This window comes from Callithrix jacchus, chromosome 1, assembly GCF_049354715.1.
Source record: "Callithrix jacchus isolate 240 chromosome 1, calJac240_pri, whole genome shotgun sequence".
Classification (NCBI taxonomy): domain Eukaryota; kingdom Metazoa; phylum Chordata; class Mammalia; order Primates; family Cebidae; genus Callithrix; species Callithrix jacchus.
In genome coordinates this window covers 53,757,010-53,901,188 of record NC_133502.1, presented here as the reverse complement: position 1 = coordinate 53,901,188, position 144,179 = coordinate 53,757,010, and the positions used below count along the sequence as shown (strand labels likewise).

At 34.8% G+C, this 144,179-nt stretch overlaps 1 long non-coding RNA gene across 1 annotated transcript; it reads right to left on the bottom strand.

Moving 5' to 3' along the window:
- Positions 1-68,478: 68,478 nt before the first annotated feature.
- On the bottom strand, positions 68,479-129,004 carry LOC144579014 (uncharacterized). Its single transcript, XR_013525773.1, has 3 exons — positions 128,633-129,004; positions 119,243-119,466; positions 68,479-69,126 (listed from the first exon to the last, which is right to left on the bottom strand). It is a non-coding gene; the product is annotated as an uncharacterized LOC144579014 (long non-coding RNA).
- Between the last annotated feature and the right edge of the window lie 15,175 nt (positions 129,005-144,179).

Here is a 144,179-nt window from a genome sequence, read left to right as displayed (position 1 = left end):
AAATTCCTCTCTCGTATTTCCTATTATAATTTTTAATGTATTTGCTAATTATCTAACATATACCTATCTTCCAATAGACTATGCAAACAAAGGCAGTAGAGATCGTTATTTTGTTTGTTTTGTTTTGTTTTTTTTTACTTTTAGATATCTAGACTAAGTCTCTGGCACAGTGTATATTCTCATTAAATATCCGTGGAATGCATAAAGTAAATATGCAAAGAGAAAATAACATATCAATGATGCACCAACATACATTTATTTGTCACTTTACCAGGAAAAATGCATGGAAAAAAATCAGATTATAATTGTCTTAACAGCTGCTTAAATTCTTAGAAGCCAGGCAGGCTTTCTATAATAAAAACAATTCTCTGTTAATTATATATGTAATAAGAACTGGGAATTGCCTTTCATAACATCCATTCCATCCTCTTTTTGTTACTGTTTTTGGACCTTCTAAAAATTACATAATTGAATCTTCTCTACAGTCAGGAGTCTGCATGTAAATTGCTTTCCTCTAATAAGAAAAATGCCCAGAGAGGAAGTCAAATTGTATCTGTTTGCATAAGACATAATTATATATTTACAGAACCCTGCTGTCTCAGCCCACAATCTCCTTAGGCTGATATGCAACTTCAGCAAAGTCTCAGGATACAACATCAGTGTGCAAAAATTACAAGCATTCCTAATACTAATAATAGACAAAAAGAGAGCCAAATCATGAGTGAACTCCAATTCACAATGCTACAAGAGAATAAAATATCTAGGAATACAACTTACAAGGGATATGAAGAACCTCTTCAAGGAGAACTACAAACCACTGCTCAAGGAAATAAGAGAGGACACAAACACATGGAAAAACATTCCATGCTCATGGATAGAAAGAATAATATCATGAAAATGGCCATACTGCCCAAAGTAATTATAGATCCAATTTATAGTTTACTTTGGGCCATCCTGCCCCAAGTAATTTATAGTATCCCCATCAAGCTACCATTTACTTTCTTCACAGAATAAGAAAAAAAAAACTACTTTAAATTTCATATGGAACTGAAAAAGAGCCCATATAGACCATGCAATCCTAAGCAAAAAGAACAAAGCCGGAGGCATCACACTACCTGACATCAAACTTTGTTACAAGGCTACAGTAACCAAAACAGATTGGTACTGGTACTAAAACAGAGATGCAGACCAATGGAACAGAACGGAGGCCTCAGAAATCATGCCACACATCTACAACCATCTCTGATCTTAAACAAACCTGACAAAAACAAGCAATGGGGAAAGATTCTCTATTTAATAAATGGTGTTGGAAAAACTGGCTAACCCTATGCAGAAAACTGAAACAGGATCCCTTCTTTACACCTTATATAAAAATTAACTCCAGACGGATTAAAGATTTAAACATTAGACCTAAAACCATATAAACCCTAGAAGAAAACCTAAGCAATACCATTCAGCACATAGCAATGCACCAAAAGCAATGGCAACAAAAGCCAAAATTAACAAATGAGATCTAATTAAACTAAAGAACTTCTGCACAGCAAAAGAAACTATCATCAGAGTGAATAGGCAACCTACATAACGGGGGAAAATTTTGCAATCTATCCATCTGACAAACGGCTAATATCCAGAATCTACCTGGAACTTAAACAAATTTACAAGAAAAAAAACAACCCCATCTGAAAGTGGTTGCAGGATATGAAAAGACACTTCTCAAATGAAGACATTTATGAAGCCAACGAACGTGAAGAAAAGCTCATCATCACTGGTCATTAGAGAAATGCAAATCACAACCACAATGTACCGTTAATTTTTAATAAATTCTTGGCCATCTACAATGATCTCTGTCCATATTATCAACTTGCCTGGCTTTGTACTGCTGGCATTTCCCCTTTATTGATTACCTCCTGTCTTTTCTCGACTTACAGTCAATTCTCATTTTATCATATCATTCACCAGCTTAAAGTCCTTCAATTATTTTACATTGCCAGTAAAATAAAATTAGAAATCCATACCACTGATACCCTAAATATGTCCATCAACTTCATCTCTAACAACTCTACCTTTATTCACTTTGATTCAACAACAGAACCATTCCAATAGGCCTAATAATTTATCCAATAATTGTGTACTTAAGTATATTGTGTTTCTGTTTCTTCTTCCTCCGGCAATTTTCAGAGGGCTTTTTCACAGTTGTACTATCAGCCTTTTTCATGTCTCAACATAAATGTTACCTTCTCTGATCCTATTAAATAAAGTTGAATTTTACAGGGCATTCATCCCAATTTGTAGTTATTTACTTACTTTTTTATTTTTCATATTCCCCAAAAGAATATAAGCAGCTTAAATGCAAGGAGATGCTCTATCTTGTTTCATGTTGTTTTACCTGGGTTGTGCACATATTAGGGGAACCATACATATTTTTGAATGGCATACCCTCTTTATTGTATATGTGTTCAAAATATCCTTTTATAAAAAATAGTCAGATAATAGAATATTAATCTTGCTAAAATGCATAACATTTTCAAATGCATAAGATTTTCTTTGTGAAATTCATAATTTTGTATTGTTAAAAGCACATGAGATAATATACATGATGCTTCTAAATGTGTTACTTTTAGTATACAGGACACGCTTATTTGGACTTCAAGAAACTGCTATCAGGAAGCCTTATCTACATGGAGGCCTAATAGAAATAATGAAACTTTGGGTTTTAAGACTGCAGTAATATGATGCGATTTTTGCAAGCATCAAGAGTGGGAGACTGTATTTTGCACATGAGAATATAAATAAGAGTATAGCTACATGGTATTCTACAATAGATTAATGATAACTGCACATTGTTTGACACTTTCTTTTCTTTTCTTTTTTTTTTTTTTTTTGAGACGGAGTTTCGCTCTTGTTACCCAGGCTGGAGTGCAATGGCGCGATCTCGGCTCACCGCAACCTCCGCCTCCTGGGTTCAGGCAATTCTCCTGCCTCAGCCTCCTGAGTAGCTGGGATTAGAGGCATGCACCACCATGCCCAGCTAATTTTTTGTATTTCTAGTAGAGACGGGGTTTCACCATGTTGACCAGGATGGTCTCGATCTCTTAATCTCATGATCCACCGACCCCGGCCTCCCAAAGTGCTGGGGTTACAGGCTTGAGCCACCGCGCCAGGCCCTCTTTGACACTTTCTATCAAGAGGTGAGATTTATGTCTCTTCAACTGAATCTGGAAGGGCATAATGACTTATCTAGACAACTAAAACATAGTACAAGTGATTATGTGCCATTCTTGGTACAGATAGCAAGAGACTGAAAGTTTTCACTTAAGGTCTCCTTGAATACTCTTACAGCATAGCCACAAGTATGTGAAGAAGTTCAAGAATCCCTACAGAGAGCTAACATGGAAAAATAAGCCCCTAGAGAATAGCTGGAGTTGAACTTCTGGTCATCAACCAGTAATGACTTACCAACTATGTGAGTACACCACCTTGGAAGTGGATTATCCAGGTATATTTGAGCCTCCTCTAAAAATATCATCAGAGATAGGATGCCCCACTGGAGTCACACCCCATTTGAAGATTTGTGAGATAAATAAAATGGTTGTCATTTTTTAAGCCAATATATTTCAATGTAGTGTCTGTTGTAGGAAGATGCAACCTGAATGATGGAAAACTAAAGGATTATGCTATTATAAGGATTGTTAGGAGACAGTATCTATTAACTTTTTAAAATAAAATTCAATTATTATTATTTACATCTCTGCCCAGAAAATGTAGGGGTCTAATTATTTTTTTATTGAAAAAATAGTAATTTATTCAGCAAAGAATTATTATTTCCCTAGTTTGTATTATTTGTGTTTCCCTAGTATGTATTAGGCACTGTACTAGGAAATGACAGTTGAAAGATGAATGTGATTTATCCCAAACACTAGTATTCATCATTGTTATTATAAAAAGATAAACAGTCCTTGCTGCCTAGGAGAAGGCTTTTTCAAACTGTTTTTCATAAACAATGCCAAAATAATTAAAAAGGATAAAAGCAGTGATATATGCAATTTGGTATGATGTAGTCAAAGTCACAGTTGTCACTGTATAATCTGAATTTCATTATTTCACTTAGTTGGCAGGTTAATTAACTGAATCAGCCAAAAGATTGTATGTAAGCCCTAACAAAGAAATTATTAACCCAAATTAGTACGTATCAAGATGAAAACAATTTAACAAACTGCTAGATAATATTAGTGACCAGCACAGAAATACATGTAGAAATTATTAGCATAAGACATGTTTCACATGTTCAATTATTATATTTTATAGTAGATTTTATTAATGGTATAAATATAAAATGATAATTTATTCAAAAATATTATCCATTCGGGGATAGAGGCAAGACGGCCAAATAGAGGCAGTCTTGGTGTGCGGTTCCTACCGAGAGAGACCAGAAAGAGAGTGATCAAGGCATCTTCAGCTGAGGTACCAGGTCATTTCAATGGCGCTGGTTGAACAATGGGCATAACCCAAGGGGGTTGAACCAAGGCTGAGCAGGGTGCTCCTCCACCCAGGAAGTGTATCTGGCTGAGGTTATCTTAGGCCTTCCCCTCTTGCCCCACATTCCAGATACAGCACTTCACCAAAAGTCCCTGAATCCCACAGAGCAAGAGATTTTTGCCAGGCTAAGATGCCGCAAATTACCTGTGCAGAGTTGAAAAGCAGCCCTGAGCCATGGTTTCTCGGCAAAGATCATGGCAGACACATTGGCTGGCCAGGAGAGCCAGCAAGATGGGACTGCTGGCCCACTAGAGAGAGGAGGAGCTAAAAGCAGGGAAACAGGCAAAACGGATGGGCGGTTCCCTCCCTCACAAAACCCAACAGGCTGAAACCCTGCAACTTGAGGGTTTTGCAGATGGCGGTATCCACCATTAAAGAGGCAGGCCTAATTTTCCTGTATAAACAAAAGATACAGGAAGCAGGAAGCCTATGCAACAACTGGATGAAAGCTGTGGCAACTCAGCAGTACCTCCACAGGCAGACAAGGGACAGACTCCCTCCTCAAGCGGCTCCCTGAGATCAAAACTAGAAAAACCCACAAAGATGGGAAGAAACCAGCACGAAAAGGATGAAACCATCAAAGACCAGAATTCCTCTTCTCTTTTTAGGGATCACAACTCCTTGCCAGCAAAGGAACAAAGCAGGATAGAGAATGAGTTTGACAAATTGACAGAAGCAGGCTTCAGAAGGTGGGTAATAACAAACTTCTCTGAGCTAAAGGAACATATTCTAACCCAATTCAAAAAAACTAAAAACCTTGAAAAAAAGGTTTGATGAAATGCTAACTAGAATTACCAGCTTAGAGAATAACATAAATGACTTGATGGAGCTGAAAAACACAGGACAAGAACTTTGCAAAGCATACACAAGTTTCAATAGCCAAACTGATCAGACAGAAGAAAGGATATCAGAGATGGAAAAATCAACTCAATGAAATAAAATGAGAAGGTGAGAAAAAAGAGTGAAAAGAAATGAATAAAGCCTCCAAGAAATATCGGATTATGTGAAAAGACCTAATCTACTCTTGATCAATTTACTGAAGGTGACTGGGAGAATGTATCCCAGCTGGAAAACCCTCTTCAGGATATTATCCAGGAGAACTTCCCCAACCTAGCAAGGTAGGCCAACATTCAAATTCAGAAAATGCAGAGAACAATGCAAAGATATTCCTCAAGAAGAGCAACCCCAAGGCACATAATCATCAGATTCAACAGGGCTGAAATGAAGGAAAAAATGCTAAATGCAGCTGGAGAGAAAGGCTGGGTCACCCACAAAGGGAAGCCCAGCAGATCTCTCAGCAAAAACCCTATAAGCCAGAAGAGAGTGGGGGCTAGTACTCAGCATCCTTAAAGAAAAAACTTTCAACCCAGAATCACATATCCAGCCAAACTACCTTCATAGGTGAAGGAGAAATAAGATACTTTACAGTTAAGCAATCACTGAGAGATTTTGTTGCCAACAAACCTGCCTTATAAGAGCTCCTAGAGGAAACACCAAACATGGAAAGGAACAACCAATACCAGCCACTGCAAAAATATACCAAATGGTAAAATCCAATGATGCAATGAAGAAACTACATCAACTAATGGGCAAAACAACCAGACAGTAACAAAATGGCAGGATCAAATTCAAACATAACAATATTAACATTAAATGTAAATGGCCTAAATGCCCCAATCAAAAGACACAGACTGGCAAACTGGTTTAAAAAGAAACCCATCTCACATGCAGACACACACAGACTCAAAATAAAGGTCTGGAAGAAAATCTACCAAGCAAATGGAGAGCAGAAAAAAAGCAGGAGTTGCAATCCTAGTCTCCAATAAAATAGACTTTAAACCAACAAAAATCAAAAGAAACAAAGAAGATCATTACATAATGTTAAAACAAACAATGCAGCAAGAAGAGCTAACTATCCTAAATACATACACAGCCAATATAGGAGCACCCAGATATATAAAGCAAGTTCTTAATAACCTGCAAAGTGACTTACACTTCTGCACAATAATAATGGGAGACTTTAACATTCCATTGTCAATATTAGAAAGATCAATGTGATAGAAAATCAACAAGGATATCCAGGACTTGTACACAGATCTGGACCAAGCGGTCCTAATAGACATTTGCAGAACTCTCCACCCCAAATCAACAGAATATACATTCTTCTCAGCACCACACTGCACTAATTCTAAAATTGACCACATAATTGGAAGTAAATCACTCCTCAGCAAATGCAAAAGAACAAAAATCATAATGAACAGTCTATCAGACCACAGTGCAATCAAATTAGGACACAGGATTAAGAAACTCACTAAAAACCAAACTACTATATGGAAACTGAACAACTTGTTCCTGGATGTCAACTGGGCAAACAATGAAATGAAGGCAGAAATAAAGTTGTTCTTTTAAACCAACAAGAACGAAGATACAATGTATCAGAATCTCTGGGACACATTTAAAGCAGTGTCTAGAGGGAAATTTACAGCAATAAATGCTCACATGAGAAAGGAGGAAAAATCTAAAACCAACACCCTATCATCAGAATTGGAAGAGCTAGAGGAGCAAGATCAAAAACACTCAAAAGCTAGCAGAAGACAAGAAATAACTAAGATCAGAGCAGAACTGAAGGAGATAGACACACAAAAGACCCTTCAAAAAGTCAATAAAACCAGGAGCTTGTTCTTTGAAAAAAATCTACAAAATAGACAGATCAGTAGCCAAACTAATAAAAAAGAAAATAGAGAAGAATCAAATAGATGCAATAAAAAAGGGGATATAACTACTGAAGCCAAAGAAATACAAACCACAATCACAGAGTACTATAAACAACTGTTTGCACATAAACCAGCAAATCCAGAAGAAATGGATACATTTCTGGAAACTTACCCCCTCCCAAGACTAACAGGAAGAAGTTGAATCCTTGAATAGATTACAACAGGATCTGAAGTTGAGTCAGTAATTAATAGCCTACAAACAAAAAAAAAAGTCCAGGACCAGACAGGTTCACAGCCAAATTCTACCAGAGGTACAAAGAGGAGCTGATACCATTCCTCCTGAAACTGTTCTAAACAATACAAAAAGAGGGAATCCTCCCTAACACATTTTATGAGACCAACGTCTTCCTGATACCAAAACCTGGCAAAGACACAACTAAAAAGGAAAATTTCAGGCCAATATCCATGATGAACACTGATGCAAAAATCTTCAATAAAATGCTGGCAAACCAAATCCAACAGCATATCAAAAAGCTTATCCATCATGATCAGCATGGCTTCATCCCTGGGATGCAAGGCGGGGTCAACTTAGGCAAGTTGTAATCCATTACATAAACAGAACCAAAAACAAAAATCACATGATTATCTCAATAGATGCAGTGAAGGCCTTTGATAAAATTTGACAGCCCTTTATGCTAAATCTCTCAATAAACTGGGTATCTATGGAACATATCTCAAAAAAGCAAAAGCTATTTATGACAAAACCACAGTCAATATCATATTGAGTGGGCAAAAACTGGAAGCATTCCCTTTGAAAACTGGCACAAGACAAGGGTACCCTCTCCTACACTCTTATTGAACATAGTATTGGAAGTTCTGGCCAGAGCAATCAGGCAAGAAAAAGGAATAAAGGGCATTAAGTTAGGAAAAGAAGAAGTCAAATTGTCTCTATTTGCAGATGACATGATTGTATATTTAGATGACCCCATCATCTCAGCCAAAATCTCCTTAAGCTGATGAGCAACTTCAGCAAAGTCTCAGGATACAAAATCAATGTGCAAAAATCACAGGCATTCCTATACACCAATAACAGACAAACAGAGAGCAAAATTATGAGTGAACTCCTATTCACAATTGCTACAAAGAGAATAAAATACCTAGGAATACAACTAACAAGGGACGTGAAGGACCTCTTCAAGGAGAACTTCTCGTCAAGGAGAACACTGCTCAAGGAAATAAGAGAGGACACTAACAGATGGAAAAACATTCCATGTTCATGGTTAGGAAGAATCAATATCATGAAAATGGCCATACTGCCCAAAGTAATTTATAGAATCAATGCTATCTCCATCAAACTACCATTGACCTTCTTCATAGAACTAGAAAAAACAACCTTAAACTTCATACGGAACCGAAAAAAAGCCATATAGCCAAGAGAATCTTATGAAAAATAAAATGCAGGAGGCATCATGCTTCCTGAGTTCAAACTATACCACAAGGCTACAGTAATCAAAATAGCATGGTACTGGTACAGAGATATAGACCAAGGGAACAGAACAGAGGCCTTGTAAGTAATGCCACACATCTACAACCACCTCATCTTTGAGAAACCTGAATAAAACAAGCAATGGGGAATGGATTCCCTGTTTAATAAATGGTGTGGGGAAAATGGGCTAGGCCTATGCAGAAAGCTGAAACTGGACCCCTTCCTTACACCTTATAGAAAGATTAACTCCAAATAGATTAAAGAATTAAACATAAGACCAAACACCATAAAAACGCTAGAAAAAACCTTGGCAATACCATTCAGGACATAGACATAGGCAATGACTTCATGACTAAAACACCAAAAGCAATGGCAACAAAAGCCAAAATAGACAAATGGGAACTAATTATACTTAAGAGCTTCAGCACAGCAAAAGAAACTATCATTAGAGTGAACCTGCAGCCAACAGAATGGGAAAAAATTTTTGCAATCTACCCATCTGACAAAGGGCTAATATCCAGAATCTACAAAGAGCTTAAAGAAAATTACAGCCAGGTGTGGTGGCTCATGCCTGTAATCCCAACACTTTGGTAGGCCAGGGTGGGCAGATCATTAGGTTAAAATATTGAGACCATCCTGGCAAACATGGTGAAACCCAGTCTCTACTAAAAATACAAAATTAGTTGGGTGTGGTGGCATGCGCCTGTAGTCCCAGCTACTCAGGAGGCTGAGGCAGGGGAATTGCTTGAACCCAGGAGGGGGAGCTTGCAATGAGCCACTGCACTCCAACCTGGTGCCTGGCGACAGAGTGAGACTCTGTCTAAAAAAAATATATATATAGAAATTTACAAGAAAATAATAAAGAACCTCATCAAAAAGTAGGCGAAGGATATGAACAGACACATTTCAAAATAAGGCATTTATGCAGCCAAAAAACATAAAAAAGTGCTCATCATCACTGGTTATTAGAGAAATGCAAATCAAAACCACATTGAGATACCATTTCATGCCAGTTAGAATGGTGATCATTGAAAAATCTGGAGACACAGATGCTGGAGAGGATGTGGAGCAATAGGAACACTTTTACCCTGTTGGTGGGAGTGTAAATTAGTTCAACCATTGTGGTAGACAGTGTGGCGATTCCTCGAGGATCTAGAAATAGAAATACCATTTGACCCATCCATGTCATTACTGGGTATATAACCAAAGAATTATAAATCATTCTATTATAAAGACACATGCCCACGTATGTTCATCGTGGCACTGTTTACAATAGCAAAGACTTGGAACCAACCCAAATGCCCATCAACAATAGACTGGATAAAGAAAATGTGGCACATATACACTATGGAATACTATGCTTCCATAATATAGGATGAGTTTACGTCCTTTGCAGGGACATGAAAGAATCTGGAAACCAACATTCTCAGTAAACTGACACAAGAACAGAAAACCAAACACTGTATGTTCTCACTCATAAGTGAGTGTTGAACAATGAGAACACATGGACACAGGAAGGGGAGCTTCATACACTGGGGCCTGTTGCGGAGTGGGGGAGCTAGGTGAAGGATAGCAGGGGGTGGGTAGATTTGGGAGAGATAACATTAGGAGAAATACGTAATGTAGATGGCGGGGAATGGATGCAGTGAACCATCATGGCAAGTGTATGCCTATGTAACAATTCTGCATGATCTGCACATGTACTCCAGAACTTAAGGTATAATAATAAAATAAAATAAAATTCTCCCTTGAAAAAAAAGAAAAAAATATATTCTAATGTTAGTGAATACAATATTATGGAATATATTTCACCTATAGCAAGGTGGTATCTCAGTGTTATATATGTGTTTTGACTGAGGTAGGAGTAAGAAACCACTACTGAATATTTCTTGGATGGCATAATATTCTCTGTGTCATGAGTTCCCCATACCTTATTACAAAATGGGAAGATAAATGCAGCAATGATCAAATAAATTCACCAGGATGAGATTTTTATGTTTCCTTCCTTCATTGTCTTCTCTTCTCTTCCTTTTCTATTTCCCCCTTTCTTATTTCTTTCATTTCTTCTCTCTTTCACTTGGCCTTCATTTTCCCCTTCTAAGATTCCATTTTTTTCCTTCTGTATCTTTCTCTCCTTCTTCTGTTCTAATATATCAGGACTTCATCTGATATTTACCGATAGCACCTGCTGGACAAGCACATGTTCTATGTTAATACCTGACCAGATTGAGGCAAAACTAACGGCTCCAGGGAAAATAGCTCCAGAAGACAAAACTCCTGTTACATCCCAGGTCTAAATTTATTAGGAGAAATGTGACACTTAGGAGGGGAATTTTGAAAACAAATTAGTGACAGGCACATGGAGAGCAAAGCAAATGAAAAATGTAGGCAAACATTGCCTCCAAGGAAAATATAAATAGAAAGGAATTATAATCATTATATACTTCAAGACTCAGATTTGGATTATGTTTACGTAACTTTAAAAACATAAACACTGATTTTAGTGACATGAGTAGGGGCCCAAGGATGAGAGCTAAATGTTTATATTCTATAATGACTAATTAACAGATGCTTAAAATAAAAGTAATAAAAAAGTATCAGTGTATAAAAGAAACTAAATACCAAATTATATATACCATGTAAACACATATCTATGAAGTTAAAGACTGGTGAAACTAACAAATCACAGTGATAGGAGTCAGAATACTTGTTACCCTTGTGCAAATGTATTGAATGAGACAGCATATGAGAGAACATTCACGTGTGATGGAAATTATCCAGATCTAAATCTGAGTGTGATTACACAGCTGTATATGATATAAACATTCATCAGCTTTACATTTATATACCTTGTGTTATGTATTTTATACCAAGAAAAATAGGAGAAAAATAATTATACATCGTATAATGCACTTTGCTATCTTAGTCCACTTTTTATGACCACCTGTGAACCCTGTTAGCTTTAAGCCTAAAGAAATTTAAGCAGTTATAATGCTTGTTTCATTTTATCTTACCACTGATGCTTGAAAGAAAAAATGGCATTATTTTGATCTCATTTTCCAAAATTTCAGACAAGAGTCTGTGTTTAAAGTATGTTCTATCTTCCCTGAGTCCCATCTTGATTGCCCATAAACTTCTAAGTGCAATGCCTTCTTAGCCTCTGGCTTGCCGCATCATTCACATGAGAAAATACAAACACAGCATTTAAGAGTAGAAAACAGAAAGAGAAAAAAATTTCTCAACTTCAGATTCTTTCTTAACAGCTTACATTTCTCACTAAATCTTCTAGGTTCCTCCTACAACAATTCAGTTTACTCTGAATCGGCATCAAATTTTCCGCATAGAGATTGTTTTTCAAAAGTCTATGATAATAACATTATGTGTGTGTGTGTGTGTGTGTGTGTGTGTGTGTGTGTGTGTGTGTGTTAGTAAGGTAGTAAGGTACCAGGGACGGTTTTAAGCAAATTAAATGTATATTGTCTCAATCTACCTATGGTTATCTATCCTAAGCACAAGCTTGGAATAAATAACCACATACCTAGGACTTTATAGAGCTGTTTCTCTCAAGCACTGTGAAATTCAGGGGGTACATTAACGCCAAAAAACTGCTTATTTGCAAATGGTATAGGACAAATTATGCTAACATTTTCATCTGTAGATGTGTAAGGATCAACTGTTAAACTTGTTCAAAATATGGTTCTGATTATACTTACACAACAACAACTACCAAAAAAAGATAATGATTGAAATCAAAACTCTGTGTTGAGAATAAGTGACTTGTGCACACAGCCCTCGTATTTTTCACTGAGCTTTATTTTTGGCAGAAGTGTTATCAGTGCAATTGGTATAGTCCCCACAAAATTAAAATTTATTTATTTCATATTGCCTTTATAAAAGAATCATTGTGCTTTCACTTCTTAAAAGCAAAATGTTACTAGTTCTGCAGTTTTTATCAAATATATACAAGAAATTCTCATTTTACCATTGGGAATATAAACTTCTCAATACAGTAAAACATGGATTTTATTGTATCCTAATCCCTTTGGTAGCATATAAAATATAGCTGAAGATTCTGCAATGCAATAATCTTTGTTCCTCTAAACAACAATTGTGTTTTAAATGTTTAAAATAAACATTCTCTAGGAATACCAACAAAATACATGCAAATATTATTTAATGCCAATGAGGAGCCTAAGGAAACCATTACACACTATTTGTGCAGCATAGTTTGAAAACATTAAGCTTGTGACTCCACACTTGATACTAACATTTGTGAAAACAAGTGACCTTTAAAAAATAAAAAATAAATCCTCCTTTACCCCATGTGTGTGTTTCTCTCTGGTGTATATGCCTGTGTGTACAACTATATTCATGGCATATATACACCTAACACACATATACAGCTACAGTTTATTTAATAACTAAACTAATTTAAAAGTGGCAATAATCCTGATATGGTTTGGCTCTGTTTCCACACCCGAATCTCACCCTGTAGCTTGCATAATTCCCACATGTTGTGGGAGGGAGCCGGTGGGAGATGACCAAATTATTGGTAGGTCTTTCTCATGCTGTTTCCATGTTAGTGAATGGGTCTTATGAGATCTGATGGTTTTAAAAATGGGAATTGCCCTGCACACAAGGTCTCTCTTTGCCTGCCACCATCCTCCTAAGATGTGACTTGCTCCTCCTTGCCTTCTGCCATGATTTAAACTTCCTTCTTTTGTAAATTGCCCAGTCTCTGGTATATATCCTCTCTCTATATATATATCTTAGAGAAAGTTATCTCTTTATAATCTAGGGAGTCCCAAATCAGCATATTTTAAACTAGCATGCAGTATGTTCTCATTCATAAGTGGGAGTTGAACAATGGGAACACACGGACACAGGAAGGGAGACATCACACACAAGGGCCTGTCAGGGGATGGGGGCCTAGGAGAGGTGTAGCAGGGGGGTGGGGGCTAGGGGAGGGATTGCAGGGGTGAGGGGAGGGCTAGCATTAAGAGAAATACCTAATGTAGATGACGGGGTGGATGGATGCAGCAAACCACCATGGCACATGTATACCTATGTAACAAACCTGCATGTTCTATACATGTACCCCAAAATTTGAAGTATAGTAATAAAAAGCTAGTATGCAATAAATAATGAACAGTGAATATATATACATATATGAAATATATATACCTCCTTCAACTAATACACACCTAAATTTGTACACATTATTTTTGCTCGCATTCTTTTGGTCATAACTTATTCACAGGGCTACAGCTAATGAAAGAAATGCTATACAGTGTAAGACATAGTTGGAACAACATGCATACAGCTAAAACTCAAAGGCAGGTGGTTTTTAATTACCAAAAGAAAGGAGAGAGGGAGAAATGAATCCTAGTGAACAATTTGCTATCTCTTCAACATAAAATGTTCTTCATACCTCAATATTTTGTTTTCATCAGTAATGTTGCCATATGAAATGGCATATAAATCTTAAATTTTCTAATGACTAATGTGAAACACCACAAATATTTTAAGGATATACTTCAGTTCTGGGATAAAAATCTTACTAAGTCACTTACAGGTAGTCTTTGAGAAATAGTTGGCACTCAATACTCTTAACTAAGTTTATAGATGAAGGAATTTTACTTTAAGAAGTTATGTTTATGTACAAAATATGATAATCAGAGAACAAGTAGGCTTGTCTCTGAATTAAGAATCACCTTTTGGCTTATCAAAATTTATGCTATTGTATACCAGCGTTTAAAAAGAATGGAATTCATTATGCAATCACAGTACTTTCTGTTACACTTGTCAGAGCAAACATAAAATATAGAGTAAATATTAGTATTGATGACAAAAGTTTTCTGAGAAGCATAAAGTAAGGGAGTGAAATGGTGAGTTTTTTAGTAGTCTTTTCTGTGGCATTCAGGAAAATCAGTAACCTATACATACATTCCTTCAAAGGAGAGTCTAACTTTTAGAGCAAAGCAGGGAGAACACTTATCTAAGATATTCCCAAGCATCTGTAATATTCCAAATATTTCTCATATTTTATGTCTGAAAAATAGATCACTCAGTAAAAAGCTCAAATGCTTTGTCTGTGGTGGTCAGATGAAAGAGACAGGCGCTTCAAAGCTGGTTCCTCGTTCCCTAGGAATCAAGGCCGTGGTCAGACCAGTGGTCCTGGATCTTCACTCTGCTCTAGACAGGGAGCTTATATTGGGTGTGGGGCTTGGCAGCTGTTCCTTTGTTACATAAACTGTTTGACAGGATATTAAAATTTGAATTAGAAAGATTTACCACAAAAGTATATGAGAAAAGTTAATGATTTTTAAAAAATAAATATATTTCTTTCATTTCTTTTGAACAAATGAACAAAGAGAACAGTTCTTCATTTACTTTGGATAATAGAATGGAGCTTATGGTGGGGGAAGGGTGAAGAATGGAGCAAGGAAGTCTTTCTTTTTTTAATTATACTTAAAGTTCTGGGGTACATGTACAGACTGTGTAGGATTGTAATGCCCATTAATAATAGATTGGATAAGGAAAATGTGGCATGTATAAACCAGGGAATACTATGCAGCCATAAAAAAGAATGAGTTTATGTCCTTTTCAGGGGCATGGATGAAACCAGAAACTGTCATTCTCAGCAAACTGACACAAGAACAGAAAACCAAACACTGAATGTTCTCACTCTTAAGTGGCTGTTGAACAATGAGAACACATGGACACAGGGAGGGGAACATCACACATCAAGGCCTGCTGGGGGTTGGTGGAGCTAGCAGTGGGATAGCAGGGGGTGGGGCCATTGGGGAGGGATAAACATTAGGAGAAATATCTAATGCAGATAATGAGGGAAACGGATGCAGCAAAAACAAAATGATTGTTTTTTAAGCCTGACTTTTTCATTTTTGTCTTTTCTGTGCAAAAGTGTGTGTGTGTGTGTGTGTGTGTGTGTGTATGTGTGTATTAGAGAGTGCTTGTGTGTGAGAAAGAGAGGGAGACATTGAGACACTGTGTATTAGTTAATTTTCACTCTGCTATAAAGAAATACCTGACACTGGGTAATTTATAAAGGAAAGAGGTTTAATTGACTCGTAGTTCCACATGTCTGGGGAACCTCAGGAAACTTACGATCATGGTGGAAGGGGAAGAGGAAGCAAGCACCTTCATCGCAAGGTGGCAAGAGAGAAAAAACAAAGGAATAGCTTCCAACACTTATAAGATCACCTGTACACTCACTATAAAGTGAACAGCGTGGGAGAAACTGCTCCCATGATCCAACCACCTCCTTCTCTTGACATGTGGGGATTATAGTTCCCTCCTTCGACACATGGGAATTACAATTTGAGATGAGATTTAGGTCCCTGCCCAAAATCATATCAATCAGAGCCAAATCTTATCATTCTGATTCTGGCCTCTCCCAAATCTCATGTCCTCACATTTCAAAACCAATCACACCTTCCCAACAGTCTGCCAATGTCTGAACTCATTTCAGCATTAACTCAAAAGTTCATCATCCAAAGTCTCCTCTGAGACAAAGCAGATCCCTTCCACATATGAGCCTGTAAAATCAAGGGAAACCTAGTTACTTTTTAGATACAATGGGTGTACAGACATTGGGTGAATGCTCCTGTTCCAAATGGGAGTAACTGGCCAAAACAAAGGGGTCACAGGCCCCATGAAAGTCCAAAATCTAGTGGGGCAGTCATTACATCTTAAAGCTCCAAGTAATCTCCTACGACTTCCATATCTGGCATCCAGGCCATGCTGATGCAAGAGGTGGGTTCACATAGCCTTGGATGACTCTGCCACTATGGCTTTGCAGGGTACATCCTCCCTCCTCTCTGCTTTCATGGGCTAGCATTGAGTATCTATGGCTTTTACAGGGACAAGGTGCAAGCTGTCAGTGAACCTAGCACTCTGGGGTCTGAAGAACAGTGGCCCTCTTCTTACAGCTTTGCCATGCAGTGCACCAGTGGGGACTCTGTGTTGGGGCTTGCACCCCACATTTCCATTCTGTACTGCTCTAGATGAGGTTCTCCATGAGGGCCCAGCCCCTGCAGCAGACTTCTGCCTAGGTATCCAGACATTTCCATACATCCTCTGAAATCTAGACAAAGATTCCCAAACCTTAATTCTTGCATTCTATGCACTGGCAGGCCCTACACCACATGGAAGCTGCCAAAGCTTGGAGCTTACATCCTCTGAAGCCATGACCTGAGCTACACCTTGGTCCCTTTAAGCCATGGCTGGAGCTGGAGCAGCTGGGATCCAAGTCCCTAGGCTTCACACAGAAGCAGGGTCCTGGGCTCTGCCGATGAAGCCAATTTTTTCTTCTAGATCTCTAGGCCTGTGATGGGAAGGGCTGCTATGAATGTCCCTAATATGTCCTGGAGACATTTTCCCCTTTGTCTTGGTGATTAACATTTGGCTCCTCACTACTTATGCAACTTTCTGAAACAAACTTGAATTTATCCTCAGCAAAGGGGTTTTTGTTTCTATCACATTGTCATGCTGCAAACTTTCCAAACTTTTATGCTCTGCTTCCCTTTTAAACATAAGTTCTAATTTCAGACTATCTCTCTCAAATTACAAGTTCCACAGATCTCTAGGGCAGGGGCAAAAATGATGCCAGTCTCTTTTCTAAAGCATAGCAAGGGTGTCCTTTGCTCTACTTCCCAATAAGTTTCTCATCTCCATCTGAGACCACCTCAGCATGGACTTCATTGTCCATATCACTATCAACATTTTGATCAAAACCATTCAACAAATCTCTAGGAAGTTACAAACTTTTCCACATCTTCCTGTCTTTTTCTGAGCCCTCCAAATTGTTCTAACCTATGTCCATTACCTCGTTACAAAGTTGCTTCCACATTTTCTGTACCTTTACGGCAGTAACCCACTCTTGGTACCAATTAACTATATTAATTCTTTTTCACACAGCTAAAAGGAAATATTTAATACTGAGTGATTTATAAAGGAAAGAGGCTTAACTGATTCACAGGTGCACCCGGCTGAGGAGGCCTCAGGAAACTTACAAACATGGCAGAAGGCAAAGTGGAAGCAAGCACTTTCTTCACAAGGTGGCAGTAGAGAGAAAAATGAAGAAGGAATGTTCAAACACTTATAATACTATCAGCTCTCATGAGAACTGACTACCATGAGAACAGCATGGGTGCAACCCCCCGCTCCATGATCCAATTATCTTTCTCCCCATGATCAAATCCCTTCCTCCTTCAACACATGGGGATTTCAGGTCACTCCCTCAACACTTAGAAATTACAATTTGAGATGAGATTTGGGTGGGGACCAAGAACCAAAGCATGTACTATGGCTAGAGGATAAAAATTATGTACTTCAGGCCTCAGATTTTAGTTTCCATACAAATTCACATACAATGTCTACTGTGAAGGTCAAATGATAAAATGCATATAAAGGTGCTGGTCAGTAGAAGCTGACATGTGGTTTAGGTTAGTTGAAGATGATACACTGAAAAAGTAGCAAATTTAAAATAGGACATGAAACTATAACTTTAAAAACAAAAGTTTAACGACTGGCATTATTGTATTTTTTTTTTTTTGGCCATATGCTGTTGGTATATAACTCTGTTTAATTTGTATTTGAAACAATCAGACTGGCCAGATTTGGGACCATTTTTCTAGTCATAATTGTTTATATATTTTTGTATTTGCCAAATTAGAAATGAAAAAGTTTTTTTATAATAAATGGTGTTTTATTTAAAATAAGTCCACAATGTAGTTACATGGCAGCAGAAGATATTCAATTGTGTTTGTGTTATGTCTATGGGATATATTTCTACTGAAGTCCAAGTGTGCCACTCGTACTTTTACAGAACATGGAATCTAAGTAATCATGAAATATTATTGTAATTTGTTCATCTTCATGTCTTTAATCCCCTCATGGCATTATGTTTTGTTGTGATGTGCTTTGTATTCTACACTGATAAGATAAATAATTCATTTATTCATATTTAATGACTATAAACTACCTCTTATTTTTAAGATACAATAGAATTTATATTTGTGTTTGAATTAAACCATCAATTCTATATGGATTTGAGTGGAAGCAGGCCTGCATACATTGCATAGCCCTTTTCATTACCTATAACACATAATGTTTCAGTAATTTATGTATTATAATAACCATAACTAGTTTCATGCAAGAATCTAACATTCTTTAATGAATCTTGGAGTCTTGGAAGACTAGGTAAAACAACAACGTATTGCCTAAGATTGTCAGGAAAGATATTCACATACAATTACAAACAAAAAGTCATCTTGTTTAGCAATTAGGTAAGAGTGTGAACATTAGCCTTCTACTACTTCTCAGAGCTTTTCTCAGGAGGGATATGTATTACTCTGCCCTCGTTTCTCAGAGAAAGGCTGACTCTAATGCTTGTAGGGTTTCTTTCTCACTGAAAATGGCCCATCAGACCTATAGCCTGAATATGTCACATTTATACACTTTTCTCTGACAGCAAGTACTTATTTCAAAATTAAATACCCTGCATCCCATTAAGATGAATGCACTGTTTCTCAGACAGTATCTTGACACTAATTAGAGGTTGGAGCTCAGAAACAAATTTAAATTATCTACTTCTGTGGCCATGTTATATTATTTTTTAATGATGGCATTTTACCAAAGTCAGTAATTAGAAGGGCACACATACTTCAAGCACACACAAGATTTAGATAATAAACACAGTAATTCTTTATGAGCACATTTATGCCCTTCATAAGCAGAATTTGCACACTGGAAGTTTGGACAGATTGTATATCTCCTATATCTTTTAAGAAGAAAAGCTAGCTCACATGTAGTTATGATATTATTGAATGTGTATGTATGCATTTAATGTAAACAATTGCATTTATAGGGAAATGGAAAAAGACTGGCTCTAAGAAAAGTTTTAGCTAGGCGATTCTTTTTGCATCTGGGACTGCACTAGCAATAATTCCCATAAGGGAAATTTTATTTCCCTTTGGCCACTCTCCCAGAATCAGCTGCTTTATTCTGCAGCCACATTCTTCATTCTGAAGTGTTAGGCAGCTACTAGCCTGTGTGCGCCCACATTATGTATAGGAAAATATCTACAGGGCATTGTCAAGGGTGCTTGACTATTTTCCTGCAGGATGCTATGTTTCCAGTCTTGGTTTGCCATTAATTTCCTTCTGTTTGTACTTCTGTGATCAGTGTTACATACTGCTGCTGTATATGTGCATGATGATAGGGCATTAAGCAAAATGCCATTCTACTCTTGAATAACTCTGTGTGTACTTCCCGAGGTTCTAAACTTCACATAATTGTAGACAAGTTTACCCTCCATTTGTGGAGAGAAGAAGTAGAGGGACTGATAACCATCATTCTCCCCTTAAATTTTCTATTACTCCCAAAATAATGTGAACGTTCCTTTATTACTTCTTTCATTTACTAGTATTTGATTAAGAACTTACAATATTCTTGGCTCTGTGTTTAGCAGCAGAAGACACCTTTTATATATATATTTCAATTATTTTATCCATATTGAATATTTTACCACATGTTTAATGCATCAAAAACACAGAAGATTTATCCTTTTTGTTTTTTTTAACAATTTTATTTATTTAAGTTGGCAAGTAAAAGGTTTGTATATTTATGAGCTTTTCATAATGTATACATTGTGGAATGGCTAAATCCAGCCAGTTAACGTATGTATTATTTCACATACATTTTTGTGATAAAAATATTTAAAATCTACTCTCAGCGAATTTCAAATATACAATATATTGTTATTGACTATAGGCACTATATTGTATAACAGATCTTTTGAAATTTTTTCTCTCTGTCCAGCTAAAATTTTGTGTCCTTTAACCAGCATACTCTTAAAAATGATACTATTAAGAATAAATAATAATAAAATAAAATAATAAATGATAACATGAATAGTTTTAGTTAGTGGCAAAGACCACATATTAACTTTATTGTTGTGATTTTACGGTGGTTGTTTTTGGAATTTTTATTATTATATTTCTATTCTTCACAACTTAACAACTTAATTGAAAAAAATGCATAAATATATTGAGATGTAGTCTTGCACTTTCACTCAGGATGGAGTGTGGTGGCACCATTTCGGCTCATTGCAACCTCTGCCTCCCCAATTCAAACTATTCTCCTTCCTCAGCCAACCGAGTAGCTGAGATTATAGGCATCCGCCACCACTCTCGGCTAATGTTTTTTTTTGTCGTTTGTTTGTTTGTTTTGGGATGGAGTTTCACTATTGTTGCTCAGGCTGGAGTGCAATGGCGAGATCTTGGCTCACTGCAACCTTTGCCTCTGGTGTTCAAGCAATTCTCCTGCCTCAGCCTCCCAAGTAGCTGTTATTACAGGCATGCACCACCACACCAGGCTAATTTTGTACTTTTAGTAAAGATGGAGTTTCACCATGTTGGCCAGGCTGGTCCCAAACTCCTGACCTCAGGTGATCTGCCTGCCTCGGCCTACCAAAGTACTGGGATTACAGGTGTGAGCCACCGCCTGACCTAATTAAAATATTATTTGCTTAAACATTGCATGTCCATTAAGAGAGTGATTCTTAAATAATTAGACACATAAGCATTTTAGGTAGTGATGTGTTTTTCATTCTGGCTAATATGTTAAGACCTCCAGATATCGGCTAATTTATTTGTTAATTCCTCTGTCTTGTTTTTTAGTCTATGAACCACATTTGAAAGTTTTTAGCTTTTGCTTAGACAGTTAAGAGGTAGAAAACATATTTTGATTTAATTCCTAAATATGTTTTACATTTTCTCCTAAGTATGAATGCACAGTTTTCAAAGTCTAGGATTCTGGAGGACTTAGTTTCAGATGGTCCTTTGTGCTTTGAGGATGACAAAGAAATATTGGCTTGAGCTTTATAAAAAAATTAATTAAGGATTAGTGTGTGCTTTTCCCTGATCCTGCATTCTTTAGTCAATATAACTTAAGTGCAAATACTGCCCAATGTGTATGGGCACTGATATTACTAAACAAACAGTCACTAACTCATAACACTCTACTAGCTTTAGAAATAAATATCTCATAAAATATTTATCAAAAAGTTAATACATCACAACAAAATAAAATGACAATATCAGATTCTGTAGAATTTTTCACAAATACCATGAATAAATAATATTCATGTTTCAATAAGCTATGGAGTTAGTTTAAAAATAATGAAATTAATTAAAAGATCTATACCTGATGCCATATAATCTTGTATACATGCAGCTTTGGATGTACATCAAATTCAATTTTAAATCCATATGTATGAATACAAGTTAAAAATGAATATATGCATAAACACATACATACACAAACACATTCTAGAGAGAATAACAATTATCATTATTCATCCAGTACTTCTTATATGGCATTTGCTTAAAAGAAGTTTCACTTACAAAATTAATGAGATCATATTAAATCATTTTTATTTGTTCACCTTGAACAAAGCAGATGACCTTGTTGAGTCTCAAGGTTTTATTTCCACCTTACATAAAAATAGTTAGATTTGATGTCAAAGAATCTTTTAACTAAAAATTACTAAATAACTAAATATTTTATTTCCATTATATTTAAATATAAACTCTAAATAAACTCATATTTTATTTATATTTTAGAAAGTAATATAATTAAATATCAGGTTATATTCTCATATTTAATTGAATATGTTGATTTAGAACTATAAATTTTTTTAAGAATGAAGGCATTTTGAATTAATATAAGAAGATAAACTACATATCAATATTATTTTTAAAAGCTCATATTAATTTTAGCACCAATAGTGTAGTATTTTATGGTTTCAATACCTATTTCAGTGCTACATTGAAAAGTCCAACTGTCTAGACTATCTAATAACATGCTTTATTTGTACACACAAACATGTCACACTAAGACATGTACCACATATGTAATTTTAAAACACACAATTAAAATACATCAGTAAAAACCTTCCCCAAATATTTATGGCTTTTTAAAATACTAAGAAAAAACTGTAAATTAAAGCATCAGTCAGAACTCTATTAGAAATGTAACTTACGGATTTGGGAACACAGTTTTCCTACCTAGTCATTAAATCTGGTGTCCATGGAAACTATTGTGCTTTGATATCAAAGATATGCTATTTATTCACATAATCTGCACAATCAAAAATAATTTAATCACATACCCCTACCTACATATCAGTTTTCTCTGCACACACCAAAAATTACATAATATCTTCTTCATTTTTGAAGAAATTTGAAGAAAGTAAAAATTTCTTTAAAGTTTTAATTATGCATGCATCATGGATTTTATGTTCTCTGGCATAAAACTCATTTCTCAGACAAAGATCCTCCACATTTTTATATATTTATCTTTCTGTCACCTAAAATTTGCAACTAATACTACATGCTTTGAATTCATTACCTTTTTACCTTACTTCTAAAATCATTAGCAAGGAAGATATAGGCTAATCTTTTTTCTGGTTTATGAAGAAACTCATTAGACATACAGAACCACACATATATTATATGATATAATTCTACTTGTAATTATTACCAGAAATAAAGGCTGTCATCATTTTAATATATAAGTATTAAATTAATGCTTATTACTGTCTATTGTTTAAAAGGTAGATAAATGTCAGTAAATTTTGTGATTAAATTTTAATGTCACACTAAAAACAACAATCCACATTAACTATATGTAATGACATAGGATATAAAATAATTGTTTAAACTATATTAATTTCCTTGGTCCTAACTAGATCTAGCATACCTGAGTTATAAAATTTGCATAATGTTTAATTTTCACACCAAAAAATATTTTGATCAATGAACTGATAACAGTAAAAAGAAAAATCCATCCAATGAGTCTGTCACATTCAGTTAAGATGATATGGTCAAACTAAAGGGAAATAAGAAGACACATGCTAAATGTATTAATTCATTTTCACACTGCTGAAAAAGACAACCTGAGACTGATCAATTTACAAAGGAAAGAGGTTTAATTGGACTTAGAGTACCACGTGGCTGGGGAGGTCTCACAATCATGGTGGAAGGCAAGGAGGAGCAAGGCACATCTTACTTGATGGCAGCAGGCAAAGAGAGGAGCCCTTGTGCAGGGAAACTCTCATTTTTAAAACTAGCAGATCTCATGAGACTCATCTGCTATGATAAGAACAGCCGGAGAAAGACCTGGCTTCATGATTAAATTATCTCCCATCAGTTCCTTCACCAACAAATAAAAATTACGGGAGCTACAAGATGAGATTTGAGTGGGCACACAAAGCCAAAACATATCATGTATTAACTGTAAAATATATTAAATGTTGTCTGGATATGCAATACTGTATATATTTTTTCTCCGTGTTAGTATACCTATTTAAGATTTTACTCAGAAGGAATAGATGTATTTTTATTATGGGAGGAATACCTATCAAATTCTACAATAGTTAAATATGCTGAATGATCCAACCTATGGTACACATGGGAAGAATAAAAAAAAAATGAATCATTTAAATAAGAAAACTGGCATTTTTTTAAAAAACAATGTTTTTAAAAATATATAATGGTGGGAGGAGAGAACTGCAAATCAGGAAACCTAATCACTTATGCTTTAGTTGGGACGAGTGCTCTGGAGAATAGAGATTAGTGTTACTCTTTGTGTATGACTAAAGAGACTTATGATGGAAGGAAGTACATTGTGTTTTGTCTTTAACTTTGATGAAACAATAATCCATTTACTAGAGCCTGCACTTATTTTTGGTATAAATACACATGAAAAACATGAATGGCAGTTTTGCAAATTCCAAAATGATTTGGTGAAAGAAAAATATAATGTTTACATATTGGAGATTAAAAAAAAAACCTTGCCACAATGATAAAGAACACTAAGGACTTGTCTCAGATTCCCTCAAAATGCAATTCATAATGTTAATATACTTACATAATTATTTTTAAATTTGTCATATTAAACTTATATGATTTTTATTTGTAGAAAGTATACACATTTCATATTTTATACATACAAATATAAAAAAATAGAAAATTGTAGTAAAGTATATTTCCCACCTTTATTGAGGTATCTTGACAAATAAAAATTGTATATATTTAAAGTGTATCTAGTACAGACAATGAGATATTCTGATATATGTATATATTGTGAAATTATTGCCATGAACTAATTAACATATTCATGACTTCACATAATTATGATTTTTTGTGTGTGATGAGAATATTTAAGTTCAACTCTGTTAACAAATTTCAAGTATACAATACAGTATTACTAACTGTATACAGTCATAATATATATGATATATATAATGCATATAATCATGGTATATATTAGATCCCAAAACTCATTTATTCTGCATTATTGGATATTTGTACTCTTTCACCAACATCTCCCCATTTTCCTCACCCTCCTCCTGCTAACCACCATTCTACTATCCGCTCTTATGTGTTCAACATTTTTAGATTTCACATATAAGTGAGATCATGCAGTATTTGTCTTTCTGTATCTAGCTTATTTCACGTAGCATAATGTCTTCTAGGTTTATGTTGTTGCAAATGGCAAGATATTCTTCTCTTTAATGGTGAATAACATTTCCTTATTTATATATAAATACTATATATATCATATTTGCTTTATACCTTCAACTGATAGACATTTGCTTCTATCTTAGTTATTGTGAATAATGCTTCAATAAACATGGGGTGCACATACCTCTTTGAAATAATCATTTTATTTCCTTTGGACTCAAACAGAAGTGTAATTGCTGGATCATATGGTAAATCTATATTTAATTTTTGTAGAGACCTCTATACTGTTTTTCAGAATGCCTGTGGAAGTTATACTTCTCTCAAGAGTGTACAAGCATTCTCTTTTTCTCTACACCCTCACCAAAAAATATCGTTCATCATTTTGGTAATAACTATTCTGACAGGTGTGAGGTGATATCTAATTGTGGTTTTAATCTGCATTTCCCTGATGATTAATGATATTAGGTACTTTTTCATATACCTGTTGGCCATTTATATGTCTTCTTTTGAGAAATGTCTCTTCAACTTCTTAGCCCAGTTTTAAATCAGGTTTGCTATGAGCTGAATACGTGTGTACCCCTCAAATTTACATGTTAAAATCCTAACCTCCAAGGGGTTGGTATTAGCAGGTGGGGCCTTTAGGAGGTAATAAGGTCCTGAGAGTAAATCTCTTATGAATGAGATTCATGCCCTTAAAAAGGAGGCTCCAGAGAACTTCATTATTCCTTCTGCCATGTGAGGACAAAAGGAAATGACAGCCCCACACCACACATTGAATTTGTCAGAGTCTTGATCTTGAACTTCTCAGTCTCCAGAATGGTGAGAAGTACATTTCTGTTGTTTTTAAGCCACTCAATCAATAGTATTTTGTTACAGAAGCCTGAATGGACTGAGAGGGGATGTATTTATTTATTTATTTATTTATGCTATCGAGTTTTTTTAGTTCCTTACATATTTTGGAAATAAATACTTTATCAGATACATGGTTTGCAAATATGTTCTCTCTTTTCATGGGTTGACTTTTTACTTCGTTGATTTTTTTTCCTTTGCTATATAGCTTTTTGATTTGTTAAATCTCATGTCTATTTTTTATTTTGTTGCCTATGTTTTTGGGATCATATCAAAAAAAGAAAGAATCACTGCCCAGACTACTGTCAAAAAGACCATTCATTATGTTTTGTTCTGGTAGTGTTATGGTTTCAGATTTTAGTTTTTAAGTCTTTAATCCATGTTGAGTGATTTTTATATATGGGGCAAGATAAGGCTCCAATTTCATTCTACTGCAATGTGGATCTCCAGTTTTCCCAGCACCATTTATAGAAGAGACTATCTTTTCCACATGGTGTGTTCTTGACACACGTATTGAAGAGTTATTGAGCATAATGCATGCATTCATTTCCAGGCTTTCTCTTCTGTTCCAGAAGACTATGTCTGTTTTTATTTTAGCACCATATTATTTGGATTACTGTAGCTATATTTTTAAATCAGAAAGTGTCATGCCTCCAGGTTTGATCATTGTTAAAAACTGTCCAAATATAAAATTTAACAATACTAGACACACTTTCTCACATCTGTAATCCCAGCACTTTGGGAGGCAGAGGAGGGTGGATTATGAGGTCAGGAGATTGTGACTCATCCTGGCAAACATGGTGAAACCCCATCTCTGCTAAAATACAAACAATTAGCTGGGCATGGTGGTGCACACCTGTAGTCCCAGCTTCTTGGGAGGCTTAGGCAGAAGAATCACTTGAACCTGGGAAGGAGAGATTGTAGTGAGCCAAGATTGCATCACTGCACTCCAGCCTGGAGACAGAGCAAGGCACTGTCTCAAAACAAACAAACAAGCAAAAAACAAAAACAAAGAAATAAACAAAAAAAAACAGTATTTTCTTTTTTTAAAGTAAAAAAGAAATTGAGGTTTGAGTTTTAGGTTTCTTAAAATTCATGTCATGCAAAATTATAAAAAGCTATGCTATTTTGAATTTTATTTTTAAAATGTGTTTATCACAGTCTCAAATATCATGCAATGGTAGTGAATTTCTCTCTCCAGAAAAATTATGGATTGTCACATGCTTAACACAAGTTGGTAAACAGTTGTCTGAAGAGTCTGTCTCAGAAGCTGGAATTCTTATTCTAATCACAGTGTATCAACTTCAGATTTTCTGGGTCATGTTTTATAATGTCAATGAAAGACATGTGGCATGAATCTGCAGAGAAATATGTCAGTCAGATATTCTTAAAGTTTTTGGAAGCAAAGTCAAGGTAATCAGTCAAGAAATTAAAAAACATTCAGGCCATGCAATCCTACCCTTGTGAATATGTTTCACAAAACTAAAAAGACCACTAAGTATTGGTGTGTTGCATTGATTTCCTGTTGCTGCCTTAACAAGTTACCAGAAATTCAGAGGCTTAAAGCAACACACATTTATTACCTTATAGTACTATTGATTGAAAGTCTCAAAGGGGTCTTACTGGGTTAAAATTAATAAATTTTGGCATGACCTACATACCCTTTTGGAGGATCTAGGGAAGAATCAATTTCTCTACTTTTCTGAGTACTACTCGCCTTTCAGATTCCCTGGCTTGTAACCCCACACCTGCTATTCAAAGCCAGCCACACTGCATCTCTCTGTTTCTTTCTTCCATAGCCACATCTCCTTCAAACTCTTTCTATCTGCTCCTCTTTCTACTTTTAACAATCCTTGTGATTACACTGGGCCCATGTGGCTAACTGAGCTGAATAGCAACCTTAATTTCATCTGCAAAATTCTTTTGCCACATAAGGTAACATATTCACAGGTTCTAGGGATTGTTGAAACTTTAATGTGGATATCTTCATATGTAAATATAAATAAATAAATATATTCACACAGTGGAATGCAATAAGAAAGAATAAAATCATGTCTTGTCAAGCCCGTTATATTAAGTGAAACAACTCAGAAACATGAAGTCAAATACCACATGTTCTCACTTATAACTAGAAGCTACAATGTGTACACATGGACATACAGTATTTAATAATAGACCCTGGGACTTGGAAGGGTGAAAGAGTAGGAGGGAGATGGGTGATAAATTACTAAATAGGTGCAGTGTACATTACTCCGATAATGGCTACGCTGAAAGCCCAGACTCACCACTATGAAATATAGCCATATAACAAAACAGCATTTTCCCCCCTTAAATTTATTTTTTAAAAGCTCTAGAAAACTTAGAGCAATGTCAATTTTCAATATAAGATTATGTTTGAATAATTTATAGTATGTTCACAATATGTAGCATTATGTGGCTTTTACAAATAATTAATTATAAATATAACATAAAGTGCATGGTTTTCCAAAAAGCATTATTGCATAAAATGAAAATAAGATGTATGGGGGTAATGCAAAAGCATACACATCTGTAAAAACATATATATAAATACATATTTGTAATCAATAAACATTTATATATATATAAATCTTTCTCCTCTCATTATTATCTATTTATCAATATATCTATCTGCATGTATATGTACACAAACACACACAAAATATCATAAGTACAATGAAGACAATATTGGTTTATTACATGAGTTACCTGGTTATAGGGAGTAAGGCTTTGAGTAAAAGAAGGGCACACAGAAATTAAGAGGGAGAGAATGTAAGAAATGAGAGTTTCTCTCCTCAAAATAGGAAATAGTATTAATTATGTAATTACATAATTCTCTACAGTCATGTATTCAAAAATTTGCTTCTGATGGGAAATATGTCCTAGATGTATAGAATATCGAGAAAAGCAGTGTACTTGAAGAAAAATAATCATGGCTTTAATCTTTGTTTCTTCTACTTTATAGCCATGTAATACAAAGCAAGTTCTCATTCTCTTGTTGCATATTACAATTGGCAGAAAGTTCTTTGATATGCATTGAAGGGGTCTATTTCCCCTTCTCTTGAATCCAGGCTGGCAAGTGCCCACTTTGAGTAATAAAGCACAATGAAAGCCATACTCTACTCTGAATGAGCACTAGAACTTCTGCTGTGACTTTTTTAGAAGGCAGCTACCTGATGAGAAATGTTACCACCTGAGACCACCATGTAGTGAGAAGCCCAAGCTACATGGAAATGTTCTGAGAAATGAAGTGTCATGTGATGGAAAAGAGAGGCAAAAAGCAGAATAAAGAGGTTACTTATATGTATATATTGGGAAAGTCTTTTAAGCTTTCTGTGCCTCAGCTCTTAAAACCATCAAATGAAGAGAATAATAGTGCCTCCCTAGTACAGTTGTTACAAGGGTTAAATTAGTTAATATCTACAACACTTAGAGTAGTATTTTACACATGTTAAGTCCTATATGTCTTATGCTACTATTTTCTCATCTGTAAAATGAATATTGGCATTATAAATTTAAAAAATTTATTTAACTATTATTAATCACTACTCATTGATAGAGCAGTTACTATGTGTCAAACACACAGGGTCATCTAGTGCAGACAAAATAGTGAATAAGATGGGTCAAGACATTCCCTTAGAGATTCTAATTTAATATAGTAAAGACAAGAAAATAAACTTGTATAATTAGATTTCTTTCTATTTAAGCACTTTCTTCAGGAAGACTTTGCTAAGCAACCTATGCCAAAACATACATTAAATATTTCTCCTTTGGATTTCCAAAGCACACAGAAATTACATCATCTTAGCACTTAATGCAATGTACTGCCAGAACTTATACATTACTATGTTGATAACTCCATATCCAAATACTCTAATGAATTTACACTTGTGTCCTAGGGCAAAGAGGCAAGGGATGTGTGACTTAGGCTTTCTGTTTAAACTTTAGAGTGAACTCCTCTCTTTTTCCCTTGGCTCAGTTGTCCTTGGAACCAGTTTCAGTTGCCATTTCTTGACATCATGGTAATTGTAATTCAAAAGCCAAGGTCAAGAGATGGACATGCCCCATCTCACTCCAGTGCTTTCCCTTCTGCCTAGATTCTTCAAATACCAGAAGCAATAAAATCTGGTCATGAAAGTAAAAAGTCAAGAAACAACAGATGTTGGCAAGATTGCAGAGAAAAGACAATACTCACACACTGACTATAGCCCCTATGGAAAATACTATAGTGATTTCTCAAAGAGTTAAAAGTAGAAATATCATTCAATCAAGCAACCCCACTATTAGGTATCTACCAAATGAAAAAGAAGTCATTGTTTTAAAAAGACACCTGCATGCATGTTTATTACCCCACTATTCACAATAGCAAAGTTATGAAATCAACAAAAGTCTCCAACCACAGATGACTGGATAAAAAAATATGGTATCTATACACCATGGAATAATAACTTTTTAAAATCACTGTTTATTATAATCCTGAGTAGCTGGGATTACAGGCACCCACCAGCACGCCCAGCTAATTTTTGTATTTTTAGTACAGATGGAGTTTCACCATATTGGCCAGGCTGGTCTCAAACTCCTGACTTCATGTGATCCACTCACCTCAGCCTCCCAAACTGAAAAATTTGTAGAGCTGGGTCGCGGTGGCTTAAGCCTGTAATCCCAGCACTTTGGGAGGCTGAGGCGGGTGGATCATGAGGTTAAGAGATCAAGACCATCCTGGTCAACATGGTGAAACCCCATCTCTACTAAAAACACAAAAAATTAGCTGGGCATGGTGGTGTGAACCTATAGTCCCAGCTACTCAAGAGGCTGAGGCAGGAGAATTGCCTGAACCCAGGAGGCGGAGGTTGCGGTGAGCCGATATTGGGCCATTGCACTCTAGCCTGGGTAACAAGAGCGAAACTCCATCTCAAAAAAAAAAAAAAAAAAAAAGAAAGAAAAAAAGAAAATTTTGTAATAGCTAAAATTTAATAGTTATTTTACATCTGCTATCCACTACAGCACACTGATATAATTAAATATTTTATTATTTTTAATTGGCTGTCCAAAGGAACGGTTCTCAGCATTTAGACTACGGACAACAGCAAGTCCCAGTTTTATTTTATTACTGTTTATTGTTCCATGGTGTATAGATACCACATTTTCCATATCCAATCATCTGTAGATGAACACATTGGTTGATTTCATGACTTTGCTATTTCGTATAGCGCTGTAATAAACACACACATGCAAGTGTCTTTTTGAAATAATGACAAGATGAAATCCTGTCTCTTGCAGCAACACAGATGGAGCCATTATCATAAGTAAAATAACTCAGAAACAGAAAATCAAACACTGCAGTAGAATTGTTAAGTAGAAGCTAAACAACAGGTATACATGGGGAATACAGAGGGAAATAATAGATACTTGGGATAACAAAAGTTGGGGACATGGGAGGGAGATGAGGATTAAAAGTACCTATTGGTTACAATTATTCAGGTAACGGCTTCACTAGGAGCTCTAACGCTTTCACTACAAAATGTATCCATGTAACAAACCTGCTCGTGCACTCTTTGAATTTATAGATATTAAAAAATAAATATTAAGGGTTTTGACTTATTTTGCAAAATAGGTACAGCTGGTATCCAAATCTCCTGCTTCCCAGATAGGTATCACTATGATGTAAAAATAAACAGAAAACAAGTCAATTTATCAAAAATTTCAAGCTGCCAATCACATATTTGAGCTTCCCACCTTCCCCAGAGAATCTCAGTTCAACTTCCTGAAATTAGAATTTATGTTTGATAACTTCTTGTCACTTCTTTATTCTCCACCTCCATGTCTGTACCATTTGTGTATTTACTTTCATCACCGTCTTTCCCTTGGGTGCTTCTGGAGAAGGATTTTACATCATTCTTTGGCAAGGCTAAAATGATCACTTGTGATTTTTATTCATCATATTTTCCCACTCAGAGAACATTTATTCATGCTTTTAATCTATCTTGATATTTCTATCTCTGCTCTCTTAGAAATTTTAGCTCCCAAATACATTTATGCCTTCCTAGTTCTAAAAACCTTTCATTAAGATAACCTATCTTTAAACTCCGACAGGGCTTGAAAACTTGCAATTTCTACATCATCAACTTCAATTCCTAAGCCCACTACGATATGACTTCTGTACTCATAAGTGTACTAAATAGATATTGATTAAAGCAACCAATACACATTTTCATATCAACCCTGATGGTCTTTACTACTACGAAATCAAACATTCCGTTCTGTGAAGACAACGATTCTTTTTCTACTTTTCTTATTGAATTATGTTCACTATTACTGTTCTATTTCATTGGGAATTCTGGAAATACACAGTTTTATGTATTTCTATCTATAATCCCTCTGCTTTATTAAGCTTCCTCACTATCCAGGTTACAACTTATGTTCACGATTGTAACATCACTCCCCAAATTCTCAATTTTCTTGTTCCTTGCTTTTTCATTATCCAGTCTGTGATTGTATTGACATAGCCAAGGACAGCTGGAAAAATTTCCCATATAAAGATAAATTGTTATCAGTATGCATTTCTGATTCACAATCTGAAATAGACCCTTATCCCTGAATGTCTGAATCATTTTCATCTCTTTTCAAATGCAGTATTACCATTATACAACAGAACAAAACTCCTTAATAATGTAACTAACTTCCCAATCTGTCTCCTTCTACATCAGTGTTTTATTCCTCTCCTTTTATAATAGTAAAGAAAATGCTGCTTCCCTCTCTATCCCTAATTTTCTTCACTTCCATTCTCAATAAAATTGAAGGATCAATTATTATTTCATTATTCTCTATATTCAATCTGTTTTTAATGGAATCTCTAAATCCTTTCCAAAAACATTTGATAATTTTGAAGTCCTGCTTATATCTAAAAAAAGGAAAGAAGAAAGCCATTGTATCACATATTTCACCTCAGCTATTGCTCAGTTTCTCTGCAGACTTTCAGAACCAACTACACAGATTAGAATCAATAGTCAGCGAAGCCCTTCTCCTTCTGCAAACAATCCTCAACCCATTCAAAACCACCATCATCGTATGGAACACAGTTTTTCCTGTGGTCTACAGTGAATCTGTTTTCTTCATCTCATTCTGTAATTTAGTCTTATCTCACTTGAACTCTTAGCAATATTTGACAATGTTGAGCCCCTGCTTCTTTCTGAAACATGATCTTTCCTTAGTTTCCATGACTACACTCTCACTGGAATTTCTCCCACCCATTTGACAGATCTATTTAAATCTCATCATTTATTCTGACGTTAAACATTGGGGACATCACAACAGCAAGTCCCAGGTCCTCATGTCTCCATATGCCCTCTCATTAATTCTATTTTCTCACTTATATAACTAGTCCCAATATTGTATGTGCACCAATGACGTCCAGATTTATTTCTCCAACTTTCAACTCTTTTATAAAGTTCTTGAACAATATGCCCAACTCACTACTTGATATTTTTATCTAGATGTTCCAAATAAAACAGCAAATCAAACACGTATCAAACAACCTCGTATTACTTATCCAATAGAATTTTCTCTTTTTATCTGTCTCAGCAAATGACACACCAAAGACCCAGTTATTTAAAAAAGAAAACTAAAAATTATCATGGTTTCCATAACCCTGAGTTTTTATATTAAATTTATCAAAGTCATAACTATTTTATTTCCAAATACCTCCCAAGCTCAAGTAGTCGTTTTCTATTTCTAGTACCTTAATGTAATTAAACATCTCTCACCTAGAACACTTCAATTCCTTTCTACCCATCATTCATTTCTCTAGCTAGCTCCTTTAATATAGACTCAAGTCACAAGGAAAGCAGTCTTTTCAGAATTCCAGTTTGATATTATCAAAATAATTCTGACTTTAAGACTTCAATTTTGTTTCAGATGAATATCAAAATACTTAACACAAAGGTCAATGCTCTGTGATGAGGCTGCTGGTTATAAATATGAAGCTTATTTTCAGGTATGCCTTTCCATTTTGGTCCAATAGACTGTTTCCAGTTTCTTAAAGGAACTATGCTTTCTGCTACCACCAAGCTTTACACATGTTGTTTTGGTCTGAAATAAAATTTCCTCCTTTTTCCATCTATACAGCTCTTTCTCATCTACGCAATTTCAGCTCAATAATTTACTTCTTGAGGAGCTTTGTCCTGAAATTCTAAACTAGAAATAATTTAGTGTTATGTATTTTCATGGCAGTATATATTTTTTCTCCATAAAGTTTTTAAAAATAATTTATCTATATATTTATAATAACTTTATTGAAAATCATAACTCAGAACCCTGTCTTTTGTGCTCAACATTAAAACCTAGTGCCTGCTATAGTGTCCGGCATGTTTTAGTTAGAGAATAAATAATTTTTGTACAATTTAATTTAGTAGTAAAACATAAATATCTAAGTTTCTGATTTATAGGGATAATGCTCATAATACATAAAATAAATTGATTAGTATGCTTTAAAATGTATGATTTGCAACAGAGATGATAAATTATAGAGAATTACTGCCATTGTGTCTAGAACATTCCTGCTAAACTTAATTAATATCTATTATTCCACCTCAGTATTATTCAAAATAATAAACACACAACGTACAAAATTACAATAAATTTTTAAAAAAGAACTTGCAATTTTTTTTTTGTTTGAGATGGTGTCTCACTCTCTCACCTAAGCTGGAGTTCAGTGGCGCCATCTCATCTCACTGCAATCTCTGCCTCCCAGGTTCAAGTGATTCTCCTGCCTCAGCCTCTGGAGTAGCTGGGATTACGGTCTCCCACCATCAGGCCTTGCTAAATTTTTTATTAGTAGTAGAGATGGGGTTTCATCATTTTAGCCAGGCTGCTGTCAAACTCCTGACCTCACATGATCCATTCACTTCGGGCTTCCAAATAGAAAAATTTTTAATAGCTATTTTATATCTGCTATCCACTACAATACACTGATAGAATTAAATATTTCATTTTCTTATTGTCTGTCAGAAAGGGTTGTTCTCAGCATGTAGGAGATTCTCTCCAGTTTTTGCATAGAGTTCTCTCATCTTTAAGTCTAGTAACATCATATCAAATTCTTAAATCCTTCTTATGCTTGAATCTTTCCAGTTTTCTCCCCCTGTTGCCTCTTGAAGAACATTCTGCTTATAAAGGGCTCATGTGATTACCTTAGGTTTACACAGATAATCTGTCAAACCAAAAACTTAGTAACATTAATTATATCGGAAAAATCCCTTTACAGTACTACCTTCTTTAATGTTTTAATAACCGAAGGCGAGGGATCTTAGGTGACCATCTTGGAATTCCATTTACCACAAATATTATACCTGTTATTTCAATTTTATTTTTAGTTTAAGCTAATGGACATGTGAGCACAGAAATCTGTGCCTGGGAAACAATGTTGAATTGATCAAAATGTAAAGTAGACATAGATATTCCTAATATATAAACCTAAATAACTTAATGACTTTCTTCACTGAATTCCTTAGAAGAATTCATTTTCTGAATAAAATAATTACTGATACTATGAAAATATTTTAAATACATTAATGCCATTAAGTACCATGAATCTTAGAGAATAAATTAATCATTGATCATATCAAGGCTATCCATAGCTCTGAATAGTTAGAATCAATGAATGAATATTTTTTTGGCTTAAAGTATTTTCTAAATGTAAACTTGCAACTTTAAAAGAATAAAATGAAAATATTCATTAAATAATAATTTTGGCAAAATTTCAGAATTCTTTAGTACTGACATCTTTTTAAATATCTTAGTTGTTGGATTCACAGTATATTGCAGTATAGCATGTGAAGCTTGGATTTCACCAGGAAAGTTACGTAAGAATGGGCGCGGTGGCTCACGCCTGTAATCCCAGCACTTTGGGAGGCCAAGGTGGGTGGATCACGAGGTCAAAGATCGAGACCATCCTGGTCAATATGGTGAAACCCCGTCTCTACTAAAAATACAAAAAATTAGCTGGGCATGGTGGCGCGTGCCTGTAATCCCAGCTACTCGGGAGGCTGAGGCAGGAGAATTGCCTGAACCCAGGAGGCGGAGGTTGCGATGAGCCGAGATCGCGCCATTGTACTCCAGCCTGGGTAACAAGAGTGAAACTCCGTCTCAAAAAAAAAAAAAAAAAAAAAAAGAATTCATGTAAGACTAGTAAACTCAATTCAACAGCACATTAAAAAGATCATTTGTCATGTCAAGAGGGATTTACTCCAGGGATACAAGGATAGTTTAACATACACAAATATATAAATGTGATATACTGCATTAACAGAATACTGGATATCAATGTGCAAAAGATGTAGTTGGATGCATGTCTCACACCATATAAAAAGTCAAGTCAAAATGAATTAAAGATTTAATTAAAGACTTAAGTTTAACCCTGCTACAACGAACTCTCTCCTCACACCTGTCAGAATGGCTATTATCAAACAAATGAAGGATAACACATGTCAGGGAGGACATGGAGAAAAAACCCACTTTTGGAGTGGTTGTAAATTAGCATAACCATTACAAAAAACTTAAATCAAATTTTCTTTAAAAATACTACATTAGGTATCATTTTTCTACTCAGAACCTATATTTAGGTAAAAATCTAAAGTATTTGAAATCATCATTTCAAAAATATATCTAAACTTCCATGTTTATTGCAACATTATTTACCATAGCCAATATATGGAACCAACCTATGTGTTTATGAATGGATAAAGAAATTCTGTATAAATGTACACAATAAATACTATTCTGTCTTAATTAAAAGGGAAATTCTGTCATTCAAGAGCAACATGGATGAACCTGGAGGACATAATGCTAAGTGAAAGGCAGGCATATAAAGACAATCCAGGCCCACAAAGACAATTATTGCATGTTCTCACTTATAATTGGAATCTAAAACAATTAAACTCATAGAAACAGAGAGTAGAATTATGGTTACCGGAGGCTGGGACTGGGGGGAATGAGGAGATACTGGTCAAAGAGTACAATGTTTCAGTTAGGAAGAATAAGTGATGAGCATTTGAGGTGATGGATATGTTAATAAGCTTGATTCATTAATTCCACATTGTAAACATACATTGCACCCCACACATATATACAATGATAGTTGTCAATATTCCAAAAGAAAGAATTCTTGTAAATTATAAAATAATAAATTATGAAACCATTTCTTATATATTACATGCTTCAAGTTTGACAAAAATACCTATGTTCTTTATGTGGCTTGTTTGACCATGTTTTGTATGTGAGTATTGAATAAAGAAATCGGTTATTGTAAATGTTTTTTTTTTTTTTTGAGACAGAGTTTCACTCTTGTTGCCCAGGCTGGAGTTCAATGGCACAATGTCAGCTCACTACAGCCTCCACCTCCTGGGCTCAGTAATTCTCCTGCCTCAGCCTCCTGAGTACCTGGGATTACAGGCATGCACCGCCACACCTGGCTAATTTTTGTATTTTTAGTAGATGTGGTTTTACTATGTTGGTCAAGCTGGTCTTGAACTCTGACCTCAGGTAATCCACTCCCTTTACCTCCTAAAGTGCTGGGATTACAGGCAAGAGCCACCTTGCCCGACCATGGAGTAACTACAGTTTTAACAAAGATACTTAACTTTGCCTTTTAGAGGAAGAAGATACATCTATTCAAAATGACAGATCTAAAATGACCTTTAAAAATGACATTTTTGGATTCTGGGTTTTATAGAAGTGATAGTGGCATGACATCCTATTGGTAACAAGGTTTTGGAGGGAAATATCAGTGCAGACTCTGCTGTACATTTAATTATCAGATGAAGATAAGGTGAAATTAAGGAATGCAAGCACATACGAATGCTAAACAAGATTTATGTTGACTATAGGTAAATATTTCAGCTTTGTTACAATATTATTAAAGATACAGAATCATAAACTCATGAGAACATATTTGCTTGAAATTGCTTTTATATATTTTTACTAAATATATTTAAAGATACATTTCTTTCCATAATTAAAATAATAACCAAATATGGTTCAGTGTTATGGATTTGGCTGTGAAATTCATTCACTGTTTAAACTCCCAGATTATGATTGAGCAGAATCTGAGCAGATAAGCTGCTCTCAGGAATTAGATTGCATATGTTCAACTAATTTCTGCTACTTAAAAACCATATAGCACTGAGAAAAATATATAACATCTTTTCCTCCTTTGACAGGTAGTATAAGAGTTGAAGTATAAGTTAATACAAATGCTTACAACAGTGACTGACACAGAGCAGGCACTCAAAATGTGGAGAATATTTCTATTATAACTTATTCAGTGGCAGTAGAAAACTCATTACATCTCTCTGAGAAACATGTTTTAGTTTTGTTTTGCTTTCTGATTTAAAACTTTACCCGAGTGGACTATGTACTCTGATTAGAATATATAAATTCACAAATAAGAAGCAAAAGAGAAAAAAAAAACTGTCACACTCTCCATAAAAAGTGGAATAAAATCTTTGAAACTAAACAGACAGCAGAGATAATAATGCCATGTACACAAAACTCAAGGACCTGTAGCTGCTATTTTCACTGGCAAAACAAGAAGGCAAATCTGCTATAGACATGGATAAGGGGAAAGAAAATGAACATAACTTCTAACAAGCACTTAATAGCTTCACATAGGCTGTCACAATGGATTAGAATCCAAAAGAGTCAAGACACAGACAGAATTCTGGAACTAAAAAAGATGAAATTGGAAGTGGAACATTCCCCCAGGGCATTCAGAAGAGACAGACTCACCAGTATCCTGATTTCCACTGAAAATCCAAGACACGCTGAACTTCTCACTTGTGAACTAATAAATGGAGCTGTTTTCTACCACTACGCTTGTGGTAACTAGTTACACAGCAATTGGAAGCTAAGAAACACCCTGTTACATGAATAGTGGTATAAAATATAACAAATTGATTATGGTTTTCAGATTATTGATGGAGAAAGACAAGAATTTTGCTTAAGCACAGTTGAAATGTTAAAAATCAAGTCATTCATTTTTATATAATTTGGCTTACGTTGCTTGGATGCCAGTAGCTTTGCATTTTTTTCTGTTATAGTTTATAGAGTAAAATTAACTCTTTGTATTGCAGTTTTAGGAGTTTAGGCAAACACATGTTGTCATGTAACCACCATTGCAATCAAAACATAGAACAGCTCCATAAATTTAGAAGTTTTCTTGACCTGTTTTAGTCACCTATCCTCAGTTCTCTGGAGACAACCGATTTGTTTTTTGTTCCTCTAGTTTTACTGTTTCAGAAAGCCATGTAAATGGAATCATAAAGTACAAAGTCATTTGAGCCTAGGTTTTTGAATTAGCAATACACATTTGAGATCCATCTGTATTGTTTTATGTATCACTAGTTCATTGGAGGTAAGTCTATTAAATGCTGAACAGTACTCATTTGTCTGGATATACCATGGGTTGTTGATCTGTTCACCAGCTGTGAAATATTTGCGCCATTTTTATTTTTTGGAGATTATGAATAAAGGTGCTAAAATATTTTTACACATGTTTTTATGTAAATAAGTTTTCATTTCTCGTAGACAAATACCTAACAATTGCTGAGAATATTTGTATGATAAGAGTATGTTTCATTTTATGAAAAACTGACAAACTGTTTTCCAAAGTGGCTGTGCCATTTTCCATTTTCGCCAGCGAGGCATAAGACACTCGGTTGGTATGGAGCCTTATCAGTACTTCACATTTTTCAAAATTGTGTTTTTATTCCTTATTACTTAATATTGAGAGTCCTTTGTATATTCTTAGTATAGGTTCATTATTAGATATTCTTTTTTAAAGTAACTGGTGATGTCTTTTCATTCTCTGTTTTTCACAGATGACATCTTTTTTATTTTGATGAAATCATATTTCTTTTTCTTTTGTGGGATTGTGCTTTTGCTGGTCTATTTAAAAAAAAAACCTTACTTAATCCAAAGACACATATTTTCTCCTATGTTTTCTTTAGAAGTTTTATAGTTTTAGAATTTAGAGCTAGGTCTCTGATCCATTTGAGTTAATATTTGTACTTTATGTGGTGTGTGGAACAAAGTTCAGTTTTATGTACATGGATATCCAGTTGTTCCAGCACTGTTTGTCAAAGGGACTATTATGTCTCCATTGACTTGCCTTTGCACCTTTTTCAAATATCAATTGAACATATTTATGGAGATCAATTTCTGGGCTCTCTATAGTATTCCACTGGTATTTGTGTCTATCTCTTGCCAACATCAAACCATCAGGATTACTATAGTTCTATAGTAATTCTTAAGGACAAGTAATGAGTTGTCTACTGCTTTGTTCTTTTTCAGAATATTTTGACTGTTCCATCATTTCACATTTTCCTGTAATTTTAAAAATCAATTTATAAATATCTACAAAAATCTTTCAAATTATTCTGTTAGAATTCATTTAGGCAGTTTAAAATTTATTTCATTATTGTTTTGTAGTTTTCAGCAAAGAGTTTTCTCATATTTTTGTTAGATATGTAATATGTTTTTGATGCTATTGCAAAGGTTACTTTTTATCATTCAATTTCAAGTTGTTTATGGTATATAGAAATAGTTTATTTTTAAATATTGACTTTTAATCTTGAAACTTTTCTGAATTCATTTATTAGTTCAAGAATCTTTTAAAACATTTTTATCATTTCTTCATATTTTCTCTAAAATCACTCATTTCACCTGAAGATAGAGACACTTTTATTTCATCCCTTTCAACTATTATGAACTTTTTTCTTTTGATTTCCATATTGTCTTACCTGGGACTTTCAGTATAGTGTCCGGTAGGAGGGGTGAGATTTGACACCCTTGTCTGTTACTGATCTTACAAGGGAATATTCAATTCTGCATCATCGTATACGGCATCAGCAGTAGAATTTTTGTAGATGCCTTTTTATAGGGTTATATAGATTCCCTGCTCTTCTTAGTTTGCTGAGAGTGTTTATCATGTACAGATGCTAAAATTTGTGAAGCGCTTTCTTTTATTGTAATGATCATATGGCTTTTCTTTTTTTTTAGCCTGGTTTCATTAAGAATTGTTTACATTAATTTTCTATTGGTGAACCATCTTTGTATTCCTAGGACATCATTACTTGGTTATGTAGAATCCTTTATACATATTGCTGGACTCAATTTGGCCATGTTTTATGAAGAATGTGTCTGTATTTATGAGACATTTTGTGTTCAGTTAACCATTCTTGTAATGCTGTTGGCATTGTTGTCAGGATAATTCTGACCTCATAAGTTTGCATGTGTTCTCTTGATTTTTTCTGGAAACAATTTTGCAAATTTGATATTATTTCATTTTTAAATATTTGGAATACTTCCCATTATAGCCATCTGGGTCATTAGTTTACTTCATTTAATTTTATTAATTGCTCTTGAGCTATTCAGCATTATCTATTTCTTCTTGAGTGAGCTTTGGCACATTATTTCAACGAATTTGTCCAATAAATTTTTCAAAATCACAGGTTTAGTTATTTTCATAGTTATTTATTTTTCCCAGCTTTATTGAGGTAAAATTGACAAATACAAATTGTACATATTTAAAATGTACAATGTGATAATTTGATACACAGATATGTTGTGAAATGATTGCCACAATTAAGCTAATTAATCTATCCCTCTCATAGAGTTCCATATTTTGATGTGTGTGATGAGAACATTTAAATTCTACTTCCTTAGCACATATCTAGTATACTACATAGTGTTGTTAACTATAGTAACCATGCTCTACATTGGAGCCCCAGAAGTTAATCATCACATAACTGATTCGATCAACATCATCTATTTCCCCCTCCTCTATTTTTTTATTATTATGTAGTGGCTGAAGGGTCTTCAGCAAAGTCATCTGCTTTTTTCCTGATATCAGAAATTTCTCTACTCTTTTTTCCTAGTTACTTTGCCTAAAGGATTATAATTATTGACTTTTTTCAAAGAACCACTGTTTATTTTCATGTTTTAAATTGTTTTCCTTTTTTGAGTAACATCTATTGGTCTCATCTTTATTATTTTCTGTTTCATATTCAAAAATTTTCAGAGTGTGATGTTAAGATTTCTCAGTCAAATGGTGGAATATAATCTTGAATCTTGATGGAATTTTAAAGCTAAAGCCAATAAAATGTTGCTGCTTTATTTCCAAAACCAGGTCACAAAAGGAACTATGGCTCCCAAACAACTCTGTTTCTCTCATTTCTCTTTGTTTAAGAAAGCCTGTCTTATAATCCAATCACAGCATTGTGAGAAAAGTCAAGCTATATAGAACAACCTTGTGCCAAGTATTGGTGTTATTTCTGACCTAGGCCTCTAGGTGAGCCTCTACATTATCTGCTAGACATGGGAATAAATAAGATTTCACATTACTCTAGCCTCAGCCTTCAAGTCTTACTCCTGAGACACTGTCTTACAGATATAAGACACTCTCATGTGCTCTGTGTGAATCCATGGCTCACAGAAACTAAAGGCAACAAGTTTATTGCATTACATCACAAACTTTGGGTTTATCTGTTTTGAAGAAATGGATACCTAATACGTATAAATCATTTATAAACTTTAGTTTTTTTCTTTTTTTGTATCACACTGAAGATATTGCTGGTTGATTTAGTAAGTGTTCATCTTGTATTCTCAGTCTTCTGCAGAGGAAACCCAAATTTGTTTCTCTAAAAAAGTGTTTTCTACAGGCTCACCTGCAATCTTGTATATCTTTTATGTAATGAATATGTACACTTTTACATTTGAAAATTCAAAATCAATAATTCTAAAATTTAAAATTTAATTGTACATATTTTTCCAAATACTTGCTATTTTTTCAGTTTCAGAATTTTTCTAGTCATTATATACAGAAACATTTATTTTGATGTACTATTTTAGGTATAAAACAAACTAAATGAATTCTACAACAATATATGTATAAAGACTTCTTTCTTTCTAAGGCCTTCATTGTCCCTCATAAATTTTATTCTGGTTCTAGCTTACTAACATGGCTCTGGTATTGAGTTTACTCCCTCCCCCCACCCTATCTACCTCAATCTATTCTTTTCTTCAAAGTTAGAGAAATCCTAAGGCACAACTTTATCATGTTACTCCTCTCCTTGTGTTCTTCACAGATTCTTAACTATCTACAAATAACTTTCCAAGTTCTTTACTTTAAATAAATTAGAATGAATCTTATTCATGCTTTCCCCTTATTTTATCATTCTACCTCCAAAGAAAGATCTAAATTTGTGTTCTTAAGTATAAAGTAAGCTCCTTTAGAAAAGATTTAATTTTTCATGTTCTGTAAACTTAGACGAAGGCATTTCTGAGTAGTAAGTGATGGCTGAATTTTGTATGCCACTATGTATTATATGCCGTGTGTGTGTGTGTGTGTGTGTGTGTGTGTAATTGATATGGTTTGGATTTGTGTTCCCACCCAAATCTTATGTTGAATAAGAGGAGGGACCTGGGGAGAGGTGATTGGATAATGGAGATAGATTTCTCCCTTGCTGTTCTTGTAATTGTGAGTGAGTTCTTATGAGATGTGAAGGTTTTAAAATGTGTGGTACTTCCCCCTTCTCTCCCTCTCCTGCCACCGTGTGAAGAAGGTTGTTGCATTGCTTCCTCTTCACCTCCCCCCAATGATTGTAGGTTTCTTGAGTCCTTCCAGTCCTGCTGCTGAAATTGTAAGTCAATTAAACCTCTTTTCTTCATAAATTGCCCAGTCTCTAGTAGTTCTTCATAGCATTGTGAAAATGAACTAATACAGAATGAATATATATAATTTAATTTACTTAATAGATTTACATTTTTTAAATATTTCTATAATATAAAGTTATATTTTAAACATATATCAATGTTAACTGGAAATATCTAAACAATTACACAGATTCTTCTTGAGCTGAAGTGCCTAATTGTATTAGCTCATGCTGCCATACCAAACCATCATAACCTGGGTAGATTAAACAACAGAAATTTATTTCTCAAATAAATTTCAGTTTCTAGTGAGGACTATTCCTGACTTACCGATGGCACTTTTCTCACTGTGTCCTCATATAAGCTTTCCTACATGTTTTTTATATGTGGGGGCGGTGGGATAGGGAGTGGTATGTAGAGAAAAGCTGAGCTCTCTAGCGTCTCTTCTTATAAGGACTCCAAACCTGAATTACTTCCTTTGAGGCTCTGTCTTCAAATACAGCCAACTATGAGTTAAAGATACAGTATATACGTATTGGATGGACACAAAAGTAACTTCATAACCTAGGTATCACTTTTTAAATGCATGACTAAAAAGGTTCTACAGGAGTATCAACTCTTTTTTTCTTTATATCATTCTAATTCCTACTTCTAAAAACTTTGCTTTTTATTTATTTATTATTATTATTTTTTATTGCATTTTAGGTTTTGGGGGTACATGTGCAGAGCATGCAATACAGTTGCATAGGTACACACATGGCAGTGTGTTTTGCTTCCTTTCTCCCCTTCACCCACATTTGGCATTTCTCCCCAGGCTATCCCTCCCCAGCTCCCCCCTCCGCTGGCCCTCCCCTTTTCCCCCCAATAGACCCCAGTGTTTAGTACTCCCCTCCCTGAGTCCATGTGTTCTCATTTTTCATCACCCGCCTATGAGTGAGAATATGCGGTATTTCATTTTCTGTTCTTGTGTAAGTTTGCTGAGAATGATGTTCTCCAGATTCATCCATGTCCCTACAAACGATACGAACTCATCATTTCTGATTGCTGCAGAATATTTCCATGGTGTATATGTGCCACATTTTCCCAATCCAGTCTATCATCAATGGGCATTCATGTTGATTCCAGGTCTTTGCTATTGTAAACAGTGCTGCAATGAACATTCCTGTGCATGTGTCCTTATAGTAGAACGATTTATAGTCCTTTGGATATATACCCAGTAATGGGATTGCTGGGTCAAATGGAATTTCTATTTCTAAGGCCTTGAGGAATCGCCACACTGTCTTCCACAATGGTTGAACTAATTTACACTCCCACCAACAGTGTAAAAGTGTTCCTTTTTCTCCACATCCTCTCCAGCATCTGTTGTCTCCAGATTTTTTAATGATCGCCATTCTAACTGGTGTGAGATGGTATCTCAATGTGGTTTTGATTTGCATCTCTCCGATGACCAGTGATGATGAGCATTTTTCACATTTAAAGCAGTCTCTAGAGGAAAATATATAGCAATAAGTGCCCATATGAGGAGAATGGAGAGATCCAAAATTGACATCCTATCATCAAAATTGAAAGAGCTAGAGGAGCAAGATCAAAAAAACTCAAAACCCAGCAGAAGACAAGAAATAACTAAGATCAGAGCTGAACTGAAGGAGATAGAGACACAAAAAACCCTTCAAAAAATCAATAAATCCAAGAGCTGGTTTTTTGAAGAGATCAACAAAATAGACAGACCACTAGCCAGATTGATTAAAAAGAAAAGAGAGAACAACCAAATAGATGCAATAAAAAATGATAAAGGGGAAATCACCACAGATTCCACAGAAATTCAAACCATCATCAGAGAATATTGCAAACAACTCTATGCACATAAACTAGTAAACCTGGAAGAAATGGATACATTCCTGGACTCCTGTGTCCTCCCAAGCCTAAACCAGGAGGAAGCTGAAAATATGAATAGACCAATAACAAGGTCTGAAGTTGAGGCAGCAATTAAGAGCCTACCACACAAAAAAAGCCCAGGTCCAGATGGGTTCACAGCTGAATTCTACCAGACACACAAAGAGGAGCTGGTACCATTCCTTCTGAAACTATTCCAAATAATCCGAAAACAGGGAATCCTTCCCAAATCATTTTATGAGACCAATATCATCCTGATACCAAAACCCGGCAGAGACCCAACAAGAGAAGAAAATTTCAGGCCAATATCCATGATGAACATAGATGCAAAAATCTTCAATAAAATATTGGCAAGCCGATTGCAACAGCAAATCAAAAAACTTATCCATCATGAACAAGTAGGATTCATCCCGGAAATGCACGGCTGGTTCAACATATGCAAGTCTATAAACGTAATTCACCACATAAACAGAACCAAAAACAAAAACCACATGATTATATCAATTGACGCAGAGAAGGCATTCGACAAAATTCAACAGCCCTTTATGCTAAAAACCCTCAATAAACTCGGTATCGATGGAACGTATCTCAAAGAAATTAAAAGCTATTTACGACAAAACTTTGCTTTTTAATTTTCACTTTTCACTTTTTTGGTTTCTGGTAAAATCCACTGGGTCATTGTGTGATGATAAAATGGACTTTAAAAAGTTATTTCAACTTTAAATTCATGGGCTACATGTGCAAATTTGTTACATTGGTATGTTGCATAATGCTGAGGTTTAGGGTACAGATGATCTTGACACCCTGGTACTAAACATAGTATCCAATAGATGGCTTTTTAATCCTTTCCCTCCCCCTTGCATCCCCTATTTTGGAATTCCCAATGTCTATTATTTCCATCTTTGTGTCCATGGGTACTCAATGTTTAGCTCCAATTTATAGGAGAGAACATGTGTATGTGGTATTTGATTTTCTGTTTCTGCATTAGTTCACTTAGAATAATGGCTTCCAGCTACATCCATGTTACAGAAAAGGACATAAATTCATCATTGTTTTGGCTGCATAGTACTGCATGATATATATGTACCATATTCTATACAATTGACCATGGAAGGGCCCCTAGTTTTATTCCATGTCACCCCTTTTGTGTCCTGAACAAATGAACACATGTTTAAATAATGCTGCAATAAACATATGAATGCTTGAGTCGTTTTGATAGAATGATTTATTTTCCTTTGGGTATATACCTAATGATGGGATTGCTGTTTCAAATGGTTATTACATTTTAAGTTTTCAAAGAAACTTCAAGCAGTTTTCCGCAGTGGTTTAACTAGTTTACATTCCTACTAACTGTGTGCAAGCATTTCATTTTCTTCACAGCTTTGCCAACATCTGTGTTTTGATTTTTAAATAAGTGCCATTCTGACTAGTGCGAGATGGTATCTCACTGTGGTTTTGATTTGCATTTCTCTAATGATTAGTGATGAAGAGCATTTTTTTTTCATGGTTGTTGGCAACTTGTGTGTTTTCTTTTGAGAAGTGCCTGTTCGTGTTCCTTGCCCACTTTTGAATGGAGTTATCTAGCTTTAGCCTGTTGATTTAAGTTTCTTATAGATTCTGGATACTAGACCTTTGTCAGGTGCATGGTTTGTTAATATTTTCTCCTATTCTATAGCATGTCTGCTTACTCCACTGAGAGTTTCTTTGGCTGTGCAGAAGAAGCTTTTTAGTTTAATTAAGTCCCAATAGTTCTTTTTTTTTTTTTTTTTTTTTGCAAAGACTTTTGAGGTCTTAGCCACAAATTATTTGCCAAAGCTGATGTCAAGAATGGTATTTCCAAGGTCTTCAGGATTTTTATACTTTCAGGTCTTACATTTAAATCTTTGATTCATCTTGAGTTTCTTCTCGTATACGGTGAAAGGTAGGAGTCCAGTTTCATTCTTCTGCACATGACCAGCTAATTATACTGACAGAATTTATTAAAGAAGAATTCCTTTCCTAGTTGCTTATTTTTGTCAACTTTGTCAAAGATCATACCACTGCAGGGACACAGCTTTATTTCTGGGACCTCAACATTGTTTCATTGGTCTATATGTCTGTTCTTGTAGCAGTACCATGCTCTTTGGTTACTATAACCTTGGAGTATAGTGTTGTGATACCTATATTACACATTGAATTTGGGTAGTGTAATGCCTCCAGCTTTGTTCATTTTGCTTAGGATTGCTTTGACTGTTTGGAGTCTTCTGTAGCTTTATATGAGTTTTAGAATAGTTTTTTCCCCAATTCTGTAAAAAAATGATGTTCAAAATGAGTTTGATTGAAATAGCATTGAATCTATGAATTGCTTTGGGCAGGGGGCCATTTTACAATATTGATTCTTCCAATACAGTAGAATGAAATGTTTTTCTATTTGTGTCATTTGTGATTTCTTTAAGCAGTGATTTGTAGTTCTCCTTGTATATATCTTTTATGTATTTGGTTAGATGTATTCCTAGATATTTTACATATTTTTGTGGCCATTATAAAGAGAATTGTGTTCTTGATTTGGCTCTGAGTTTGAATGCTATCAGTGTAGAAATGCTGTTGACTTTACCTACTGAAACTTTAATGAAGTCATTTGTCAGTTCTAAAAGCTTTTTGTTAGAGTCTGTATGGTATCTGAGGTATAGAACCATATTGTCATTAAAGACAGATAGTTTAACTTTTCCTTTTGCTGTTTGAATGCCTTTTATTTTATTTTTTCCTCTTGTCTGACTGCTCTTACTAGGACTTCCAGTACTATATTGAATAGGAGTGGTGAGAGTGGACATTCTTCTCTTGTTCCTGTTCTCAAGAAGAATGCTTCCAGCTTTTGCCCATTCAGTATGATGTTGGCTGTGGATCTGTCATAGTTGGCTCTTATTATTTTGAGGAATGCTCCTTCAATGTCTAGTTTGTTAAGGGTTTTTATCAAAAAGTGATGTTGGATTTTATTAAAAGACTTTCCTGAATCTATTGACATGATTGTATGATTTTTGTTTTTAATTTTATGTGGTCAATCACATTTATTGATTTAAATATGTTGAACCAGGCTTGCATCTTGGTAATAAAGCTTGATTATGATGAATTAACTTTTGGATATACTGTTGAATTCAGTTCACTAGCATTTTCCTGAGAATATTTGTGTCTATGTTTATCATGGATATCGGCCTGTAATTTTCTTTTTTGGTTGTGCCTTTTTCAGCTTTTTGTATCAGGGTGATGGTAGCTTCATAGAATGAATTATGAAACCATCTATCTTCTTCCAGTTTTTGGAACTGTTTCAACAGAATTGGTGTCAACCATTTTTGTATATCTGGCAGAATTCAGCTGTGAATTAATCTGGTCCAGGGCTTTTTTTTTTCTCTTTTTGATTAATTGGGTTTTTTAAAATTACTGATTCAATACATGATCTTGATATGTTCAGGCTTCCAATTTCTTCCTTATTCAAACTCAAGAAGTTTATGTTTCCAAGAATATATTCATTTCTTCCAGAGTTTCTACTGGGTGTGCATAGAGGTGTTCTTACTGCTCTCTGAGACTGTTTTGTATTTCTGTGGGATTGGTTGTATTGTCACCTTTGTTGTCTCTGATTATGCTTATTTGGATATATTTTTATTTTTTTCTGTTAATCTAGCTAGCTGTCTGTTGATCTTGGTCTCCTTTCAAATAAACAACTTTTGGATTTTTTATACTTTCTATGGATTTTTGGGTCAATCTTATTCAATTCTGCTCTGATTTTGGTTATTTATTTTCTTCTGTTAGCTTTGGGATTGGTTTATTCTTGTTTTTCTATTTCCTCTAAGTGTGATGTTAGATCATAAATTTTAGATTTTTCTAAGTTCTCATTGTAGGTGTTTAACACTATAAACTTTCCTACTAACAGTACTTTTAGTAAATTGTTGAAGTTAGATCTCAAATAAACAAGTGAACAAAAATAAAATTACCAATCTGGGCATCTATAATGAGTTTAATTTGTTTTTTTTCTCCCTACAATTCTAGGAAGCTCACAAATAAATTTATTCCAGAACTTTTTTCTTTTCCATTAAGTAATTGAGATTTCAGGTTGAATCTAAACTGAATTTAACATTTGAAACATACATGTTTTGACCTGCCTTAAGTCAGTCCCAAATGAGCTTAGTGCCTAAAATATCCTTTGAAGTTGTTATTGTTGTTTTACAGGATCAGGCAATCGCTAGAGGTAAATTACATCAATAAACATCCCCAGTGGCTTCTGGGTATTGTTGTTGAATGGCATTATTATTTTATTTGTGTGTGTTGTGTGCTCTAGGGAAAAATCATATTTATACATTGGAACCTATATAGTTTATTATCTTATCTGAGGAATTTTTTTATTATTTTATTGTTAACTATAATTCTCTTCAGATTTCAGTGGAATGCAATGTGAAGAAAATGATTTAAGATATTCAAATTCAATTCATCTTTTCGAGACTAAACTGAACTCATCCGTTCTCACGTATTTATTTATTTTATATTCCTCATAAATTTTGGAAGATGAAATTTTATGTTTTCTAGAATTTTATGTTCTAGTATACAGCTACAGGGCCTTTCTATACAAAATCCATGATTTATATCATTTATAAAATATCAGAAAAGAAGCCAAAGCTATGTGGAAAATAAATCTGATAATTGCATGCTTCATAAATGGTATGAGAGTGAGAAAATATGAATGGAAGAGCTGTAATTTAATTAAGGTGTCATAGTGAGTATATAAAAATGAGACATATTTTTATATTTTATGATATCACTAGAATTTCATGATGGATATATAGTTCTGTAACTCAGAATAATCTGTTACTGAGTCCATGTTTAATTTTATTTTTCATATAAAGACATTATTTTAATAGAAAGTGCTCTCAAAGACAGGAAAGAGCAAGGTAACATTATGCATATGTCATCATTTATATATCAGTGAAGAGAGAGTAGACATTAGTAGTTCAATCACTAAATTAAAAAAAAGAAAACCATATGCTATATTGTCTTGCTTGAAAGTCATTATGTTAAGTGAAATAAGACAGACAAAGAAAGATGAGTATCACATGTTTTCCTTAATATTTGAGAGCTAAAAAAGTATATGGGGATAGTGAGTAGAATGCTGGTAACCAGGGGCAGGAAAGAAAAGGGGTAGGTGGAATGAAAATAATTGGAATGAAAGCATTTAAAAAATACCTTAATAACATTTTTAAAAATGATGTGCTGTTAGGTGAGAGAAGGTAACTTCAAGAAGAAAAAACAATGTAAACCCTTCCCGATAATAAAAAGTATTTTGTTCTCATATTTTTGAAACAAATTATAATGACTATTAAATTACGATTCCATCGGGCATTGGAAAAATGATGTAATGCTTTTATATTTAAATTTTAGAAATTGCATGCTTTGACACTCTTCCAATTTCTGATGAAAAATTTACATATAAAATTAAAATGTGCAAATACTTTTAGGTGGTTTATAAGCAAAAAGTTTGGAAACAATTGGCATTACAGTTTATGCTAACATTTTTAAGGTTATCTGTACAAGTGCTTACTGAATAATTAAAGCAATTCTTCAGGAATAATTACAATTTTGAATATTTCTTTTAGTGAGAACTGATTAAAAAAAAGTTTTATACCTGTCACTTATCTGCAAGTCTCACTTTTATAAGTATGTAAATATTTATGTATAGTTTTAATCTACATGATGGATACAGGAAAGCAAAGTTCTTTTCTCTTGGAACATGCTATTACAAACAAAGTATTATTCCTTGCTTCTATTAGGTTGGTGAAAAAGATATTGCAGTTTTTGCAACTAGCTTCAATGGCAAAAACTGCAATTACCTTTGCACCAACCTAATACTGCTTCATTGATATATGTCTGTGCATGCCTTTTCATACTTTGAATTTGATAACTAGAGAAGATAGCAGTGTAGGAAAGTAATATTTATCAAATAAATTAAAATTCCTTTTTTCTTATATAAACACAGTTAAAAATGTCACATTTCTGAAATTCAAAGTCTTTGCTTGGTATTTCCAACATCTGAGTCATCTTAATGTGGAAATCACTTGATTTCATTTTGACTTGAGAATTTTTCACAGTTTATTGGTTTTTTTGTAACTTTGGATTGTATCATGGATAATTTAAATAGTATGTTGTGAGTCTCCAGCCAAAGTATACTAGACCTACAGAGAGGAGCTGGTACCATTCTGCTGAAACTACTCCAAACAATACAAAAAGAGGGAATCTTCCCTAACTCGTTTTGTGATACCAACATCATCCTGATACCAAAACCCAGCAGAGACTCAACTAAAAAAGAAAACTTTAGGCCACTATCCATAATGAACAAACATGCAAAAATCTTCAATAAAATACTGGCAAACCAAATGCAACAGCGCATCTAAAACTTACTCATCACAATCAAGTAGGCTTCACTCCAGAGATGCAAGGCTGGTTCAACATATGCAAGTCTATAAACATAATTCACCACATAAACAGAATCAAAGATAAAAACCATGTGATTATATCAGTAGATGTAGAGAAGGCCTTCTACAAAATTCAACAGCTCTTTTGCTAAAAACTCTAAATAAACTAGGTATCGATGGATCATACATCAATATAGACACCCAAGATCACACAAAAAATACAGACCTTAAAAGTGAACTCCTTTCTTATTCCTCCTAATAAACTTACCATGAAGTTGTAAGGGGTGAGAGTGAGGGCATAACTCACTTCAGAAAGCAAGGATATTTTCAAGTGCTAATATTCACATTGTGTGAACTGAAATATTTGTAGCAGGTCCATGAGGGAACTCTATAACCTTTGAGAAAATTTGCTGATTGAACCGTGTAACAGAAAATACTTTTTGAAATATCTATGTGTTTACAAATTATCAAAACGGTGTAAAATATATTTTACCAATAAAACTAACAAAAATCTGTCAACTGGCTATCATTTACCAGCAACTGAACATTAGCCAACTGATACTAACCTGACTGTTTTAATCTAATGGTTTAGTTAATAAGTGATCACTGACTTCATTAAAAATAATAAGAAAAATTAGAAACTCTAAGTTTATCATTTATTCTTGACATTTTGTCTGAATTAAAAAAACCACTAAACTAAAAGTACAGCTATCATGATACAGCAATCTCATTGCTATATATATAACCAAAAGAAAAAATATCAGTATATCCAAGAGACATTTGCACCCCATGTTTATTGCAGCACTGTTCACAATAGCCAAGATATGAAATCAACAACATAAGTGTCCATCAAGAGGATAAAGAAAATTAGGTATATATATATATACACAATGGAATATAATTCATCCATAAAAAGAATGAAATTCCAAGACTTGCAGCAACATGGATAGCACAAGAGGCCATTATGTTAAGTGTAAAAAACTGCGCACAGAAAGACAAATTTAACATTTTATCACTTGTATGTGGGAGCTAAAAATTTAAAAATGTAATCCATAGAGATAAAGCGAAGATTGATGGTTACCAGAGGCAAGGAAGGGTGAAAGAAAATAGGGATGGTTGATGGGTGCAAAAATAGTTAGAGTGAAGACCTAGTATTCAGTAGCACAATAGGGTGATTATAGTTAACAAAAACTTACATATATTTTTAAATAACTAAAACAGTAGAATTGATAGGTTCATAACACAAAGAGTAATGATAAATGCTGGAGATGATGAGGTGCTACAATTACCATGATTTGATCATTATGCCTTGTATGCCTATATCAAAATATCACATATATCCATCATTTTATACAACAATTGTATGCTCATAATTAAAAATAATTTAAAAATTTTTAATTAAATAAATATACTTGTATTTGTAAAAATAATTTAAAAAGCAAAGATGTTATATTTTTAAAAAGCATGATTAATCATAATTTGATTTTATTCTACTATTTTGATGGCCTGGTGTCGTAGTATTCTACATTAATAAGAGCCATGTAAACCCAATATGGATTTAAGCTAAATACTTCTTAAATGTACATTAAGGAATGATTGACCAACTAAAGATAAGAGAAGTAATTACTTTACTAGGAATTTTTTTTAAATATTGTAAAATAATACAACTTTAAAAATTAAAGATATCATAACAGAGTCCAGCAATAATACAGGGGAATATTTACATTTAACTTTTCTGAAATATACCTTAAGAGATTTAAGATCAAAATAACATAATAAACATATGGTATTTGGCATACTGGCAAATTATTTATCACAAAATTGCCATCATTATTTAATTAGTTTGATTATGTTGTTTTTAATGACTCCCGATAAACTTATTATGGAAGTACAAGGGGTGAGAGTGAGCGTATAAATCACTTCAAAAGGCAGGGATATTTTGAAGTGCTAATAATTGATCAGTTTGCAGGGAAAATTGAGTTAGAATGAATATGTACATTAGGAAACTTCAAAATTCAAAGTTTTGAAGTTGTATATCATTAGTACATTATTAGAAAAATATTTTTCCTTAGTAGTATGTATTAAATACGTGCAAACCAAAATAATCAGAACAAAAGTCGCCATTTAACTATTGTCATATTCTCTTTATCATAGAAATAGACAGTATTTAATATATGATGAACTAATTTGATGTGATTATTTACATAATTTTTTGCTGAAGATTAATGCACATCTCTCCCACCACTGCTCTTACTGATTTCTCTATTTATTAGCCTATCTTTGCTGACCATTTTGTATGTACTTCTTTCAATGGCTATTATCTACCTTTGCTCCAATTTATCTATTGTTTAAAGTTTTTAGTCAATCCTAGGTATAGAAGGTGATCTGTAGTAGAGGATATTGGTGGTGGATTCTCATGCTCCAACTTGTTGTCTATTGTTAAGATGTAGGTATGGCTTCCATGTTTGTTCCCTTCAAATCTCATGCTGAAATGTGCTCCTCGGTGTTGGAGGTGGGGCCTAGTAGGAGGTGTTTGGGCCTTGCAGACAGATCTTTGATGAAAGACTTGGTGCCCTCCTGGCACTAATTAGTGATTTTTTGCTCTGAGTTATTTAAAACAACAACTGATTGTTTAAAGAAAGTGAGATTTGGTTGCTTAAAAGAGTGTGGTACATTTTGCCCCCTTCCCTCTTGCTTCCTTATTTGGCATGTGATGTGATGGCTCCTCCTTTGCCTTCTGCCATGATTGTAAGTTTCCTGAGACCCTCACTGGAAACAGATTCCTGCATTGTACTTTTTGTACAGCCTGAAATACCATGAGACAAATAACTCTTATTTCTTTATAAATTACCCAACCTCAGTTATTTCTTTAAAGCAATGCAAAAATGGACTAACACTGGTATCCTAAGTAGTTACATGGCTGGGCAAGAGATGTGGAGTACAAAACCAGCCAGAGTAACAATGTCCTGGGATTCATGGGGTGACACTTTTCTGGCTGGAAACCTCTGTTTCAGTGGTGCCTTTGCCCAAGTTTTGTTCATGTCAGTTAGGCTCATTCCACCCACTTGGTCTGGCAGGCTGTGCTCAGCTTGCAGTTCTGGCCTGAATCCCATGCCTGCCAAGAGTGAGTGGAGTGGCGAGGGCTGTGTGAGCAAGCAAGCATGGGGTCTAGCCACTGCAACAGCCAGGCAGGCTGGCTGCAGAGGGATGTACACTGGCTCTTTGTGAGGCTACTGCTTGACCAGGTATACTGAAAGCAGCTTCCACAGCTGGCACCAGGGAACATGGTAATGCCTGGAAACTTGGCCAGACAGAAACTTGGAGAATCCAGGAACAGAAGGGCCCCAAAAAGGGTGTCACAGCCCTGGCTCAGGGAACTCCTAGGTCTGGGTTCCCCAAGGGCTACAGCTGTTCTCTTCCTCTTTCTTCCCTCCTTCTTGTCACCTGCAACATGGTAAGCAAGGGTCCTGTTTCAGCACTGATTGTGTTATAGCCCTTGAGCCCCACAGTTTGGCAGGTTCCAAGTTCTTGTCCTGCGTTCAGGAAGATTGAGAAATGTAGACAAGCAGAGGTTGAGCAAGCTGAAGGGGAGTTTTATGAAGGGACAGAACAGCTCAGAGGAGACTCCCATTGGGTAGCTCTTCTCTGCAGGCAGGGTATCCCCACAAGTGTTCAGCTTTCAGCAAAGAGGAGACCCTGAAGTGAGCAGCTCCTCTCCACAGGCAGATCACCAGTTGTCTCTGGGTCTGGCTGAGTTGGGAAGTTTTTTGGGTTTCAAAGAGAGGAAGTGCATGCTGATTGGTTAATGAGCAGCATGAAAAAGGCACCATAAGTTTCCATTCTGGTCCATCAGCCCACACCCTAGGCTTTAGGCTGTCCATCACTTGAAAAAGTGGGGCTTCACTGGGGACTCCTCACTTTCTGCTCATGAACCTGTCTGCCTCTTGCTGTTGCCCAGGCTATTTGTGCATGGGGCACCTGCAGGCCAGCACCGAGTCACCCTCAGCACCCCCTCAGCCTCCCTCCTGTGCCTGTTGGCACCCAAAATCTCGAGAGGGCTGAGGCGGCAGGGGACTGGCATGTCAGCACTGCCTCAAGGGCGTGCACATCCAGCTGGGTTGCAACAGCTCCTGGGCTCTACTTCAACTTTGCTCCAAGATTAGAGTGGGCACCAAAGTGGGAGGAGGCCAGGCTGAGGGAGCAGGCAGGTCCAAGCCTGTGGACCAGGTGGCAGGAGTAGGGGAAGGCCAGGCAGTGGGGGCTGGTGTTTTTGAGAATGTGAAGCAAGAGCCATGAGTGGGGGTAGGTCAGGCAATGAGAGCAGGTATTTTGAAGACTGTGAGGAGAGGGAAGGCCTTTCTGGGTCCCTAAGAGTGTAGAGATGCTTGGGACCAAGCCATTGCTTGGGTGGCTGCAACTGCACCCAGAAAGCATGAGGCTTCTGCCTGCTCTTGGGCCCCAAGGGGACAGGGATGCCCAGGTCCACAGCCTCAGCTGGGTGGCTGCAGCTGGGCTAGAACTCCTGCCCTGCCAACTCAGAAGGGGTCTGGTCTTCCACCTGTTCCCAGCTTCCACCAACCCCATAGAGTGTGCAGGCACTGCTGTGCCTCCCTCTCTGCAGCAGGTGATCCAGACAGGTCACTGATGCCATCAACAAGAATAACTCTATCACTTTTCTCTAATTTTCTTTTGTTTCCTTTTGGTTGGTTAAGAAAAACCTACAGGGAAAAATTATATGACTTTTAAAAATAAATAGCTATCTGTGCAAATATTATTTTTTTTACAAACTCATAAAAATATTTTCTTAAGCAGTATGATAAAAATGCATCAAAGTAGAGTAAAAATATTAGTTACTAGTAACTCTGAAAAGATCAATTTAATATTATAATTCCAGAAAAAGGCAATTTTAACTTTAAGTCATTCAGAAATATTTAAAAAGGGTAGGCCAAGAAGTGATTTATTTTTATTCTCAACATGACAACACAAAAAGCTAAATTTTAAAAAGGAGGAGAAAACAGAGCCAAATCAGAAGCTCATTCCTTAAAAATAAACCCAGATTTTAGCCACATAAAGTATTGCTTTCAGAAGTAATAGTATCTTATATGCTTTATAAACTGTTTTGCACACACAATTCACTGTATAGTTACTGTATTATCTCTGGAAAACAAAAGCTTGGGTATTGTTGAAGGTCTGAAAGTCTGATGTTTATGGTTTCAATTTGGTGTATATAAATTAAATTGGCAATAAATATTGAAAGATGAGCAAAACTTCACTATTTAAAAATTCCCAAAAATGTTCAATAAAATACTGGCAAATTGAATCGAATAGCACATCAAAAAGCTTATCCATCATCATCAAGTAGGCTTCATCCCAGAGATGCAAGTCTGGTTCCACATCAGCAAATCTACAAATGGAATCCACCACATAAACAGAACAAATGACAAAAACTACATGATTATCTCAATAGATGCAGAGAAGTCCTTTGAAAAAATTCAACAGCTCTTTATGCTAAAAACTCTCAATAAACTAGGCATCGATAAATCATATCTTAATAATAAGAGCTATTTATGATAAACATACAGCCAATATGATACTGAATGGGCAAAAACTGGAAGCATTCCCTTTAAAAACTGGCACAAGACAAGGATGCCCACTCTCACCACTCCTATTCAACATATTTGAATAGGAGGAGAGGATGTCAAATTGTCCCTGTTTGTAGATGACATGATTGTATATTTAAAAAACCCCATTGTCTCAGCCCAAAATCTCCTTAAGCTGATAAGGAACTTCAGCAAAGTCTCAGGATACAAAATAAATGTGAAAAAATCTCAAGCATTTCTATGCACCAATAATAGACAAACAGAGAGCCAAATCATGAGTGAACTCCCATTCACAAGTGCTACAAAGAGAATAAAATACCTAGGAATACAACTAACAAGGAATGTGAAGGACCTCCTCAATGAGAACTATAAACCATTGCTCAAGGTAATAAGAGAGGACACAAACAGATGGAAAAATATTCCAGGCTCATGGTTAGGAAGAATCAATATTGTGAAAGTGGCCATACTGCCCAAAGTAATTTATATATTCAATGCTATCCACATCAAGTTACCAATGAATTTGCTCACAAAATTGGGAAAAATTCACCTCAAACCTCATATGGAACCAAACAAGACCCACATAGCCAAGACAATCCTAAGGAAATAAAAAATCAAGCTGGAAGCATCACACTACCTGATTTTAAACTATATTACAAGGCTACAGTAATCAAAACATCATGGTACTGGTACCAAAACATAGATATAGACCAATGGAACAGAAGAGAGGCCTCAGAGAGAATGCCATACAACTACAACCATCTGATCTTTGACAAACCTGACAAAAACAAGCAATGGGGAAAGTATTCCCTATTTAATAAGTGGTGTTGGGAAACTGGCTAGTCATATGCAGAAAGCTGAAACTGGACCCCTTCCTTACACCTTATACAAAAATTAACTCTAGATGCATTAAAGGCTTAAACATGAGGCCTAACACAATAAAATCCCGAGAAGGAAACCTAGGCAGTACCATTCAGGACATAGGCATGGGCAAGAACTTCATGACTAAAACACCAAAAACAATGGCAATAAAAGCCAAAATACATAAATAGGATTGAATTAAACTTAAGAGCTTCTGCACAGCAAAAGAAACTATCAATAGAGTAAACTGGCAACCAGCAGAATGGGAAAAAAAATTTGCAATCTACCCATCTGAAAAAGGGCTAATAGCCAGAATCTACAAAGAACTAAAACAGATTTACAAGAAAACAAAAAAAAAAAAAAAAAAAAACAAAAAAAAACAAAGAAACCTATTCAAAAGTGGGCAAAGGATTGAACAGACACTTTTCAAAAGAAGACATATATGAGGCCAAGAAACATATGAAATAATGCTCATTATCACTAGTCATTAGAGAAATGCAAATCAAAACCACATTGAGATATCACCTCACACCAGTTAGAATGGTGATCATTAGAAAATCAGGAGACCACAGATGTTGGAGAGGATGTGGAGAAATCGTAACACTTCTACACTGTTGGTGGGAGTGTAAATTAATTGAACCATTTTGGAAGAGAGTGTGGTGATTCCTTAAGAATCTAGAAATAGAAATGCCATTTGACCCAGCAATCCCATTACTGAGTATATACCCAAAGGATTGTAAATTGTTCTATTATAAAGACACATGCACACATATGTTTATTGCAGCACTGTTCACAATAGCAAAGACTTGGAGCCAACCCAAATGCCCATCAAGGACAGACTGAATAAAGGAAATGTGGTACATATACACTATGGAATACTGTGCAGCTATAAAAAGGATGAGTTCATGTCCTTTGCTGGGACATGAATGTAACTGGAAACCATCATTCTCAGCAAACTGACACGAGAACAGAACACCAAACACTGCATGTTCTCACTCATAAGTGGGTATTGAACAATAAGAACACATGGACACAGAGAGAGAAACATCACACACCAGGGCCTGGAGGGTGGGGGCCTAGGGGAGGAATAGCAGGGGATCGGGGGACTGAGTAGGGATAGCATTAGGAGAAATACCTAATGTAGATGACAGGGCAATGGATACAGTAAACCACCACCATGGCATGTGTATACCTAGGTACCAAACCTGCATGATCTTCACGATGTACCCCAGAACTTAAAGGATAATAATTTAAAAAATTCCCATGTTTCCATTTAGAGAAACATTTAAATTTATTTTTTTTTAAGACTGGAACCCAATTGTTCCAGAGCTAATTCTTCTCTATAATAAATATAAAACATTGTATGTATTAAAACTTGATGTGTTTGTGCATATTAATTTAATTCATAAGAATCAGGTCATCTTAAAGAAAAAAATAGTTTCTTTTAGTTTTGTCCTAAAATGACATTTACAAAATAATTACCAACAGACGCCAACTATGTACTCTAAGGCTAGCATGGTGATTATTTGTAGGATGTACTGGTCTAGGACTAGAAATATGTCAACATAAAGTAAGGTGAAAGGGCAAAAATGAGGGATTTCTCTAATATTTGGTAGCTAAAATTTATGGAATCCTTAGAAAATTGTACAATGACAGCCATTCTTATCTATTTTTTTCTGTTACTTCTGATGAAGATGTATATTTCTGCTTTGAAATCTACTGATATAATAGGAATCAGTTCATGTAAAATTTGGTTTGCCTTTTTTCTGAACTTGGCTAACCTCTCCATACATGATACTTTAAAGCATTGTGATAACTGTCATCACTCTTCCTGTTTCAATATTTCTGAAACCATTCATTTGTATAGAACAGAATATATATCTGGTACCATTTTCTTACACTATGAATAACTTCCTGCAACATTTCTTGTTATGCAGATCTAATTGTGATACATATTTTCTATGTTTGCCTTTTTATAGTTTACTTTCATTTTTCAATTTTTTTCCTGGACATAGAATTCTAAGTGGACAGTTTGGCTTCATTTTTCCCTTTGCTGTACTGTTCCTCTGTTGGTTTGTATAAATTCAGACAAGAAGTCTGAGGAAGCATTGCACAATGTTACTCAGCACAAATTGTATTTCCTGCATTGCCTTTAATTTTAAAATTTTATCACTGATTTATGGAAATTTAAATATGATGTACCTTGGTTTGAAATTTTTATGTTTATATATCTGGGGAATTATTGATTTTCTCAGATTTATAAATTTAGATTGTTGTCCAATTTAGAAAATCTTTGGTAATGTTTTTCTTCAAATACCTTTATGTTCCCTCAACCAACCCAAATCTAGAGACTGCTTGATATTATCTTCTTCATCTCTAATGATCTATTCATTATTTTTGAATCTTTTTTCTGTTTTATTTGAATAGTTACCATTGCTGTGGCTGCTGGTGCACTGATATTTTTCTTCTTCTTCTGAAATTTATTTATTATAAATGACATCTGGTAAATTTTTTATTAAATTAATTAATATTTTTATCTCCGAAATTATTATTTTTAATACTCTCCAAACCTTATGCATTATATTAATGTTTTACTTTAAATCATTAAGCATATTTATAATATTCAGAGTAATTGTTTAAATGTTTCTCTGTTAATTTTATCTCTACATATTTGTATTGATTTTTTTTCATTCATGGGACATATTATACCATTCTTTTTCATGTTAACAGTTTTGAATAGAATAATGTATTGTGAATTTTACATTGTTAATTGCTGGATTTGGTTGATATCTTTTGTAGTGTTGGACATTATTAGTAGCAGAGAATTAATTTACTTGTGAATTTAACAATATTTACTAAATTGTTAGGTGTAAGACATGAGAGTTACAAACACGAGGCACCCATTTCATAACTTCCAATACCTAGGGAGGAAACAATGATAAAAAACACATGACTAAATATAATATAATATTTATTATCATAGAAATTTGATGGGGTTTGGTAAGGGTGTCTGAGAAAAATATTATGTTTCTTAGTGAAAGGCAGGGAAGAACACAGAGGAACTAATTCTGAAAATAACCTATAAAAACCTCTAAAAAAATAAATATAAAGCTTCCAAGAAAGGAAGTAGAAAAAAAGACTATATATTTAAGGACTCAAATGTATGAGAAAAAATTGTGTGGTGAAGCAACTGAAAGATAAAAGTGAGAAGAAGAGAAAAAGCATGGAACAATGAAATGTGATAGAAAATCTAAAAAGAGATTGATTATAGTTTTACAAGTTATGTTTTGTGTGCTGCTTATTTATATAATATCGTATAAAATTAAACTGAGAATACTTCAGAGGGAAGGAAGTGAATAAAGTTACAATGCTCAAAAGTCTTTAGTGAATGTTCTAATATATGCTAGACTTTATAAGATGAAGATATATGTTGTAGCCTTTAGGGTACCCACTAAAAGAATATTAAAATATTGTGAAAATAACAAGGATGACCACTTTAGAAGCCTGGAAGTATATGTATATAATACGAGTAAAGAAATTTATTTAATGAAGTGCTCTATTAATTAAATATTTGCAGAAAAATAAAATTTGACTTATCTATAAGTATGCCACAAAAATCAGTTCTTGGTAGACTAGAGATCTAAATGAGCAAATAAAACCATAAATTACATGTAATTTTTTGCAAATCATATAAATTTTAGTTTATATAATTACATATTACATATATAACATCTTCAGTATCTTAGGTAAATGTTTGTTTTAAAACATACAAAACATTATCCACAAAGTAATAAATTTTATTATACTAGTTATAAAAGTATTTGTTCATTAAGAAAACAAAAGGGAAAAGACAAGTAAAGAGTTTGAGAAGTTACTAATATTTGCAGTGCCTATAATAAGCAAACTACTTGCTTCTGGAATATCAAAAATAAGTGAATTATTAACAAAGGAAGAAGAATAGAAACTCTAATATACATATCTCTTACTACTATTATGGCAAGGAACAGCATTCCTGAATCACTGAATATATGTACTATGAAATGATTGTATTTAAAAGGCGACGCTAAACTCTTTTAGAGACTTTGAATCAATTCAAAATTCCATCAGCAATCTATAAATCAACATTTGTGAACTTCGTTAACATTTCATAATGTTGAATTTAAATTTTTGCCAAGAAAATAGGTGTAGAATTTTGTTTTTGTGGTCTTGATTTGCATTTCCTTTACCAGCAAATATATTAAACATTACTTTACATATTTATTGGTCATTTCCGTTTCTTCCGTGAAATATATGTTCAAGTTTCTTGTCCATTTTTCTGTAGGTTCTTTATGCTTTTTACAGGTGAAATTTAATTGCCATTGAGAATCACAGGTTCCCTAACTGCTATTAAGAAATGGTAAACCAGCAAATATAATATTTACTACATCCTTTTAAAGTAGGAGGAGCCTGTATAGGGGAAGATTCTTCTCTATGATAAGATCTTAGGTTCTTCATGCTAGCTGCATCTGCCTCACCCTGCACATGTGTTGCAATGAGAACCCTGAAGTCTGAACATTTCAAGGCTGTGTCTGTGCCTTGTTGAAGCTGTGCAAGGTTGTCATGGCCTCTATGAGTCAGCCATCCCAAAGCCAGGACCACCTACATTTGCTGAGGCTCATGACATTCTTGTGTTTTAAACTTTCTTAAGTCCTTTGTAGTTAAGACCATCAAGTTCCATTTTTAAAACAGTGACTGTCTACAGTGTTTAAAGTCACCATAGGAATCCATGACCCGCTGGGGGAAAATTCCCAAGTCCTGTGTGGTATAAGGGTGAAAGCTATACAACTATAAAAAAATATATTTTCAGAAATTAGTTGTATTTTGCAATTATAGAGTACTTCAAATCACAAGCCAGGCTCTCCCGAAAGTCTGACTCACTACAAATTCCACTTCTTACATGTTTGTCAGTGTTCCTGATCTGGAGCAAGATCCCAATATTCCTCCAAATTTAATTCCTCCACCAAATAGAGACTAACCCGCTAGAACCCACAAGAATTCACATTGAGGAAGACAGAGAAGCAGAGTGACCAATGCATATGAAAAAGATGGATTAAAGTGAGAGACGGAAGTGTCATCATCAAACAGCTTCGTAAAATAGGGTAGATATTCGAAGAAGGCAGTGAAAAGATACTGAAAACTGTCATGACCTTGCTTGCAATTAAGGAAAATTATGCTGTCGTTTGGAGTAAAATAGGATGAACCATTGCTCTTAATATAAACATTTAATATATAAATATAAAAAAATAGACTAAGAAAATGTTTCTCAGCTAAAATCTGGGAAGAATCTCTAACAGATAAAGGCTGAAGAACCAAAGTTCCTGAGGCCTGATAATCAACTTTTTTAAAGATGGCTGCCTGCCTGGAGATGAGGCAGAGAATCCATAGTCCTATTAATTTTTAGTTGACAGATTAAAGTTGTAAAATAAGAACTGTAGATAAGCACACATTGAAACCTTCTATCATTTGTCTCATTGTGCAGAAACACAATACTCTGAGGCCTTGGAATATATTTCTTTTTAAATGGCCCCACAAACCAGGAAATCAGATATGGCAAAAAGGCTCTGGATCCTGAATATCTGTGAAAGAAAAACAGAACAAACAAAATATTGCTTACTACTAATACTAGGGCAGCGTTATTTCCACACAACACTGATGAAACCCTGCAGTTACAAACTACTTTGTATGTGTGTGTCTTGCGTTTGTTGTTTTGTTTTTTTAATTGCCATCTCCATTCCTGCCATTTTTATCATGGATCTTGAAGAAAGATACAGGTATAAGCATACAAAGAAACAACAGGAATCAATTTCTAAAAACTCTGTTAATCCCATCTAAGTGAAGTTCTTTTCTTGCACTGATGAGAAAAAATATGAACATCAAGTATGTATAAAAATAATCTGTGGTAGAAAAGGAGATGACTAACATTTTCTGAATAACTGAAGCACTGCCTTTCCTAAATTTACTGGCTAAAAATTTGTAACATTTTAGGATATCTCATTTATCTTTTAAAAAGTGCAAGGCTCTCTTACATCTGTGAATTATAACAAAGTCTTAAATTTTCAAAGTTAAAAACAAACATAAAATTGAAGTTTTTGTATTAAACAATGTAATTATTGACTTAAGATCAATACATTTAGGAAAATGAATGGCTGTTGGAAATTAACACAAGTGAATCAAGGACTGAGAATTCCCACCCCCCACAGAAAAGACTCCCCCATACACATAAATGAATATGACAGAAAGATAAAATATTAAAAATGTTAAGAAAAATGAAGATTAGACCCACATATAATAATAATTTTCAAGTTGAGAACAGATTAGAAGGCACTTAAAAGATACAAAATATTAAAAAATACTTTTTCCTTAAAAATACAGCCTATTCTTACTGGGCATTTATATCAGCTCATCTCTCAAACTTAACGAAAAGAATCCATATTTAGCTAGAAATACTTTGAACTTTTGAAAGTTACACATAAAATACATTCTAAGTAAGAATATTAAAAATATGAGGTTACTTTAGGAGAATAAAAATCATATTGGTCTAATGATTTTCTATATTAATGCAAAATTACAGACACTGATAGAACAAGTGCACAATTTGAAAGAGAAGAGTGTGACTTAGACATATTAAATTTAGTCAAGTTGTCCATATTGTGACAGAGGATAAATACATTTTCAGACATTTTGCAACTCAGACAATATATGTTGAAGATAGCTTCACATAAACACTGTTAACTCATATTCCTGAAATACGGGTTAAGACAAATGGAACTGAATAATTATCTACGTTGATTCACATTAAAACGAAACGTTTCGCACCTGAAAACAATTGGCCCATTAATCATAATTTCAAGGGCTGGGATATTTTCAAGAATTTTTAAAAATACAAGTAGCAGCCAAAATAGAAATATCCTAAATTTGATGTGTTACATGTCTCCATTTTCCATCCACAGTTACTTTCATTTAGTTGAAAATACGAAGTAACTACTTCATGGCAGGCAATATTCTAAGGCTAGTGATATCAGTGGTAAACAATGCAAATATGTTTCAAACTCTTATGAAGCTTCCATTCTACTGAGGGGTTAAAGAGTCACTCAAAAAAACAAATAGATAAGCAATAATATATGTTAAAAGAAAATAGCTTCCTTTAATATGCTAATATGATGTATTTAAAGTCAGGTAAAGGCCTCGGAGCCAGGATGAAAATTGAGAATGAGAAAATATTTAAGGTAAGTATATTATTCAGGACAGGGTAGGGTATATTTCCGGAACAAAGGACTCTAATATTTCAGGGTTCAATATTACAAAAGCTTGTTTCTCACTCATGGTGTCTGTCTCAGCAGGGTCAATGGGGACTATGAAGTATGAAATCATACAGGGACTAGACTGGTAGATGCTAAAAATCTCATAGATGCACTATTTGGAACATTCAGCTTTCTATTAAAAAGAATGGAGAATCATATCATATGACTTTTCACTGAGCGTATAAGAGACTCATATTCTCTCCACATTTTATTGGCTAGAATCTGTTACATATGAAAATGTTCTGGAAATATAATGAAGTACTTGAAAAATTTAGTAAGCATTACTACTTCTTCTGATCCATCAGAAGAATGCAATGTCACAGAAACAAAAGAAAATTTTTAAGGAACATGCGATAGATTATATTTGCAGGCTGCTACTGATTTATGGTCCAAATTAAACTCTATGTGATGATAAGGATGCCATTGATGGAGTGACATGTATAACTTATTGTGTAACTTATTGTGTATCTTGTGTATCCTTGAGAGTGAAAAATGAATCATTAGCTAGTGCAACTGGTAAACCAAGACTCTCCCATGAAAACTGGGAAGTATATTCACACTAGTTATCAATTATCTATAAAAGAGCAGTTTCAGCAAAATAGGGCCAAAGCCTTGCTCTAGTAGATTGGGTTGAAATTAGGGGATGAGACAAGCAGCCCACTTGGTAAGTTATTTTGTGGAGAGAATCAGAGAAGCAGGAAGATTTGAATTAGAGATTTTTTTTTATTTTATTTTATTTTTATAATGCTAGAGATACTAGAGAGTGTTTTAAAGGGGAATGATTGACTTAAGAACTAAAACACACACACACACACACACACACCCTAAAATAGATGTCAATGGAGAGTAATATAGTGAAATCCTTAAGAAATCATGGGTAAGTAGGATCCTGAGCTCCAGGTAGGGGTGAGGTAAGGAGAGGGTGATATGTGTTTGATTGAAGCAACAACCTTTTTTGTAACAGGAGAGAAAGTAGAAAGCAAAGGCTGAAATCAAGGTAGGTCCATAAATTCTAGAATTTTCAGATTAAAGTATTTCCTAAATGTGGCTTCTATTTTCTCAACAAGAAGAAGGCAAGGTTATTAGTGGAAAGAATTGAAGAAAAAATATGTAAACAATCTATAGCAGTAAGAAAGCCAGTTACACAGTTATATTGACATTAATTCCAATTTCCCAGTTCCTTTAGAATACCCAATGATATGCCTTCCAGATCCTGTCTTCTTTGTTTTTGTAGTATATTGGCTTGAATTTTGTAAAATGCACCTTATATTTCTGGAAACACAAGCCTATTTGCATATTATCATTAACTGGACTCAACAGAGACAGTATTGTACATATACTTCTAAGCCATTTTGTCTCCACTGGGGTGAGCTTTGAGGACAGTAATTTATTCCATCATTGTTTTCCAAGCTGTCCCAATGGTGGTAAAAGGGGAATAATGATGGTCCTTGGTATCAAAGATTCTTTTTGTGATGCCTTTGAATTGAGTCTAGGCATCCTGCTGTGTTTGCTAAGCACTGAGATCCTGGGCAAACATTACTCTCTACAAAGCTTCTTGACTCTTAGAAGGTTAAAGTTTTAATAATTTATTCTTCAACTCAAACTCATAGATCCTTTCACACAGGTACTTGCGTACACTGAGTTTCCTGGGAAAAGATGAGTTTTGGTATTAGCTGGCTCACTCTCTATGCCAAAACAGTATTTCCCAGGATAGGGAATGAAAGAATGCCAACCTTTTATTGTTTCAGGTAAGTGTATTAAAATGTCATCATTTATAATTAACCTAATTACATGAAACAAGGAGTATTTTAACACAAAATCTATCATTGCTCTAGATTGAATACATTTAATTATTTCAAACTTACCACAGTTTTTATTTTGGAAATCAGCCCTAAACTATACTTTCTCCAATAGTATGACACTTTTGGTTTTAGTCTTCTATACAGTATCTTATTTCACTACTTTCTATACTAACATTTTGTGATGGTTTTGCCTATCTCTCATGCTAGTACGTAAGTTCCTTGAACATGTAGAGTTTTGTATCGTAACATTGAACTACCATGCTGCATAAATGGCCCTCATAAATGTGTTTTGAAAGAAGAATGGGCAACTGCAAATTAAAATCAAAATTTTAATTAGCCATCTAAATGACTCTAATTTGCTTGCTTCTTTTCCTTCCAAGAAACAAAATGTAAGAAAGAGATTGATACAGAGTTTACAGCTTTTTCTTATGATTTGTTTTTCTTATTTATAGTTTCTTTCATAGTTTGAAACATGCTAGTCATATGCCGTATACGTTTGCCCTGTCACCTTCTATTACCTGAAGAAAAAGTTTTTAACTTTTGGCTCATGTTCTTCAGATTTTATTAACAAGATTTTTCAGTAGAACTAGCACGTTTTCCAATGGTAGTTATTAACACAGATGCAGTGAGTTCTCTTTTGTCCAAGTAGCACAGTCATTGCTTAAATATATTTGGCAATTTGTAGAGGCAAATGTCCACATTTCTCAAAGTGTAATAAAAACCTGATCTTTCAAAAATAACAATAGACTAAGGAATTTTTTACCTAATAGATGCTAAATTCCTATAATGGCATATATTTTGATAACTGGCTTACAGAAACAATTCTTATCTTCAGGAATCTTGGGTTGACAATTGACAACTGTAATTACATGATTTTATGCTTTTGCATTAACTTTTGCTTGAATCATAACAAAAAACAATTCTAATTAATTTAAGACAATGCCTATCATACTTTTATTTGATTTGAGAAAATAAACCTATTTGACATTTTTCCACAGAAAATTTTATGAATTAAAATTAATGCATGCTATTTGACTTTGTTCTTGTATGCTTATTTGATTGTGCTTCTTTCTGACTTTTTTTTAGCATGTTCTTGACTCTTTTTATAAATGCCTTATGTTTTTCTATCTTAATGCTGGGACCAGAAAACAAGAGTACAGATTACAGGCCTTCAATCCATCATAACTGTGAAGCAGATTCACTAGTAAAAGAAATTTTAAGAAAGGAAACTCACTGCGTGGAAGACGGCAAATATCATCACCATGCCAACCACCAGGGACAGGAGTCAGAACACTTCCGTCCACTGCATTCTGGGCTTCAGTTTCACCAATTGCCTAAGTCTGATGAGACAAAACATACTTACATGAAACATGTTATATAAAGCAGGTTTACTACTTACAGATAGTCATCAAGGGGTAAAATAAAAATAGCCTACAATCCACTGTGGGCTGGTCACCCAAGGCTCAAAAAAGCTGCCTGGGGTGGATTGAGTTTTGACTGTGCATGACTCAATTGCACCACAGCTGAGGAACCTGGAAAGGCAGCCTGCTAATATAACACAGAGGTCACAGGACTCACTGCACAAAGCTTTGTCCACCTTACTTCCAGAGGTGAGGAGAACAAAGCTTGGAGTGTCCCAGGATGTTTCCTCTAAATTGGAACAGGAAGAAGGCTTGGACTGTTTGGGACAATTTCACCTTATATCAGGGTATCACATTACCGCACATTCCACAGTTATTCTGAGAGTTACAGGCAAGAAGAAGAAAAGAGAAATACTGAGTTAGTCAAGGTTGTCCAGGGACCATCAGGCAATAATCACTTTGAAGTACTGGCTTCATGGCCAGGTTCACATGGTCTCACAAGGGCGGTGGCTTGGCTCTGCTTAGCGTAGCTCTAACACAGGAATCTGACAAGACTGAGCTCTCCCAGTAGGTCTGTCCCTCCTGCCTGGGCTCATTACACAGGTGTTCTTTCTCAATTGCTGGCATCACTCAGACCGTGGCCAGGAAGCAGAACAGAAATACCCTGGCCTTGAGGCATGTTAGTATGTATATCAGGGACACTAAGAAGTGGAACTGAGATCGTTTTGGAGTTAATTCTATTGATGTTAACTTGGGGAACATCTTAAAAGAGTAAATGACTCCAGCATAGACGTCTTCTGTGTTTCATTTTCTTACCATCCCAAATGCACTTTGGGTTTTATATTTAATAGCTTCATCATGAAACTCTGTTAAAAGTTACAGAAAATTATACTCTTCTACACAGATACCAAAAAGAAACTGGGAGAGTGCTGCATTTTGAAGATTTTTGACAGTTTTTAGCACTCTTTCAAACATCTGTATGACAACACTATGTAGATGTAGAAAATTGTTCTTTGCTTCCCATGTAAGTTATGTAACCTGGACATTTTAGTGTGCAATGAGTTTTTAAGTTATTTAATCCTAAATTATTTACCAGTTTATTTTGTAAATGCCTGTACTGTTCTAATGAATATGCTTAGTGGATTCTAGACCTTGAAAATATTCCATTGAAGGAAGTGACATAATTTCCTGAGTGTGATGGATTGCCAGGTTGATAAATAAAAGCAGCATGTTCTTCTTTATACTGGCATTCTCATGAAATTATAAAATTCCATTATAAAAAATAAAATATAAATTTTGTTTTTCTTAATTATGTTTTTTGCTTCGAGCCTTTCAAAGACTCAATATTTTAGTGTAGTTTACTTTGTTTCTTTGTTTCATATGTTTCAAGTATTGGGAACCCAAAATATCTAAGACAGGTCTCAGTTAATTTAGAAAGTGCTTTTGGCCAATGTTAAGGATGCAATTTTATCATAGCCTCAGGACATCCTGACCACATATGCCCAACGTGGTTTGGGCACAGCTTGGTTTTACACATTTTAGGGAAACATGAGACATGGATCAATATAACTAAGATGGACAGATGTTCAGTCACGAAAGGTGGGACAACTCGAAGAGGGGAGGGGGCTTCTAGGTCATAGGTCGATAAATGACAAATGGTTGCACTCTTTTGAGTTTCTGGTTAGCATTTCACTGATTATGCAATTTACAGAAATAGTCACTTATGCCTTAGTCTGGGTTAGTGAAACAATAGGGCAAAGGAAGCGATCAGATAATGCATTTGTCTCATGTGAGCAGAGGGATGACTTTGAGTTCTGTGTGATCTTTGTCCAAGAAGAATTGCCTTGTGGGCAAATTGTGAGGAAGGTATTGGCTTTTCTGTGCTTGTAGTTATCTTACTTAGGGGTGAAGTTGGAGGCAGGTGTGCCCTAGGCAGTTCCCAGCTTGACTCTTCCCTTTGGCTTAGTAACTTTGGGGTCCTGACTATTCTTTCCTCTCACAGTATAAACCTCAAAAACATCACACTAAGTGAAAGAAGCCAGACACAAAAAAACATAATACTGTACATTTTGTAAGATTTTATTTACACAAAATGTTCAGAAAAGGAAAATCTATAAAGACAAAAGATTTTTGGTGACCTATGGCTGGTGGTAAGCATGAGGAGGACTACAAATGGGCATGTCATTTCTTTCTAGGATAAAGAAAATATTTTAAAATTAGAGTGTTGTGATACATTCTGTAAGTATAATAAAAAAATCATTGAATTGTGTAGAACAATACGTGTTTTTTATGGTATGTATATTATATATAAATTAAAAAACTATTCAAAAAGCTACATATTTTATCCAAGACTCATGCTTTATAACAAGGAAATTTCAGCTGTTCTAATAATATAAAACCTATTTAATAAAGTCCAAATCTCTCTTATTTTGTCAATGACTACCCGATATCTTTCAAAATTATCACAACGTTGTAGAATAAATACATCAGTACAGGGCTAGTATATCACTGACATACAAACAGCTTTAATTAATATAACAACCTCTGATACTGAAGTAAGACAAGGTTTCCCTTGTAATTTTGGTTCTTTTCTAATAAAGCTTGAAGCACTCTGGTGTAAGGAGTAGACAATTGATATGGTTTGGTTCTGTGTTCCACCCACATCTCATATTGAATTGTAATCCCCATAATCCCAACTTGTCAAGGGTAGAAGCTGGAGGGAGGTGATTGGATCATGGAGGCTGTTTACCCCATGCTGTTCTCCTGATAGTGAGTTCTCATGAGATCTGGTGGTTTTCTAAGTGGTTGTTATTTCTTCCTACATATACTCCTTCTCTCCTGCCACCATGTAAAGAAGGTTCTTGCTTCTCCTTCTCAAAACAGAAAATCACTTTTCTCTTGATTTTAAGTTTCCTGAGGCCTCCCCAGTCATGTGGAACTGTGAGTCAATTAAGCCTCTCTTCTTCATAAATTACCCAGCTGTGGGAATTTCCTTATAGTGTGGAAATAGACTGATACAACCAATCTCGGATAAACTTCTCCAGCTGGTTAAGTAAATGTTGAAGGTTTTGGAAAATCATAGGATATATTAAAAGTATACCTCTCAATATCTCCATTGTACTAGGCATCCAGAAAACTGGGATGTGGATCTGTGAGGTTTATTATTTAAGTTACAGATGCACCAAGGTGACAATACAATAGAGCTTTCCTCCAAGGGATGTAAAGAACAGTAACAGATGAGGTATCTTGGAACATCATACAAATATTAATCACATATACATTAGGAAAAGTAATTTACCATACATATAACAGATATAGGGCTAATTAATTTTACTTACATATAGGTTAAAATTAATAATTAAAAATAAATGATTTAAAAAGGGAAACAATAATTTTGTTTTATTTTGTGTGCCAGGTAGTTACCCAGAACTTTATGCAGTGGGATTCTGAGCTCTGGTCATCTTGTTTTTGTCCAGCTATGACTGCTACATTTTTTTCCTCTAACTAAATATGACAGCACAAACACACCCCTATGGACACCTTTTAGTTTTGTATATAATCTTCCCTGCCTCCATTCTGGTAGTATCAGCTCTCTCTTTTCATGATATTCAGGGTTGATTAATTTCAAAGAAACAGTTACGTAATGTAAAACAAAATTTCAGGCAATGATGGACTGCACAAATGATAGTAGTCCCATAAGACTATACCATATTTTCATTGTACGCTTCCTATGCTTACACATGCTTAGATATGCAAATACTTAACACTGTGTAACAACTGTCTCCAGTGTTTAGTACGGAAACAACTGTACAGCTTTGTAGCCTAAGAGCAATAAGCTATAGCATATAGCCTAGGTGTGTAGTAGGCTATAATATCAGGCTTATATAAGTGCACTCTATGATATATAACAATGATAAAATTACCTAATGATGTATTTCTCAGAATATTTTTATCTTGTTAAGTAACACATCACTGCATAGTGATTTACTTATTTGCCTACTGGTGCACTGGTTTGAGGAGTCCAAAATGACCATGTGATATCACAGATTAGGTTCAGTGCAACCTGATGAAAACATACCATCTCTTGATTCCGGCTCCTCTTATTCTGCTAACACTAATGTTTTAGAAACAATGAAGTACAAAATAATAAGTGAATCATAGACAATAATGATGACAAAGGTCACTATTAATTCTACTGTTGTTTCAGAGGCTCAGTCTTTTACTACATTGGGAGACACAGTGCTATATAATAACTTTTGTTTTAATTTATGTACAGATTCTACATGATAATGTTCTAATCCTACAGAATAACATCGTCAATGATGTGTTATTTCAGTCTGGAAGAGGCCACTTCAAGATGCTATCAGGCCAGACATTTCCAACCAAAACAGGATATGGTGAATCCTGTGAGTAAGTAAGTGCTCATTTTTTATCTGTAAGTGGGTTTTTTGTTCTGAAGTGAGGTTATGTTAGATATTATGGTAAATCATATGCTATTTACCCAAAGAAGGTGGTGTTGGTATAGACTGTGCAGGCAGATTAGACAAATCCTTTAAAAATACATGCATCAATCTAGCAATTATTATTTCCTTTAGAATTAAACAGGCCCAATGTAATCAAGTTTCCAGTAAGACATGAGTTGTTACCCTTGAAACATATTACTGTATTAAGGACTCAGCATTAATGTCAACTGCTGGTAGGTTACATATTCACCAAATGCAGAAGATAGACCACCCTTAGCCAAAAGAAGCTCACACTGTTGGACCCATGCATAGCTTTCATCTCTAATAACATGACTGTGATGTTCTTGTCTTATTGTGAATACACTTAGGATGGCTAAGGGGAGACTGAGTGACATCTATTGGAGAAGAATTCTGTCTTTCTATTTGTGGAATATATCCACTACAGCAAATGCTATCTGGTGATCACTGCACTTCCCTATATTTATCTATATTCTCCTATTGCAGAACATTCCTTTTTTGGTTGTCCTATTCTGCTCCCCCCCAGAACCCTGAACCATCAATGGTCAAATGTGTTGATATTCGCCAAAATCATTTTCATTCATTCTTTCGGTTAATCTCTACATGTGGCCAGTCATCTATCATTCACAGTTAGATAGTTCCCACCCAGGGTTTTCTAGAAGGACAGCACTAATAGGATAGATGTATATATGAAGGGGAATTTATTAAAAAGTATTGGAAAACACAATCACCAGGTGAAATCCCACAATAGGCCATCTGCATGCTGAGGAGCAAGGAAGCCAGTCTGAGTCCCCAACCTCAAAAGTAGGGGAGCTACCAGTGCAGTGTTCAGTGTGTGGCCAAAGGCTCCAGAATCCCTAGTAAACCACTGGCATAAATCCAAGAGTCCAAAAGCTGAAGAACTTGAATTCTGATGTTCAAGGGCAGGAAGCATCCAGCACGGGAGAAAGATGAAGGCTGGAAGACTCAGCAAGTTTAGTCCTTCCACGTTCCTCTGACTGCTTTTATTCTAGCCACACTGGCAGCGAATTAGATGGTTTCTACCCAGATTGAGGCTGGCTCTGCGTCTCCTAGTCCACTGATTCAAATGTTGATCTCCTTTGGCAACACCCTCACAGACACATCCAGGAATAATACTTTGCATCCTTCAATCTAATCAAGTTGACATTCAATATTAACCATCACTCATATTCAGTTGAATTTTCTTTAAATCAGACCTCTATTTTTTTCTTCTTTACTAGTTTTCCAGGGAAACTACACATGAGGCTGTATATGTGACATGATAAAGAGACTTGAGTGTAACAGAGGTCAGTGAGAGTCTTGGTCACCATTTGATGTTCTCTCAGTCCTGCTGGATTTGATCTTGCATACACTGTTTTCATCATAAAATGGACTGCTATTCAATCTGCCTGACCTAATAACTTGGGATAATTTATAAAACCCAACTCATCCTGAATAACTCTGGCCACAAAACCACTTGATATTTTGTGATAAGACTTAGTTTCTACCCAGGCTCTGTAGCATAAGAGAAGTTGCTTTTTATTTTTTAAATTAAACTTTTTATTTGGATATGATTGCAAATTTACATCGAGTTGTAAGAAATTATACAGGAAGATCCCCTCTACCCTTTTCAAAGTTTTCCTCAGTGATAACATTTTGCAAAACTCTAGTACAGTATCACAAGTATATGGAGACTGATTCAATCCACCAGTCTTATCACATTTTGTTAATGGTGGGAGTTATCTGAAATACATGGCAACAAAATATGTTAGCTGTGGCAAATGTATTCTTAGAGGTCTGGAGAAATCTCAATTCTTGCCTCCTCAGAAGAAAGAAATCAACCAAGGAGCATAAGGTAGAATGAGAGACCAAGAAAGTTTTTGAGTAGGAGTGAAAGTTTATTAAAATGCTTTAGAACAGGAATGAAAGGAAGGAAAGAATGTACACTTGCAAGCGGGCTAAAGAGGCAACTTGAAAGACAAGTGCAGGGTTGGACCTTTTGATTTGGGGTTTTATATGTGGGCATACTTCTGGGATCTTGCATTACTTCTCCCCGCTCCTAAGATCTTAGCGGGAAGCTGCTGATCACCAGTTTCAGGTGCTTTCTATCTATTAGAAGACTGCCTTTCCCTGGTGCTGGCTATGACCGGTTATTATTTAGAGAGACATTTAACAACCTCCTGACCATCACCTGATGGTCGCCGGTCACTCCTGGTGAGTGTCAGGGGGAGTCGTCTCCTGCCATGTTGATACCTGACTAGCTACCTGTGACAATTTTATCAGTGGACTCTTCATTAGTTTAGGAATTGGGACTCTTCATTAGTTTAGGAATTAGCCATTAGGAATGGCCCAATGTCCCATGGGACATTGTCGTCCAGTGGATTCTGTCATCTTACATAATAAACCTATTCTAATATGCTTACTTCTTTAAGTCTCCTGAAATGTTTCTTTATACAATTCTAATATAGTCATGAATTTTTTTAACCACAGCTAGTGTAGTCCACAGATGATTCAAGACTTCAGGAAACCATTCTATAAATGTACTAGGGTAAACTCCTTGTCAACAAAATGGACAGAATTTGTTACATCATCTCAGACTTTTTTATTCACCCATCAGAAGACATAAATAATGAAATTTTTGAAAAAATAATATGTAAACATGAATTTGATAGATATCCTTCCAGCATATGTTGTTATATATATATATATATCCCATAAATATGTATATCCAAAGAAATGTTATTTTATATTTGCTATTAAATTGACATAAACCCTATGATATTCATTCATTCCATATAAATTGTGTTATGCATAAGAACCTGACACTGGGAAAACAGCAGATAGCAACACAGAGAAATCTCTCTACTTTCACGCACCTTACATTGAACTGAGCAATAGTCCATTAAAAGTGATTAACATATGCAGCATAATACATGCCAATAAGTACAGTAGAGAAAACCAACTGTGAGGGATTAGTGTTTCTAGGGAACGTTTTAGTGAAATCATGTTTCCAGGCAAATTAGTGTTACCAGGGAAGATTTTAGTCAAAAGACGACATTCACAACAATCCTTGGATGAGCTGAGAGAATGGTCCGTGTAGATATCTGGGCAAAGTGTGTTGTGGTCAGAAGAAATAGGAGGTAAGATAAGCCTGAGGAAGTAGTGGTTAAAAGAGCAAATGAGGCCAGTGTGTCAATCCTGGGATGCGCAGCAGGGAGGGCCATAGGAGATAAGGGTCAGTGAGGTAATGCAAAACCAAATTTCCTAGCAGGTTGTGGGTCACTGTAAGATGTACATACACAACTTGGGGACCTTACCCCAAGTGAGATGAAAAAAAATACATAGGTAGGTATTACGTAGACAAGTGAGATTATCTGACTGTAGTTAAGAGGATCTCATTCATTCTGTGTTGGAAAAGATTATAGGTCAGAAATGAGGAACTATTAAAGTCATGAAAGTAATCCAGGTATGGATCCACAGGTTACCAGTGACAGGACGAAGAAACTAGCACTGGCTATCGTGTTATAGCTGGACTGCAGCTCCTGGGGCACAAAGCCAATGGCCCTCTTTGAGATTGCTCAACACAGCAGCTGTGTGAGGAGTGGCTACACAGATTGTTCTACGGTGATTCGTTGCTAATATTAAGTTTTTAAGAACTACTCATGTTGAATCACAAAACTCCAGTTCATTTCTTAAATGACTGAATATTATTCCATGGGATGGATCATTCTATCTATCATCTATCTATCTATCTATCTATCTATCATCTATCTATCTATCTATCTATCTATCTCTCTCTCTCTACCTATATTTGTGTATATATAACATATACATATATAAAACAAACTTGGTAAATATTACATAAATATTACATTATATTACAATAATAGTTAAATGAGTGGCTTCTAGAGCATATTGAGAGCAACTTAAATCTTGGCTTCATTTCTGACTAGTTTTATGATCTTAAACAATTTGCATGATCTTAAACTTTGTATCAGTTTTCTTATCTTCAGAATGGGATTAATAATACCTGCTTTCTTTTCAAGGTTTTATAAAGATTAAAGAACTTAATACAAGTAAAAATGCAATTTTTTAAAGAAATGCAATTGCTTAATTGGACTAGATGCTATTATTATTATTATTCCACCGATTGTGGTGTTATTTATGTATACACTCTTGGATGGGCTTCAATATTATCAATTTTTTACTATTCTAAACAGCACTGCCATAAACCCTCTTTATAAGTGGCAATAAACATTTTATACACTTTTAAACAAGATGTTTCTCCTGGGTATAAATTCCTATATATTCTATGCCACAGGATAGGTCTATCTTCAATTTTCTGAATACTGTAAAATTGTTCTTCAATGTAGTTGTAATTGTTTATACTCATACCAGCAGTGTATAAGACCTCAAAGTTAAACTGCAACATTACCAGCATTTGGTATTATCTCATTTGGCACCACAAGATGGTAACCCACTGCTGTGTTTCCATAAATAGAAGTAAGGCCAAACGCCTTTGCAACTTCTTGTGTCTTCTACTTAGAAATGTCTGTTTATACATTTAGCTTATTTTTATTATTTATGAATACATTTTTATATATTACAATTGTCATTTAAACATTTTACTTACGTTATAAACATCTACTAAGTTTCTGTGGTTTGTCATTTAACTATGTTTATATTGTCGTGCTGTAGAACAGATTTGAGCTGTAAGTAAAAAAAGTAATAACATTAGAGTATTATATTTTTCTTGTATTTTAAATTTTAATTCACCTCAGATTCATATCTGTCTATAGAGTCATGTATTTATTTATTTTATCTAATTTAAGTTTTGTAGAAAGATAATTTTATACCCTGTTTACAGAATAGTCCATTTTTTATCTAATATGAAACATGATACCATCAAATTCCCAAATATGTTTGTTCTATTTCTGTACTCCTGGTCTGTTTCATTTATCTGCTCGTTGATGAACTCACTGGTTAACTTCTTTGTTAGTATGCCAATCCCAAATATTTTAATTGGTATGATTTAATCAATAAGTTTTGGACCCAGTACACCTTTTTTTTTTTCTGAATTATCTCAAGTTTTCAGGTGACCATAGCCCCTTAATATTCCTTATATATTTATTTCATCTTATTTTTTTGTCCTCATCACTGGATTTTCTATTTTAGAGTCCCAGCTACTCTTGCTTTTTAATATATCAGTTGAGTATTTCCCTGTGAACAATGTTGACAACAAAACTAACATGGTTGACAAGTACAAGTCAATTTATTTAAAGCATATAAAAGGGCTTACACATTTTACAAAAGGCAAGAAGATGAGACTGAGGTATAATCATGATCAAAGAGATCTCTAAAAAGACAAGAAGTCTGAAGCAGGAAGCCTATGACTGAGACAGCTTGAGGAACACGCCGTTGAGCCTCTGCCTCTGCCAGTCTCACCAGGCCTGGTGAGATGTGTTCCATCATGTCCTTTATTTCCTGTGCCATGTGCTTGAAGTCTGGTCTCATGGAAAAGCATGTTCTTTGCTGCGCTTTGGCTTCATTTTCTCTTTCTGGCTTTACAGTAGCTGGTAGAAGAAGGATTCAACACCTTCTGTAGTTTCTGTTGCTTCTGTAGCATTCTCTGCAGGAGGGTTGAGGATGAGGGAGAGCTCAAATGGTCTCTCCCGAAGCTTTTGTTCTGGCTAATGAACTTATTTTGTCCTTTGAAATTCAATATCCTGTTTCAGGTCTTCTGTACAGAGTCAGAAATGTATTTTATACAGTTGGAGATATAACCTGGATTTCAGATTTTATCCTGTTTTTATCCACCTTCTGTCCACTTTATTTACAAACACAAAAAAATGTCTCCAGTCTGCAACTTCCTCCATAGTTAGTGCTATCAGTTTTACAACCTCTCATCTTCATTCATGTGGACTTCTGAAATAGTCTTTGAACTGACCTTTATGCTTTCATTCTTCTTTATTCTGAAACCCATTTTCCACACAGCCTTCAAAATGCCCTTTTAAAAATGCAAAACACATCCTATCACTCTCCAACTTTTAATATTCCTATGTCTTCCAATTTCACCACAAATAAAGCACTAACTCTTCTGTGACAAGCATCTGCTGGACTGTGACCCATCTCTCCCGGTTTTACCCTTGCTCTGACCAATCTTGACAGAAAACATGGTCACCTGTTTTTGGCTCAGGTCCTTTGTTCTTCCTCTGGCCTCTGCTTGGGTAACTCTCCCACCTGATCTTTGCCCACCTGATTCCTCCTCATCATTCAGGCTATAATTCAAATATCTTTTCCTTGGAGACACCTGGCTATCCAGTTAATGGTGTCCATTTTCTCACCCAAGTTACTCTCCATCACATTATTCTTAATGTTATTGTTCAATCATTTATCATGACATGAAGTAATTTTATGATCTATATTCTTATGCTGTGTATCTCTCACACAATGGAGTTTAAACTACAAAAGAGTAGAGGCTTGCGCAGCAACATTTTTATGAGTAGTGTTAATGTCTGAAATAGTTGCTACTACTTAGAAAGCACTCATTAATGCTATCTATGTTGAATGAATAAATGAATGAATGAATGAGTATCTGGAGCCTAATTCTTATGCTTCTGTTATGGGTAATCCTTGTCTTTGTTGACACCGCTTATTTGGCATTACTCTTTTCAGCTGATAGTTCCACTAACAGACTCCACCAGAACTCAGAAAAGAATCATAGAGGAGGAAAAGGCATAATTTGTTCTTATATCACTCTCCTTACCCTATTATACTTTGATCCAAGTAGCAAGGGATTTCTGACAATCATGTTTATTTATTTACCTTTCTTTTTTCCTGACAGTACTCCATATTCTGTTCAGAGCTAGGTTGACTGCTTGGCAGACTATGCCAGAATGTTATTTTTCTTTCATAGCTGCGATATCTTTTTTTTTATTTCACAGCCTACAATTTTGCTCCTGTTTATTTGGCTGTTTGATATTTTTTGCCTTTGTATAAATTTCCAGTTATTGGAAGAAGAAATTTCAATCTGTTTCATTTTACCATCTGTTGATAGAATCTCAAATTTTCTTTTGAATTTTAAAAGATTTTAAAGCTGAAGACATTTCACTATATGAGAGGGTGTGTGTGTTCATATGGATGGAAATAATCTTGAGAGAACGTAACTCAAAGTATTAGTAGTCATTTTCAGATAATAGAATTGTTCATTTTAATTATTTTAAAATAATGTTTTATTTAAAAATACATTAGAAATACTTTATTTGAAAAAATAACTGAATATTGTTTAAACATTTAAAAAGAAATCTGACTATGACTCTAAACGCTTCATATAAAAGTTAATATAGCTGTATTGTGTTCTTTTAAGCACTTAAGCATGTAAGACTTTCAACAATAATTAAACACAAAATAATCTTTTTAACACTAGAGTTAGTTGGTTCACAGAGGGAAAAACAAAAATTAAAGTTCATATGTGACAATAGTTTCACAATTCTGATTACTTGGAAAAAAGGTATTATTTCAAGCATTATATAGTAGATGTAAAATTTAAATTAGCTCTGATTATACTTTTAAGATGCATTATTATCTATAAACATGTATGCATTAGAGGAATTATGTGGCAAAACTTCTAAAACAGACATTATTTCTTCCTTTTTATTTGAAACTGAATCTTTTTCAATCACATTCCAGATGTTAGAATAGGAAACAAAATTAAGGATATTGATAGAGACTGAGAACAGAGGCCACATATAATTGTACGCTGACAAGATGAAATTAGCAATAGCTATACACTTTAAAAGAGACTTTTTGGAATTATTTGATCTAGTTATGAGGAACACTACAATTGAAAAACTATATGCCTCATTACATGTACTGAAATCTGCTCTTAAAAATACAATAATTTAAATAATAAAATATAAAAGTAATTTTCTAGAAAATAAATTAGAAAATATTAAAAAGCACAGACAAAAAAACAATATAACTGAGTATCTTGCAACGTTTTAAAAAATTTGCTTATATTGTATTATGCCTTAAGTGATTCCTAAGAAAGTAAAAAAACACAGTTAGTAAAAGTTTCCAAAAAAAGGAAATTACATCTGATGATAAACACAAATTGAAGCCCTGATTTTGACATCTTGGTATGTGAGGTTTCTGGAGCTTACTATGTATTGAATTTATAATTTTTTTTCTATTTATAAAATTAGTACAAAATAATAAAAATAGTAAAATAAAAATAGTTTTATATTGGTAAATTTTAAGGACCTTATTCTGTTATTAAAACCTGCAATAAACTTCAATATAAAAGTTACACAACTTGATAAATAGCTACTTAGTTAGTTTATATTTTCTAAAATTATATATAAATGGAATCATATCTTACATAGTTTTAAAAATCTTTTTTAAATTCAGCATAATTATTTTGAGATTCAACCATGTTATTACCCATACATACGACATGTAGTTTTTTGTATGCTCATTTTTTTTTTTAATGCTGATATGCCCCAGTGTTGATGCCCTGGCTGGAGGCTGGTTGGTGCCCTTTTTCAAACAGCAAAGTCCATACTCCACAACTTTCTTTCTGGAGCTCACATACTTTGGGTTTACTGTGTATCTGCCCCAATCCCCAAAGAGACAAAATACCTGGTAGTGAGTCATATGGCCCTTATGCCTTGAAGCTCGAGAGTTTATTCAAATTAACCAGTCCACAGAGGTCCTAGGAAACCTAGCTGGTCTCACCCTGCTTGCCATAGGTAATCTGTTCTCCAGAGCCCCACCTTCCTGTTACTTCATTCCTGATGTATCCCTGTGTATAGCCCTGGTTACTGCCCTTCTCTTCTTTGGAACTCTAAGTTATTTTCCCAGAGGATAGTAAAACTTTATTCATGCAAAGATTTTTAGTCATATATTTATAGTAGCTTTGTTAATAGTAAGTCGAAGCTAGAAATAACCCAACTGTGAATGGATAAATCAATTAATGGTATATTCACACAATGGAGTACTACTTAGCAATAACAAAGAATGCACTATTTATACACTCAAAAACTGCATGCAATAGTTGAATTTCAGTAGAATTATACTAACGGAGTGAACCCAGATTCTCAAATGTTGTCAATCAGACTTAAAAATATATATATTTCAGCACTTTCTAGTTATTCTTAATAAGGGTGTTGCTTCAAACTTTCTAATCAACAACCACAAGAATTTTGCATAGTTTTAAAAAATGGTTTTCTAATATAATACATTCGATTTTTATCTTTGGGTGTATAAGCATATACTGTAGAATGCATGAGTTTCTATAGTAAAATGGATAGAAAATTTAGAAGACAACATCAAGAACAAGGAAGTAATGCATGCAAAAGCACTGCAGTAAACACACTCATATGTAGTTATTATTATGACTGTAGACATAGGGAATCATATGTGAAGAAATAAAGAAATGGAAACATCTGTGACAGCTAAAGAGAAATGACCATTGAAGAAATGATCATAAATTTTGCAGATCATAAACAAAATAAATCCCAACTAGGGTGAGGACAAAATATTATTTTTCTGAGAATTACAATTTTAGAAACTTTTAAACTATTACACAGTTTTTTAATGATTTGATCCAAATACTTAATTGAAATGTCGGTTCTCATGTACATTTTCTATACATTAATGCAACTATGTTAATTCATGTTACATTAACACTGAGCAATGCTTAAAGATAAATGAGACAATACATTTCTGTTCAATTAAATGGAAACGTTTTACTTTAAATGTAATAAAACATATTGTATTGAGAAGTACGGTATACTTTATCTTAATTTGATTGATTAATTGATTGATTGTTGAGAAAGGGTCTGGTTTTGTCACCCAGGCCAGAGTGCAGTGGCACCATCCCAGCTTACTGGAACCTCCACCTCCCAGGTTCAAGCAATTCTCCCACCTCAGCCTCCTGAGTAGCAGAGACTACAAACAAGTGCCACTATATCTGGGTAATTCTTGTATTTTTTTGAAGAGATGGGCTTTCTCCATGTTCCCCAGGCTGGTCTTGAACTCCTGAGCTCAAGCAATCTGCCTTCTTTGGCCTCCCAGGGTGGAGAAATATGTAACTTTAACTTCTCATCTTATTTTCCCTTACTGTTTCTGCCATAAGTATTTCATAACCAATCAACCAAGTACTTATTATGTATATTCTCTGTAAATTGCCTTAAAATCTGAAAAGACAAGAGGAAAACTATACAAATATATTTCGTTCAAGTAAAGTTTATAGTGGATAAAAATAACCATGTACTTACAAATTCCTTTGTGACAAATAATTTACATGTTATCTCATTTAATCTTCAAATTTTATTTTAAATTAGTACTCTTATGTTTGTTTCTCAGAAGAAGAAATTATAAAATCTTGAATATTTTTTAACCTCTGAAACCCACATAGTAATGTCAGAGACAATTTTGGAATTGAAGTTTTTCTTACTCTAAAACCAGTGTGATGCTGCTTGATAATTAACTTTTCTTTTCCAGCTTAACTCCTAATTAGCTGATATTATTCTCTTATTTAATGATTTATGTGGAAGAATATGTTTTTCTAACTCATATAATGTCACCCATCTCAATAAATAGAATTCAGAGGAATATATTTGAAAATATTTTGTTTTGTTATTGCAGTCCGGTTTAGTTTTAATTTAATTAGACAGATGAAGCATTTTTCTCTCTGTTACGTAGGATTTATGTAGTCTGAAAAATTTTTGTGTGAAAATCTGAAACACAGCAGGTACATGGCTGCCTGAAAGGGGACTTATTAGTGACTTTCATGGATTAATTAGTATGATGGTGGTTTAAAGATGGCAAAATTCTACCAAGAGCTGACACCCTGATGATACTGTCCTTACACAAAACATCTCTAAAGTAAAGATGAGAATTCGTTTTAAAGTTTTTTCTTGTTATATATCCTGACATGATATCCTATTTGCCTACTTTGAAATTGTTTAGGAGGAGGCTGAAATGGAAAGAATTACAAGTCATGGAAGATGTTTTTACCTGTAAATAAATCTTTGCATCTACTTACAATTTTGAGATATGTTTTAAAAAAGATTTGTTTACATTAATGAAACCTCATAAATTAAATTGAGAGACCCATAGTCTCTTCTTTATGCAACTCCATAAAAATCAGAAAACTTGTGTTTGTCCTGAAAATAGTAACATAAACATTGATAGAATATAATGTTACATGATAAATGTGAAACAGTAGATAACAAAGAATTGATTTACTAACATGAGTTAATTCTCTGCAAGAATATTGCTAGCCACTTACCAGTATTTAAAACCAGTTTGTAAATACCAAATACATGATAAATTCTAGTTGTCTGTATTTAAAATTTATTCAAATTAAAAAGAGTTTATCTTTCTTATCTGTAGGAAGAGTAAGTTCAAATCCGAAAACAGAATTTTTTTTAAATCAAAGCTTTTCCAAATAAGCATGATAAAAATATTTATCACGACTAATAAAATCTTAAAATATAATAAAATTACATGAACATTTCCAACAGATATTTTAAATTTTTAAATACACACTTTATAGCATTTATTAAGTTTTCTTCTAGCTACGTAGTGTTTATTTTCAGACTTCATCAGAAATATTTAAATATGTCCTCATATACATTCATGTATTAAAAATCTCATATATTTTATGTATTTATTTTATTTTTGTTTTGTTTTTATGTGATTTTTCAAGTATTGTTGTGTTAGGGCTGGGTGCCATGACTCACGCCTGTAATTCCAACACTTTGGGAGGCCAAGTTGGGTGGATTACTTGAGATCAGATGTTCAAGACCAGCCTGACCAACATGGTAAAACTCCATCTCTACTAAAAATACAAAAATTTGCTGGGCATGGTGGCAGGCACTGGTAATCCTGGTATGCTGAGGCAGGAGAATCGCTTGAAACTGGGAGGTGGAGGTTGTAGTGAGCTGACGTTGCACCACTGCACTCCAGCCTGAGCAACAAAGTGGGACTTTGTCCCCACCACTGCAAAAAAAATTGTTGTGCTAGACCATAAGCTAAATGATTACTACAATTTCTCTTAACCTAAAATATTTGCTGTCAACATTTATATGAGTTTTTAGATATTTCAATTTTATAAATTTACCTTGACATTATTTGTATGGAATTTTATAACCCTTTCTTTCTTCTTGAAATAAAATTATTTCAAGGAAAAAACCTGAAATTTAAATGCTCATTGTTTGAGTCACGCAATATTAAGTATTGGGGACCTGGCTTTAAATAAAGACATAAAGTGTATAAATGCTCAGTGAGCTTAGCACTAAATACTCTAAGGATCACAAAATTATTGCTAGTAGCTAAATCTGGCTTCTTTGGTATAGCAATTAAAAATTCAACTTTTACTAATTTGGCATGTTATATAATATGGTGGTTAATCATTTTCAAGTAAAAACAGGTATTTTAAGTTCCAATGTTACAAATCTTATGTGAATTTACCTGTAAGAAAACATTCAAAATTATTTATCTAAGTGTATAATAAATATAGGCAATAAAAATGTGTCTGTTAAAATTAAACCCAAGATTTAAAAAATCATTTTAGACTAATTGCATTCATAGCCTCAATTGTTTCCCTCTTTCCGTGCCCATGTACTTTGTGATATGACTTTGCCATTTATCATACTGAAGAATTCGTGTCCTTCATTCCTTCAACTTGGACTGATTTTGTGACTGACTTTATCACAGAGATTGTAGTGGAAATGATATGCCAGCTCTGAGCCTGTCCCTGAAGAAGTTTTCAGCATTTTCTCTTGCATTCCTATGCCTCCCCTATTCTTATGTATGATCATTATGCCATGAGAAGCTGCAGCATGACCTCCATTGGCTCTTCAGACTACAAGCCTAACCTGCAGATTTTGAACTTGTCATCCTCCATAATCAGTAAGCCAATTCCTTATAATAAATTGTTTTCTCTGCATATAAACATATACATGTCCATTGATTCAGTTTCTCTGGAGAACAGTAATTAAGACACCTGAGAATCTACTGGATGATAAAATACAAGTTGAAAGGAGCTGCCATATTGGCCCTACCCAAAGCCGGTATAAACTATCAGTAACCAATTCATCCAGCAAAGATGAGCAGGATCTACTGACTCCTGCTGATTTTAAATGAAAGAGCAAGAGATGTTTTTTCTGTAAGCCACTAGAATTTTTGTGGTTATGAAGCACTATTATAACAATAAATTACTTCAAATTATTAAGCTTTTCTTGAAACTTAAAATTTTGGGTAGGGTATTTCAACAGGACATTGTTTACTAAATGAGCAGCAGAGTTATATTTTGGCCACTTTTTTATCTGTTTAATGAATTATTATTTTTTCTTTTTTTAAATTACACTTTATATTCTGGGAAACCTGTGCAGAACTTGCAAGATTGTTACATAGGTATACACATGCCATGGTGGTTTTGCTGCATCCATCCTCCCTTCACCTACATTAGGTATTTCTCCTAATGTTATCCCTCCCCAACCTCCTCACCCCCTGCTATTGCTCCCCTAGCCCCCACCCCTCAACAGATGCCAGTGTGTGATGCTCCCCTCCCTGTGTCCACGCATTCTCATTGTTCAATACCCATGAGTGAGAACATGCGGTGTTTGATTTTCCGTTTTTATGTCAGTTTGCTGAGAATGATGGTTTCCAGATTTATCCATGTCCCTGCAAAGGACACAAACTCATCCTTTTTTATGGCTGCATAGTATTCTATGGTGTATATGTGCCACATTTTATTTATCCAGTCTATCATTGATGGGCATTTGGGTTGGTTCCAAGTCTTTGCTATTGTAATTAGTGCCACAATGAACATACGTGTACATGTGTCTTTTTAATATATTAATTTATAATCCTTTGGGTATATACCCAGTAATGGCATTGCTGGGTCAAATGGTATTTCTATTTCTAGATTGTTGAGGAATTGCCACACTGTCTTCCACAATGGTTGCACTAATTTCACTCCTAGGAACAGTGTAAAAGTGTTCCTATTTTCCCACATCCTCTCCAGCATCTGTTATCTCCAGATTTTTTAATGATCACCATTCTAACTGGTGTGAGATGGTATCTCAACGTGGTTTTGATTTGCATTTCTCTAATGACCAGTGATGATGAGCATTTTTTCGTATGTTTGTTGGCCACATAAGTGTCTTCTTATCTAAGCATATTTCTGAAGTTTTGCCAACTCATTATGACAACTAAATCTTTGAAAATTATTACCATATTTATAATTTAAATATAATCACTCAGATAGAAACTCTAGAGAAGTCAAGTTGTTTACTTTTAGATATAGATATCTGACAGCTACTTAAAATTATTTAGAACTGAATTTAAACACTGTTGACTACAGTTCTAAATAGGTATACAAGAGAATTTTTGGTAGAAAGGATTCTTGAAAATATCAACACTTGTTTTACTCATTTCCATGTTTTATAAAAGATCTACAACACATAGATCTAAAATTTCAAGAAAGTAATTAAGCATTTAGATACTGCAAGTTTTTTACTTCTTCCTAGTGACTAAAGAGAGTAAATTTTATCATAACTAAAAGTATCCATCAAGAATATCTTTAGTTAAACCAAAAACTATCTGAAACTAAGAGAAAACTTTATGAAAACAAACTTATTTATGTTAACATAAAATCAATTTTAATTTTTTCATCAGCTTACACACACACAAACATACACACATTCTGATATATACATATACACACATAGTATTTCAAAAAATTTAATACACGTGTCTAAAAAGATAAAATTTTATCTTCTATGTAAATGAAATATAATCCCAGCAATTATTTAAATCTCTTTCTTTTCAGAAAGTTCTCTACCCCTTGGTAAGACACTTATAAATAAATGTGTTTCCAAGAAGCTGATACTAAACTGGTAAACTTTTTATTCTGTGTAATTTATGTCCTTACTTATTTATTATGAGAACTTTTTTTTGAGATAGAATCTTGCTCTGTCACTAGGCTGGAGTGTGGTGGTGCAATCTCAGCCCACTGGAACCTTTACCTCCTGGGTTCAAGCAATTCACCTGCCTCAGTCCCCGGAATAGCTGGGATTACAGGCACCTGCCACCACACCCAGCTAATTTTCTTACTGTTAGTAGAGACAGGGTTTCACCATGTTGGCCTGGCTGGTCTTAAACTCCTGACCTCCAGTGATCCATCTGCCTCAGCCTCCCAAAGTGCTGGGATTACAGACATGAGCTACCACACCCGGCCAAGAACATTGTTTTGAATGTCCACCAAGCACCATATAAAGTTTCTTGCTTTGGAAATTTAAACTTAGACACAGTCCCTTCCCACAGCTGCTTCACAGTATAAAGGAAGTAGACTTTATAACCTACTCATAATAGGATTTGGCATAAGAAGACTCATAACACATAAAATGGACAAAATTCAGATACAAGTGGCAATGGAAAATTTCCTACGGGAGATTATAACTAATTCAGCACAATATGTTGAGATGAATTGGTTAAGAACTTCAGAAAGAAGCACATTTCAGACAAGAGGAAAAGGCATGAAAAACTAATAAATCAAGGTTTATTACCATGATTATCTGCGAAACTTGTTCAAAATATAAATGTATTTTGTATCTGCTTCTGGGCAACTGAAAGTCAAAATTCGATACATGTCAGGTTTCCTCAGATATTTTGAAAAAAAAAAATAAAGTGTTAAGTGATTCAAAGACGTAACCTAGGTTAAGAACAGGTAAGCTAGAGCAGACGGTGTTAGAGGTGGAGCAGTAAATGTCAAAACTAGAAAGAATGCCTTAAAGGATAAGATCTTTAAACCATAACGGAATTTCTATTACAGCTAAAGCATTTGGGGTTTACCTAAATAATACGCGAGATCAATAGGATAAGAGTGCATACGTTAGCCTGAAACAGTGATCTCTCAATAGCTAGATAGAGAGAGATAAAATGGGTATATTCAGCTCCCTGCTTGTTTGGCTCTTTTTCCCTCTGTTTCTCTCTCTCTCTCTTTATATATATGATTTAAAAATTTTTTACGAACTCTGCAATAATGTGTTCAATGGAAAATTATGTTTTTGTATCACTTCTAATTCACTTCAATGATTTGAGCATACACTTTGTTTACATTAAATACAAATAATAAACTAAACTTTTTTACTGCTATAACTTATACTCTTTCCATATATATGTATTATATATATAGTCACACACACATATACATATTTCAAATGTAAGATCAAGAAACATTTTTTTTCTACACTATAATTTTTTGTTATTAGCAGAATTAGCAGTATTATGACAATAAATTACTTCCATTTATTATGCCATTTTTAAAACTTAAAAATATATATATGGGATTTCAGCAGAGAGAGCACTAAACAAGTAAGGAGTGGAATATACTCATTTTATGTGTATGTACAAACATATCCTCTTCCCTCAGATATACTACATTCTTGCCCTCACTCTTATTCTTTTTCATTAAAGAATTTATAAGGAATGTCCCTTCCACACTGCCATGTGTGTTCCTACGCAACTGTCTTGCATGCTCTGCTCATGTACCCCAAAACCTAAAATCCAATAAAAAATTTAAAAAAAAAAAAAAAAAAAGGAATGTCCCTTCAAGGCTGGATGTGGTGGCTCACGCCTGTGAGGTGGCTCACATCTCCCAGCACTTTGGGAGGCTGAGGCAGGCGGATCACCTGAGGCTGAGGCAGGTGGATCAGGAGTTCAAAACCAGCCTGACCAACATGACGAAACCACGTCTCTACTAAAAATACAGAAATCAGCTGGATGCAGTGGTGGATGCCTGTAATCCCAGCTACTCAGGAGACTGGGGCAGGATAATTAATTGCTTTAACCGGGGAGGCAGAGGCTGTAGTGAACGGAGATCATGCAATCACGCAATCACACTCCAGCCTGGGTGACAGAGCAAGACTCCATTCAAAACAAAACAAAACAAAATGTTCCTTCAATGTACAAGAAACTTATCTACACCCTCATCCTCTTGAATGAAGCTTTCTTAGATATATTAATGAAAAAGAAAAAAAGACTTGTTTTTCTCAGGATGGTATTTATTTTTCATTTCTTGATTCCAGACAACTATTACTCTTGCTTTGAGGGAGTGCAACCAGTAGCATTCTGTTTATCCCCATTCCCAGAATATCTCTTTTACACTTTCACAAAAACAAATGAAAATTTATGACTTTGAGGCTCATGCCTGTTAACATTCTTTATCATTATTATTTGCTGTTATAAATAAAAAAATAGACTTTCCTGTCAGATTCACCAGTTTCTTCCACATCTTGGCTCTTGCAGTCATCCAAAATAACATCAGAATTATTATAGCTTACCTAACGAATAATCTTACCTTTAAGTTTTTTGACATTCTCATTTCTAATCATGTTCTCCATTCTTTGAGAAAACCTCTATACTAGTTTGGAATGCCTTAGAAGCAGAAACTGAGATAAAGATTTGAGTTAGAATAGTTTTTTAGAAAGTAATTTTAGGAAATACATATAGAGAGATAAATAAGCAAGGCAGAAAATAGAAAAAGACAACAAAAATGTTTTCATTAACTGTTTTTATATTGTATGTAGCAGCTCAATTCCTCTGGGAAATGTCACAAGATAATTTTAAATATTTCTGAGTTATTACAAATCAAATAGGGGATAAGAAAGCTATAGTATTTATGTACCAACATCATGAATATCATTGGTTGAAGGATGCTTCCAGAGGATTAACTGAGGTACTTCTAGCTTACCCTATACACAGGGCAGGTGTGCATTGCAAAACAAGGTAAGACTCTACGTCACATGGTTACAAGGGTTCAAAGAAAGTAGCCTTCAGTGTGTAGAGATCAATAAAAGATCAGGAAAAAGTAACTATGGATACTAGGATTAAACCCTTGGTGACAAAATAATCTGTCCAGAAAACCCACCATGATACAAGTTTACCTAATCTGCACGATTACCATTGAACTTAAGTTTAAAAAAAAAGAATAAAGGTTTTGTTTGAGGCAATAATAGTACATGGTACAAATTCCAATCTCTGCCTCTGGATCTTGTTAAAACCGCAGATTCTATTATTTCTTCAAAAACTGTTTTATCTCACTGATGAAAATATTTCTTAGTTGCATTAGGCCCTCCAACTTGTGGATAACACATTAATTTATAATTGGCTTATCCACAAGTCTCTTATTTTTCTAACTTATCTTCTACTTAATATAGATTTCATGGTTCATCTTTTTAACCAGTACTAGCCTATTTCTGGACATTTCAAAAGTTGAACAAGAATCTGAGCCACTTCTAATTTTTGAGGCTCTAGTAATATACGAGATATAAATGCCAAATATTGAGTAAAAATTTTGGTTTATTGTTTATATTTAATATAAACAGTTTATATGCTTAACAAATTATTGAAGTGAACTAGAAGTGTGACAAGAACATAATTTTTCATTGAAAATATTATCGCAGAGCCTGTAAAAAAAAAAGTATGTCCCCTGCAGATATTATAGTCTGTAGTGAGATTTAAAGTTTAAACTTTTTTTTAATATATGTATTTTGTTGCACTTTAGGTTCTGGGGTACATGTGCAGAACAAGCAGGATTGTTGCATAGGTATATACATGGCAATGTGGTTTGCTTCCTCCATTCCCCCATTACCTATATCTGGCATTTCTCTCCATGTTATCCCTCCCCAACTCCCTAGCTCCCACTATCTCTCCCCTAGTCCCCTCAATAGACCCCAGTGTGTGATGCTCCCCTCCCTGTGTTCATGTGTTCTCATTGTTCAACACCCACCTATCAGTGAGAACATGCAGTGTTTGATTTTCTGTTCTTGTGTCAGTTTGCTGAAAATGATGGCTTCCAGATTCATCTATGTCCCTACAAAGGACATGAACTCATCATTTTTTATGGCTGCATAGTATTCCATGGTGTATGTATATGCGCCGTGTTTTCCTTGTCCAGTCTATCACTGATGGGCATTTGGGTTGGTTCCAGGTCTTTACTATTGTAAACAGTGCTGCAATGAACATATTTGTGCATGTGTCTTTATAATAGAATGATCTGTAATCCTTTGGGTATATACACAGTAATGGGATTGCTGGGTCAAATGGAATTTCTATTTCTAGATCATTGAGGAATTGCCACACTGTCTTCCACAATGGTTGAACGAATTTAAACTCCCACCATCAGTATAAAAAGTGTTCCTATTTCTCTACATCCTCTCCAGCATCTGTTGTCTCCAGATTTTTTAATGATTGCCATTCTAACTGGCACGAGATGGTATCTCAATATGGTTTTGATTTCCATTTCTCTAATGACCAGTGATTATGTGCATTTTTTCATATGTTTGTTGGCTTCATATATGTCTTCTTTTGAAAAGTATCTGTTCGTGTCCTTCCTCCACTTTTGAATGGGTTTGTTTGTTTTTTTTCTTGTAAATCTGTTTTAGTTCTTGTAGATTCTGGCTATTAGTCCTTTGTCAGATGGGTGGATTGAAAATTTTTTTTTCCCATTCTGTTGGTTGCTAGTTCACTGTAATTATTGTTTCTTTTGCTGTACTGAAGCTGTGGAGTTTAATTAGATCACATTTGTCTATTTTGGCTTTTGTTGCCACTGCTTTTGGTGTTTTAGTCATGAAGTCCTTGCCTATGCCTATGTCCTGAATGGTTTTGCTTAGGTTTTCTTCTAGGGTTTTTGTGGTGTTAGGTTTTATGTTTAAGTCTTTAATCCATCTGGAGTTAATTTTAGTGTAAGGTGTCAGGAAGGGGTCCAGTTCCTGCTTTCTGCACATGGCTAGCCAGTTTCCCCAACACCATTTATTAAACAGGGAATCCTTTCCCCGTTGCTTGTTTTTGTCAGGTTTGTCAAAGATCAGATGGTTGTAGATGTGTGGCGTTGCCTCCGAGGCCTCTGTTCTGTTCCATTGGTCTATATCTCTGTTTTTGTACCAGTACCATGCTGTTTTGATTACTGTAACCTTGTAGTATAGTTTGAAGTCAGGTAGTGTGATGTCTCCAGCTTTGTTCTTTTTCCTTAGAAATGACTTGGCTATGTGGGCTCTCGTTTGGTTCCATATGAAGTTTAAAGTTTTTTTCTTCCAGTTCTTTGAAGAGGTTAATAGGTAGCTTGATGGGGATAGTGTTGAATGTATATATTACTTTGGGCAGTATGGCCATTTTCATGATATTGATTCCTCCTAACCATGAGCATGGAATATTTTTCTGTCTGTTTGTTTCCTATCTTATTTCCTTGAGCAGTGGTTTATAGTTCTCCTTGAAGAGGTCATTTACATCCTTTGTTAGTTGTATTCCTAGGTATTTTATTGCTTTGTAGCAATTGTGAATGGGAGTTTACTCTTGATATGGCTCTCTCTGTTTGTCTGTTATTGGTATATATGGATGCTTGTGATTTCTGCACATTAATTTTGTCCTGAGATTTTGATGAAGTTCCTTATCAGTTTCAGGAGATTCAGGGCTGAGATGATGGGGTCTTCTAAATATACAATCATGTTGTCTGCAAATAGAGACAATTTGACTTCCTCCTTTCCTAATTGAATATGCTTTATTTCTTTTTCTTGCCTGATTGCTCTGGCTGGAACTTCCAATACTATATTGAATAGGAGTGGTGAGAGAGGGCATCCTTGTCTTGTATCAGATTTCAAAGGGAATGCTTCCAGTTTTTGCCCATTATGATATTGGCTGTGGGTTTGTCATAAATAGCTTTTATTATTTTGAGATACATTCTGTTGATACCTAGTTCATTAAGAGTTTTTAGCATAAAGGGCTGTTGGATTTTGTGGAAGGACTTCTCTGCATCTGTTGAGATAATCATGTGGTTTTTGTCTTTGGTTCTGTTTATGTGGTGAATTACATTTACAGACTTGCATTTGTTGAACCCACCTTGCATCCCTGGATCAAGTCTACTTGATTGTGATGGATAAGCTTTTTGATGTGCTGTTGCAATCGGTTTGCCAGTATTTTATTGAAGATTTTTGCATCTATGTTCCTAGTGGATATTGGCCTGAAGTTTTCTTTTCTTGTTGAGTCTCTCCCGGGTTTTGGTATCAGGATGATGTTGGTTTGTGTTCTCCCAAAATTTATATGTGGAAACCTAATCTCCAATGTAATAGTATTAAGAGGTGGGCTTTTTAAGGGGTCATTAAGTCATTTGGGCAGAGCCTTCATAAATGAGATTAGGATCCTTATAATAAAAAGGTTCAATGGAGAGTCTTTTTCCTCTTCCACCAAATAAAGACACAATTAGAAATGACATTTATGAGGAAGCGGCCCTATTCCAGACACTAAATCTGAACTCTTCAGACTCTAGAACTAAAAGCAATACATTTCTGTTGTTATAAGTTACTTAGTTCTAAGGCATTTTGTCATATCAGGCTAAGATAGGTCCAATTATTATAACATTATAAATTAAAGGTTCAATGTAATTATTTTTTGATATGGGGTAAGATACTATTGATGACCTGCCCAACTTTTTGTTTGTTTGTTTCCTGGAATAATACCCAAAAAAACACTACACTAAAATTTTGCGTTGCTTTTGGAAAATTCTAATCTAAGGCGACTCAAAAGATTGATAAAATTCCTCTGAACTATGATTTGACAGACAGAGGTAATGGAATAAATGTTACTGCTCATATTACAATTACAAGTGCAGCCTGCTTCAGATTTCTCTTTCTAGTGAGTTAGTATCTGTATTCTCTAAGTGTTTATAGATTTACTCTTAAAGAGGTAACAGATCTTGAATTATAGCTGTTTGGCATCACCATCTGATTACAGTTCTAATAATTTATTATTGTTATTTGCCCCACAAATTACTTTTTTGGGGGACAATGGGACTAAGATGGGAGTCAACACCTTTCATTTCTCAGAATTTTCACAGTGACATTAATCTTTGATGTTTTCTCCAAGAGGGGTTAAACCAATATCTTAAATTTTAAATGAGGGTGGGAAGTTACTAGGGCTTCTATTAAGCCTTTACTACCATAGGAGCCCTCACATGAGTCCCAGCTACTGTCAATGGGTCCATAATTCCACTAGAAGTAGTGTTAGATGGACTTGAGCTCTCTATTTAATTTCTGATTTCTTAAAGTCTCTATTGTTACTCCTGGACATTTTGAGATTTTCATGATAAATGTACTCTCAGAGTTTATATCTAATATAAATAAAGCTATTAATGATTTCCAAGGTTACAGTCACACAGAAAATGGAGGATAATCAAGAAATATTTATGGAATACACATGTGACTGTGAATTAGGACTAGCTTAGTGCTAGAAACTGTGTTTGTTTGTTTGTTTGTTTTTTTGAGACAGAGTTTTGCTCTTGTTACCCAGGCTGGAGTGCACTGGCACAATCTCAGCTCACCACAACCTCCGCCTCCTGGGTTCAGGCAATTCTTCTGCCTCAGCCCCCTGAGTAGCTGGGATTACAGGCATGCGCCACCATGCCCAGCTAATTTTTTGTATTTTTTGTAGAGACGGGGTTTCACCATGTTGACCAGGATGGTCTCAATCTCTTGACCTTGTGATCCACCCGCCTCGGCCTCCCAAAGTGCTGGTATTACAGGCGTGAGCCACCGTGCCCAGCCTGAAACTGTGTTAAAGACATAAATTCCCACTACCATGAATTACAGTGCTTAAATTTGTCCTTTTATGTATGTCAAGCAACACCTTAACCTGGTGTATATTTATTTCATTTCTAGAGACCCCATGATTAATTAGCCATCACTGGAGATCGCTCATTAAATAGTACTTTGCAACTATTTTAATCCTTTGGCTTACTCTGATTCTTGTGCTCATCTAATCTCAGGCAGTTAACACAAATCAGCTTCTACTCCTCTAGGATCATGTCATTTCTACTGAGATGATGAAATAGAATTCCATCCCAGTAACCCATACATCATCTCTGACCTACAAAGGTGAGGCACAAAAGCCTTCAAAGTTTCTGGTGCCCCCCAACCTAGAGAATGGAATATCCTCTAAGGCTTTGTAGGATTCACTAAGCAGTTCACATAGTAGATTTGATCTAGGAAATCTATTTTCTGGAACCGAAGATTTTTTTCTCTGTAGTAGACCTAGAAACTTTGGTAATTTCAAATTCATTAAATGTGGTCCAATATTTAGTTTAGGCTTTATTACACAATGTAGCAGACTAAGAATTAAGACCATTCCAAGGAACTCAAGTCAACATTTCTAGAACAGTACATATTTGTAAGGAATTTTATCCATTTAAGCCTTATAGTTACTCCTCCTTAATCTAATGCTCTTAAATACCATTTCCACATAAAGAAAATAACTAGAAATTTGAACAACTGAAATATTATCTGATATATTTTAATAAGAAACTAATCTGCCATGATTATCAATTTGCTAAAAAGAATAGTAAGTTGAGGATGATTTCTCAGGAAACTCCTAAAATCTAGATAAGAGACGACAGAGACTTATACCTGAGATGTATCAGTGGTGATGGTAAGAAATGGTTGAATTTTATACCTAATTTGGAAATAAAACTGATAAGATGTAATGGCATTATTAGTTTGAATTTCTTATTTAATATGGAAGGCCAGGTTCAAGAAATTTGAGCAACAGAGTGAACAGACAACTTATAGAATGGGAGAAAAATTTTGCAAAATATACATCTGACAAAGGTCTAATATCAAGCATCTATAAGGAACTTAAACAAATTTACAAGAAAAAACAAAAAATCCCATTAAAAAGTGGGCAAAGGACACGAACAGAAATTTCTCAAAAGAAGAAATATACGTGGCCAACAATCATAGAAAAAAACGCTCAAATCACTTGTCATTAGAGAAATGCAAATAAAAACCACAATGAGATACCATCTCACACCAGTCAGGATGACTATTATTAAAAAGTCAAAAAATAACAGATGCTGGAGATGCTGTGGGGAAAAATGAACACCTTTACACTGTTGGTAGGAGTGTGAATTAGTCCTACCATTGGAAGACAGCATGGTAATTCATCAAAGACCTAGAGACAGAAAAAACAACACAGCAATCCCATTACTGGGTATCTACCCAAAAGAATATAAATAATTTTATTATAAAAACACTTGTACATGTATATTCATTGCAGCACTATTCTCAATAGCAAAAATATGGAACCAACCTAAATATCCACCAGTGGTAGACTGGGCAAATAAAATGTGGTACATATACACCATGGAATACTATGCAGCCATAAAAAACAATGAGAGCATGTTCTTTGCAAAGGCATGCATGGAGCTGGAGGCCGTTAACCCAAACAAACTAATGCAGGGAGTTACTATTTACCTTATTTACTAATTCAAGTATCTCATGTTACCACTATAAATGGGAGCTAAATTATGAGAAGACATAGATATATAGAAGGGAACAGTATATAATGTGGCATACCAGAGGGCAGAGGGTGGGAGGAGGGAGAAGATCAGGAAAAATAACAAATGAATACCGAGCTTAATATCAGGGTGATAAAATAATCTGTACAACGACCCCTCATGATGCAAATTTACATATATGCCAAAACTGCACATGTACCCCTGAACAAAAAAAATAACTTTTGTTGCTGAATTTCAAACATTTTTGGCCTTCAGTCACCTTACTCTTTATAAAAGCTATTGAGGATTCCAAAGAGATTTTGTTTACATAGGTAAAATATATTGATATTTATTGGATTAGATATTAAAACAAAATTTTTTAAAATATGAATTTGTTAATTCACTGAAAATAAACAATAGTAAGCCAATACAAGAAGCTTATCATGCATAATTTTATTTGAAAATCTGACTAAAATTTCCAAAAATAGTGAGAACAGCATTGCTTTACAATTTCTCATATCTCTTTAATATCTGGACTAATAGGATACACTTGAATTTTCATAATCATTACATGCTGTTTGGGGTAAATTATGTAAAGACTACCTGGTCTTATACAGATATGGTACAAGAAAATGGAGGCATACATTAATAGCTTTTTCAGAAAATTGTGTTTCTACTTAATACTACAATAAAACTTAAAAAGAGGTAGTTTTCTAAAAGGTTAGTTGCAATGTGGAACCTGAAACCTTATTTATAAATTGCATACTCTTTTACATTAGCCCATTTGAACTTTGAATAGATCTTTTATGCCTGCATGATTTTGTAACATCATGCACTGATCATCTGGAAAATATTAATTCATGGTGTTGTACAAGCCATTTCAATTCTGACGTATTTTATCATGCAACTTCAAATATCTCATTCATAAATACCACCATGAATCTTATTTGAAAAGACTTGAAGTATCGGGAAACTGTCAAACTCATGGTGGCAGATACAAGCTTTATGAAATTCTAATTTTCCACTTGAAAGCTAGAATGTTATCATTGGTAACAAATGCTCTCAATTTTTTGAAAAGACAAACTTGCTTTATTTATTTTCAAGGAAATATCTGCCTAATGCCTAAATCTTGATTACTATAATTTTTGTGCCAGCAATTATTTCAAGTGAATACCTTTTTCCATGACATAAGTAGCTAGTTCAGCTTGTAACTGAAAGAAGTACATAAGAGCTTTTTCTCTAGGAAATTATTGAACATTGATATTGGCAAAAATACTTCTCAACATACTTTCAATTTTGTCACATACAATGAGGAATTAAAAAATTAACAATTTGTACTGCTTCATTAGGACATTCTTAAGTAAAGCTGTCATTTGTGTGTGTGTGTGTGTGTGTAAGTGTATGTGTATGTGTGTGCCATAAATGCATGGCAACGAAGAATGTGATGACTTGCTAGTACTGTCAGTGCCACTGTTTTTATTTGTCCTAAATTGCTAGCAGGTCTATGCACTGTTGCTTTTGCTTCAACAGTGCAAATCCTAGCCCAGTTTTTAAAAATATATACCAATTAAATTTCAATATTATTTTTTAAAAATTATTTTAAACAGAAACATTCATCAGATTTTGAGATCCACTGGCTTGGCAACTTTATGATTCAGGAGCTGGAGAAATGAGCACAGGGTGAACCCAGGAATATTCTGGGTCCACTGTGTGATGAAAATTGGCAAACATCACTTTTATCACACAACTCCCCAGGCCCTCTCTAATCCATAAACGACAGTAGCATTCTGTGCATCATCAAATATCTGATGGTTATCCAGGGGTTAATGATGCCTCAGAGCCAGCAACAAGTAACTATACGAACTTCTCAGTATATTCCTTTCTCCATATATTATTATATCCTTGGAAATGACTCTGAGTGCCACTGGCACTATACAAACATCTCAGTATATTCCTTTCTCCATATATTATATCCTTGGAAATGACTCTGAGTGCCACTGGCAAATAACAGAAGGAATGTTAGTAGTATATCCTTGTGCACTGTCATGCAATATTTCTTCAAGAGTCCTGGGTCTATTATTTCTCTAGTCTGTGAACTAACCCATGTCTGTTTGCAGAAGAGGATTTTACTCTATTGTAGTGGGTAATATCTGGACCTTATTTACTAAGTTTAAAGTTACAGGTATATAACTTTAGACGTGTGTGTGCGCGTGCACGCACACGTGTGCATGCTGCATCAAAATTGTCTCAAGAAACTCATCATCTGTGATATATATGTGTGTGTATATATATATACACATATGTATTTGTATACAAAATAGGATTTGGAAAGACTGGCTGTATATTTTTCCCCTAGGAATCAATGACTGATTAACCAACTTCCAAAGATCTTACTATATCAAACCATTTTGATAACCAGTCAGCATGGCTCATTTTTATAGAAAAGTATCTGGTAATCATAGGTTGCCTTTTAGCTTCTGTTGTTTCAAAAATCACGTTTTTCTTCTAGAAACTTTCACAGAGTATGAGCATAGCCATTGCAGATCTTTCTAAAGATGCCGGTATTCTGTTCTCCAATCTACTTTCATCACCTTGCAAAATTATCTGTTTAGGCTCTCCTGAAGTATATAGTTAAGAAGAGAAAGAAGACCTTGTATGATAATCTACATGAGCCTTTATATTTTATTAAATTCTGCACTTCCTTTATTAGAATATAAAAGGAATTTCTGGTCTTCTAATCTCCGGTAGTCCAGATTTCAGTCAACCATTTAGGTAATTTTCAAAACCACCTGAATATACTCAAATTAATTCTTTGAATGGAGAGCATTGTTTTTAATACACCCTTATAGATAGATATTTTTGCCTCATCTAAAATATGTTTCTTCTTATGATTGTAACAAATAAAAAAAATCAATTTCTACAAATATTACTCAGCTGTAAGTTACAATAATGCCACAATATTTTTGACATATGTAATATCTTTCAGGTAGAATTTTGCACTTGTCTCTCAGAGGATATGTTGAGGTCTGGGCCGACTTATGGATATGATGGCAACTGAAACAATTTGGGTGCAGTGTGAGGTCAACTCGCATTCCCTTGCAAGTTAACTCCCTGAAGAGCAGTCACTATATTCTTTTTAAATAAGCCAAGACTAGCCCATTACGCAAGTTTGTCACATAATTATACCCATGGTATCTAAATTCATCTAAGGATCTCATTCCAATTATCACAGTTCCACTTCATTCCAAAATTTCCTAATTTGAAACAACAGATATGACAAGAATATTAATTAAGATATATGGCAACTTGGCTAGGTGCAGTGTCTCATACCTGTAATCTTAGGACTAAAGGAGGCAGAGGGGGGAGGCTTGCTTGTGCCCGGGAATTTGAGGCTACCCTGGGCAAAATAGTGCTACCCTGTCTCTGCAAAAAAAACATTAATTAATTAATTAATTAAAATAAAACTTGTGTGGTAATTCATCAACTCAAAGTATCAGATCCAGAATACACTGTGTGAAAACAGCTCTGCAATTACAAAAAATAAATTATTTTGGATAGTTGAATTTTCCTGGCTTTTTGTGCTTTGTGCCATTAATTTCAGTTTTGTTTTTATTCTCTACTCCTTATAGTACAGATTGAAGGAGACAGACCATGCACAATTTGTGTTACCATTAATATGTCTTACTGCAGCAAACATTTGCTTTTTGGAGAGTTATGTTAATTGGCTATTCACTCCAGGTAACCAGATAATATAATTTATGCAACTATTTTGCATATGCCATGATCTACTGTGGCCCATTTTCCAACAATAGCTAGATGATAATTTATTTAATGATAACCAATAAAATAATAAAATTATTTTTTTTCTTTAAGTGTCTGTAACAACTTCTGTCTCCAATATTGCACCATTCAAAATGAAATCATAAAAAAGCAACTACCCTTAATATTTTAGGGTAAAGTTATTAATATAAGAGTATAATTGATACAATCTTTGAGCTCTGGAGAAACGGATTCAATAGGCAATTCTTATAACTAGCGAATTCAAGGCAAGAACAAACAAACTTCAGTTACTTAAGTTCAGGAAAATCAAACTGAAATAGCCACTCCTCTGCTCCCATATCCTTCTCTTGCTGTTCAAGAAGAAAGAAACTTGACCTGGGAACACTAAGTAAAAACTCCACCATCAAAATTGTCTCAAGAAACAGCATCTGTGATTTGGCTCATTAGAAGGTTTTAAAACAGGAAAAATATATTTGTCCTATTTGCATTCAAATATGTTATGAATTCAGTCGATTGGGATTTAATTTTCTTCCAGAACTCCAAGAGTCTTTTCTAGTTTATCTACTGAAAAGAGATACGGAAGAAGTTGTAAATGAATCCAAGTGTGTATGTTCTATTTTCAGTTCACTATGTCTACATATTGCTTATTACCTTCAGCAGCTTCCTACGGTCTTCAATTTTTAAAATATTAAGTAAGCATAAGTTATGTTCTAGGTACTCTAATAGATGATAAGAAAATGGTAAGTTTATAAAGCCTAGCATCAGCAAGATAAGGCCAAAATAAAGTAAATAATTTGGACACCTGAATTGAATAGGGAAAATATAGCATGGTATGGCAATGAATGGGGGAGGGATGTAAGGTGATGTAGAGTGTGAAGGAGTGAGTTGTAAACTGACAAACAAAGGAAAAACAAACTGGTTAAGCTATTCTATGTGCGGAAGGCAGGGCATAAGGGAGGGAAAACGTATCAGGGAAAGATAAGAGAATAGATGATCTACATAAGTCATGAGAGAATGTAGTGCGTCATTTAAATAAATAATAAAATATCATGTAGAATGAGACGGAGAATAGCTCAAAATAAAGCTGAAAAGGTAGAAGTGGTATACTTTAAGCCAGGCTTAATTTATAAAATCATAAAGGTATCATTTTAACTTGAGGGCAATGGCATTCCTTTGAGAAATTTAAGAAGGAAAATGACATACACTTGAATTTTCAAAAAAAAAATGATGAATAATACGGGTGCATAATGAATAATATAATTGAGAAGACAGGGAGATAAGTAGGACATTTTGCCAAAAAAAGAATACTTCAAGCAAGAATGGTTATTTCTTAAAGTGGACTGAGGAAACTAGAAATAGAAAGAAAACATTGGGTTTTTGATTATGATAATCATTCATTCAAGCAATTATTTATTCTGACATTTGACATGAATATAAACAAAAACTAAGATAAACTATAAATACCAGATTGTTCTACATATCCTGTCATTTCAGGTGTTCTTAGTATAAGTTATGATAATATAAGGTGACTTTAAATGCCAGTATAAAAGGGAGTAGGATCTTCATGTGTCCACCATCAAACCTGTCTAAGTCATTAAAAGGAAATAGCCATTATCTTATACTTGAAAATTATAGAGAATCCATAGACATTATATCAAAGTAGACTGATAGTTTTTATACTAAGACCTGCCAAAATTATACTAATTAAAAAATTAGTATTTGAGGTATTTATTTATAAAATTAGCTATCCCTAATATTTAAATATTTTACTTATCATTGCAGGAAAGAGATAAGTTTAGCAAATAAATTTGTATGCCTATATATATGTGTGCATGTTTTATTCTTATCTGTATATATTATTTAAGTTAGGATACATTTTCCACAGTATTTAATATATTTTATAAACTTTTTCAGAATCATATTCTTTCTGAATATTCTAACCATTTTTTAGGCCTTATCAGACTCCTAATGATTTTTTTTTTTTTTTGAGACGGAGTTTCGCTCTTGTTACCCAGGCTGGAGTGCAATGGCACGATCTCGGCTCACCGCAACCTCTGCCTCCTGGGTTCAGGCAATTCTCCTGCCTCAGCCTCCCGAGTAGCTGGGATTACAGGCATGCACCACCGTGCCCAGGTAATTTTTTGTATTTTTAGTAGAGACGGGTTTCACCATGTTGACCAGGATGGTCTCGATCTCTCGACCTCGTGATCCACCCGTCTCGGCCTCGCAAAGTGCTGGGATTACAGGCTTGAGCCACTGCGCCCAGCCATGATTTTTAAAAATAACTTCAACTTATATTTTAGATTCAAGAGGTCCATGTGCAGATTTCTCATATAGGTATACTGCATGGCAAGGAGGTTTGGGGTATGAATGATCCTATTGCCCAAGTAGTGATTCTCACTTTTATTAACATAATAAGTCTTCAAACAGATGTGATTTCTTTCAACACATTACCTGACCCAATGTTTATTTTTAAAAAAAAAGAAGCTAAATTGAATTACAACCTGTAATAGGAGAAAAAGCTTCATGACAATGGGCTTGGTAATGATTTCTTGAATATGACACAAAAAGCACAAGCAACAAAAGTAAAATTAGACAAATCAATTCAATTAAATCAAACTGAAAGTCTTCTGAACAGCAAAGGAAACAATCAACAACATATAACCTAAATAATGAAAATACATCTCATAATTAAGATAATCCAAAATATGTAAGGAACTGTTATGATATATAGCAAAAACACCAAAAATCACATTAAAAAATGAGCTAAGTACTTGAACAGATATTTCTCTGAAAAAGAAGAGCTACAAATGGCTAACAGGTATATGGAAATATGGTCAACGTGACTAATCATCAAGAACACACAAATTAAATCATAATGAGATTCCATCTAACATTTGTTGGCACAGCTATTATGAGAGAGAGAAAATGAGAAATAAACAGAGAAGGAAAACGTGATGATAAGAAGGTGGAGAAATTGGAACACTGGTACACTGTTGGTGGAACTGTAGAATGGTGGGATGTGGAAAATAGTATGGCAATTCCTCAAAAATTAAAAGTAGAGCTACCATATGTTCCAAAAAATCCCACTTTTGGATATTAATCCAAAATAATTGAAATCTGTTTCTTGAAAGGATATATACACTTCCATGTTCATTGTAGCAATATTTACTATAGTCAAGCTATGGAAACAATCTAAAAGTTCAACATGTGAATAGGTCAAGAAATACAGATACACATACAATGAAATATTATTCAGCCTTGGGGAAAAAAAATTCTGCCATATGAGCCTACATGAATGAAGCTGGGAGACATTATGTAAAGTGAAATAAATCAGTCTCAGGTTGACAAATACTGCATGATTGCACTTATATGAGGTATCTAAAATAGTCTTACAGAAACAGAGAGTAGAAAAGTCATTTCCAGGGGTGAGGGGAAGGGCAAACAGGAAGTTGCTTTTCAGGGAGTATAAAGTTTCAGTTACATAAGATGGATAACTTCTACAGGCCTGCTGTACAACATTGTGCCTACGCTTAGCAAGACTGTATTGTACACTTAAAATTATGTTGAAGATAGCTCTCATGTTAAGTGTTCTTACTGCAATAAAACAATAAATACAAATAAATTATAAAAATAAAATCAGTATACTATGCAAGTAATTAAATGGTTACTTTTTATTCTGATAGTTTAAGGGTCTAGACTGAGGGTTGGTTTTAGGCCCTAAGAATGGTTTAATCTTTTTATTGTTTTATTTTACAAATGATCCTAGACATTTTATGTAACTGGTTACACAAGACTTCACATCTCAAGCCCTGCCAAATGTATGTGCATTTATAATGTACCCAATACCTTTACACTCACTTGAATGCCATATTACAGTCATTTGTTCCATGAGAAGATAAGGATTAGATGTTGCATAGTACTATATCTAGAATTCTAATTCCAAATGTAATACTCTTTACAATTGTTCTTACTATCTCTTAATTATATCCGGATAACTGAATGACATGATACTGTAAATAATGCCTTTGTAACTGGTCAGATAATTTGAGAGAAAATAATTTTCCTGTAATTTCTCTAAGCAATTTACTTAAATACTATATTTATTTTTATTTATGTAAAAAGAAATGGTGGAATACTATTGATTTGCAGGCTACAGAGAGTTTAACAGTTCATAAAAATACTTAGAATTAAATAGAATTTGATTAAATAGGAAGACTTTTGAATACTACCATTCTCTATGCCACTGTTTTCTCTTCAAAGCACAAAAGTCACAAACACATGAGAGATTTTTGTTGCTGTTTCTACAGTTTATTTTACATCCAAACTAATTGCTTTAGATTAGCACACAATTGTTTACATACCCCTAGACAGTAACATGTACAATTTAGATAATGTGATATACTCAGTGTTACATTGCTGAACTTATTGCTGATGTTCTAAATCAAGCAATATCAAGAAAAATGTACCCTGAAGCGTTAAGACTCTTTGGTTTCATTCGTTATGCACACTGCTACAGAAATTCAGATATTATAACTTGGCACAATGTAAGGAAATTATTATAATATACAGGCTTATAAAATTCTTCTCTTTATGCCAGAATTGCCTGACTTCCATATTGTAATGGAATCTATGTGGACAATAAAATTCTGGTAGATTTTGTATGCATTTTAATACCTTGGATGTAAGTAACAGAATCTGATTTTCACCACTTACACTAAAGGGTAAAGCAAAATGTCTGGACTAAGCTAGAACACTAGGCTTCACAATACTTAGAATAAAAATAAACTGTGGTGCTCTCATGAAGGAGAATTGATACTGACTGACCAAAAATTAACCACGCATTCTAAGGCAAAATCATCTATGTCATAGTTTACCTTTACCTGGGACTCCTAGAATCTCTACAACACACACACACACACACACACACACACACACACATCTTATTAAGTACCTTTTTTTATTAACAATTTTTTAAAATAAAAATATTTGGAGAAAAAGAAGCTTATATCTATGCTTTAATTTATAAATAATTATATGTAACACTAGAGAATTGTATTTAAGTAGAATTATTTTAAACTACAGTGTTTCTCTCTTTTTTCTTTTCCTTCTCTTTGTTTTCCTTTCCCTTTAGTCTGAACAGGTAACAAACAATTTAATACACTGCTGAATATTTAGAACATTATTTTTTTATGTAGCAGAGTAGGTTCCTCTTTTCCCATAGAACAGGGCTGGGTTTTACACACATAAAAATAAAAATTTATCATGCTAAATGTAGTCCAAACAAAGCGTAAATAATGATAAGAAATTTCATTATACACTTTCTTGACTGATTTGGAGAAGCTTGATTGGAATGCATCTTTCACTCTTTGACGTTTTGAATGCTTACATATTATGGATTTGTTAGCATTTCTGTGATACATTTGCCCTCTGTAAAGGTCAAGTTGTGTGTCATTCCTTTTCTAGCTTAGCATACTGTCACTATAATATTGACATCTATTCATAAGTAATGAATGGTCCAAAAACTTGCCACTCTGCAAAATCTAAACTGAACCTCATAGAAATAGTATCTTTTTTAAGCAAAATAAGCTGTTAAAAATTTATTCTTATTATTTAATCAGGGAACCATATCCCAGTAACAAGATGAATATAATCTTATGAAAAATCAGTTGCTGTATGAGAAATGTCATACTGATTATTTATTTCTGGAAAATGGAACTTCAATTTTGGTACTCTGAAGTCCTTAACAGAGTTCTCTAAGAGGCCTGGTTTCATTGTAAGCTGAGGTACTGTCACCTTAATCGTCATGACCCTTCCTTGAACAAAGGGGATAAAAATGTTTCTGTTATGTAAAAAGGACAAGTGACTACAGAGAGATTATTGATTAAGGCTTTTAATTTTTTTTCAGGGGATGTTGCAACTAAATTCCAAGAGAACAATAATGATAGATATTTCAGGTCAGGAATTAAGGAAAACAGATTAAAAATTTGTAGTAATGCCAAATTTATAAATTTTTAAATCTATTGTACACGTATTTCAACCAAATCACTATCTTTGGCATTGCACATATATAATCTTATTTTATACCCACAACTATATTTACTATATGATACTACTGAATAGATGAAGGAACTATCCCAAAGAGATGCAAAGTCAACCTCCAGCATTAGCTAATAAAAGATTTTAATAAAGGTGTTCTCTGTTGAGGCTTTCACTCTCAAACATATAGTATTAACTAGGAAGGAGCTAGTCCTTAAACACCTGGCCTGGCAAGTAACAGTTAGCATAAGTGAGAAGCTTTGGGCTTTGAACTTAACCAGCCTGGCAGCTTGGTCCTTAGTGCCTACAGCATTGTCCAGAGTGGCCCAGGTGCAGGTCATTAAGTATGTAGCGGTGGGAGCAGGGATTTTACATAAAACTTGGCCACGGGGATTTTAGGTAAAAATTGACCACAATTACATACCAATGTATTTTGTGTAGAATATATGTCAACTGTTTTTGAAAACTCTTCTTTCAATGTTATGATAGATAGAAAAATGGTGAATCTGAGTTTATAGAACACAGCTAATTTAGAAGACTGAGATTATGCCTCTTATCCTAACCTATCTTATCCTCAGACAGATTTTGTTTTTTCTTTATGAGTCCTGCATTATTTGAAAATGTCTGTGCTAAGTGGTAGCCTGAAGTGTGACACCATTGTCCAAACACTCCCATTAACCTACTGTGAGCCAAATGATCTTAGAGATGACAAAGACACATTAGGGAACTAAAGTGAAGAAGCTGACTCCTATCACCTGTCCACAGGTATTAGCCATGACTAAGGAGATGAGGACTGTAAAACACCTATAGCGCTTGAGCTGTGAGGCTTCAAGAGAGTGTTTAATGAAGTTATCCCATCAGCCCACCCCATAAAGAAAAGGAGAAAAGATGCCTGCTGTTGATATTCTTGCCCTGTTTCACCCTTGTACAACTTCACACAAAAAACTGTGGAGTCTTGAAACTCAATGCCAAGTTTTTGTTACAGAGTATTTTTTCTATACAACCATTTTGAGCCAATAAGTAATCTCAAAGCTTTATTTGTTTAAAGTGTAAGAATTAAAAGTTTCGTTCTGTTAAAACTCAGCCCTAAAATGGCAAGTCTTCTTAATCACTCACATTTGTTTTTCAGTAGTCCCAGTCCTACTCAGATTGAGTTGCCAAAATACCCTAAATTGCACTGTGCACTAGGAACACTAAACATGAAACTGAATGACAATTGTTTTCAAGAAAACTCTAGCTTCTGATGTAAGAAAAGGCAGACATTTTCTAACGAGTTTTCAGATAAGTAAAGCAAAATAGCCTCCTTAAGAAAATGGTGCCATTTAATGCATTTAATAATTTGTAGGCCCAATGTTCATTACTTAACTTTGTGCTGTACATCATAATCGAATGAGTATAACAACTCAGCTCTCTGGATCAATCATTTTAATTCTGTGATATAAAAATGTTGATAATTTATTAGCATTTGGTGATATTTTAAAGAGAAATTATATTCATTGTCTGTTTCCTCTAATGATGTGTGCTGATCTTAGGCCAATATGTACTGGGAGGGGTGTGTGAAACACTTGATACGATCAAATGATAAAGAGAGTATTTTGACAAAAAAGTGAAGTAGAGAGATTAATTTATACTACATTATACACAGAAGAGTAAAACTGAATAAAAGTACCAAGTGTACAATTTTTAAAAGATTCATTTTTGTCAGATTTAGTAGATGATGAAGAAAGTTGGGAAATATCAGTGTTTCCTTAAGCTTTTTCTTTTTCTTGCATCTGCCATCCCTCTTCAAACTGGGCATTTAATTCATATTTGAACTTGTCATTCTCATAGTTGCTAGCTTAGTAAATGTTTTTCCTATAAAATCCCTTCTTCACCAGAATATACCTCCATGGATTATAATATCTTTCTTATAAAACATCAGAACTTTGTGGTTTGCTCATTTGGTAGATTTGTAAATGTGTATTCTTGTTTTCATGTTACCTTAAATAAATATGTGCTTTCTTTAGTTTTCTGGTAAGTATAAAAATCAAATGTTTCAGTTTACGATTTATAAACTACTTCAGGTATTTTTCAGCTATAAACCTTGATATGGCTTGGCTCTGTATCCCCACTCAAATCTCATCTCAAATTGTAATCCCCGTAGGTAGAGGGGAACTTGGTGGGAGGTGACTGGATCATGAGGGTGGTTTCCTCCATGCTGTTCTCATGATAGTAAGGGAGTTCTCATGAGATCTGATGTTTACCCTGCGTTCTCTCCCTCCTGCTTACATGGGTAAGATGTGCCTTGCTTCCCCTTCACCGTCTGCCATGATTGCAATCTTTCTGAGACCTCTCCAGTCATGCAGAACTGTGAGTCAATTAAAATTTCTTTCTTATAAATCATCCAGCCTCTGGTGGTATCTTTATAGCAATGTGAGAATACACTAACACAAATATTAACATCATTGTGTCAGATTACTAACACTGTAAACTGACGTCATTAACACTACTCTTTACCTTATCTACAAAGATAAATGCTTTATATTGCTGCTTTGCTTAACAATGCTACTTTGAGTCTGTGTGGTTCTGTAATAAAGTGCCAGCTCTAATAATGGTTTTTATAACTTACCCACTAGTAAGGTTACAATGTTGACCCTTTCAGTCACTAGAAGAAAATGTTTTGAATTAATAATTGCAGAACTATGGAGTATGTTTATATTGACTTTGCTAATGCAATTAGTAATATGTTTTACATAATGACAAAAAATTCTTGAATCATAAAACAAGATTCTATGAACAACTCTACTCACAAATTAGATAACATATTAGATAGAAAAAGATTTGAATTACATAAATCATCAAAATCCACATAAAGAGAATATGCAACCTGATTAGCCTGTTTCTATTAAGAAAATTGAATCAATACTCTTCCACAAAAGGAAGTATCAGAAACCTATGGTGCCATTTGTGAATTCTACTTAACATTTAAAGAAAAAAAAATGAAACCAATTTTCAACAAATTGATCTATAAACAGAAGCAGAGGAAACACATCTTGATTTGTTATATAAGGTATACATTACTCTAACACTAAAACCAGTTAAAGACCTTGAAAGAAAGAAAAAGTTATAGATCAGTATTTCTCATGAACTTAGATGCAAAAACTCTCACTATTAGCAAGTTCAATCCAAAAAATGTGTAAATTATACACCATGACCAAGGATGGACTCTTTTGTGGTTTAAATACAAATGCTTGTATATAGAAATACATATGTATATATATAAATGTATATATCATATGTATTTATTTTATCACATAAGTGATAAATCATATAGGTATATATATGTGTATATATACTCATATACATATGTAGACATATATATGTGTCTATATATGTGTATACATGTATATGTGTATATATACACACATATACACACACACACAATTGTTAGTTAGTTGCGAGGGTCAACAAACAATGACATTCCATTAGCAATAAGCACATCTAGAATCTGTGTCTTAGTTTCTTACGCCTTTCTAATATAATAAGCAAAGGGTCATCATATATGATCTATATGTAGCAACTTTTTTCTAAAAAGTACAGTATTGAATGGCAAAAATAAATATTAATCTTACAATGGAGAAATCTGACAAACACTATCTCATACAGGTATGCTAGGTCAGCAGGTAGAGTGATAAATCATATCGATTGTATGCAACCTTGATATGATGTGATGGAAATTGCAACTTACTTCTGCCATCTTATGCCAAAAATATATATAACATAATTTCATCATGAGAAAATTATCAGCAAATTCCAATATAGGAATATGGTACAAAAACACCTGAGCAGTAATTCTCAAAATGGTCAAGGTCATCAAAAACAAGGAAAGTCTCTCATACAAGAAAATGCTAAGAAGACAAAAAAAAAAAGAATAAAATACGGTGTTTAGGAGGGGATGCTGAAACTGAAAAATATCAGTAGGGGAAAATGGGAAAAATATAAGAGACAGGAATGGAAAAAAAAAAATCTCTCCCAATAAAGACAGAATTCATTTTTGAGCAGCAACCCCTGTTTATGCCAATAGGATCCCATCATATAGTACTAACTTGGGTGAGAAGTACTTTTTAAAAGTGCTCATAAAATCACCTTACATGCAACATCATACCAGTATGATCTTTACTTAAAAAATAAATATTACCTGCTATTATGTTTTCTTAGACTTGGAAAAAAAATTGATAGAAAAATGTATTATTAACCAGGATTTTTCAGATGAGAAGAATGTCAGCTATGTATTTTGTATAACACCAACTCCTAGATTAAAAAACAAAAATAAAACCACACACAAAATAAAATTTATCAACAAATGCTTTCTTAAAGGTTGATAAATGACTTATTCAGAAAAGCTTCACACTTCAAACTATGCACTCAATTAATTCTTTTAATGAAAGAAACTAGTAATTATAATTCCTCAGAATAAGAAATCAAAAAGCTAAATCTCATATCCTTTATCCTAAAAGTGTTAATGCTACTCAGTGCAAAATCATCACTTTGTAATTTGCTTCTATTTTTCTTATAAGTTGCATGTTTATTGAGGTCATGTAAAACTATGACCTCAGATACTCACATACAAATAGATTAGCAAGTGCTAGTTTTTTGTGAAATACATTGTCTTAGAATATTTACAAAAATACTAAAATTTATATATGTTAATTTAAAATCTTGTATAAATTTTATATCGCCAAAAAAACTAAGTAAAATAAGTTAGCAATATTTAATATTAAAATGATAAAAACATTAATGGAAAAGGTTAATTTGATATACTGATTTAAGAATTTATTTTATAGTTATATATACATTGTAACAGATTTCTTGATTTGTGAATAAAAGAATTTCTCCTTTTTCTTTAGCTGAATCATTTTATTTTGATAACTTTAACTGTCTTAAAAAATAGCAGTTTCCTTTACTTTTAGTTTATTAGTTAACAACTTTGGTATTGAATATTCATAGACATATCAATGTATTGATCATATTAACTACATAAGTTGAGTACCACCATGTATATGATATATCCTGAATTTAAATGAGAATACAAAAATAAATGGCATTTATGAATAAATCAAATATGATTATTTATTTTAGGATGAGTATCTGAAAGTGGAATTGCTGAATAGTTTGATAACTTTAACTTTTGATTATAAGAAATTGTCAAGCTGTTTTTTATAAAAGCTATTTTCAGCCTGAACAACCTACTTGTATCCATTTTTTTCAGCACTTGCCTTTACCAGTTTTTATAAAACCTGTTAGTAACTCTAATGTTAATGAATATATCTGTTTCATATAAGTCATCCAATTTTTGCAATTTTAGAGTTAGGAGAGAACAAATTCTGTCCCTGTTAACTTGGTCATTGACAAACATCTTTCAATTTGACTTGTAAAATAATGTACCAGCATTTTTAAATAAAAAGTAATTTAAGAAAGTAACAGTCTGAGAACAGAAAATATTGTTTTAATCAAAAGACAAAACAAGATTACTAAAATTATATTTCTATATGTGTGTTTTGATAGTAAATGGAATCAAATTGCTAAAACCAGAACTAATTATTTGAAAAATAATAAAAGAAAAAGCAATAAAACATGGAGGGAAATAAACAAAAATATATGCTGTTAGAACAAATGTAGTGCAGCAGGAGAAAAAAGACTCAAGGACTTACAACAATAATTACATAAATAAAGAAAATCTAATTATTTGAACTTAAGAAAGAAGTGGTGGTTAAGATGGGAAAGATTACATCACTAAGACCCAAACGTTCCTAGCACTAAAGATTTATGTGTAGGGGTATTTTCTTTTTCTCCAAAGTAGCAAAATTTGTCTCGGCTGTACTTCTTGATAATTTTCTGTAGGTTGATAAAAATATACTTAAAGGTGATTTCTAAGAAATTTTCAGAAACAACCTTTCCAAAAAGAACAGGAGACCTAGATCCCTATTATAAAGTATCTAAAACTGTCATTCATTGTAACTAGCACACTACAGGAATATTTATTATCACATAATATATACCAAGCACTGTCTCTTTTAATTTTGACACCTATGATTTTTTTCTTAAATATTTAACACTTAAAAATTTTGACTTAGAAAATTTGAGTAACTTGTCCAAATCCTTAAAGCTAGTAAGCAACATGTCCAAAATGTGACCTCTAAGCTCACTGACCCTACTTCCAAAGTTTCAACCTCTCTACTTCATAGGCAGTGTATTAGTCTTTACTCATACTGCTAATCAAGATAGTATGCCTTTGTCGGGTATCAAGACTGGGTAGTTTATAAATAAAAATAAGTTTATTGGACTCATAGTTCCACATTGCTGGGGAGGCCTCACAATCATGGCAAAATGTTAGGAGCAAAGGCATGTATTACATGGCAGCAGGTAATAGAGAGCATTTACAATGGAATTCCACTTCATAAAATCATCAGATTGTGTGAGATTATTCACTACGGAAAGAAAAGCAAGGGAAAGACCCATCCCCATGATTCAATTGCTTCCCACTGGGTCCCTCCCACAACATGGGAATTATGGGAGCTAAAATTCAAGATGAGATTTGGGTGGGGACAAAGAAAAAACATATTCTGTCCCTGGCCCCTCCCAAATCTCATGTCTTCACATTGCAAAAGTAATCATGCTTTCCCAACAGTCCCCCAAAGCCTTAACTCATTTCAGCATTAACTCAAAAGTCCACAGCCCAGTGTCTTATCTGAGACAAAGCAAGCCCTTCTGTCTATGAGTCTGTAAAATCAAAAGCAAGTTAGTTACCTCTTAGCTACAATGGGAGTACAGATATTGGGTAAATACACCCATTCCAAATGATAAAAATTGTCCAAAATTAAGGGATGACTTGCCCCATGAAAGTCTGAAATTCCATGGGGCAGTCAATTTTTTTTCTTTTTCTTTTTTTTTTTTTGAGACAGAGTTTTGCTCTTGTTGCCCAGGCTGGAGTGCAATGCACAATCTCAGCTCACTGCAACCTCTGCCTCCAGGGTTCAAGAGATTCTTCTGCCTCAGCCTTCCAAGTAGCTTGGATTATAGGTGCCCACCACCCCACCCAGCTAACTTTTTGTATTTTTAGTAGAGAGAGGGTTTCACTATATTGGCCAGGCTGGTCTTGAACTCCTGACCTCAGTTGATCTGACCACCTCAGCCCCCCAAAGTGCTGGGATTACAGGTGGGAGTCACCATGCCTGACTGGCAGTCAAATCTTAAAGCTCCAAAATGATCTCCTTTGATTCCATGTCTCATTTCTACATCATGCTGATGCAAGAGGTGGGCTGCCATGGTCTTGGGAAGCTCTGCCCCTGTAGTTTTTCAGGTTACAGCACCCATGCCTGGCTGCTTTCTCAGGCTGACATGGAGTTTCTGCAGCTTTTCCTGGCATGTGGGGCACAGTGTTTGTAGAGCTACAATTCTGGGGACTGGAGTATGGTGGCCTTCTTTTCACAGCTGCACTAGGCAGTGCCCCAGCAGGGACTCTGTGGTGGCTCCAACCCCACATTTTCCTTCAGCACTGCCTTAGCAGAGGTTATCTATGAGGGCTCTGCCCCTGCTGCAAAGCTCTGAAATATAGGCACAGGTTCCCAAACATCAATTCTTGACTTCTGTGTACCTGCAGGATCAATACCACATGGAAGCTGCCAAGGATTGTGACTTGTACCCTCTGAAATCATGGCCTGAGCTGTACTTCAGCCCCTTTTAGCCATGGCTGGAGCAGCCAGAACGTAGGGCACCAAGTTCATAGGCTGTACACAGCAGGGGACCCTAGTCCCAACCTAGGAAACCATTTTTTCCTCCTAGGTCTCAGGCATATGATGGGAGGGTCTACCACAAAGGAATCCGACATGCCCTGGAGATACTGTCTTGGTGATTAACATAAGGCTCCTGGTTACTTATGCAAATTTCTGCTATGGGCTTGAATTTCTCCCAGAAAATAGATTTTTCTTTTCTGTTACATTGTGAGGCTGCAACTTTTCTGAACTTTTATGCTCTGCTTCCCTTTTAACCATTAATTCCAGTTTCAAACCATATCTTTGTGAATACACAAAACTGAATGGTTTTAACAGCACACAAATCATCTCTTGAATGCTTTGCTGCTTAGAAATTTTTTTCAGCCAGATACCCTAACTAATTTCTCTCAAAGTTTCACAGATCTGTAGAGAAAAGAAAAATGCCACCAGTCTCTTTGCATAGCAAGAGTAAACTTTACTCCAATTCCCAACAAGTTCTTCATCTCCATGTAAGACCACCTCAGCCTAGGCTTTCTTTATTGTCCATATCACTATCAGCATTTTGGTCAAAGCCATTACACAAGCTTCTAGGAAGTTTCAATCTTTCTAGAAAGTTTCAACTACCTGTCCTCTGAGCACTCCAAGTTTCTAAGAAGTTCCAAACTTTCTCACATTTTCCTATTCTCTTTTGAGCCCTCCAAACTGTTCCAAACTCCACCTATTATCCAGTTCCAAAGTCGCTTCCACATTCTCAGATATTGTTATATCAACACCCCACTTCTTGTACCAATTTACTGTATTAGTCTGTTCTCACACTGCTAATAAAGACATACCTCAGACTGGGTGATTTATAAAGAAAACAAGTTTTAATGGACTCACAGTTTCACATGGCTGGTGAGGCCTCACAATTATGGCAGAAGGTGAAGGAGGACCAAAGGTGCGTCTTACATGGAAGCAGGCAAGAGAGAGCATTTGCAGGGGAACTCCCCTTTATAAAACCATCAGATCTCATGAGACTTACTCACTATCACAAGAACAGCATGGAAAGACCCCACTCATAATTTAATTACCTCCCACTGGGTCCCTCCCACAACACATAAAAATTATGAAAGCTACAACTGAAGATGAGATTTGGGTGGGAGTACAGCCACATCATATCAAGGGTAATCAAAATAATAAATTTTAAATCAACATAACCTATTTTTATTATTCAAATATGCTATCCAGGCCAACCTGTATTTTAAACAAAATGAGTGGAAAAATGTAACCAGAAAAAGTGCCCAGATTAAATGCGTCTCACATCTAATATTTTTGAAGAAAAAGTTACTAAAACCTTTTAAAATTACTGTGGGGGTCAAAAAAGCCTCTGAAATCAAATTTTGAAAGATTGGTGATTAAATTACTTTAATATTTCACTTGATATTATATATATAATCTATTTATATATATGATTAAATATACATCACCTAATTTTTATATGTATCAAATAAAATATCTCCAGAGAAAAAGAAAACTCTTTTTTGTATGTGTAAATATACTTAGTTTGTATATTAATAAATTTATCTTTACAATGATGACATTTTCTCATTTCTCTCTTTTATTGAAACATATTTTGCTTGTGTTAGGATCACCTAATTGTTGAATAAATTTTCAAATCATTTATTTAAGCCTTGTTAGAACCAAAGTTGAATTAGAATACTCAGCACTTCCTATAAGGACTGTGAATTCTGTTACATTAAATCAGTTAAAATAATTGTCCTCAACCTAAGGCCTTTATGAGTAGGTTCTTTGATTATCAGTATCTCCACAACTAAATTAAACGTTTTCTAATCACATGTATAAAAGTATCTTGAGAAGATCAACAATTTTCTTTCCTTCCTCCTTCCTCTCTCTCTCTCTTTTTTTTTTTTTTGGTTTGAGACAGGGTCTCATTCTGTCACCCAAGCTGGAGTGCAGTGGAGTGATCACAGCTCACTGCAATCTCCTCCTCCTGGACTCAACCCATCCTCCTACTACAGCCTCTGAGTAGCTAGGACTACACCACCTTGCCTGGCTAATTTTTATGGGTTTTTCTGGAGGAGACAGGGTTTCAACATGTTTCTCAGGCTGATCTGGAACTCCTGGGCTCTAGCAATCCACCCGCCTAGGCTCCCAAAGTGTTGGGAATTATAGGCATGACCTGCAGAGACTGGCCCAGTAATATTTAAACCATAAACAGGATATAAGCGATAATATATAGCTTGTTCTCATTGAACATAATTCCAATCACCCCCAAATTTCCATTTAATATAACTTTCTCTTTTATGCTGTCTTAAATGCAAATGAAATGGAATTTTTGCATATCTTTGGTATATAGTCTCATACCAATTTTTTCCATTTTATATAATTTTATTACATAGTTTCTCATTTTCCTGAAACTCATTGGCCAGCGTAAATAAAAAATATTTCTCCCTTAACTGAAGGTGGACTGACATTCCACCCAATAAGCCATTCTGGTATTGAAGAATCATTTACTTTGAAACTTCCAAAGAGAAATCAATTATTTTCTCTCCATTTAAAAAATATAAACAATAATCCCAAACTGTTTTTATTACATAGTCAATTAATTTAAATTGCAAGTATTTCAGTAACAAGAACCTTTGCCAAATCTCTTGTCTCAGTTCAAGCTGCTAGGAGATGGAGTCTAAAGCCTTTTGTTTCCTGACTGAACAACAGAGGATTTTCAACTTTTGCTAAATTTTTAAGAAATATTTTATATTAAACATTATATTTTGACATAATAAAATCCAGAACAAATTATGGCAAAATATATCAACACAGTTTATAAATTTACAGACACTAAAGTTAGTAAACCGTCTTTTCTCTAAATAATGTACATTACTCACATATACCAATAGTTCTTTTTTTTTTTAACTTCCCTGTAGTAAAAGAGAGTACAAAATGCAAGTGTTTTTCCTAAGTTTGACAGAGTACAAAATCAGTTGCAGGAGCGAGTAAGTACAGTTGGGGCCAAAAAGACTGGCTCTACTGCTTTTAACTGAAATATATGACAAGTAAATGGCAAAATCACTTTCAAATATGAGGTAATCAAAATCAATCATATATATAGAAATATATGCATGTAACCTCTGCAGAAAATTTGAGCTTGAAGAATATGTAAACTTTGTTTCTATTTTTTCTTAAATTTCATTAACATTCTTTAAAATGAAATTCCTAAGTCTTCTCAACCTATATTTTTTAAGTGCAAAATTTTCACCTGATCCAACTCCTGTATTTATTGCATATTACTTAGTCCTTCTTTGCCAAATCATACACATCACTTTGATTAAAGTTCTCTCTATAGAAAAAATATCTAATATGAAAATAAAACATGCTACAAAAAGCACAATACTACATCATTTTGCTGGACTGTAGAATCCAAAGGCTTTATTTTGCCTTTTAGACTTTCTAAAACTTTCTTTAAACATGCACAGTCAGATTTTTACATTTGACCCAAGACTTAGAGGTTTATCTGTAGACATTACTTGGAAATAAATTTATAATGAAAGCAACAATGTACACCCATGGGCATTTGGAAAAGGAATTAGATTTTTAGAAAGAGAGTTGCTCTCTATTAATTTCTCATGTTTAAGAATATGACATCTCACGTCAGTACTGTTGTACACCAATGACCATGAAATACGAAGTCAGGTTTGTTGCACACCTACCTTCAGTGATTTAATTCCTCATGTAGCGACAGAACTCCCGAGGCAGCATTGGGTATTCCTCCATTTATCATAAGTGTCCTTATATTGCACCTCATGCGGTTTTATTTTGTCTTTTTTCCTCTGTGATATCTATTTGAGACACTGTGAAGACTCCAATGGGTTGGGTGTTACAGCTCTGCCAGTTCACTGATGACATTTTGATTTATGTTACTTTTCCCATTGAGCTGAAAAGGAAAGAAACATTTTTGGTGTTTTTTTTTCCCCCACTTACAGGAAATTATTTTCAGATACAGGAGAGTGTAAAATTTTAAATTTCATTACAACAAAATTTTGATTTGTAGTACTATGTTGATCCCTTTCAATTTTATATTATGATTCATCATTTATGTCTCATGCTGCTTGTCAGTCATCATTTTGTCACACTGCTATACTGAGTCTGTATATGAACACTGTGTCCTTCAGTGTTCAAAAAATCACATTCTTAGAATTATTTTGAAGACATCTGTTCTTTGAAAAGTATTATTTATTTCGTTGTGCTCAGTGTTCCCTTATAAGAGTCACAAGGGCTTGGAACTAATGTGTTAGACTTCAAAATTCTCGTTTGCTATCTTAATCACAAGATTCCAAATGATGTTTTCATAAGTTTGAGCTTCTGCCAGTTTAGTGATGCATAATACAAAAACACTGAAAGTTATCTTTCATTATATTAAAGATCTTTCTTTCAGGCATCTATAATGCAATAGCAAGCGGTTCAATTTCATGAGAATGACCCTTAAATTTTTCAAAATATAAAAATATGTTATAAATAATTAAAATGTGTTGATTGTGTTCAGTATGGTTTTATTGTCTTTGTATTATATGCTTCCTGAAAAAATTTAATCAGATCTTGTAAATATTTATGGATTGCCCACCATATATTAGACTCTTTCAACATTTGATTTTCATTTACACTTCACAGGAATACTTAGTGCTTGACATTATTTTCATTTTAAAAAATAGATGAAAACAAAGAGGCACAGACAGTTAGAGCAAGCATGATAGAGGGGAATCATTTTTGTTTATGTGAGTAGTGGAGCTGATTTTTAATACCAGCTGTTGAAACTTGAAATCTGCTTCTATACAGGAAACCACAGCTATGCAAGATTTCTAACTTTTTGGGTTAACTAGAACATGTCATTTCTATTATATAATTATTTTCTAACCTATATGTGGGGTTATTTGAGGGAGCCAGATATAGCTAATTTTAGTTCAAGCCATGACATTTTTACATAAATCTATTTTTATGTTTAATACTTTTCTGAAGTTCTTTGCATATTGTATGCTAATTAGAATAATTCTGGCACAAAGTTACGGCTCTGCCATTGGTATCCTATGGTGCCAAAATGCAAGGAAAAGAACTGAGCTGACATGTTGATACTTGAAACTGCAAGAGATGATTTCTTTGCTAAATTTATCCTTCTGTGGCTTGTATTTACCTTCAGAGTGCTGCATTTACATTATAATGGCTAATCACTTTTATCTTTTAATATCACTCATTAAGTTATAGAGAATTTAATATTTTGGTTGAGTTTAACTACCATATATAAATAAATATATTTTCTCTAGGAATGCACACATGGAAAGACATAAATTATCATAAACTGCTTTGTACTTTGTAAAATAATAGCTTTATTGAGATATAACTTGCTGCTATAAAAATATACATTTTTAAATTGTAATTCAGTTATATTCCCTGAGTTGTACAACCATTACTATATAATTCTAAAGCATTTTATCATGCCTGCAGAAACCTCATGCCCATTAGCACTCACACTCCGTTTTCACAGCCTTCAGGCTCTGGCATCCAGGAATCTACTTTTTATCACTATATATTTGCCTAATATGGACTTTCTACATATATGGAATTATATAACATGTCACTTTTGTTATTGACTTCTTTCAATTAAAGTTTTTAATGCTTATCCAGAGTGCTATGTATCCATATTTTGGTTTTTTTTTTAGGGCTAACTATATTACACTGTATTTAAAACACCAAACATTGCTTACTGTGGTATTTTTTCATGTCACATTTGAGTTGTGTTCACTTTGTCTTTCATTTTATTGCTTTTTTATTGCTCAATTCTAAGTGTATTTTATACATTTTTGATGAAAGTCCCTCATGAAACATATGAATTGCAAATATCTTCCCCATTCTATGAATTTTCTTTTCAATTGTTTAGTAGTGTCCTTTCATGCACAAAAGATTTGTCTTTGATGAAGTCCAGTTTATCTATTTTGTCTTTTTTATTGCACATGTGCAGGGGTGTGTGTGTGTGGAGTGTTTCCATAAAGCTGTTGCCTTATATTATACATAGTTTTTTTCTATGTTTTCTGCTAAAAGTTTTGTACTTTTTCCTTTTGTATTTAAATCTATGATCAATTTTGGCTAATTTTTACATATTAATGTGAACTCAAAATATTTGAGACACGTCACAATCAATTAAGAAAGTTTATTTTGTCAAGGTTAAGGATGCATGGATGACACAGCCTCAAGAGGTCCTGGCAATATGTGTCCAAAGTGATCTGGGAATAGCTTACTTTTGTACATTTTAGGGAGACATAATACATCAATCCATGCAAATAAGATATTCATTGGTTTGACATGCAAAGGCAGGGCAACTCAAAGCAGGTGCTTCCAGATCTTAACTAGATTTAAAAATTGGTTGTAAGGGTTATCATCTGTAGAAAGGTATGTCTGGGTTAAGTCAAGGGTTGCGGAGACCAAGGTTTTATCATATAGACAAAGCCTCCAGGTAGCAGGCTTCAGAGAAAATAGATTGTGAATGTTTCTTATCAGATGTAGGTGTGTGTTGATGTTAATGCCAGAGAGATGTAATAAGGCATACCCAACCCCCACTTGCCTCATGGCCTGAACTAGATTTTCAGGTTAACTCCATAATGCCCTTGGGGAGAGAAGGAGTTGATTCAGATGGGTAAGGGGCCTTAGAATTTCAGTCTTGATTTAAATTAGTGTGATAGCAGTCCAAGTTATTATCATTTTCTTTGCAGGTATATAGAACCAGTTGTACTGAGGGAATGTGTTCTCTTTCCCGGTCCACAAGGGGGCATAGTTTTAAGGGCAAGAACTTCCCAGCTCCAAGCGCCCCTCCCATCTCTCCATCTGGGAGATTTAACGATTTATGTTTAAATTTTGTGGGCGTGGGAAGAAACTAAGAGTCAATCACCCCAGTGGAAGTTCTAAGGAACTCCTTTCATTGGCCCAGGGTCTTAGAGAAGGTGGGGGTTCCTCCCAAGTTAAAAGTCCCCTTCTTCCGCACCCCTTCCGACTCCATGTTTGGATCCCCTTCCACGAACACTCTCATAGAAGCTGTTTTTCTCTATCCTGGACTTTCCCTCTGGAGTCCGCTTCCACACTCTCTCATGGAAGCCTGTCTTCCCCTCCTAAACTCCATCTCTCTCTCTGTGTTCCCTTCCACACAGTGTGGAAGCTGCTTTCCTCTCCTGGATTCCATCTTTCCGGATTCTCTCATTCAGTGTGAGAGGCGCTTTCCTTCTCTGGTTTTTCCCATCTGGGAACCCTTCTCACGCAGTGTAAGAGCGGCTTCTCTCTCACTAGCATGAGAGCTGTTTCTCTCTCTTTCTCCTTTTTCTCTTTAAATAAATCACTTTTTACAAACACTTTTGAGTCCAACATTTACTGCACACTGTGCGGTGGTCCCCTCTCTCATTCTTGAGAAGGCAGGAGACCAAGAACCTGGAGAAACATCCTCTCAGGGGAACTAAGGGGGGACCCCTGGACCCAAATATTACAGTACCAGTATCATTTGTTGAGAGGAATTTTTTTTTTTTTTTTTTTTTTTTGAGAGGGAGTTTCGCTCTTGTTACCCAGGCTGGAGTGCAATGGCGTGATCTCGGCTCACCGCAACCTCCGCCCCCTGGGTTCAGGCAATTCTCCTCCTGCCTCAGCCTCCTGAGTAGCTGGGATTACAGGCACGCGCCACCATGCCCAGCTAATTTTTTGTAATTTTTAGTAGAGACGGGGTTTCACCATGTTGACCAGGATGGTCTCGATTTGTTGACCTCGTGATCCACCCGCCTCGGCCTCCCAAAGTGCTGGGATTACAGGCTTGAGCCACTGCGCCCGGACGAGAGGAATATTTTTTTGCCATTGTTTTGGCACCCTGCTGAATACCAATTGGCCTTAAAAATAAGTGCTTATTTCCAGACTCTCAATTCTAGTTCGTTGACCTATATGTCTAACTTTACCATTACTACACTGTCTTGATTACTGGACATTTATAGTAAGGTTTGAAATCAGTAAAATTTTGCTGTACCTCACCCAGATTGTTTCGATTAATCTGGGTCACTTGCATTCCTCTACTAATTTTAGTATTAGTTTGTCAATTTCTGAAAAAAAAACCCAAGATAGCAGATATTGGAATAAGGATTCTGTTGAAACTTTAGAACAACTTGGGAGGTTAATGTCATTTTAATATATATAGATTTTCTGATGCTGACATGTGATGTGTTCCATTTATTTAGTTCTCATTGGATTTATCTCAACAATGCTTTGTAGTTTTGAGAATACACATCTTTCACTTCCTTTATTAATAATAATCTCAAGTATTTTATTTTTGGATGCTATTAAAATGGAATTATTTTCTTTTTACTTGTGAATTTTTCATTGCTACTCTCTAGAAATACAGTTGATTTTTGTATATTCATTTTGTATCCTGAAAAATTGCTAGGCTCAGTTATTAGTTCTAATAGTTGTTGCTGATGCAGCTCTCTATATTCAAGACCATGTCATTTGCAAATAAAGATAGTTTAATTTTTTCATTCTAATCTGGGTACTTTTATTTATTTATTTATTGCCTAATTCCCCTGGCTAGATTCTCCAGTACAACTTCAAATATCAGTGGTAAAGGCATTAATATTTTGTTCCTGATTTTAAGTATACAGTCTTCCAGCACTGAGTAAAATTTTGCATGCTTTTGGTATCAGGTTAATATTAGTCTCACAAAATGTGTTGAATTCTGTTCCCTCCTGTTCTAACCTTGGAAGGGCTTATGAAGGAAAACGTGTTCATTCTTTAAAATGTCACAGAACTTACCATCAATGCTGTTTGGGCCCGAGCTTTTCTTTGTGAGAAGTGATGGCTTACTCATTTAATTTATTTGCTTGCTACAAGACCATTCAGTTTTTACACTTCTTCTTTTGGATACTTTATGTCTTTCTAGGAATTTGATTATTTAAATTTGATATATAATTTATGGTCAAATGCTTTATATTTATTTCATTTTGTAAGGTTACTCGTGATGTTTTTTCTTTCATAGATGTTTTTCTTCTGTGTTTTGTTTTATTTTGTTTTTGTCAATCTGGAGATAGGTTTATCAATTTAGTTACTCTTTTCTAAGAACTGACTACCTATTATATTCCAAATAAAAGTAGAAAACACAACATCAAATATGATGCAACACTCAAATGGACAGATACATAAATAATACAAGCAATAACAAACAAGTACTCCCTTCAGGTTCTCATGCACTTGTCTTATGATTAAGCACCAATGTACACCAACACAGAAAAATAAAGAAGAATCATAGTGGGTCATGTACTGGCCTAATAATTCAACCTCATAATGTAGTGATGGAAATACTGCTGATTCAATAAATCTGTTCATTGTTTTCGTTAAGAAAAATAAGTCAGTTAACATTTAATAATAAATATTTTCAAAGATGTAGTTCAAATAATTTCAAAAATACAGTATCCCCTCCCTCATGGTAAATGACGAAGATATTTAAATTTCGTATTGCTTTAGCAACAGCAACAATCTAATGTTGGGTACTGTTTACCATATAAGTAACACTATTTAAATTCTTCTTTTGACTGAAAAATCTTTAGATATATGTAATAAAACTGACCAATGTTACATAGCCTGAATTTGGATGTATTTTTGAAGATTAAACAATGTTAAAATTAAATTACTGGGATATTAGTTTGATAGAAATTTTTTATTATTTGTCGTAGTGAAACATACATTGTTTGAAATATAAATGAAGGTAACAACTGAGAGTTTTCTTAAATAACTTCAAACTATATTTTATTTCTGAGAGCTTCCCTCTCAAAATACATAGTATTTACCCAATGAAATGTTCAGAAACCTATCATGGAAAAGATTGTAAAACATCAAAAATTCTAACTGATGTATTGTAGCTAATTTGAAGGTGTCAGTGATTCTAATTTAGAAAACTGAAATCAAAGTAATCCTAAGTGATTTTTTTTTTCTTTGTATTGTACTTCAGGTTCTGGAGTACATGTGCAGATCATGCAAAATTGTTGCATAGGTACATACGTGGCAAGGTGGTTTGCTGCCTTCATCCCTCCATCACCCATATCTGGTGTTTCTCCCCACATTATTCCTCCTCACCCTTCCCAGCCCCTACTGTCCCTCCCCTAGAAACCCCCAACTGATTGCATCCTGTGATGCTCCCCTCCCTGTGTCCATGTGTTCTCATTGTTCAGCACCCACCTATGAGTGAGAATATGCGGTGTTTGGTTTTCTCTTCATGTCAGTTTGCTGAGAGTGATGGTTTACAGCTTTATCCATGTCCCTATGAAGGACACGAACTCATTGTTTTTTATGGCTGCATAGTATTCCATGGTGTATATGTGCCACATTTTCTTTAGTATATAATTGATGGAAATTTGGGTTTGTTCCAAGTCTTTGCTATTGAAAACAATGCTGGAATGAACATATGTGTGCATGTGTCTTTATAATAGAACAATTTATAATCCATTGGGTATATACCCAGTAATTGGATTACTGGGTCAAATGGAATTTCTATTTCTAGGTCCTTGAGGAATCGCCACACTGTCTTCCACAATGGTTGAACTAATTTACACTCCCACCAACAGTGTAAAAGCGTTCCTATTTCTCCACATTCTCTCCAGCATCTATTGAAATCTAACACAACAGCAAATCAAAAAGCTTACTCATCACGGTCAAGTAGGCTTCATCCGGGGGTGCAAGGCTGGTTCAACATATGCAAGACTATAAACCATCACATAAACAGAACCAAAGACAAAAACCACATGATTACCTCAATAGATGCAGAGAAGGCCTTCCATAAAATTCAACAGCCCTTTATGCTAAAAACCCTCAATAAACTAGGTATGGATGGAACATATCACAAAATTTAAAAAGCCATTTATGACAAACCCACAACCAATATCGTACTGAATGGGCAAAAACTGGAAATCTGGCACAAAACAAAGATGCCCTCTCTCACCACTCCTATTCAATATAGCATTGGAAGTTCTAGCCAGAGCAATTAGGCAAGAAAAAGAAATGAAGGGTATTCAGTTAGGAAAGGAGGAAGTCAAATTGTCTCTATTTGCAGACAACATGATTGTATATTTAGAAGACCCTATCATCTCAGTCCAAAATCTCCTGAAACTGATAAGCTACTTCAGCAAAGTCTCAGGAAACAAAATCAGTGTGCAGAAATCACAAGCATCCATATATACCAATAATAGTCTAACAGAGAACCAAATCAAGAGTGAACTCCCATTCACAATTGCTACAAAGAGAATAAAATACCTAGGAATACAACTAACAAAGGATGTAAAGGACCTCTTCAAGGAGAACTACAAACCACTGCTCAAGGAAATGAGAGAGGACACAAACAGATGGAAAAACATTCCATGCTCATGGTTGAGAAGAATCAATATGAAAATGGCCATACTGCCTAAAATAATTTGTAGACTCAATGCTAACCCCATCAAGCTACCAATGACCTTCTTCACAGAACTGGAAAAAACCACTTCAAACTTCATGTGGAACCAAAAGAGAGCCCACATAGCCAAAACAAAGCTGGAGGCATCAGGCTGCCTGACTTCAAACTATACTAAGTGACGTCTTATGCTTGCTCACTATTTTAAAGCCAGGAGGATATTAACCAGTCAGAATGTATCAGCATTTCCACAGCACTGCCAGGAGAAAGACCTCGGATTCCTATAAAAGAATGTATGCTAAATTACTGGAGGGGTTCCCACTTGCAGAGTACAGATATTTCCTCAGTTATCAATGTGTTCTCCCTGGATTTTAATAACTTTCTCATGAAAAATGTGATTACTAACTTGATTTGACTAGAATCTTCATATTGGAAAATGGACAAAGAATATTAGTGAGGGAATGTGTTCTCTTTCTGGGTCCACAAGGGGGCATAGTTTTAAGGGCAAGAACATCTTAGCACCATGCCCCGCTCCCATGTCTCTCCATCCAGGAGATTTAACAGTTTATGTTTAAATTTCATGGGCACTGGAAGAAACTAAGAGTCAATCACTCCAGCAGAAGGTCTAAGAAACTCCTTTCATTGGCCAGGGGTCTTAGAGAAGGTGGGGATTCCTTCCAGGTTAAAGATCCCCTTCTTCCTCACCCCTTCAGCCTCCATGTTTGGATCCCCTTCCATGAACACTCCCTTCGTGGAAGCTGTTTTTCTCTATCCTGGATTTCCCCTCTGGAGTCCTCTTCCACCCTTTCTCATGGAAGCCTGTCTTCCCCTCTTAAACTCCATCTCTCTCTCTATTCCCTTCCACTCAGTGTGGAAGCTGCTTTCCTCTCCGCGATTCCATCTGTCTGGATTTTCTCATTCAGTGTGAGAGTTAGCTGTTTCTTTCTCTCCCCTTCTCCTGTTTCTCTCTCTTTAAATAAATCACTTTCTACAAACACTTTTGAGTCTGGCATTTACTGCGCACTGTGCCGTGTTCCCCTCTCTAATTCTTGAGAGGGCAGGAGGCCAAGAACCTGGAGAAACAGTCTCTCAGGAGAGCTAAGGATACCCTGAACCCCAATATTACATTTTGGCAAGCCAGCCAGAAGAGGAGTACACCAGAAAGAGAGGTACAGTCAGGAAAGAGGTACAGCTGGGGAAGAAGACTTCAAAATCGTGAATAAAACCAGCCTCTGTCCTGTTTCTTTTTTTTTTTTTTTTTTTTTTAATTGAGACGGAGTTTCGCTCTTGTTACCCAGGCTGGAGTGCAATGGCGCGATCTCGGCTCACCGCAACCTCCGCTTCCGGGATTCAGGCAATTCTCCTGCCTCAGCGTCCTCAGTAGCTGGGATTACAGGCACGCGCCACCGTGCCCAGCTAATTTTTTGTATTTATAGTAGAGACGGGTTTTCACCATGTTGACCAGGATGGTCTCAATCTCTTGACCTCGTTATCCACCCGCCTTGGCCTCCCAAAGTGCTCCTGTCTCTTTAAGAACACCTGACGCAGCCACATCTAGGCAGGGCTGTGGGGAACTAGAGCAGCGGCTGTGGCTCGGCCCCTCGGAAGCAGCACGGGCCAGCTGGAATTAAAAGCGCAGTTTTTTTTTTTTTACCTCCAGTCTTTCTCTCTGCTTTCCATCTCCTTCTCCGTCCTTCGGATATTATCTCTGAGACCAAAACCTTCAGGAGCCTGTGGGGCAGATCAGGTGAGCACTGCCCGTAGGCCTTTCACTCCTTGCCGAACCCCGCCCCTGAAGTGGGCAGCAGTCAGCTGGAGAAAACAATGGGGCAGGGCGAGGTGCAGCCTGAGCCTGCTGGGGACTAGGGAGCGCAGCAGCCTGGCGCATGGTTCTGGCAGGCCTCTCCAGTGTTCTCCAGTCCCAAGGGTGAAAAGGCTCTCCAGGATGCACGGGTCCCAGTGAGCACAGCGGCTTGGGGAGTGGCCCAACCACACAGGTGGTTGAGGCAGGGTCAACATGGCTACCGAAATCCGCAGGGGTGGAGGAACTCACGCAGGCCCAGCAGCAGCTGCTAACCTGGCTTTTAAAGTGATGCGGCCAGTGGCATTTTTCCTCTGCTGGTGTTGCTGAAGAAAAGCAAGCAGCTGTTGGCCATCAGCCCCGCCCAGCTTTTAAGCAGACCACACCACCTCAGGGTGCAGCATTCTCATTCAAAATATGGCTTAAGAAAGCTTTCTGCCTTTTCTCACAAAAGTGGCCTGTTTGCTCGGTTGGTTAAGGTGTTGCGCCTGAAGCTGCAAGGTTGCTGGTTTGGGTCCCTGGTGGAGTCAGCCTGGAATTGATGAAAACTTCTGGGGAAATTCAGAAGCTGAAGGCTATGGGGACTTTGTATTTGGTGCATAATTTGTCTTGCTTTGGATTAGCTCTCTCTATGGCAGAACTTTTCCATCTAGAAAATCATAGTTAAACTGGTTCCAGGCCCCAAATAGTCAAGGGCAGGTCTGACAACCTTAAGAGCGTTTTGCTACAAGGGAAGATGGGTTAGGGGAGAGGAGGCCGGAGTTCTGAGGGTATTGTTCCAGCCTCAGCCAGACCCAGCCTACCTTCTTTGAACTGTGTGCACTAATGGCCCTTCCCTAGACGTTTACCCTTCTGGGGCAGTTTTATAAATTGGCCTGTGTAAATTGGACTTTTGCTGGGAAATATTGTTACCCATCTCCTGAGCCTTGCTGGCCTCGTTTGGGGATTACTGCTACAATTACTACCCAACCCAATAGCCCCCTTTGGTTTCATGCGTCCATGGTAGCCACTGGAGGTCATGCAGGCAATGAGAGTGGTCCTCCGATGCTGGTAGGTCGTGATTCAAATCCAGTACGTAGGAGGCCCTCTGAGAAGATGGATCATGCATCTTGGGCAGTGTCCCAACGAGAAAGTTTCAGAAACTGGCCTTGGGGCCAGAACAGAGTCTAGAATCATTACTGAACCAGGAAAACTTGGTGTTTTCTAATAGAGAACATAAAGAACAGGCTGAAATGAACAGGAGAGATTAGAGGAGGGCTGCTGCCTTAATTATGGCCCTCAGACAAGCAGACCCCAAGGACTCAAATGAAGGAAAGGCTTGGGTTAGACACCAGTCTGGCTGAACTTGTTACCAGTGCAGTCTAAAGGGACATCTTATAAGAAAGTGCCCCCAGAGTAATGGACCACCATCTCATCCATGCCCACTATGCCAAGGGAATCACTAGACACTTTTAAGTCCGGCATTTACTGCTCGCTCTGCCATGTTCCCCTCTCTCATTATTGAGAGGGCAGGAGGCCAGGAACCTGGAGAAACATCCTCTCAGGGGAGCTGAGGGCACCCTGAACCCTAATATTACATTAAGATTCCAGCAACTATAATAAAATGTCATCACTGTAAATCAAGAAATTGCATTTTGTTTAGTTAATCAGAAAATAATGTTACGTATTTTATCATTAGTCAAGTCAGCTTCCTGAACTCTATACTTATGTATTAAACACTGCATTGATAACTTCAACTGTATACTTAATATAAGTCAGGCACTTAATTTGTTTAAAATTGAATTTTGTTCTTCTATATCAGCTCTAAAACCATTCATATTTTTTCCCATCATTGTTGATGGTAATTCTATACTTAAGTTATTTAGGTCCAAAACTTTGATTTTTTTCTCTTACACCTAATATTACATTCAATAGGAATTGTATAATTCTAACTTTGAAATTTATGCAAACATCCAACCACAGTTTCACAAGCCTCCTGTTATCAACATGAGCCAAGATACACTCATCACTCATGTGAATTTTTGTAATAGGTTTCAACAGGAATATGTGCTTCCAAATGTAACCCCAGATGGTTATTATCAAACTAGTGGCCAGAGAAATAATTTAATACCAAGGTAATATTTCACCCTCCTGTTCAAAATCATGTTTATAAAAAGATTATGCATCATGACCATGTAGTGTTTTTGTGAAAGCACAAAATCGATTCGATACTAGAAAACCAATCAATGTAAGATACCATATTGAGCATATAAAGAGAAAAAAGTAGGATTACATAAATAGATGCAGGAAACAAACAGAAAACCATTTGGCAACATTCAATACTCATTCTTAATAAAAACTCTCGACAAGTAGTAAAAGTCAGCTTCCTCAACTGATAAAGGACACCCAAGAAAAAAATACCAATAACATAATACTTCATGATGAGAAATTGGACATTTGTCCCTTATTTTGAGAAAAAAAAAAGACGTTTCTTGTCACCACTTCTATTCAACATTTTTCATAAAATTCTAATCAGTGCAACACAGCAATAAATAGAAATAAAAAGTATATATAGATCAATAAGAAAGAAATACAATTTCTCTTTTCATAGATGACATGATTGTCTTCATGGAAAAGGCCAAAAGAAGCTACACAAGTTTTATTAGAGTTAATAAGTATATTTAGCATGTTTGTACTATATAAAATTAAGTAGCAAAAATAATCAGATGGCTAAATAAAACAATGAACATTTGGAAACTGAAATTTTAAAATAGCACAATATACAAGTGTACCAAAAACTGTAAAATATTTAGCATACATTTATAAAAAACTATGATGGAAAGTACCAATCACTAATAAAATAAGTAAAATAAGACCTCTATAAATAGACAGATTTATGAATTGTAAGACAATATTTTTAATATAACAATTAGCTCTAGACTAAGCTAGAGATTCAATGTAATCCTAGTGATAATTCTGGAGGAATTTTATTCCCTAGAAATCTACTGGTTATTTATGTAGGCAAAAATAATTAATTGTTCTAAAGAAATTGGAAAAAAAGAAAATGGACTGGCTGATATTACCTGATTCCAAACTCACCATATACCTTTAATAATAAAAGCAGTATAAATTTAGTATGAAAATAGTTATGTAGACCAATCAAATAGAATAGAGACTCAAGGGTGCTGGGAATATTTGATAGCTATCTATCCCTTACTGTATACTTCAAACTATGTGTAAAAGTTAACTTAAAATTATATGATCAATTTTAGAATAAGTGCTATGTGGTGCTGAGAAGAATGCATATTCTGCTGATTTGAGGTGGAGAGTTCTGTGGATGTCTATTAGGTCTGCTTGGTTCAGCAAGTCCTGAACATCCTTGTTAATTTTCTGTCTCACTGATCTGTCTAATATCAACAGTGGGGTGTTAAAGTCTTCCACTATTAATGTATGGGAGTCTAAGTCTCTCTGCATGTCTCTAAGAGCTTGCTTTATGAATCTGGTTGCTCCTGTATTGGGTGCATATATATTTCAGGTAGTTGTCTCTTCTTGTTGTTTTGATCCCTTTACCATCATGTAATGCCCTTCTTTGTCTGTTTTGAGTTTTGTTCGTTTAAAGTCTGTTTTATCAGAGACTAAGATTGCAACCCCTGCCTTTTTTTTTTAATTTCCATTTGTTTGCCCCTTTATTGTGAGCCTATGTGTGTTTTTGTATGTGAGATGGGTCTCCTTGGGTCTTGACTCTATCCAATTTGCCAGTCTGTGTCTTTTAATTGGGGCATTTAGCCTGTTTACAGTTAAGGTTAATATTGTTATGTGTAAACTGATCCTATCATTATGATGCTAGCATGTTATTTTGCCCATTAGTTGATGCAGTTTCTTCATAATGTCGATGGTCTTTACATTTTGGTGTGTTTTTGCAATGACTGGTACTGGTTTTTCCTTTCCACATTTATTGCTTCCTTCAGGCGCTCTTGTAAGTCAGGCCTAGTGGTGACAAAATCTGTTTAGCATTTGCTTGTCTGTAAAGGATTTTATTTCTTCTTCACTTATGAAGCTGGGTTTAGCTGAATATGAAATTCTGGGTAGAAATTACTTTTTTTTAAGAATGTTGAATGTTGGCCACCACTCTCTTCTGGCTCGTAGGGTTTCTGCCAATGGATCCACTGTTAGTCTGATGGGCTTGGGGTTGCTCTTTTTCTGAAGTATCTTTGGGGTGTTCTCTGTATTTCCTGAATTTGAATGTTGGTCTGTCTGGTTAGGCCTGGGAGTTCTCCTGGATAATATCCTGAAGTATTTCCAACTGGGTTTCATTCTCCCCGTCAATTTCAGGTACACCAATCAAACATAGGACTGGTCTTTTCACATAGTCCCATATCTTTTGGAGGCTTTATTCTTTCCTTTTCATTCTTTTCCCCCCAATCTTGTTTTCATGCATTATTTTGTTAAGTTGATCTTCAATCTCTGATATCCTTTCTTTTGCATGACTGATTATAACAAACAGTCTCTCAGAGCACAGTGCAATCAAATTAGAACTCAGGGTTAAGAAACTCTCTCAAAACCTCACAACTACAAGGAAACTGAACAACCTGCCTCTGAATGAATACTGGGTAAATAATAAAATTAAGGCAGAAATAAAGAAGTTGTTTGAAACCAATGAGAACAGAGACACAACATACCAGAATCTGGGACACAGTTAAAGCAGTATTTAGATGGAAATTTATAGCTCTAAAAGCCCACAAGAGAAAGTGAAAAAAATCTAAAATCGACAGTCTAACATCACAATTAAAAGAACTAGAGAAGCAAGAGCAAAAAAATTCAAAAGCTAGCAGAAAACAAGAAAAAACTAAGATCAGAGCAGAACTGAAGGAGATAAAGATACGAAAAATCCTTCAAAAAAAATCAATGAATCTAGGAGCTGGTTTTTTGAAAAGATCAACAAAATAGATGAAATGCTAGTTAGATTAATATAGAAGAAAAGAGAGAAAAATCAAATAGACACAATAAAAAATGATAAAGGGGATATCACCACTGTTCCCACTGAAATGAAAACTACCATCAGAGAATACTATAAACACCTGTGTGCAAAATAACTAGAAAATCTACAAGAAATGGATAAATTTTTGGATACTTAGACCCTTCCAAACTAAACCAGGATGAAGTCAAATTCCTGAATAAATTAATAACAAGTTCAAAAATGGAGGCAGTAATTATTAGTCTACCAACAAAAAAAGGCAAGAACCAGATGAATTCAGAGTCAAATTCTAACAGAGGTACAAAAAGGAGCTGGTAACATGCCTTCTAAAACTATTCCAAACAATAGAAAAAGAGGGATTCCTCTGTAAGTCATTATGAGGTCAAAATCATTTTGATACCAAAAACTGGGAGAGGCACAACAAAAAAAGAAAATTTCGGGCCAATATCTCTGATTAACATCAGTGTGAAAATCCTCAATAAAATACTGCCTAACCAAATCCAGCAGCACCTTAAAAAGCTTATCCACCACGATCAAGTCAGCTTCATTCCTGGGTTGCAAGGCTAGTTCAACATATGCAAATCAATAAACATAATCCATCACATAAACGGAACCAGTGATAAAAATCCACATGATTTATCTCAATAGATGCAGAAAAGGCCTTTGATAAAATTCAACACTCTTTATGCTAAAAAATCTCAGTAACCTAGGTCTAGATGGAATGTATCTAAAATAATAAGAGATATTTAAGACAAGCCCACAGCCAATATCATATTGAATGGGAAAAAGCTGAAAGATTTCCTTCGAAACTGGCACAAGACAAGTATGCCCTTTCTCACCATTCCTATTCAACATAGTATTGGATGGTCTGGCCAGGACAATCAGGCAAGAGAAAGAAATAAAGGGCATTTAAATAGGAAAAGAGGACATCAAATTGTCTCTGTTTGCAGATGACATGATTGCATATTTAGAAAACCCCATTGTCTCAGCCCAAAATCTCCTTAAGCTGATAAGCAACTTCAGCAAAGTCTCAGGATACAAAATCAATGTGCAAAAGACTCAAGCATTCCTGTGCATTAATAATAACCAAACAGCCAAATCATGAGCAAACTCCCATTCAAAATTGCTACAAAGAGAGTAAAATACCTAGGAATACAACTTGCAAGGGATTTGAAGGACCTCTTCAAGGAGAACTACAAATCACTGCTCCAGGAAATAAGAGCTGACACAAAAAAATGGAAAAACATTCCATGCTCATGAATAGAAAGAATCAATGATGTGAAAATGGCTCTACTGCCCAAAGTAATTTATAGATTCAATGCTATTCCCATCAAGCTACCATTGAGTTTCTTCACAAAATTAGAAAAAAATTGAAGCAGTAATTATTAGCCTACCAAGCAAAAAAAGGCAATTAAATTTCATATGGAACCAAAAAAAAGCCTGTGTAGCAAAGAAAATCCTAAGGGGGAAAAAAAAAAGCTGGAGGCATTATGCTACCAGACTTAAAATTATACTACAAAGCTACAGTTACAAAAAACAGCATGGTACAAGTACAGAAACATGTATATAGACCAATGGAACAGAACAGAGGCATCAGAAATAACACCACACATCTAAAATCATCTGAAATTTTGACAAACCTGACAAAATAAGCAAGGGAGAAAGGATTCCTTATTTAATAAATGATGTTGGGAAAACTTGCTAGCCATATGAAGAAGACTGAAACTGGATCCCTTCCTTACTCCTTATTCAATAATTAACTCAAGATGGATTAAAGATTTAAACTTTAGACCTAAAACCATAAAAACCCTAGAAGAAATCCTAGGCAATATCATTCAGGCATCGGCAAAGACTTTATGACTAAAATACCAAAAACAATGGCAACAAATGACAATAGGCAAATAGGATTTATTTAAACTGAAGAACTTCTGCACAGCAAAACAAATGATCAGAGTGAACAGGCAACCAACAGAATGGAAGAAAATTTTTGCAATCTATTCATTTGACAAAGGGCTGATATCCAGAATCTACAAGGAAGTTGAACAAATTTACAAGAAAAAAACAAACAGCCCTATCAAAAGTGGGTAAAGGATATAAACAGACACTTCTGAAAAGAAGACATTTATGTGGCAAACAAACACATGAAAAAAAGCTCATCATCACTGGTATTAGAGAAATGCAAATCAAAACCACAGTGAGACACCAGTTCATGCCAGTTAGAATGTGATTATTAAAAAGTCAGGAATCAACAGATGCTGTAGAGAATGTTGAGAAATAGGAATGCTTTTACACGTTGGTGGGAGTATAAATTAGTTGAACCATTGTGGAAAACAGTGTGGCAATTCTTCAAGGGTCTAAAATAGGAATACCATTTGACCCAGTAATCTCATTACTGGTTATATACCCAAAGGATTATAAGTTATTCTAATATAAAGGCACATGCACACTTAGTTTATTGCAGCACTATTCACAATAGCAAAGACTTGAAACCAACCCAAATGCCCATCAATGGTAGACTGGATAAAGAAAATGTGGCACATATACACCATGGAATACTATGCAGCCATAAAATAGAATGAGTCCATGTCCTTTGCAGGGACATGAATGAAGTTGGAAACGATCATTTTCAGCAAACTAACACCGGACCAGAAAACCAAGCACTGCATGTTCTCACTCATAAGTGGAAATTGAACAATGAGAACATATGGGCACAAGGAGGGGAATATCACACACTGGGGCCTGTCAGGAGGTGGGGGGCAAGGGAAAGGATAGCATTAGAAGAAACACCTAAGGTAGATAACAGATTGATGGGTTCAACAAACCACCATGGCACATGTATACCTATGTAACAAACCTACCCATTCTGTACATGTACCCCAGAATTTAAAGTATAATAATAATAATAAAAGAAATAAATAATTAACTGAAAATGGAGCAATGGCTTAAATCTTCTGTTGAACTCAACAAGTTTTATAGAAACAAATGTGAAATAAAATTTTTTGCACTTGAGTAGGGAAGCTGGTGATGCAGGAGAGAAAAAATTAATAAAAATCATAAGTAATTGCAGAAGCATTTTGAACATGAATTTCAGCACAGATAATATCCCAGCATCCAGGAGGCAAATCATTGCTCAGCCTCAATTACAAAGAAAATGGTAAATAAATTTACAAAGATATAGCACACAAAGTCACAATAATAAAAAGACAGAAAATACCAGTCAATTTTGAGGATACAGAGCAAAGGGACCTGTTGTAGAGAGGGTGTGTAAATTAACCCAATCACTTGGGAAATTATTGTGACATCATGTTTACAGGATATTTTGAAACCAATCAAAATACATATCAACTATACAGATTAATATTGGCTTCTTATATAATCATACAAGAGGATACCATTAAATAATGAGATATGAATAAAGTATAACTATATGAAAACACAGATGTGACTCACAAAAATAATATTGAATACAATTATATCTATGATGGCATATTTTATTATTCTATTTATAAAGTTTAAAAACAGATACTACTGAGGATCATACAGATAATGGTTATTTAGAGGTTCAAGAACAGTTCTAGTATTAAATAATATTGTATATTTTTTAATTGGGTAGAATATACATGGATATATTTAAATTGTGATCGTTCTTTGAGATACATAGTTTGGATTTATTTTTTTGGATCTACTTTTCTCTGTAAGTCTTATACTTCAATTATAAAGTTTAAAATTGATATGCACAAGGTGATTGTCATAATTTAAGCTCAATAATTAATATAGTATATGATTTATTTGCATTTCTAAAAATATGCTTATGCTTGGTCTCATATTCCGTTTTGTGTGTGTGTATGTGTATCATGGATGAAACGAATTCACATATGCAATAGGGCTGGAAGTATTTTCCAAGATATAAAAATAATTTTATCTATTTTTGTGAATTAGAAAAATGTTCTTACTAATGGATTTTTTTTTCTTAATTTCAGCTAGGCACAATGAGTTGTTTCTCTGAGTAAATGAATGTGTCAGAGAGCCAAGAGTGATTTGGGGCATTCAGTGGAGACTTGGCACCCAGGAATATTGTACAATGGCTGAACATTTCTCAATTTTATGATTTAGCATAGCTTTGATTATACTACAATAGTGACTAGCAGCTATCAAAGAAAGAAAAACTGAAAATTAGATGAAAAATCTATTACTCAGCTTGAGTATTATCACAGAGAAGTCTTTAAGTAGCCAGTGTACAGTGGTACACATTCTCAACTGAATTCTGTTAAGGTGGTCTTATAAAAGTGTTCTTCAAGATGTTATTCTATTTTTAATTGGTATAAATGAGAAACATACTATTTTCCTTGAGTCTAGATATTCGTAATTGCTCATCTGTTCACAGCTATTCTCTTCTTCAATTTCAGTAAAGGAATTCTTCATCAATGTGGTCCACAAGAATGAAATATGCATATACTATCTGTTTATTGAAGAGAGCATATTTTCATCACTGTTTTTCTCAAATACATTTTTCAAATATTATTAACAAAGAAGAATTACATCTTCAATTAAATGAAAACAAAGCATGAAATGAATGAGAATTTTATTGTTTATGGAGAGCAGTATCAAAGATGTCAACTAGGTCTATACAATCCAAAGCATTTAGACATTTAAATTTCTCTCCTTTTATACTTCTGTGACTCTGTGTATCATATTTCTCTTCAGACTTCTCAAACCATCAGTCCACTCCAGTAATATGTGTACAGTAGTGACCATAGGTTAGTCAATATCATATTCACAAAATAATACCGCTAGGTATATCTTATCATTTTAATGGTTAGTTCATTTTCTTTTCTTTTCTTCTTTTTTTTGGAGAGAAGGAAAGAAAGAAAAGGAGTGAAGGAGAGGAAGAAAGAGGAAGAAAAAGAGGGAGACAGAATGGGAATGTTGCTTTATTCTAAAAATGGGTATTAATAATGGCCAATCAATATTTTGTGTATTTAAAGTGGAGAATATATATTTTGTGTATTTAAAGTGGAGAGCTCTATAAATATTTATTAAGTTTACTTGTTCTGGATCTGAGTTCAAGTCCTGGATATCCCTACTAATTTTCTGTCTCATTGAGTCTAAATCTCTTTATGGGTCTTATGTATCTGGGTGTTAGGATTGTTAGCTCTTATTGTTGCATTGATCCTTTTACCACTATATCTTTGTTGCTTTGAAATCAATTTTATCAGATGCGAGAATTGCAACTCCTGCTTTTTATTTATTTATTTATTTTTGCTCTCCATTTGGTTGGTAAATCTTTCTCCATCCCCTTGCTTTGAGTCTTTCTGTATCTTTAGATGTGAAATGGGTCTGGATGTAGCATACCGTTAGGTTTTGGCTGTAGCTTTTGATTGGGGGATTTAGTCTATTTAAATTTAGGATTATTGCCATTTGACATTAACTGGCTATTTTATTCATTCATTGATGTAAATTCTTCTTTAGGTTGATGCTCTTTACTTTTTGGTATATTTTTAGAATGGCTGATACTTGTTCCTTTCTATGTGTAATGCTTCTTTCAGAAGCTCTTGTAAAGCAGGCCTGGTGATAATAAAATCTCTGAGTACTTGCTTGTTTATAAAAGATTTTATTTTTCCTTCAAATCTGAAGCTTAGTTTGGCAGGATATGAAATTCTGGGCTGAAAGTTCTGTTCTTTAAGGATGTTGAATATTGGCCCCCATTCTCTTCTAGCTTGTAGGGTTTCTGCTGAGAGATCTTCTGTAAGTCTAATAGGCTTCCCTTTGTGGGTAACCTGACCTTTCTCTCTGGCTGCCCTTAGTGTTTTCTCCTTCGTTTCAACCCTGGTGAATCTAACGATTATGTGCCTTGGGGTTGCTCTTCTTGAGGAATATCTTTGTGGTGTTCTTTATATTACCTGGGGTTGACTATCGTCCTGCTTTGCTAGATAGGGAAAGTTTTCCTGAATAATATCCTGAAGAGTATTTTCCAGCTTGGATTCATTCTCTTCGTCACATTCAGGTACACCTATCAAACGTAGATTAGATCTTTTCACATAGTCCCATATTTCTTGGAGACTTTGCTCATTCCTTTTTATCCTTTTTTCTCTATTCTTGTCTTCTCATTTTATTTCATTAAGTTGGTCTTCGACCTCTGATATCCTGTCTTCTGCTTGATCAATTCAGCTATTCAAACTTATGCATATTTCACTAAGTTCTCGTGTTTTTCAACTACGTTAGTTCATTTATATTCCTCTCTATATTGTCTATTCTTGTTAGCATTTTGTCAAACCTTTTTTCAAAGCTCTTAGTTTCTTTACATTAGGCTAGAACAAGTTCTTTTAACTCCCAGAAGTTTCTTATCACCCACCTTCTGAAGCCTACTTCTGTTAATGGCACACAGTTCTTTTCCATCAGGGCTTGTTCCATTGCTGATGAGGAACTGTAATCCCCTGTATAGGGAGAGGGGTTCTGATTTTGGGTATTCTCAGCCTTTTTAGGCTGGTTTCTTCCCTTTGTTATAAATTTATCTATCTGTCATCTTTATGATTACCATCTTTCTAATTAGGTTTCTGAGTGGACGTCCAGTTTATTGATTCCCAGCACTGGACCGAGGAACCCACTGTGCTGGCCAAAACAGCGGCATTAAGACTGATGGTGCTCTTCTGCCCAGGACTCTCCAGTCTGGGTTCCTTCTTGAGTCCATAGTAAGTGGCTCTGCCTTCCCAGAGCTCTAAACATCGGTCAGAAGGGGAACCAGTCCCGTTTACTCTGCACCAAGAGCTGCGGCACCAAGGCATCTGCAAAACCACTGCACCAGCCACAAGAGTCATGCTGGCAACCCATGGGGCTCCTCCAGTGGGAATCTTCTGGTCCTTGAGTGACAAAAATTCATCTGAAAGTGTGGCGTCCTCTTGTTCTCTGTGCTTTCACTGGGAGCTACGATCCAGAGCTGTTAACGATTAGCCATCTTGGATTGATTAGTTCATTTTCAATAGGTACACAGGCACATGAAAAAAATCAAATTGTAAAAAATCATATAGAATAAAGTAATTTTCACTCTAACACCTGTTCCCATAACTACCATATTTTTCTCTGCAGAAGTCACCAATGTTACAAGTCATGAGTATATGCTTTCATAGACATTTTGTAAAAACATGCACATATTTATAAGATTTTTACATGATTGGTACTGTATATATACAGTTGTGTACTACCTTTTTCACATAATATTATTTAGAAATGTTTTACCCTATCTCCTTCTGTCACATTCTTTGAGGAGGATATGTTAATTTTATCAGCTGTGAGCACTTAATTTTATAAGGACTTATGTACTTAAAAATTAAAAATCAATACATTTATTTTAACATTACTCAACTAAAATATGCATTTTATTGTGATGTCATTTTTAAGTGATTGATTAATGCCAATCTCCAGTAGGAGCCAGGGCTCCTTGAGGAAATGGACAATTCTAGGCTGGGGCAAGACATACACAAGATAAGCCTGGAACATCTTGCAATGCCAGAAAATAAGGATGTGTTATGCAAAAGCAAAAGAGAACAAAAGAACATTTATGCAGTTAGATCCAAGATGGCACAGAAAGCAGCTTCTAATGTTCAGATAATTTAACCAAATAAATAAATTAGTGTTAGATTATCAAAGTTTAGAATAAATATTCATGAGTTCATTTTACATGTGCATTTCTCTTATGCAGAAAATTCTCAAATAATTCATATAGATCCTCCATCCTTAAGGGGAGTGTGACTCTCAACTACTTAAATATGAGCTGTGCATAGTAATGTTCTTTCAAAGAGAGTAGTTTCTAAAGAAAAAGAACTTTACAGTGGTGAAACTCAACAACCACTAAGATGATCAAGATCAATACCAACAGTGGTAAATCACATTGATTATATGTATCTATGGGATAATGTGATTCAAATGCACTTAACTACTGTAATCTTCATCCCCAAAACCCATACCACCAGTTTAACCTTGTAAAAAAATCCACAAATATCAGTGGGTTATCATACAATATAACGAATGAAAAGTATCAAGGTCATCAGAAACCAGGAAGTTCTGAGAAACTGTACAGTCAAGGGGAAGTTAAGGTGATATAATGGCTACACAAAATACAGTGTCTTGGATGGGATTCTGGATAATAACACAGATGTTAGGTAAAATCAAAGGAAATCTGAATTAAATAAGGACTTCAGTTAACAACAACAAGCTTATATTGGCTCATTAATCTCAATAAATGCACTATATTAACAAAATATGTTAACAAGAAAAAAAATTGGGTGAGAGATGTGTGGAGACTCTCTGAACTGTATTTTTAATTTTATAAATATAACACTTCTCTGAAAATCAAAAGGTCTATTAATAACACTCATGAGGAGTGGCAGCCTTCTTGATTAGCATGGCTCAGAACCTGTCCCACAAATGTCTTGGCTGAGAACCATATGCAGAAGGTGTTCGAATTCCTGAGACAATACGATTAAAATGTTTTTGTTGTTCCTCCCAGTACCTGGCCCATGTCCTCCTATCTTGATCATCTAATTAAAGCAAAACTTTGGGTCTTTAAAAGTATTTTTCTCAGTCTGTCGCCCAAGCTATAGTGCAGTGGTGCGATCTCGGCTCACTGTAACTTCCGCCTCCTGGGTTCCAGTGATTCTCCAGCCTCAGCCTCCTGAGTAGCTGGGATTACAGGCGCCCACCACCACACCTGGCTAATATTTTGTATTTTTAGTAGAGACGGGTTTTCACCATGTTTGTCAGGCTGGTCTCAAACTCCAGACCTAAGGCGATTCACCTGCCTCGGCCTCCCAAATTGCTTGGATTACGTGAGCGACCGCGCCCTGTCTACTTCTGTATTTCTAAACGTAATCTTTTTGCAGTCCCTGAAACTCTAATAAAATGATAAAATCCATAAACAAGGGCAAAGAACCTCAACAGCAAAGAGAACAGTAAGAAAAACCATACCAACAAATCTGAAAGATAGCAGAATTAATGATAGCTTATTTGGCATAGCCCAGAAAACTAACATTTATGAATAAATGGAGAAGCCCAAAGCCAAAGATGCTTGCAGGACAAAATCATAGAAAACTAGAAATATTAACACTTCTGAGACAGATTATGTAGGTAGGTGTGGGAATTAGTAAACAAGACAGAAAGCTAAATACCATCCTATGCAGCTACTTGACTGTTCCTTTACTCATAAAAGAACAACAACAAAACTTTTGGATTATTTTAGAAAATGTAAGTTTATGGGCATTAGGACACCAGCCACACCAGAGGAATAAAAACATGAGGTGTCAGAAATGTATATAAAAAATGCTCAGCATTACAAATTTCCATTTTGTTCACTTCTACTGATTTTAGTTTTTTCTTTTCTTCTGCAAATTCATCCCTGTGCAATATTAAATTGTTAATTTGAGATCTATTCATCTGCTTTATATAGACTTGTAGCACTACAAACTTTCCTCTTAACAGTGCTTTATCTGCCTCCTATTTTTAGTGTATTGTTTCTTTTTTTATTTCTTTGAAATTGTTTTTTTAATTTCTGCCTTAATTTTATTGTTTGCCCAAAATCCATTCAGGAGCAAGTTCTTTATTTTCCATATATTTATGTGAGTTTTGACAAATGTTCTTGATAAAAATGTAAAGTAGTACAGTTATTATGGAAAACTGAAGGGAAGTTACTTAGAAAATGACAAATAGAACTACCGTATGATCCAAGAATCCTACTTCTGAGTGTATATCCAAAGGAAATAAAAGCAGTATGTCAGAGACATATGTACGTCCCTGTGTTCATTGGAGCATTATTCACAATAGCCAAGATATGAGCTCACCCTAAGTGTCCACCAATATATGGATAAAGAAATGTAGTGTACATATGCATGTGTATATATGTATATAAAAGTATTGTACATATGTACATTGTATATGTAAATATTGTACTTATGTACATCATACATAGTGTACATATATATGTATATATAATTTTTATATATATACACACATACTTAGATATACACACACAATGGAATACTATGCAGCTTTACAAAAGGAAGTTCTGTCACTTGTAACAAAATTTATACAATTGTAAAATGTTAATGCACCCTAGAATCTAAAGTACAATTGAAAATTACAGAAAATAATAATAATAATAAAAGTGAATATAAAGACGAGAATTTTTTCATAGGCAAGTGATAAACTAACACCAATGCTGGAACACTGACCTTTCTCACTTTTTCCATAGAAGAATAAATATGTGCACTTTTAAGTAATTAGTGACATCAGTGCTGTGTCTTTTTGGTTATGATCTTTTAACAATAAAAGATTTCCTTGAAACACTGTAGATATTAATGGAGCTATAACTAGGGTGAAAATATGAATATTATATGTTAAATACCCCAAGTTTAGATAAGCAGAAAATAAACATTGACCTTCTGTCTATGTTCCTAT